At 39.2% G+C, this 144,179-nt stretch overlaps 3 protein-coding genes across 6 annotated transcripts; 1 reads left to right on the top strand and 2 right to left on the bottom strand.

The window, feature by feature from the left end:
• The first annotated feature begins 44,374 nt into the window (after positions 1-44,374).
• LOC113032928 (heat shock protein beta-1) lies at positions 44,375-46,681 on the top strand. The gene is made up of 4 exons (XM_026186075.2): positions 44,375-44,888; positions 45,274-45,337; positions 45,564-45,684; positions 46,126-46,681. The coding sequence occupies exons 1-4, from the start codon at positions 44,534-44,536 to the stop codon at positions 46,537-46,539; spliced, it is 954 nt and encodes a 317-aa protein (XP_026041860.1). The 5' UTR covers positions 44,375-44,533; the 3' UTR covers positions 46,540-46,681.
• A 779-nt stretch (positions 46,682-47,460) lies between these two features.
• On the bottom strand, positions 47,461-59,681 carry hspb8 (heat shock protein b8). Its single transcript, XM_026186076.2, has 3 exons — positions 58,863-59,681; positions 55,098-55,161; positions 47,461-48,445 (listed from the first exon to the last, which is right to left on the bottom strand). Exons 1-3 carry the CDS (start codon positions 59,305-59,307, stop codon positions 48,271-48,273), a joined length of 684 nt encoding a protein of 227 aa, XP_026041861.1. The 5' UTR covers positions 59,308-59,681; the 3' UTR covers positions 47,461-48,270.
• A 297-nt stretch (positions 59,682-59,978) lies between these two features.
• On the bottom strand, positions 59,979-124,106 carry srrm4 (serine/arginine repetitive matrix 4). Of its 4 annotated transcripts, none has more exons than XM_026186072.2 (14): positions 123,207-124,106; positions 120,880-120,927; positions 88,681-88,803; positions 77,031-77,114; positions 76,827-76,907; positions 76,712-76,738; positions 76,406-76,456; positions 70,748-70,831; positions 69,732-69,897; positions 65,919-66,244; positions 65,520-65,714; positions 65,353-65,427; positions 65,081-65,236; positions 59,979-63,464 (listed from the first exon to the last, which is right to left on the bottom strand). In XM_026186072.2, the coding sequence occupies exons 1-14, from the start codon at positions 123,404-123,406 to the stop codon at positions 63,194-63,196; spliced, it is 1,887 nt and encodes a 628-aa protein (XP_026041857.1). In that variant the 5' UTR covers positions 123,407-124,106; the 3' UTR covers positions 59,979-63,193. The 4 variants fall into 4 exon arrangements, with proteins under 4 accessions (XP_026041857.1, XP_080165545.1, XP_026041859.1 ...); XM_080309419.1 differs by having other exon boundaries at positions 76,827-76,892; XM_026186074.2 differs by lacking the exon at positions 120,880-120,927.
• Between the last annotated feature and the right edge of the window lie 20,073 nt (positions 124,107-144,179).

Genomic DNA, 144,179 nt, shown 5'->3' with positions numbered 1-144,179 from the left:
TGTTGGTCCAGTTAAAATGATGAATGCACTTGTGTTAGTCTGTTCTGTTAGTCTTGCAATGAGTTGAATTGACAGGAGTTAGAATTTTATTAGTCAGCTAAAGATTGGAGCAAGGTCAGGGAGGACTTTTGAAATGATGAGACTTTTTCAGAATTCATGATGAGAAGAAATAACTTCTTCTTTGCACTGTTTTAATACTGTACATATATTGATGTCTTGAGCATTGGTAGCCATGCCATTTGCTGTGTTAATGTATTACCTTCACCTGTTCTGAAAATACAAGTCATTCGCAGCTAGCTTCTATATGATATTCTAATTAAATTAAATCAAAGTAAATAAAAAAAACTAAATATGTTCAGTCAATGAGTGTCATATTTTTGATAGACAATTTTCACCTTTTTTTCTACCCCAACAACTACAGATGATAGTGTTTATTAGTATTTAAAATTAGTGCATCATGCATTTGGTCAATTTCGGTGCATTCAGAGCTTAAATTTCTTAACTGTGCCCTTACTATTATTTCTATTAGCCAAATAATAATGTTCTTCCATCATCTTTGGGATGATTAAACTTTCATTTGACTAGTGTGAGGTGCAGACCAATATGTCAAACAAAGTCCTTATTATCTTTTGAATAAACCTTTAAAATAAGTTTACATCACAAATGCAAAATATGATGTCTTGTGCAAATCAGGCAGGGTTCTAGCACCTTCACAAAAAGCTGTGGTTGAACTGTTTGGATTCCACCAATCTGTAAAACTTCTTCAGAACTCCTAGCATCCTGGAAACTTTCCCAGGTGGGCTGCACAGTAGAGAATGATACATATGATAAACATGTCATCAGAACTACATGGTGTTTATTATGCACACATATGTATACCACATGTACAGACATGTGGATGTGCATTCATAACTCTGGCATGAGTCCAAGCTAACGAACCACATTCCACACTAGATGCGACAGACTGCATACCACATAGATTGTTGCTGTGGGTTTATTGCTCCTTGTCAAATCCTTTGGAGCTGACTGGTCACATGATGAGGGAGGGGGTAGTAGTCCGTCATGTGGCAAAAGGTTCAATAACCATGTTTAACCTCACTCTGCGGGGGGAGAAGAAAAAAAGGTCCTGTGAGAACTGATAAGCGCTAACATTCATTAACATTCAGCACACAGCTTTTACCGTAATGGCACACTTCCTGCAAGTTATTTCCTAATGTGAAATAAGCACACCCACACAGTTAACTCGGAAAACAACTTTTACATAAGTTCCACTCTCCGGTTTACTTTAATAGTTAAAGTTATACATGATAAAATAGGAGATTAGGAACTAGAGAAAGTTAGGCACCATGAGCCATAATAAGGCTCAAGAAGCGATGATAGTATGAGAAGAACTACTTGTGTGAGCACAAAAATGCTGGTTTCCTGAAGCAATCATGAACTGACAAAAGCAAACATAAGCACTATACAAATCTCTTTCAGCTAGTTATGCTATTCGAGTAAATAATTTGTAACAAAATGATGCTATTTTAGGTACGTCAGCAAAAATACTGGGATTAGATGATTACCAAAAACGGCTTTAAGCTTTAGAAAGTCTCCATAGTTCGGAGTAATCTTCTGAGCTCACACAGATAGGTAGACTTTTATCTTATGCAGCATGGAGGCCTCTGTGTTGATTACAGGGCAATGATAATGGCGACTTTTTGTTTGCTATTTCACTACACAATGTGGTTTTAACTTCCAAACACATAATAAGGCACTCCCACAAAAAGGCAAATTATATATATAAATATATATACATAGATTGTGTTTTGTTCTGCAGTGACAATAACATTAAGGCATTGACATCCACACCAAACAGTGAACTATATTTAGTTTAAACCCCTCTGCAGTCAACTGCAGTCTGCAGTATATAAGCACTTATTTTCTACAATCCCTGCAAGAATGGACCTGCACCATGACCATCTTTACGTTTTTGTAATTTTGTGGAATTGTACTTTTAGCCTGATCTTAAGCAAACATACTGTATGATTTTTTGAATAGAGGTAACGTTACACACTTGGTCACTTGTTTATTGCTTTATCTGTATGTTCAGAGTATTTAATGTAAATAATATTTAAAACTTAATAGTTATTACTATTAACGCATTACTTGCTCCTTAAATCCTGACCTTATATCTGACATTTCTTTAATTTCTATCCTCAACAAAGAAAAGAACGGATACTAAAGTAGTTCAGTTTAATATTAATGCCATAGTCTGCTCATCAGACCAGCTATTATCTCTGCATATTTGATGGCATATGTATAAACTGCATGCATATATGCTATTTATTTGCCTTGTTTACTGTACACGTTCCATCACTGATAAACACGGTTTAATACATGCATGTTACATTAACAGAAACATAAAAAAAACAACAGCAACAATATCTCCACTATGGCTGATACATATCCAATATCTCTCAGCGGTAAAGAATGATTCCAAATATTGCCTGATCCAGATTGATTTCTGAATTTAATGACATATATATTTGTAACATGGGATTACATTTTGATGCAAATCCATGTAAGCATTCTGACTAATCCTGCTAACATGCAGACAAACCTAATCAGATAATTTCCTTGACAAAGGTAATAATAGATTGCATAATTTTTGCTACTGGTAATTATTCTTGCTATTGTTTTCACAAAAGCAGTTATTATGGGCGAGCCGGTTTGACCTCCCACATCTAAAGTGAAGAATGACGTTTGGACTAAGGTGTTGAAAAACTGGAAAAAGTGACGGTTACAACAAGTAAGACCTGCTAAAATAGGGATTGGTCAAATGGGGTAAAGGTTTAATGGTGTGTAAAACTGAAACTAATAACTACATGATATCACATTCATTTCTTAGAAAATACTAAAATTCGGTAAGTTGGCTAAGTAGGGCTTAGTTCCATTGAAAGATTGGTCCTAATAGCATTTTTTTATAGCATTTGTATTTTTAAATATAAATATGAACAAACAAACCATCAGATAAGTACGTGTTCTGATTATTATGTTTTCTTAATTTATTTTTTATGTGAATTTGAAGCTATATTTGCTGTGTAATTCCGTGTCCATTTATGCGCATGTTTTCTATGCTTTTTAATTTATATAGACTTAAAATCACATGTCGGGGAGGCAGGTGAGAACACAGCTGGTGGTTTGGACTGATGATGGTCTTTTTCCCCTTTTAGTGAGGCGGGAGAGGAGAGAGGAGGAAAAGCAGAGACCAGCGCTGACCAGACTGTGGGTCGTTGTATAAACACCAAAATAAACCTGACATTGTGTGTGGAGTGCATTCTACAAATACGTAATTTCCCCCCTTTTCCCAGCCTCGTCTTTAGGATTTCATTTACTCTTCAGCTGTTAATCAATGAGTCATAAAGATTAATGCATCATCTGCAAATAATGATAATTTATGCTACCCTGTCAATAATCTTATACCCTTAATCTCACCATTCTCTATTATGAATTGGCGAAAGAGACCTGTAAACAGAATAAACAGATATGGGAGACAAGGGAAGCCTTGCTTGCACTAAACAAGATTTTGAGAGGCTACCATCAATTTTAATTCTTGCTGCTGGTTTTTAATGAACATCTTATGAAATCCATTTTAAGTGGTACTCTGTAACAGAAGGATCACTTAACTGAGTCAAAGACCCTCTCTTCTGTCCCATTAGTATAGGTTTTGTCTTATTTTGCTGTATGTGCCAGATAATGTGCAGTGCTCTTCCTGTGCATACTTAGGTCTGTCCTTGGTAAATCCTGTAGGTTACTGGTTGATGTTGTTTACACTTCAGTTTATCTTTATGTTCTTTTGGTGTAATAGAGATTACGGCCTCTCTCTATGGGGGGAAGAGGGTTATGCAATCGGGCACTCAAAGGACACTCAAAGTTTTATTTTGGGCTTATTGATACTAGGTAGGTTCAGATAGCTTAGGTACCACTCAATTTGGCTTTATCTAATCGCAGCTGTGAGTAAAGATCTTTGTAGTGCATGTCAGAACTTTATTGGATCTCGTCTACTTTAAATATTGGCGTATCCTGGTTCAAGACAATCACATTGTAACATTGTATGCTTGTTGTCGACTCAATTTATATGCTAGTAATTCCACAGCTTTATTTATCACTTTGCATTTTTCCTGTTTCAGAAATTATTTCTTCTGTGTATATCTTGTTGATCTTATTTTATAGTTTTTTAACTGCTGTTGTTTTGTGTTAATCAGTCCTTTTTTGTTTTTTCTTCTTCTTTTTTTCTTTTTTTCTTCCCTATCATTAATTCAGCTGATTGGACAATAATTTTACACCATGGGAGGTGGTACTTCTCCAATTTTGTTCTTTGAAATAGGTTCCTATTTCAGTTGCCATTCACCTTTTCACCAGGGGTTATTCAGGATATTCAAGTTCAGTTTCCATGAAGTAACATCTGGAATTCTGGTAATGCAAATTGTCAACTATATCCCACATAGCAAAATCGGTATGGCCCAGATCTGGCCCACACAATGTGCTTATGTGTGGGCCAACGGTGGCCCACACATGGGCCAGCACAAGGCCAGTTGCAGAGACACTGGTGGTCATTTCTGGCCCAGAACAGTTTCAGCTCTGGCCCCAGATGACAGCCTAATGTGTACCTTAATTAAGCCATGTAATAACAACATGTGCATAATAGTGCAAAAGTAACATGACAAAACTCTGTTGAGGCAGTGAATGGACTTCTTATATAGCGTTTTTCTTTTTTTTCTTTTTTCTTTTTTGCTCTACTGCCTGAGCTACAGCCACCCACTGGCAAAGATGAGTAGATCCTCACTAAGTTTTGGATAAAGTGTACACTCACAAACCTGTCAAACCTGCATTTGAAAAGTTTACTATACTGCTAAAAAGTTTTAGCAGTATAGTATTGCAACATGGCATTTGGGTCTTCATTGCCAGACCTGGCCCACATCTGGTTGACATATACTCTACCATGACACCAGTCAGTCAGAAGTGCCAGCTTGATGCCAGATCTGGGCCAGACCTGTTTTCTATAAGCCTGGGCCACATGAACCAAACCACAATCGAGCCAGATGTGGCATGCCATCACATAGACAGTGCCATCTATGCCAGGCCTGGCCCATATCTGGATGACATACATCTTATCATGCCAGAAGTCAGCCAGCAGTGCCGGCTTGATACCAGATCTGGGCTAGACCTGCTTGCTATGTGGGATAGATAACGGATCTGAATGATCAACTGATCCCATATCACATATCTGGATTTTAAGCCTCTCTCTCTTAAAGGCAAGAAAGTAATCAGCTCTAGAGTAGATGGACGGTGGTGCAGGGAACACAATCTCAACCCAACACTGCCATGATATTCAACATTATGGTGTTTTTTTTTTTTCTTTTTGAAATTATAGGCTTATTATAGGCAGTGCTTTGTGTCTATATTGGAGTCCATCTTTGATAGCCTTATTTTCAGGTCCCCTCCACATCTCTGGGAACCATTTATCATCATATCAAACAGTCTTTTATAAAAGAGCATTCACTCCTCTGAGGAGTCAGAGCATAGCCTTTAAAGGGAATTACAAAGAAAATCACAAGCTGAAGGGATATCTCCTAGGACATAGGTGTCAAACTCTGGCCCGCGGGCCAAATTTGGCCCGCAGCCTAATTACATTTGGCCCGCGAAGCCATACCAAATTACTATTAGAGCTGGCCTACTGGTATTATACAGCTAATATATATATTGTTTAGTATTAAGCTTTGCTTGTTCCATATTCAGTTTTTCAGCAAAACTTGTTTGAGTCCATAAGAAAAGATTCACTCTTATATCTAGAGGAAGATTTTTTTTCAATAAATATTAACGTTAGCCTGCGACTTTGTTCCAGTTTTGAATTTTGGCCCACTGTGTATTTGAGTTTGACACCCCTGTCCTAGGAGCACATGAGAAGAGTACATACTGAGCTGCCACTGTAGCTTTGTTTTCTCAGCACTTCTTTACTTCACACATTCATTACAAAGTCATGGGTGTCTTGCCCAGGCCACTGTGCCTTGGACTTTTGTCCTCTTTACAACTCGCTGGTGTTGATGTACAAAATAAAGCCTTTGCTACTGTTAGTAACAGAGCAGTCAAGGGCGTAATTTAAGGATTTATGGCAATAGGCTGATAATAGAGGGTCATTATTTTTATGCCACGTTTATCAGTTTTGACAGTGTTGCTACTCAAGCTACTAAAACACAGTGGAATAGATAGACAGAGACAGAGGGCTCTGTGCAAGGGAAATGTTTCTGTTTTTATTTCTCATTTTCATGGGACACTGTACAAAGATATAAATAAAAGTTATTTCACCAGGTGCCTATTTGTGTCAATCTCTTGTCAGCTATTACATCAGTGTGTTTTGTTTTAGATCTGTAACTCTCCCTGGCTCTAACGTTGAACTTGTTTGTGTTTACAAGGGTTTGCACAAAAACAAGTAGGGTTGCATCAAGTCATTTCAGACCTGATTTATACGCCTATTCTGAAAAACAAGATCTGAAATATAATTGTTTGCAGACATTTAAGTAACATAAATGTACTTATGTCTGATTATGCTAAATCAGACTGTGCAATTCATGTCATCGCAATGGCGTTACTGTGGCTGTAGGTGGCTTTCATTCACAAGCGCATAGCGCCCCCTGGTGTTCATATTTGGTTACTACATCGTCAAAAAAAAACTTTTTCTCTAATATGTAATCCCTTTGAATCAGCATCCAGCACTAGTTTATTCATAGATGCCATATGCAGTGATGCTACAATAAATCTCCCAGAGTATAAAGCGCTCATTAAAATGTTAAATACCGGCCTGGATGATTCAACTTCTGTATGAGCTGTGACAAAATTAATCACAGCGTGGAAAATGTGGGATATTTGGCTCTTATTAAAATGTACAGCACAATTCCTCATGAGAAATAGCTATAAAAACCTGCAGCTAAAATTGTAATAGCCAGTAATTTTTGCAAACTGGTTGGCTTTAGATTGAACAAATAGTTCTTATTTTAATTACCCCACATGAATGTGATGGATTAAGTCTGCACAGCTAAAAAAAATTAAACAAATAAATGAAAAAAAGTTACTGGGGGAGGCATTGAAATGCAAAGATAAACCTCCTAATTATTCCAAGTTTTACAAATCCTCCTTTTTCATCAAAGAGCTTGAAAAACTACTTATTTTGTCACAAAGTATATGTAAAAAAAAAGAAAAGAAAAAGGAAACAACTTGTCTTTCAACTTCATTCACCAGGCAAAACAATGTAGTGTGGGCAGAGCTGCACATCTCCAGTGGCCAATTTCTGGATTTGAGACATAACTCTGGGGATTAGCTGGAACAGCAGTTAATTGCTTTAAACCAATGACGCTGAATTAATCCTTTTGATTTTTGGACTCCTTTTATGATTAGAGTGAGAGCAGAGAGAGAGGGAAAGGGAGGAAAGAGGAAAAATGTGTGAGAGTAATGGAGAGGAAAACAGAAGAAACAACAACCTGAGGATGACTCAGGGAGCGAAGGCTAGCTGAACAGTCTTTCATCAGGGGGTAATGATATGAAACCTGTAATCTGCAGTGGGTGGGGATGGTGGTGATGAGGAGATCAGATGACTAATTATATTCTTCTCTGGAGCCTGAAAAGTGCACTTTGGAAAGCAGTGCAGGGCAAAGCAGAGCTGAATCCTGACAGAAAGCCTGTGATCACCCAGCTAAAGAGTTTAGCAAACAGACCCAACTCTTATTTAAACTTCCATTTCTGACTCAGCAGTGCACAAGTGTGCGTGTACATGTGTTGGATGGGGAGTATAAATGTGATTTTTTTTTACTTTTTATTTAATTTACTGTCTTTATCCTTCTTTGAATTTTGTTCCTTTTATCCGGTTGAGCAAAGGATTAAGGGTTGGATCCTATCCCAGCTGACATAGGGCAAGAGGCAGGATACACCCAGGGCAGGTCTTTATTTTCCGATTTTGCTCATGTGAGTTATCGTGACTGTTGCATAATTGCGACATTTTTAAAAATTAATTGGTTAAACATTGGTTACAAAAATTAATGATGCATTTTTGCATTCATCGCCTTACAGTGATAGCACACCTCTGGTCCTAGTTATAGTGAACTAAAACGAAATTAAACCATAAAATTAAGCAAAAAACACTAATGATGAGGGATTTGGTGTATTTCCCTATCTAGAGTTTTTGGTGTGAGGTGTCCAAATTCAGGAGATATTAACTATAACAAACACTTTTCTTGTATGGAACCAGATTTCCATGCTTTGTATTTCCCAAGGCACCAAAAAGAAATTGCGACCTGGTTGCTGACAAAAGCCACAAACCTTGCTTCATGTAGGAAATGCTATGACCTCATCAAAGGTAGATTCATGAAACTGTGTTGGTGCAGTTCAACAGAAAGAAATTACATAAAGGTTAGGTTCCAAATTAAGGCTAGTGTACCCTGAGGAAAGTTACAGATGGCCTGTAGAGGTGGGGTTTACAAGTCTGTGTCTACTTTTAGTTGCTTACTTGTCACAAGGGTTGCCACGGTATCTCTGAATGTTTGATTTGGCAGTTTTACTCCTGATGTCCTTCCTGACACAATCGCAAAGGCAAATTTCTGTCTCCAGTTGGAAACAAACCAGTGACTTTTTACTTGTCAAGCAAGTGTATAACCTGCCACACTCTGGGGTTAATAGTGAAAGTTGGGAGAAAGACCAGGGGGAAGACATGGATTTGAACCACAACCGCTGCCTTAGCGTTTCAGCATTTGAGCAAGGTCCCCTTCTCACATGTAGCACATGTAGTTTTAACGTACAAAACTCTTGATTTAGTGAAACAAGCAAACATGATGACAATAAAGGACTATTTTATTCAATTCTATTCTAATTTATTCTTCTCCATTCTAGTCTATGTTGATGTCTTGAGCTCTGGAGGCCAATCCATGACTGGTGGTGTTGTGTTGTGTGTTTTGGGCGATCGTGGCTCAAGAGTTGGGAGTTCACCTTGTAATCGGAAGGTTGCCGGTTTGAGCCCCGGCTTGGACAGTCTTGGTCATTGTGTCCTTGGGCAAGACACTTCACCCGGTTCCTACTGGTGGTGGTCAGAGGGCCCGGTGGCGCCAGTGTCCGGCAGCCTCGCCTCTGTCAGTGCGCCCCAGGGTGGCTGTGGCTACAATGTAGCTTGCCATCACCAGTGTGTGAATGTGTGTGTGAATGGGTGGATGACTGGATGTGTAAAGCGCTTTGGGGTCCTTAGGGACTAGTAAAGCGCTATATAAAATACAGGCCATTTACCATTTTTCATTCCATTACTGGATTGGAAGTATATTTTGGTCATGCAAATAAAGCTGGTGCAAACCAGCTGCATCCCAGATGGTGGATCACACAGTAATTTTCTGCATTCCTAATTCCATCAGTTTTGACAAGATGCCAAACACCACTAGCTAAAATTTCAAATGTGACTTTAACTGCATAAGACCTGTTGCTAATGAGTTTCAGTCCAGTTCTTCTATAAATTGACACACCTCAGCATTTGCTCCGTGTTTCCCTTCCTTAATTAAGAATAGCTTTTTGAAAGCCACCCTTCCACTGAGACCATTTCTGGTGAGGTTTTGGTAAACAGTAGAAGCTAAAGAAATTGTGACAAATTGTGACAGGCTGCTAGCAACTAAATGCCCAAAGATAAAATTTCAAATGGGTTCTTTATGAATTTGTCTATTATGTGCAGACAATGCTGGTTCAACACTTGAGTTAGGTGCCTTCTTTTCTACTTGAATGATTAAAAATTCAGTGCTAAGCAGCTTAATAAACACATAAAAACAACAAATTCCTCTTAAAAGGGTCAGGCTCAAAGGATGGTATATAAAAGAGGGAAAAGCAGCCAATGTTCAAAGAAGAACTTCAAACCTTCAAAAAGCCTCAAGCACTAGTGTGCAATACCACTTTGAAAAATTACAAAACAGTCTGACTCCTTGTAAGCACAATATAAAGAAATGAGGGGTGGCTCAAGATTTTTGCACAGTGCTGTATACTCATTATATTTATTTAAGTGAGGCTATAGAGGCCCACATAAACACATACACTCAGAAATGTAATGCACACACAGTCTAGCCTTTAAATGCCACCTTCCTGAGCACACAGGGCAGACCCTACAATGTGATCATGTAATCTAGTCTATATCTTCTCATGTCTTATCATTCATAATCCAACCTTACTCAGAAATTCACACACACAAACGTGCAGCAACCAACAGAAGACAACAAAGCTTCTCCTCAATGAAAGATTTAACACTTCATTTATGTTACTTAATCCTAACCTGAACATGATTTCAATATCAAAGTGGGGTTAAAACCTTTTTATTCAACACCTTTACATTCAAATGTATTATTCACATTATTCGTCTGTTTTATGATCAATTTGTGATGTGAAATTGTGAAGTGCCTGACTATGCCTCAAAATTCAGAATCCTTTTTTTAAATTTTAGATTAGTCTTTTATCCCATTTTTCCATATGAGAGTGGTCATGAAAAAGGTTTCAATCAATGGCAGTTAACTGTGTCAAAAAAGTGTAGCTAGACTCAATGGCAACTACAGCCATTACTCAAAACAACCCATCTCAGTGCCTGCATTAAATTTCTATAAATTGAAGCAACTCTCAGAATAGAAATTAGGCCATTACTGTCTGTTTTCTTCCCTTGTTATTGTTGAATGTCAGCACACAATGGAGGCTCTTGGTTTTCGTTCTGAGGGACTGACCAAAACCTGGCATTAAGCAGCGATGACTAACTGCTTCAGAGTTCTGTTTTTGAATCAGACTTCACTATTGTCATGCTAGAAAGATCCCAGTGTGATATCCAGCCATCTGTGTTTGGACAGTTATAAGAAAAAGTAAAGCAGACAAAACAAACAAAAAAAGTCTAGAGATGGTGAGACATAAAATAAAAGCTGTCTCTTTAAACAATAATCTGTTTACCTTAAAGTCTGAAGCTTAAATCTTAAATGTGTAGCTCCTGGAGAGACCTAATTTTCATGTGTGTAGAAATATGCAGACACACAATATGAATACAAAGAAAAGCTTCAGCTCAACCAATCTCACAATTAAAGATGACATATGAGCAACAGAAAGGAGCCAGACATATTTCTCCCTCCCCTCCAACACCATGCCCTCCCTCCCTCCTGCCTGCCTGTCAAAGAAGACCCGGGCCTTAAGTGTGTGTGACACTCCCATCAGCCTAATTATCAGAGTGGAAGGAGGAACAACACTTCAGCAACAGCAGCAACAGCTCTTCAAATGTCCTTTACTGCCATACACTGCCATCCCCTAAGGAGTAAATGGGAATATGTGTGTGTGTGTGTGTGTGAGAGAGAGAGATAGAGAGGTGTTGTTTTGCTTTTATTCAGTAAATGGAAGAATTAATTTTAGTTTTATAAGTACACCATGATTCAGTGTTTATGTATTTACTATTTACTGTGGGTTAAAGTGAATGCACGAGTTAATGCATGAAAGTTTTCTTTTTCTGTGTGTGTGTGCATGCACATGCATGTGTGTGCATGTGCTTGTGTGTGTTTGTGTGCGCACACTTATCACAGCAGAGGATTTCGCTCTCTTTGCAGAGCTTGGCAGGTAGAGGACTTTCACAGATAAGTTGTGGGCCAACTCTGACCTCCTGCTGAGATCCGAGTTTCTCCAGATCTCAGAAGACTTTGGGGTGGCAGACAGAGGAAATTAAAACCTCTGTGGACGAGAGTATGTGGACACCTGAAGATTACACCCATATGGGATTGCAGGATGTCTTAGGTCAGTATGAATATGTACCTGTGACAGCTTACACTTTAAAGAGAAAGGTTTAGGGTAGCAGGGATTTGTTTTATTCAGCATTAGTATCCATCCATGGATCAGCAAACAATCACATTATCAGACAATCACACTTTAAAAGGTCAGCCTGAAAGTTTCTCACAGTTTTTTCTGTTTAATTATGCATAATGTCAATCACAACAGTTATCCCTATATGGTCATCCCAGGCACCTGGGTCTGGCTGAGCTAACAAAAGCTCCGCCCACCTGTCTCTCCAGCCTTCGGTTTATGCTTGACAACCAATTAGAAAAAAGCTGGCTTAAAGGAAGGAGGAAGAGAGCTAAAATGGGTTATTTTAGAGAAAGAACTGAGAGGGAGAGAGGGAGAATAACAATGAAATAGGATTCCTTTTAAACATTGAGGACTTGTTTGGTTTTGTCTGACAATGACAATAAAATGCTATTTAAACAAGAGTCAAAGTGTATTTGTTCTGGAATATTTTTAGTTGTGGGTTAATGCTCATGTGGTAAGTAAGTATTTAGAGCCAAAGGATGGTCTGACTAAAAATAGACTGCAGCACCTGTGTTTGTGGTAACATAGAAACATGTTACCAAGTTCAACAGACTGCAGTTAAATAAGGTACATCAGACTTTTCATTGTGTGTTTGGTATTGACATAGAAGTTGCTAAAAAATTGAGTTTTGCTATAATTCTGTAATCACCAAACACGAAGTATAGAAAAATACATAGAAAAAGGATGTATTGATGAAATAAATGCAGTGCTAAGAGTTAGGGATACCTTCATTGAAAAACTTGTCTTGTTTGTCTTCAGTGTCGCTGCTTTTTTTTCTGCATCTTTATCGTAGTCTTGCCTCGGCCAGGGTCTCTGTGAATAGAAAATAATAGCGCTGCTGTGATACATTCATAACTCTGCCAACCTTCTGTGGTTCAACACTAGTCGAAACCGGCCTTCGAGGCAAAGACAGCTCGAGAGTCGCTCCGGCCATTATCAAAATCATAATTCACTTTATCGTAAAAACTGCACAGTATTTTAGATTGATGCCCAACATCACGGCTGCTCGCCTGTTAGAGGGCCCAGCAGAGTTGTAACCTTGTGATAATGTTTCATTTCATCCTCTCCTTGTCTTGCTGTACAGTAATACCTCAGCTGGATCATTTGCCCCATAAAGCTTAAGACTTTCTGGGAAATTGGATTTGAAGCTGAATGAAGGCCCTCAGGGATGTAACATGATGATGTTTGGGTGCCAAAAAATCCTTTTGTAGCATTTTTGCTCCCCTTTGATGCATTTCCCCCCTCTATTTTTCCCCCCACGTTACTATCAATTATTCAAGGCTCACCGTGATGTGCAATATTATTCCTATACTATGTTCTACAGGGAGCCATTGTCGCAGAGTGAGGTGCAGTCGCCTTTAAACTTTATGAATTCATCTATTCTCCCCGTTCAGGTCTCCTCTGGCATTTACAGAATCTGCAGCATTAAAGTCATTAGATTGCCTGTCTCTCCTATTGCTATCAGAGGCAATAGAAAAAGGAACACAGCGGAATATGTGTAACACTGAGATCATAAAGCTCATCATAGATCAACATCAAAGCAGAGAAAAACATGATGGAGATTTAAAGAGGAGTCCTTGAATGGAAGTGCCTTTGAGGAATTACACTGGAATACAGATGCAAACCAATAGCAATCGTGAATCTTCGCTTTAAGAAGAACAAAGCCGCTGCTTTTGTGCTTCCCCTCCATTTCCTTACTTCCACTGCCTGTGGCGGGTCAATATCACAGATGCTGGAACCTGAGGGGAAGACAAAGATGGAAGAATGCAATCTCCTCACTAAGCCTCGACCCCCTCTGGAGCTTTGGACTTTATATTTCATCCAGTACTGTCAGCTTGCGCCTGTAGCTCCTGATCACCACCACCCTTCATTGCAGGCTCACTGTAGTACAGAAGCAATGTCTCTTCAGGTGGGTCGCTTAAGACCAGCATTGATTTGACAGGTGTTACTCATTGGTCAGCAAGTGGAGGTCAGCACTGTAACAAGCCAGGAGCTGATGGCCATGTCACTGAGTTCTATGATTTAGGCTTTGGACTGAAGCTCACTCTTCAGTAACAAAATGAGAGTTCATGTTTAATCCACATTTTTTTTAAGAGTGAAGACAGCGGCTGTCATAATTCTAATGTTCTCTGTGCTTTTGTTGCCCATTGCTCACTGTGAATGAGCCATTATGCTGTCAAATGTAAACACCATCTAAAATAAATTATGAATGATTAATTCATGAATATGGTAGTTCCATAACTTGTGATATAAATATCCAATGCATATGAAACATATTAAGGAAACAAGATTTTTTGGTGTGCTGTTTTGGCTTTTTAGCTTCAGCATGAAAACACTTGACAACTAATAACTGTTATACATAGCAAACGAGAACATGTATGGAAAAACTAAGTCAGGTAAGAAATAATTCATTCGGCAATAAAAAGAAAGAAATAAACCAAAGGGAAATATATCAAAATGTAAAAGTAAATCATAACCAGAGCAGCAGATGATGATGCAAGGTGCTGGGGAGGAGATGATGCAACTGACATGGATGATGTGACGAAGAAAGAATTTACACACAGCAGGGGGAGCAGGGTAATGAGGACCAGGTGAACATCATCAGGGCAGAGCATATGAGAACAAAGACACAAAGTTAAAGGATTGGAAATGCACAGGCAAAAGCAATTACTAACATAAAACAGGAGGTGGTTATAATGAAGACAAAGACAAGAAAACACACTGGTGAAAGTTTCATTTTATTTGGGCAATTTGTGGTTTTCAGACAGGGGAGTGAGAGAGTCAGTGTGTTTTTAGATAGACATCTTGTTTCAGGGAAACTTTCAAATCCAGCTTTCTTTCCATGTATTCTCAAAGTTTATCTGTGGGTGGTAATAACCTTTGACCCCTGCATAACTTACTTATGCTAGGGAACCGAATCTGCCACAGTGATTCAGAGTCAGTGCTCCCAGTAGCCAATTCAGAAAGCACAGCTGGGGGCAGCGCACACAGACATAATCAGTATATCTGAGGTGTGTTTGTTCAGCCGAGAACACCAGTATCATATTTCTGATAAGAATGAGGTTTAGTGTGGAAGTCCCAGTTTAATTTTGAAATGCTCATATTTGCAAAAACAAAAATGTCCTATGATAAAGTACATTCTTAACATAATATAGATATTATTACATATTGTATATAATAACTACAGTAATTAAAATTCAACCTTATTTTTTCAGAATCGGTACAAAGCAGGAAATAAAGACAAACACTGTGATGCATTAAGTCAAGCAGGAAAACAAGCAGAATTTCAGATTAGCTGAAATGGAATATAAATTATTTACATGAACAACATGACTAATATTACAGGAGAACTATTATACTTTTCCTTTTTTATGACATAAAAAGTTATGCCCGAAATAATCCCTCTCAGCCAAAAGCTCAGGCTTCAGACTGCAGTAAAGGCTCAGTTTCAGGCAATCTTTTCTTAAAGGCAGAGGAACCACTGTTGGTTCAGACTGTGGATACACTGTGTTGATGTACCACGGTTTACTAATCTGGATTATTTTGTGCTTTGAGTCATGCAATGCAGCTCTAGTAGAGTCCAAGAATAAAAATGTAGAGTTGGAAAATGAGGTCCTCTTTAAAATAAGAATTTTTTTTTTAATTTAAATTTTCCCTTAATTCCCCATTTAAAGGGACTAAAGTTCATAAAAGCACAGCCTACGTCATGCTACAGAAATGATTTGTAAATGTAAAAGTTATCAGAATGAATGACTCAGATTGACTCAGACTGACAAATTACATTTTTTCAACTCAATTTTATCTATACAGCACCAAAACAAAACAGCAGTTACCTCAAAGTGCTTTATATTGTAAGGTAGACCCTACAATAATACATACAGAGAAAATATTCCATGTGAAAGACCAAGACAAAGTGGTGTACACGTGAGAAGTGGAACGAAAATCATACATGATTCCAGACATTTTTTACAAATAAATAACTGAATAGTGGGGCATGTGTAATTATTCAGCCCCCTTAGTCAATACTTTGTAGAACCACCTTTTGCTGCAATTACAGCTGCCAGTCTTTTAGGGTATGTCTCTACCAGCTTTGCACATCTAGAGACTGAAATCTTTGCCCATTCTTCTTTCAGTCAGATTAGATGGACAGCGTTTGTGAACAGCAGTTTTCAGATCTTGCCACAGATTCTCGATTGGATTTAGATCTGGACGTTGACTGGGCCATTCTAACACATGGATGTGTTTTGTTTTAAACCATTCCATTGTTGCCCTGGCTTTATGTTTAGGGTCGTTGTCCTGCTGGAAGATGAACCTCCGCCCCAGTCTCAAGTCTTTTGCAGACTCCAAGAGGTTTTCTTCCAAGATTGCTCTGTATTTGGCTCCATCCATCTTCCCATCAACTCTGACCAGCTTCCCTGTCCCTGAGAGCACCCCCAGAGCATGATGCTGCCACCACCATGTTTGACAGTGGGGATGGTGTGTTCAGAGTGATGTGCAGTGTTAGTTTTCCGCCACACATAGCGTTTTGCATTTTGGCCAAAAAGTTCCATTTTGGTCTCATCTGACCAGAGCACCTTCTTCCACATGTTTGCTGTGTCCCCCACATGGCTTGTGGCAAACTGCAAACGGGACTTCTTATGGTTTTCTGTTAACAATGGCTTTCTTCTTGCCACTCTTCCATAAAGGCCAACTTTGTGCAGTGCACGACTAATAGTTGTCCTATGGACAGATTCCCCCACCTGAGCTGTAGATCTCTGCAGCTCGTCCAGAGTCACCATGGGCCTCTTGGCTGCATTTCTGATCAGCGCTCTCCTTGTTCGGCCTGTGAGTTTAGGTGGACGGCCTTGTCTTGGTAGGTTTACAGTTGTGCCATACTCCTTCCATTTCTGAATGATGGCTTGAACAGTCTGTGGGATGTTCAAGGCTTGGGAAATCTTTTTGTAGCCTAAGCCTGCTTTAAATTTCTCAATAACTTTATCCCTGACCTGTCTGGTGTGTTCTTTGAACTTCATGGTGTTGTTGCTCCCAGTATTCTCTTAGACAACCTCTGAGGCCGTCACAGAGCAGCTGTATTTGTACTGACATTAGATTACACACAGGTGCACTCTATTTAGTCATTAGCACTCATCAGGCAATGTCTATGGGCAACTGACTGCACTCAGACCAAAGGGGGCTGAATAATTACGCACACCCCACTTTGCAGTTATATATTTGTAAAAAATGTTTGGAATCATGTATGATTTTCGTTCCACTTCTCACGTGTGCACCACTTTGTATTGGTCTTTCACGTGGAATTCCAATACAATTGATTCATGTTTGTGGCTGTAATGTGACAACATGTGGAAAAGTTCAAGGGGGCGAATACTTTTGCAAGCCACTGTAAATACCTCGTCGATCAATCATGTATAGTGCCTCCTCCAATGGTCAAAAATAGCCAGTGCAAAACCAATTGCACCCTTGCAGCATGCTCCAGTCAAGTCTTCTACTGAGGGCAAAATAAGTGTCTGAAAACATCAGCACAAGAGGCACAGCTCTTTAGCACAAGAGCAGCTGTAGTGGGAACAAATTCAAAACATGCCATTTCTCAAACGCTTACATTGTCGTCTGCATTCAAGTGGCGCCGTCCGTCACCCTGGCATTTTCACGCTCCGAGCCTTTATGACCACATCCATTCCCATGATCTCTCCTAACACATCAAACACAATATGAATTCTGTCTCCTTTTCTGCCTCTTTCCCTCCATGCGCCAAATGTTGCTGCCCCCGGTCACTCCAAGCTCATCTCATTATCGACAAGGCCATTTGTCTGCCAGGCAGATAGTCTGCTAGATTTGGATCTGTCAGATGTCAGGTAACAGCCTTCGAACAGGATTGCTGTTTTTTTTTTCCACAGGTCTCTCACCAGAAAGCAAAGCTGTGTTTTGGCAGTAGCAATAAGGCAGTGTCAGAAGAAATGCTTGTTGAAGCTGTAGAGTAAGGCTCTTTCTCGGTGGGTGAGTGAACACACACAAACACAAAAAACAGAGCTAGAAAAGAAATGATTTAAAATTTATAATCAGGAAATAAATTATGAATATTGGCTTATTTACTGCAGTTTCTGAAAAGGAATTCAGCAGATTCATTAAGTGCAGTCCTTGTTTACATGTCTTTATAAGCAGATGTGTGGACTTGAATTTTGACTCACCTAAGGCTACGTCCAAACTACAGTGGGGCAAAAAAGTATTTAGTCAGCCACCGATTGTGCAAGTTCCCCCACTTAAAATGATGACAGAGGTCAGTAATTTGCACCAGAGGTACACTTCAACTGTGAGAGACAGAATGTGAAAAAAAAAAATCCATGAATTCACATGGTAGGATTTGTAAAGAATTTATTCGTAAATTAGGGTGGAAAATAAGTATTTGGTCACCTCAAACAAGGAAAATCTCTGGCTCTCACAGACCTGTAACGTCTTCTGTAAGAAGCTTTTCTGTCCCCCACTCGTTACCTGTATGAATGGCACCTGTTTGAACTCATCATCTGTATAAAAGACACCTGTCCACAGCCTCAAACAGTCAGACTCCAAACTCCGCCATGGCCAAGACCAAAGAGCTTTGGAAGGACACCAGGAAAAGTATTGTAGACCTGCACCAGACTGGGAAGAGTGAATCTACAATAGGCAAGCAGCTTGGTGTGAAAAAATCAACTGTGGGAGCAATCATCAGAAAATGGAAGACATACAAGACCACTGATAATCTCCCTCCATCTGGGGCTCCACGCAAGATCTCATCCCGTGGGGTCAAAATGATCATGAGAACGGTGAGCAAAGATCCCAGAACCACACGGGGGGACCTGGTGAATGACCTGCAGAGAGCTGGGACCAAAGTAACAAAGGTCACCATCAGTAACACACTACAACGGCAGGGAATCAAATCCCGCAGTGCCAGACGTGTTCCGCTGCTGAAGCCAGTGCATGTCCAGGCCCGTCTGAAGTTTGCCAGAGAGCACATGGATGATACAGCAGAGGATTGGGAGAATGTCATGTGGTCAGATGAAACCAAAGTAGAACTTTTTGGTATAAACTCAACTCGTCGTGTTTGGAGGAAGAAGAATACTGAGTTGCATCCCAAGAACACCATACCTACTGTGAAGCATGGGGGTGGAAACATCATGCTATGGGGCTGTTTTTCTGCCAAGGGGACAGGACGACTGATCCGTGTTAAGGACAGAATGAATGGAGCCATGTATCGTGAGATTTTGAGCCAAAACCTCCTTCCATCAGTGAGAACTTTGAAGATGAAACGAGGCTGGGTCTTCCAACATGACAATGATCCAAAACACACCGCCCGGGCAACAAAGGAGTGGCTCCGTAAGAAGCATTTGAAAGTCCTGGAGTGGCCTAGCCAGTCTCCAGACCTCAACCCCATAGAAAATCTGTGGCGGGAGTTGAAAGTCCGTGTTGCTCGGCGACAGCCCCAAAACATCACTGCTCTCGAGAAGATCTGCATGGAGGAATGGGCCAAAATACCAGCTACTGTGTGTGCAAACCTGGTAAAGACCTATAGTAAACGTTTGACCTCTGTTATTGCCAACAAAGGTTATGTTACAAAGTATTGAGTTGTATTTTTGTTATTGACCAAATACTTATTTTCCACCCTGATTTACGAATGAATTCTTTACAAATCCTACCATGTGGATTCATGGATTTTTTTTTTCACATTCTGTCTCTCACAGTTGAAGTGTACCTCTGGTGCAAATTACTGACCTCTGTCATCATTTTAGGTGGGGGAACTTGCACAATCGGTGGCTGACTAAATACTTTTTTGCCCCACTGTACGTCTGAAAACGATCCGTGTCCACACAATCGTTTTCAGTCGTTTTCACAGAGTTGTGCATCCACATTGAAACGACCGAAAACACTTACGTTTCAGTACTGCGCATGCGTTAAACGCAAGAAGATTCGACCTGCCTCATTTCTGTCTGCCGCTTATTTACTTTCCGGCTCTTTGAAACGTTGCGTCAGAATGTCGAGGAAAAGCACAGAGTTTTTTAAATGGACTAACATTGAGGTGGAGTTATTGCTGCGAGTAACACAAAAGTACAAAGTTGCAAAATTCAATTCAATTTTATTTATATAGCGCCAAATCACAACAGCAGTCGCCTCAAGGCGCTTTATATTGTACAGTAGATCGTACAATAATCGATACAGAGAAAAACCCAACAATCATATGAGCAAGCACTTTGGTGACAGTGGGAAGGAAAAACTCCCTTTTAACAGAATCAGAATCAGAATACTTTATTGATCCCTGGGGGAAATTATTTTTTGTTACAGTGCTCCATTTTAAACCAACATTAAGACAAGACAGACAATACGCTAACTAAGAATAGTACAATATATACATATATATATACATACATACATACATAAGTCACTTATAAATAAATATTTGGAAAAGAAACATTCAGCATCCTGATGTGGCACACCTGTGAGGTGGGATGGATTATCTCAATATAGCAGATGTGCCCACTACCACACATTTGGACTGATTTGCGACCACTGTTTGGGAGGGATGGTTATATTGTGTATCTGGAATGAATTTTAGGTCTCTACGTCCATCCCATGGGGAATGGGAGCAAAAACAAAAGTGTTGCGTTTATATTTTTGTTCAGTGTATTTAAGATTGAAGCATTAATTAATGGCAGGACTTCTTTGAGCAGTTTTGTAGGAATGGGGTCTAAAAGACACGTTGATGGTTTGGAGGAAGTAATTATTCAAGTTAACTCAGAAAGATCAATTGGAGAAAAAGAGTCTAACTTAACATCAATGGTACTAAAAGTAGCTGTAGATAATATTACATCTGTGGGATGATTATTGGTAATTTTTTCTTTAATGATTAAAATTTTATTTGTGAAGAAGTTCATGAAGTCATTACTAGTTAACGTTAAAGGGATGGTTGGCTCAAAAGAGCTCTGACTTTTTGTCAGCCTGGCTACAGTGCTGAAGAGAAACCTGAGGTTGTTCTTATTTTCTTCAATCAGTGATGAGTATTAAGATGTTCTGGCTTTGCGGAGGGCTTTCTTATAAAGCAACAAACTATTTCTCCAGACTAAATGATGATCTAAATTTGTGACATGCCAAAAGCGAGTGAGAATTAAAGAATTTGAAGAAAATTCTTTCAAACGAAAACGCATTAGTGTGGATATTAGCCTTAATGTGAAGTGGGATTGATTACTGGTGTAAATACTTGTGACTTAGAGTTTGTGTCAAACAGAGAACTACATGAAATTTTAAAATAATAAATATAAAAAGAAATGCCTTTGAAAGAGATTGTTTATATGGCTTTCCAACCTCTTTGTGAACAGTCAGTTGTCTATTAATTATTCTTCTTATATGTAGACTTCTGACTTTGATATGCCACAAACAGCTCTGCTGTATTGTGCTTTGGAAATTATCTTAAGTGTTATTCTTTTTCCATACTGTCCTCCTGCAAGAATTACAAGAATACGTTCTTCTAATTCACTTGTAAACCACACTCAGTCCTCCAAGGTCTGTAGTTCTATAGGTCTGTAGGTCTCCACTACTGTTTCCACATTGTGAGTGAACCACCAACACATGTACAAGTCATTAACAGGGAGGTATAATGTGAGTTCTGCAAGACCATCCACTCAATTCATCCTAATTCCAACCTCACCTTCAGTGTCTTTGCCCTCAGAAATATCTGAGTGCTACTCAGCAGCTCTTGAAAAGTTGCCAGGGCACTGGCTGGACAAAATGTCCTCAGTAAGCAGAAATTTGGACTCATTTCCATGAACCTAGTAATGTTTTTATACATGGATTTGCTGGTGGGGTTAAGTAGAAACAGGAAGCTTACATTTATGCGAGAAGCCCGATCAGTCATTATAAATATCTTTAAAAAGCTTTTAAAGAAATATCTCTCAATTTGTGTAATTTAAACAGACGTCTGTGGAGCTTTATGCCAGAGGATGCTTCATGAGGCTGGTGATCTAAAAAACACATTTTCTAAGTGGATTATATTTAAAGGGGACCTCTGCTTTTTCTTATAGTACATATTCCAGCAGTGGATGCTCACTATAAACGCGGCCAATATTTATAGTTTTACTCTTGCATCTTTATTATGTCAATGAGAAGCGGTATCCTTAATGATGTCATCTTAGGCACACAGCTCAGGTTGAGAACACAAGAGTCCAGCCAACTGCTGATCCGATCTTTGAAATGCAAGCAGCTACCAGTAAAGGAAGGGAGAAGGAAGCTTGAAAGGGCTCATTTCAAACAGAAAATGAACTCACCAGCTGCAAGAAGGCCGAGTACAAGTTCAAAAGCATTATTTTGAACTGTAAATTATGGCACAAAAGGTGACCTTTAAAACTGTCTATAAAACTCTTTGAAACTATTTTATATTAATATTTCCAATATTCTGTGCCGTGACTGCCGTCCAACATTCATGAACTGTTTATATGTCAGTATGATGGTATATTAAAAGTGCACATCCCATAATTCTTTCAGTGATTCTATACAGTATGATGAAAATTGATCCACAAGTATGAAAACTTCCAGCCTGTTATCCCATTATTGGGCCCAAAACTTGAGTGCACTTTTTTGTGTTTTGCCATTTAGTGATTGTCGGCCGCATTGCATTTGTCTTGACATAAATGCGATGCATACTGTACTTTTTTGTTCAAAATTTAGAACTTGTGAATTGCAGGTGGCACTGCCATGAAATCCTCTCTAAGAACAAAAGCAGTGCAGAACGCTCACAGAGCAGAAGCCGCTAAGTGTTACTTTTGTGCACCCAACTTTTGTATGTGTCTCCTGTCAACCGACACCAGAATTTTTAACAAGGCACATTTGTCAGAGAAAACTTTTTCTGACACGTTTTTCACAAAGGTTAGCTTTGGTTCATGCGGCATCAAAAGAGTCCGCCTTATGAAAGAAATACAAAATGAAAGCATCAGGACTACCTGTCATTGTCAGATGTTTTGCATTAAATATTCAACAATCTGCCTGTTTGTTTTTCTCCGTTTGATGTTTGCTGAAGTGTAGTAACACATCTGTTCAACAGGAATTGAATGAATGAACACTGACTGACAGAGGGTAGAATAAATGCAGTGATTCCTTAAAGCCCAATGCTTTTCAAACAGCCTCAACCTTTCCTTTACTGACAGACAGTATGTGGTGATTCTTATAAAAGAAACAGACAGCAGACAATATTGAAGTTACACCTAAGTACAGAAAGCCATTAAGAGTCTTAAACTGATCTTCTTAGCTCCAGCGAAATATGTATTTTTAGATAATTGTAACAAATTATTCATTTGTAAAAGTCAGAATTTAGTAAAAAGTTCCCATTGCTGCTTTCTTCACAACATTTTTTTTTTAAATTTCAACCTCCATTCAGTTGGGTTAAAGAGGGATGATCTGATATCCTCGTGTTGGTGTTGTTCCCAGACCATCATGAAAATGTTGTTCCAGGTTCAACATTGCAAGTGACCAATCACATTGTTGTGACGTTATTCTTTTGCGCACCAAGCCAATTTGTGCATTTATGAAATTCCAATGTTGCAAGGACAATATCAATTCTGCTTACTGTTTATTAAAGGGTTACGGTTAGGGTTAGGGTCAGGGTCCGTTGATCGGCGGACAGAAGCAGTTTCACGCAGCTTTAGTACAGTTTTTTGTTTTACGCCGGTTTTTCCCAAGTGGCAAAAGTATGACGTCACAACATTCTGATTGGTCACTTGCAATGTTGATCCTGGAACAACATTTAGTATGATGATCTGGGAACAACACCAACATGAGGATATCAGATCAACCGTTAAAGAGACAGCCTTTGTTGTTTGCCTTCATTCTTACTACATGCTCAGGTAAGAAACACAGTGGCACAAACTGTAAACAAACAACAGCAGGTAGTAGCATACTAAATCTTAAATACTGACATATTTAGCTTTTATAGTTCACCCTAGACACTGCATGTCGGTGACAGAGAACCCTTCCCATATGGTTTCAACTATCACGCCTGTATTTTAAACCTTCACAAAGAACATAATCATGTGACCCTGTCTTCAGTATCTTTGATAAGCGGCTAATTTCCTGGCAGCTCAGGTATGAGCAGAAAGGAACAACATGCAAAATAACCACCAAAATATTAAACCCTAAAAACTGGACAACTGCAAAATATGACAAAGTTTTAATTATTCAAACACGTCACTGACAATCAGAGATGCGCAGTAACGTGTTCAGAGAAATCCCCGGATCCTCCCACTGACATGACTGCTGCAGCACCGGGCAAACCTCCGCTGGCCCCACTCCTGCTAAACAGGTGAAAACAGACTTAAGAGCAATGGGACTTATAGGATAAAATGTTAAACAAATTTTTTCAAGTCAAAGACTGTTACATATAATTGATTGTTTTTCTTGATGCATAAAGTTAAAAGTTTAAAACTAATAAAACAAGTTTTAAAAAGAGACTTTTTCATTAGATTTCATTTTATATGATGGATTATGCAGCAAAAATAGAATTTGGCTGAAAGGTCTATTGCTGTATTACATATTCAGGGTGTGTATCATGTTTTTAAAAAGTAACTAAGTAATAGATTAACTAATTACTTTCACAATGGCTATTTAATAACTGGGCTGGCCTTATGAAAGTCCCATTATTTAATAGCCACACCTCATATACTGAAAGTGACAAGCTGAAGGGCAAAGCAATCTGAGCTGCTGCTTTCCAGCTGCTAGTGCTGAGACTATAGAGTGGATTTTTTATTGCTTCAGTCCAAAGCCAAAGATCATTCAGCTTGGAGATAACTATGTTATGTTGTGGTATGTAAATGTACCATACACTGTTGAATAGCAACCCTGAGTACCTTGACCACACAGGCTTCTTCAAAGGTAACAAGTTTAATAATCTTAAATGAAATGCATAGACTATATGCTGAACTGTAACCACCTCGGTGCTTGGCTGTCATTCCTGAACAACTGCCGGCAGAGATAAACTCCATCTTAGCTTTTAATAACATTTAAGGATGATGGCACTGGAATTTTTATTGCTATTTTTTTTACATTATTGTTATTAATCATGTTATAACACATTATTTCTGTTTTCCAAAAACAAACCAATAAACAGACATATTTTTGAATGTACCAGTCTTCACTGAAATGTATATTTGTACTAAAATATACATCAATTAGACTCGGAATATGAGTGCATCATTAGGTATCCAATTATTCCAGAGGGACAACCTGCTAAATGCTATTTGGTAGCTAACAAGTCACTAACATTTTCTGTCTTATAGTTGATGCTGAGCAGATAGTGTAATCTCTCTAAGTTTAGCTTTTCACTGAAAACGATACTCAGTGATGCTGGAAAGATGGAAAATGTCCTCTCTCTCACTTTGCTATCAAAACCGGTTAATGTTGGCCAGAAACTTAGCACCACCTCTTTGGCCAAATGTGGTCACTGCTGCAAAAAACAAGGTGATGATGTAGTAAATATGTGAAGTCACAATGGCTATGTGCATCTTTTATACACAGTCTATAAATGAGACCTGCAAGAGTGTGCTAAAATCAGTTAAACTGTGGGCTTATAAAATATGGAAGATCTGGTGGTTGTAACTTAATGTGGGTGGTCTATATCATTACACAGAGGCACACAGGCATTTGCATCAGTGTTAATGGACAACATGAATTAGAGCAGCTTTACACCGGTGTAGGTGTGGGAAGGTGTAAAAGCTAGTTTTCCTTTAGAGTAAAATAACAATTTACAGTTTTATGCTTAACCAAGAAAAGACACTACAAGACAAAACAAAGGTTGTTACCTCACCTTCCTGAATTATTGTCTCTCTACTAAGAAGCATAGAGGTCACATCTCTGTGTTCTTTTTGTCGGCTGCTTCAGCTCTTCTTGATGTCTCTACCTTTTCTCTTTCTGCAGGATGTGGAATCTCTGGTCCTACTTAATTACAGATGCCAGCGCCTGCAAAGTAGAGGAACTCAGCCAAGAGTCATAAATACAGCGGGGCTCAGTCAGGGTGCTTTAATAATGATATATGTGGACAAACCACAAACATCAAGAATACACATTAATCTCCCGTCTTTTTCAGAGACGTAAAAATACCATCAAACCAAATGAGTTATGGTCAAAAGTCCTTGTATGCCATTAGAATAATTCTTCACAACATGCACACCTACACAAACACACTCAAAATCACACTGTAAATCATCCAAATCAGAGCGCTCCAAAACAGCAGGCAGGCACAAATGACAGCTAACTAGAGCATTATGAGGGAAACGTGTTATGTCTGGCCAGATTAATGACTTAATTATGGTTGTTTAGCTTCCAACCATAACCTTTCCTCAAATATTGTTTGCTTGTTTTTCCTCATACTGCACGCCTAATTACCTTTGTATTAATTCTACGGTGGAAAATTAAAAGACGTAGCATTGAAGCAACTGTTGAGGTGACTTTGCCAGAAGACCAACCGAGGTAGCATAGCGCCATGTTTCTTAATAATTTCACAAGAGTAGCTGGCTGTCTTGTGAGTGAAAGAGCCTTAGAAAAACAGGTCAGAGTGCAGGATGTGATGAAGCTTGTTATACTGAGCAAGAGTGGAGTCAAAGTAATATGTACTGTGTTGGCTGTGTTCGCCTTTGTTGCTGGAATCAACTGGATTTCAAAAGGACTATTACAGGGCTGCATGTGCTTTAAAATGAAATGAAAGCTCTGGTTTACTTCATATGGATGTTGTTGAACCACAGCAGTCAACAGAAGTTGAAATAAGACTGACTCTCAGATAGGCAGACATCAAAACAAAATGATAATATCCAGGAACATATAAGCAAGTCTAAAAAATACAATACCATTGATGCTTTCAGTGCAGCTGTGTCACGATGTATTGCATTTTGCACTAATTAGCAAACTGTATTACATTTAGCAAAGCAAATGAATAAATAAATTAAAACTATCTAACATTAGAAAAACTTCTGAATGTTATTCTCTCATTGCATCATATAAAGTGAGGCTCTTCAACATATGAAGATTCACTTCAACTTAGTTCAGTTCAGTTTGATTCATATGGCACTAAATCACAGCAACAGTTGCCTCATGGCACTTGTTGTTAGGTAAAGATCCCACAATAATACAGAGAGAAGGCCAACAGTCAGATTACCCTCTATCAACAAGCACTTGGCAACAGCGAGAAGAAAAACCCCCTCTTAACAGGAAGAATACTTGTGCAGAACCAGCCTCAAGCAATCTGCCGGGACCAGTTGGACGTGGTGTTGTTGGGGAATTTGGCTAATAAGCAAAATTGCTCAATTAAAGCATTGGGTCTCAAACTTTTTGAAGCATAACTTCACAAGCTGCAAAACATTCATGTGTTAACCCAGCACTATTTGTATTGTTCATTAATGTGCATACATATATAATAACTAGACTTTGGACCACGAAGGCACCAAACTAGGGAATATCTTTATATAGAATGCCGTTCCATCCCTTCGGCAGAGTTCCAGACACTTGGAGAAACAATTTCCCATGTGCACTTAAGCTGTTTATAAATAAAGTGATGCATTACAAAGACACTTTATGTTAGTTTTTCCATTCATTTTTCTGTTGTCTGTTGCTATCGAGTCTATGAGTCTACTGCTCACACTGGTCTAAAAAATGCCAGAGCACGGTCAGTATATCCCCAGTGAACGGGAAAAAAATCTTATGTTGTTTATAAAAGCAAAGCATAACAATCTTTATAACATTCAAAGTAGTCCCCATCCTACTTCTGCAAAATGTTCAGGAATATAGATTTTTTTTTAATATTTAGAAACCAAACTTGTCCATAGAACCAGTTGCCAATAACTCAAATTAACAAGGCGTGAAAACCAGAGCTTCAGAGCTATGACCTTTTGACTTTTCATTATTCTGGTGAACTTTTCTTTCCAGGTGAACTATCGTTTTTTTCTTGTGAAACAGGTGAGAAGTGGCATAAACACCTACATACAGTGGGGCAAAAAAGTATTTAGTCAGCCACCGATTGTGCAAGTTCCCCCACTTAAAATGATGACAGAGGTCAGTAATTTGCACCAGAGGTACACTTCAACTATGAGAGACAGAATGTGAAAAAAAAAATCCATGAATTCACATGGTAGGATTTGTAAAGAATTTATTCGTAAATCAGGGTGGAAAATAAGTATTTGGTCAATAACAAAAATACAACTCAATACTTTGTAACATAACCTTTGTTGGCAATAACAGAGGTCAAACGTTTACTATAGGTCTTTACCAGGTTTGCACACACAGTAGCTGGTATTTTGGCCCATTCCTCCATGCAGATCTTCTTGAGAGCAGTGATGTTTTGGGGCTGTCGCCGAGCAACACGGACTTTCAACTCCCGCCACAGATTTTCTATGGGGTTGAGGTCTGGAGACTGGCTAGGCCACTCCAGGACTTTCAAATGCTTCTTACGGAGCCACTCCTTTGTTGCCCGGGCGGTGTGTTGTGGATCATTGTCATGTTGGAAGACCCAGCCTCGTTTCATCTTCAAAGTTCTCACTGATGGAAGGAGGTTTTGGCTCAAAATCTCACGATACATGGCCCCATTCATTCTGTCCTTAACACGGATCAGTCGTCCTGTCCCCTTGGCAGAAAAACAGCCCCATAGCATGATGTTTCCACCCCCATGCTTCACAGTAGGTATGGTGTTCTTGGGATGCAACTCAGTATTCTTCTTCCTCCAAACATGACGAGTTGAGTTTATACCAAAAAGTTCTACTTTGGTTTCATCTGACCACATGACATTCTCCCAATCCTCTGCTGTATCATCCATGTGCTCTCTGGCAAACTTCAGACGGGCCTGGACATGCACTGGCTTCAGCAGCGGAACACGTCTGGCACTGCGGGATTTGATTCCCTGCCGTTGTAGTGTGTTACTGATGGTGACCTTTGTTACTTTGGTCCCAGCTCTCTGCAGGTCATTCACCAGGTCCCCCCGTGTGGTTCTGGGATCTTTGCTCACCGTTCTCATGATCATTTTGACCCCACGGGATGAGATCTTGCGTGGAGCTCCAGATGGAGGGAGATTATCAGTGGTCTTGTATGTCTTCCATTTTCTGATGATTGCTCCCACAGTTGATTTTTTCACACCAAGCTGCTTGCCTATTGTAGATTCACTCTTCCCAGTCTGGTGCAGGTCTACAATACTTTTCCTGGTGTCCTTCGAAAGCTCTTTGGTCTTGGCCATGGCGGAGTTTGGAGTCTGACTGTTTGAGGCTATGGACAGGTGTCTTTTATACAGATGATGAGTTCAAACAGGTGCCATTCATACAGGTAACGAGTGGGGGACAGAAAAGCTTCTTACAGAAGACGTTACAGGTCTGTGAGAGCCAGAGATTTTCCTTGTTTGAGGTGACCAAATACTTATTTTCCACCCTGATTTACGAATAAATTCTTTACAAATCCTACCATGTGAATTCATGGATTTTTTTTTCACATTCTGTCTCTCACAGTTGAAGTGTACCTCTGGTGCAAATTACTGACCTCTGTCATCATTTTAAGTGGGGGAACTTGCACATTCGGTGGCTGACTAAATACTTTTTTGCCCCACTGTATGTTCCAGCCCTCTGCTGTTCCACTTCTTATTTGTTATCTACTGAGCAGCTGGCTGGTAATATTTCACCCACAAGTGGAGCCAAGCACTTCAGCCTGGGAGGGGGCCACGGAGCACTTATGTTCCAGCATGCTAATTTGGCTCCATTTGGTACACCAAGTGCACCAGTTTAGCTTCGAGGCATGTCTGCTCTATTTGCATACCACCACACCCCTGATATTACTTATTAATCTTCAGATGTGACATCTAAGTCCAAAATGCACCAGTCTTAATTAAAGTGTGTTTCTATCAGCATCGCTAATGACTCGTATCTTCAAATGTGCAAAAAGTTTTTCCCTAGAGTAGCTGCAGGCTGCTAAGAGTGTGGGAGGCGACTCAATGACCTTGCCTCAGACATGACTAATTTTGTTAGCTCTTTGTGCTTAAGTGACTCTTACTTTTGTTGAACTAATGTTTATTATTATTTATATTACTATTGGTTAATACTTTATAACTTTGAGGCAATTGGATGCCTTTATGCCTCTGTTTGATGCAAAACATACACAAATGCAACGATGCTGGATGTGCTTGAATCTACCACAAAAGCTGAACAACAATGTGCTGAAAGGAATGGGTGGTTAGCGAGGGGGGTGGCTGTGGGACAGAATAAAGCTGCAGAGTCAATGATGGCCTGCAGCATTTGGAGTGACAAGAAAATAAAAGGCATTGAAGCCAAGCAATGTATCATCAATACGCAAACACACAATGGAACTTGCGTTTGAAAGCTAAGAGGCTCTGAAGTGAAACCCCATTATGCCTTTTCTCATCAGCACCGTCTGTCTATCCTACCAGTCAATAACAAGCCAGTCTTCTTTGTGAAAGTGAATCATGACCACTAATCGGAAGCTGGCTTGAAAAGCTTACTAAAGATGAGAATTTTTGCAAGAAGTACTTGATAGGTGGATAAAAACTGACTGCAATGTAAAAACATAGACATTTGTGTTTAATGGTAGGGTAGTGGTGGTGGTAGTGGTTTTGGTAATGGTGGAGGGTGACAGTTTTTAGCCAATCAGATCATGAGTTGCATGGGTTGCAGCTTGTTGCCAGGCAACAAAAAAGAGATTTTCCAGTAGGTGAGGAATCTTTATAGTGATTAAACCAACTAAGATGTTATGGCTGTATTTTGAATTTACACATCACTTCTACTCTCAAACCACAAAGAATTCCCTAAGTGAATCCTTAATAAAATTAAAGGCGTCAACATGGTTAATTTTTGCAGGGTGTGATAGTAATTCCACTTTAACTGTATGACATAAACAAGCGCAAACACATTTCCTAAATCTTAAATCCCAATAATAAATGCAGCAGAAGAGTGCAACTTTGGCAGTGTTCTCCATCAACGACAGCGTGATGAGAAACAGAACTCGCAGTTGTGTTGACAAGACAGCGTGGGATGTTTCGCGTCAACATCACCAGAGAAAAATGGCAGACCGCGACAACACAAGCTGGTGCAGTCATAAATGACAGAGTAGCACTGCCAAGGGTAAGAGCCAAAACAATCTCATTAGGCTTTGTAGTGACTATTGAGACAAAACAGGAGGGAAAGATGAAACAAAACTGGACATTCACTGAGGCTTCGCAACAGATAATTTCATGGCACATTACTGTGAATCTGACAGAAGTGAGTAACTGCACATTCAGGGCATGGATGGGTTTGTGAAATGTCAGTAAATCGGTCTTAACATGCAACAAAAGTTAAAGGAAAACCATTTTAAGTGCACACAAAGTAAATCTGTGGTCAAGGAGCCAATCAATTGTCACATTTATGTCATAATTTACACCTTGTCTTTTGAAATACGAACAAGCGATATTATTACAGCTGTGCCTGTTCTTTTGAGATTATATAAATAATGTGACAAATTCACGTCCTACAAATGAGGATTACTGCTACTTAAAATACACTGACATTATGTAATATTATTATTGCCTTTTCCTCACATTTGCTTCCTTTTTTCTGTCTTGTGCATTTTTTTTTATGTCTGACTGACAAAGCAAGCACACTGCATGCTTATAAAGTAGTGACTTGTCAATCCCGACGAAGGCCTGCCCTAAGGCGTGAAATGCTTTATCATCCTTTTTGACACTAATGGATTCCGTGGATTTAAAACTAGCAAGCGGTGCCATAAACTCATAAGAAAAATGTTTATTGAGTTTATATCTCAAGTGAATGGTAGAGTAATTTTTTCAATAGATTTCAATACAGTTTCACTTATTTAATGCAACCAGAGAAATGGCACCCCTCTGGCCTTTAGAAAGAATGAAGGTTTAAGGCACTTCAGTATAGGTTTCATTGTTCATCTTCCAGCCAAATCCATCTTTTATGTGGTTAAATGTAGAGCTGGACCCATAAGGTGGTTAGTATAGCTTTAGCATGAAGGAAACCTACAATAACTACATTTTAGCTATATATTCTTTTAGTACTGTCAGCGTTAATCTTGTTAAAATGACGTTAACGCCATGACCGCTTTAACGCGGCAAATCTTCGTTAGCGAGTTAGCGCGGATCGCTCCGTGTATGGGACTGGACAGCGCTAACGCGTTAACGAGCTAAATGCGCTAACGCGTTGACGCCTTGCAGCCCCACGCACAGGGCGATCTGCGCTAACTTGCTAACGGAGATTTGCAGTGTTAATGCAGTTATGGCATTAACGTCATTTTAATGAGATTAAGGCTGACAGCACTAATATTTTTACATTTTATAGTTGCACAACTCACAGTATACAGCTTGAATAGCTTGGTCACTAGATCAAAAATAGGATGGCAACCTCCTTATGATTATGAAAAATTGGTGGTTCATGATTGCACTGACTTTTTCGCAGGGGTTGAGCATGCGACACCCTCAGTGCGATGCATCTTATTGTAATAAGGGGAACAACATCTGGGATCTCTGTCCAGAAGAGTGCAGTCCTAGGAACAGCTAGGATACTGCACAGCTCCTTTAAGCTCCCAGGCCTCTGATAGAGGATACAACCTTAAAGGATATATAATCCATTCTTTTGCATTGGACTGCGAGCAGAAATGTTATTGTCAGAAACATCAGCATGGTTAGACACCACTGGATGCAAGTAAGAAAATGTTTTGTGAGATGAGTGAACTAAATCTTTTAGTGTGTGTGCGATCTAGTGAAAGGTGATGATGTATATAGATGGTTATATTTTCCCATTATGATATGCAAAATACTTGAAAGACAGGCAGCAAGGTGTCGAAGGTTTCCATGCAGCTGTCCGAGCAGAAAATCAAATCCAGGCTGATTGAGTTTAGGAACTTCATGCAGGCTTGAAAAGCAGTGAGATGTATGAGTTTTCAGCCTGTGAACTGACAGAGAATGAGCTGCCATTTGGCCTAAAAGCCATCACAGTCCCAAATCATTACTACTGTATTCACTTACAGGGATAAACAGCCACAATTCATCAGGGGGGTTAGTTTCTCCTGTGAAAATGGCAACCTTTCCCCATAACACCTGTATGAATAATTCAGCACTCTGAGCTCTATCAGAGGCTGTCAGAAATGTCAGCCGGTTGGAAGTACCCTTAGCTGCCCCGAGAGGATGTTGTCTCTACACCCTGTGGTGGGGTTAGGGGGTTGCACACTCACTAACCACACATACAGATGACCAAATGCCATAGCTTTTTCAGTGCCAGGATTCCACTGCCTGCAGGACACAGAAGTGCTGAAAGCTCAAGATACCTGCAGTGAGCAAACTGTTGTAGTTTTAAGGTTTTTTTGAGATATGATGCTGGTAGATGTGACCGTTTTTCCATAGGTGATACTGCATTCCTCAATTCCTTTGCTGAAAATAGGAGCTAGCAATTGTTATCTGCTGTCTTTGAGAAATAAACAAACTGGATTTTTTTCTGTCTTTGCTAAATACTTAAAGATGCTAATCTCACCTGACTTGGCCCAGATGCCTCCTCAGGGTAGCGATATCGACTTTGTTCCAGGCTGAGTACAACCAAATGACAAACTCTGAAAAAGAGGCTGTATAAAAAAGACACAAAAACAAAAGAAGTAACTATTATCAGTTTGCCTTCTGAGTCGAGAGCACTTCCTCAGTCATGAAAAACTCTGCAGCATCCTCATGTGACCTCTGTGGAGGCAAACTGGGCAGCAAGCTAGGAGCAAAAATTGAGATGACATTGCCTATTAAAATGACAATGGCAATTTGTCTTTACATAATTAACTTCAGTGAATAAAACTATAATGATTCTGCAAGATAAACCAATGTTTTCTACAGTATAAATTAAATAACAGGCTGTGAGAGGAGTATAAATGTGGCATATTCATTCAGCAGTCATACCTTACTTCCTCTTGTGGAATCTGGAGGGTTTCTGTTAATGGAATGACCGCCGGTCCTTGGTGGGTCATCTGTAGTCTCTTGTGAATACATCATACGTCATGGGCATATATGTACATATGCCCCTATTAATATGTGGTTAAAGATCCTTTGGCAAGTTACACCTTGACCCTGATATTTGACCACTCTTCTCAGCAGAATTGGTAAAGTGAATTTAAATTACTTGGTTTCCTGGCACGGACCCAATATTTAGCTCCTGAACACAATAACCAGTTTCCCTTCATCTGAGGGTGACGGATTCAGTCAACGTCCAGACAAAGAGGTGATACATCCAAATAACATACATGTATGTATAATTCTTTGAACTGATGATCCTGGAGTCACAAGCACTTGGAAATCAAATCTATAATTCTCATCCTTAGATCTTTCTCATCGTTCTGAGTATTAGTCAGTCCACTGAGTGCTGTCAAAAATCCTTTTTTAAAATCCAAAAGTAGTCAGTCATGATCACAAATAAGAAGTTAATGGTTCTTGGCATTATTGAATTGGCATTATTACTCAAATATTTAAACGAGTGTATATATGTATACTTTTGACCCATTGCAGATCACATAAAATCTAAAATAAATTCAAAATTTGTTGTTAAAGATGTATGTTGATTAATCATACCACCCTGGAAAAAGAACAGCTCAAAGAAATTAATAATCACCCAAAACTACCATGACATGCATTCCCATGAGTGTATGTAAATTTCTGACCACTACTGTATCTTGGAATATGCTTGTAATATGTCTATATTTAACTTATAACTTGTATGTAATAAAATTTGGTTCAGATCATGTGACTGTGGAGCAATGCTGGTTCAGTATGTTTTGAGTTTTTAAATAAATCCACAACAGTGTCACCAGCAAAGGACCCCCACCATCACATCACCTCCTCCATGCTTCATTGATGATAACCATACATGTAGAGATCATCCATTCACCTTTTCTGCATCATACAAAGACACAGTGAGTGGAACCAAAGACATCAAATAGACCAAAGTACAGATTTCCACTGGTCTAATGCCCATTCCTTGTGTTGCTTACCCAAACAGATCTCTTCTGCTTGTTGCTTTTCCTTAGTAGTGGTTTCTTAGCAGCTATCCATCCATCCTCTTCCACTGTCTTAGAGTGAGAGGCATGGTACACTCTAGACAGGTCACCAGTCTGTCACAGAGCTAACACATAGACACAGACAACCATTCACACTCACATTCACACCTATGGGCAATTTATTGTTACCAATTCACCTATCCCCACAAACTGCATGTCCGTGCCACCGTGGTGCCGTTCTTAGCAGCTATTTGACTGTAAAGGCCTGATTCGCGCGGTCTCCTCTGACCAGTTGATGTAAAGATGTGTCTGCTACTAGAAGTCTGTGTGGCTCTAATCTGAGGTGATGTTAACTTGTGATTTTTGCACCTAGTGACTGGGATGAATTTATCTTCAGCAGCAGAGGTGACTCTTGGTCTTCCTTTCCTGGGGCGGTCCGCATGTGAGGCAGTTTTGTCGTACCACTTGATGGTTTTTGGGACTGCACTTGGGGACATGTTTAAAGTTTTAGCAATTTTCCGGACTGACTGACCTTCAGTTCTTAAAATAATGATAAACTGTCATTTCTCTTTACTTACCTGATTAGTTCTTGCCATATTATGAATTTTAACAGTTGTCAAATAGGACTGTCACTTGTGTACCAACCTGACTTCTGCACAACACAACTGATGGTCCCAACCCCATTAAGAAGGCAAGAAATTCCACAAATGAACCCTGACAAGACACACCTGTGAAAACCATTTCAGGTGACTATGACGGAAGGGCAAGGGTTTGCAGCTCTGTCAATAAAGCAAAGGGTGGCTAAAAACCCCTAAAATCTAAGCCATATTTAGAGTTATTTATCATTTTTTTCTTTGCTACATAATTCCATATATCTTGGTTCATATAACTGATGTCTTCAATATGTATCTACATTGTAGAAAACAAAGAAAAAAATTATATGGTAACCACACACACACACACACACACACACACACACACACACACACACACACACACACACACACACACACACACACACACACAAATATATAAATAATAGCTGGGCCGCACTGCAGTGCATGGACAATGCTGGACATTGGACATTTAGCCTCACTTGTGTGGCAGTCTTTTAGTGCAGTATCATTATATGGGCATCAAGGTTATGTTCAGCACCCTTTTAGCAGAATTCTTCCTGGAAACATTAATGTCAGCTGGAGTCCACTTTTTTCCAACAACTCAATGAGCAAATGTTTACTTAATTATAGGGTTAGCTATCAAGAGCTGGGCACCAATTGTTAATTGTGAACCCTTCTATTGTCGGGGACACGTTGTTTCAAAAATAACCAAGAATTTGAAGAGTTAAATCTGATTTTCGAAGCTCTTTTGTGGCAAGAATGACACACAATAGAAATAATTACTAGGGAACTGGGGATAGATGTCTAGAAATTAACTTTAAATAACCACAAACACAAAGCGCCCCTTAATTTCAATAAAAAGTTCTGCATGTCTGTGAGAGTTTCTAAAATATTGTTAGGTTAAATGGAAGCCTTCAGTCAGTTTAATGTATAACACAATGCTAATTCAACTTTAAAATTGCATTATTTACCCATGGGATGGTTTTCCTCCCCTCACAATGAGAGATGGCACAATGTTTTAATGGACGCATGATTCAAGCTTTCACCAAAAAGCAAGCCAAAGAACAAATCAGTCATCAGTCTACTTCATTTGCTCCTTCAAGGAGTCACTTTTACAGCTAAGATTGCTGCTTCAAATTATTTGTTGCTATATGGAGTGCATCCCTTGCACAAACCTTCTGTTTAACCACTTATGTTGCAGAGCAAAGCAAACCGACATCTTTTAAAAATGTTTTTAAAATGTTTCAGAAGTAAAGAATGAAAGAAACTTTTAAAACAACCTCTCAGATATTTTAGGTTTCAGTATTTAAGTCAGTGCAAATAAACATGAAATGCTGATTAAAGAAGACTATAGTACCCAGAGAGTGAATATTGATTTTTTTGTGATTAATAAAGAAAGAAATGCCAGTCCTTTACAATGCATTCCTGCTTAAATGTATGTGAAATATTGAGATGAACTGGACAAGAACCATGCTGAGCTCAAGACTTCAAACAGGACAAGAGAAGGTGCTAGAGGGTGTGGAAATGGCAAGTCCATCATATTTCACTTTGAGCCTTCACTACGAGCGGTCCTGTCTCTGTTCGGCCCCTGCCCAGCACCACCGTCTCTCTTCATCTTCCTCCTCACCCTCCTTCTCCTCATCATCCCCCTGTCCCCACGCGCTTCTGCTGATGGATGAGCTCATTTGCTGCAAATCTCTATCGAGTCAAACCGGGACACTGTTGTTGCCTCTCTGCTACATCAGTGGGCACCGAGGATTGAGATCTCAGCATATAAATACTGTATGTGCGCATAGGAACGCACACAGAAAACGCATGTTCCAGACAGTAAATATGTGTCTGAAGATCTGTGAAGCGGTTCTTAGTCTGTGTATTTCTGGCAAGAGCCAAGACACACACACACACACACACACACACACACACACACACACACACACACACACACACACACACACACACACACACACACACACACACACACACACACACACACACACACCAATGCTGTTAGTATTGCATTTGTCTTAACAGCACCACTGAGAGCTGAATCAAAAGCATTGTAAATGCAATACTTTAGAGCCGGAAAGTGCAGAAGATGAGATTGCCTGTTTTTCTTCCTTGGTGATTTACACTGTATATGGCCGCCTTCTTGTTTGCTGTAGTAATAGAGACAATGGATTGGCAGCAGGCATGGTTGAACCAATTCAAAGAACAAATTTCTTTGAGCAGTAACATTTTTTCCATGTTCAAGCATTGCTCGATATTATTTCTGACTCCCTACTAGCTGCAATAACTTGTAAAACAGCTTTCCCAAAATATATTTCGATAGATAAGTTACCCCATTGTAATGTGTCAGTTCTGATACAGACACGTCTCTCTATTTGCCGGCCAGACGGCCGACTGAGCCAACCTCGCAATAACTATGATGAATGCAGTGTCCACAGGAACAAACCAGCCATTTGACACTTCATCCCCCTTGATGCATTATCTCCTAATATCCTGCGGATCCATGGCAGGCTGTTTGAAGCCTTTTGATTTGGTGTGACTGGCCTCTGCTGAGCCCTCTCCTGTGCATAGGTGGCTCTAATCATCTTAAAATGGGCAATGTCTTACTTCAAATGTGTTTTGTTAGTGGGGGCAGTCTTTGGGGGATAAGACAGCATCTGTGTTCCTGATTAGGAAAACTGCCTTCAAAACTCTCTCTCACAGATCCTCTCTCACTGGAGTCACACGGAGGTCGCCTTAAAGTAAACTGGGTCACGGATGCGTTCCCCATTGTTTGACTGCAAGTCCAAGATGTGTTGTCGTCTGGGTCTAGAATTGTTTATTTTGCGACACAGTTGCGTAAAGAGAAAACTCAGCGTCCATTAAAAGTAGACGAAGTGACAGGTCTGGATGAGTCTACTCTGCGTGGCCTGTGGGGAGGGGCTGATGAATGAGTGATAGAAGCCCTGCCGTGAAATGAAAGGGATCACATACACAGAGAGATATAAAGATACCACTTGTGAAGGGTATTAGCAGTTCAAGGCAGGAAAACAGGAGGGACCATGAAGATGTTCTGATTTTTAGCAGCTGCCAGATGGGATGGCATGAATCAGAAATCAGGAAAAAAAAAAGAGAAAAGATGGAGAAAGGGAGTCTAGTTCCTTCAAAAGACATTTATTATTTTGGGCGAGATGAATAAAGTTCCAGTGATCTTTGAAGTTAATCCTGATTCAAAGCATCAAAACGATTTGGCAATGATGTGTTTACAGTGGGGTGGGGAAACTCATCATCTGAGAGAATATATTCTGAAGTCTCTCATTCCCCCTTATTCTCACATTAGCACACACACAAACAAAACTGTACTGAACTGGGCTGGAGTCATGCTGTCTATGGAGGCTAACAACAACACATCTTTCCATGTGTTGCTCCTATATTCATGTTCACTCGATTTCCCGGATGTGACGGCCATTTAGGATTTTCACTTCATACCCGGGGAGCTTCTTTATCAGCGCTGCTATCTCAGCAGCAGTTCTCAGCAGTGTGATTTTATTTTTTGAAAATTAGTTTTTTTACTCTGTTTCTCACATCAAATGTAGAATTTCTGTTTACATGCATAAGTATCTAACTCCATCCACCAATCTTCTTATGAAGAGTAATGTGAAAAAGAAGGATTTCAGGGACTCCAAGCAGTGCGATGAATAACCCGCCCCACGATTTAGTTGCTTGTTAGAACCACTTTTAGCAGCAGTAACTTGAAGCAATCATTTTCTACATCGCTTTATCAGATCATTGTGGAACAATTGTGGTTTACTATTCTTTACACTGTTGCTTCATTTCATTGAGGTTTACAGGCATTTATTCGTGCACAGATCCTGGGACAGCAGTTTATTGGGTTGAGGTTTGGACTTTGACTGCTCCACTGAAGCACCTTTGGTCTCCACTTTGCTCTTGTCTGGACATTGTTCCACAAGTCCTGTGGTTTGTTCCAATGCAACTTTGCAAACCTAAGCTATCCCCACTATGTTCTTGTTGGAGAGAAGAGACTTACTCCTACTAAGACTCATCCAAGATCCTGTCACAGTTTCACTTGTCACTTGTGTCACAGAGGAAGGAAGAGGAACCAAATTCAGACACTTGGAACTAAACTATAATTTAACAAAAAGCAAGCCGTTTATTTGTGGCTGGGAAAAGGTACAAAACAAAAGGCAGATGCACACTGAGGCGAAACTGACTAGAACTAAACTGAAAAAACTAAATGCTAAACACAACAGACAAAGAACAAAACCTTGACGATGATTACAAACCTGGAAACATGACGAGAACTCGACAGGCAGCCTGAGAAGCAATGAATGAAAACACGCAGACTAAATGCACACAGAAGGTGATCAGAGGGAGTGGAAACACACGAGGAAACAGCTGATTAGAATGAACATAATGATGCCACAGGGGAAGTGAAACCAAACACAATGAACATGGGACACCAGACCTCTGCAAAATAAAACAGGAAACATTAGGAGACCTGGACATGACAACACGAGCTTGACAAGATAAGACATGCAGACATGAAACACATGAAGGGCGAGGGAGACTTAAACACAGAATAGAATAGAATAGAATAGAATAGAATAGCCTTTATTGTCATTGTACAGAGTACAACGAAATTGGAGTGCCACTCCCTTGGTGCAAGTTTCAATAATAAATATAAATGTAAAATATAAAAAGTACAAAAAAACCCAATCGTAAGTACTCAAACAATAGTATGTACAATATATACAGGATAGCAGCATTAATATGATGACAGTGACGGTATGGAATAGGTTCAATTGTTTTTGTGCTTATTTACTACGGTGATAGCTCTGGGAAAGAAGCTATCCCTGAATCTGTTTGTCCTGGTTTTATGTGACCTGTACCGTCGGCCTGACGGTAATAGTTCAAACAGTTGGTTGCTGGGGTGAGAGTGGTCCTTGATGATATTGCCAGCTCTGCTGAGGTACCGAGAGTTTGCAGTGACCTCCAGGCTGGGCAGAGAGCAGCCAGTGATCTTCTGGGCTGTGTTGATGACCCTCTGCAGTACTTTCCTGTCTGCAGCTGAGCACCCTGCATACCATGTTGTTATGCCGTACGTTAGGATGCTCTCTATGGTGGCTCTGTAAAATGTCACCAGCAGCCTCTCCTCCAGGTTGTTCCTCCTGAGCACTCTCAGAAAGTGGAGACGCTGCTGGGCCTTTTTAACCACCGCTGTAGTATTTGCAGTCCAGGAGAGGTCATCAGATATCTGCACGCCCAGAAACCTCATGGAGTGTACCCTCTCCACACAGCTCCCGTGAATGTAAAGTGGGGCCGGGTCTGCTCTGCCCTTCCTGAAGTCCAAGATAAGTTCTTTAGTTTTCGTGGTGTTCAGTTGGAGGTTGTTAACTGAACACCACTCAGTCAGTCTGTTGACCTCATCTCTGTAGTCCGACTCATCCCCCCTTGAGATGAGTCCAACCACTGTGGTGTCATCCGCAAACTTTATGATGGTGTTTGAGAGATGGGTAGGGGAGCAGTCGGATGTGTAGAGCGTAAACAGGAGGGGACTCAAAACACATCCTTGTGGAGACCCGGTGCTGAGTGTGATGGTGCTGGACCGGTGGGGGCCGAGTCTGACAGACTGTGGTCTATTTGTCAGGAAGTCCTTGATCCAGAGGCAGATGGGGGTGGAGAGTCCCAGTTGAGACAGTTTCTGGACCAGGATCTCCGGGATGATATGATTGAATGCTGAGCTGAAGTCCAGAAAGAGCATTCTCACATAGCTTCCTCGGTGCTCCAGGTGACTCAGCGCAGTGTGGAGCGCTATGGTGATAGCGTCCTCGGTGGAACGATTTGTCCTGTAGGCAAATTGGTGGGGGTCCAGAGTGGGAGGCAGACCGGCCCTGATGTGCTGACAGACCAGTCTCTCAAAGCACTTCATCACTACAGGCGTAAGTGCAACAGGCCTGTAGTCATTTGGGCTGGCCACAGCTGTCTTCTTGGCGATGGGGATGATGGTGGAGGTTTTGAGGCAGGGCGGGACGGTGTTTGATGACAAGGAAAGGTTGAAGGTTTTAGTGAAGACTCCGGTCAGTTCGTCAGCACATGCTCTGAGAACCTTTCCATGTATTCCATCAGGACCTGCCGCCTTCCTGGGATTCACTGACCTTAGAACACACCTCACTTGGTGCTCCCTAAGTGTTAGTGTGCCAGTGCTGGGGGCGGGTGGAAGTGGTGTGGCAGCTGAGGGCTTGGTCGTCTCAAAGCGGGCGAAGAAACGGTTTAGATCCTCAGCCAGTGAGGCATCAGTCCTAGATGTTGCCTGGTTATTGCTTCTGTAGTTGGTAATGTGATTGATCCCCTGCCACATTTTTCTGGGGTCGTTGTCAGCAAAGTGATCTGAACACAGGGATGAAGACACAAGGGGAATCTAAGAAACAATGAACTATAACAGGGCAACACAGGCAAAATAGAAATGAACTTAGATAAGCTAATGCCATGGACATTTTTGTGCCATGGACTAGTTTAATGTCAGACAATATTTTTACGGACCAGCCTTTAAGGTGTCGGGGACAAAAACAACAAAATCAAATGATACGACCAAGACAAAAACGGTGGTATTTTGTAAATATAATAATTAACTCAAATTCAGTGTGTTGTTGTGTAACTTTATTAGCAGCGTCCTCCTGAAATGCAGCAACAACATTGAGCGTAACATCCTCCTCTCTGCCCCTTAATGTTCTCTGGTCGCTATGGTGAAGCATAAATATTTCTTTCAAAATAAGACACACAACTACAACATGGGAAAAGACCCAGGGAAACCGAGTTCACGATAAAAACCCTGAAAACCATAAATTTCACTCCTTAGCCTCCACTCTCACGGCCTGGTACCAAACGACTCATGGACTAGTACCAGTCCGTGGCCCGGAGGTTGGGAACCGCTGAGCTAATGAACTTAAATATAAACCATAAACATCAAAATGTATTAAACTCAAAACGCTGGGTCAAATGACCCATGATTGTGACAAATCTTTCTTCCATTCCTCTGATTTTTGCTTCTTACCTTTTTTATTTTGTGGAAAAGTGTAAACTAATATAATTTTTACCTTTTAAAATAAATTACCTTCCAGTTTCTGAATGTGCCTTTTCACCACCAGTATACAGTACCTGCCATGAAAAAGACATATTATTCACAGATTGCTGTTCACAGATTACTTCAGCTTTCTTTGTTTTTATCAGAGTTCATTATTTGGTTAAAGACCGCTTTAGGGAATCGCCACTCAGTTTTGTGATTATACTGGCTGTTTTGATCAAGACGTTTGAGAATATTTTATTAAATCAGCCCTCTGAATGAAATCACTCAACATTAATTAACCAGAATGTGGTTGGGAAATCAAAAGTAATTTTTCATCTAAGAACAATCAGGTGACTAACCTACCTTTTTATACCTTATAGCTTCCATATTGACAGTTCTTGAGTTTAACCTTGAATCTTAACATGCTGAATATAAAAGATTACGCTCTTCCCCTGAGTCCAATTATTTATTTCAGACATATACAAACAAAAAAAAGGTTGGAAAACAGAGAAGACATGAACAGGAGCCACTTGAACCTCTGCCACTAATTAACAACCAGAGGAAGTGCAGAGGAGGAAGTAATCAGGAAAATTAGCTGCTGGTGTTTTGCTGAAACCTGCTTGGCTAGCAAGTGTTTCTGTACAGCTGCAAGCCCACATATTGGCTGATAATATATTTGTCCAAGAAAGAAAAAAAAAAACCCTACACATGCACAAAAAAGGCAGATATACTATCACAAACAAAAAACCTCACAACTGAGAATATAATTTGATATTTTGCTGTTAAATGTTTTCTTTAAACTAACACAACGGAACCTCCATTAAATAACACCTACAAAAAAAAAAAAATATATATATATATATAAATAATTCTAACAAGTCTTAAAAATTGTAGTCACCCTGCTTTGTTCTTTCCACATAACTGTTAAATTTCTTATCACTCCCACCCCAGCTAGTTTAACGAAGAGTACGAACACCCTATTGCACCATCAGTCTGTGTGTCCTTCTTTCAGCAGAGATGGAAATCTTTAATGATGTTTGAAACAAAGGAACCAATTTTTCAGGCAACTCCAGCAGCAGCAGGCAAGAATCCCAATTTAACCGCTCACAGCGTATCCTGCAGACAGAATCTGTGGGTGAGGCATCACACGAAGTGTCAGAAACATCTGTTCAATTTGCTTTGTGGTCCAGTGGACATTATGCCAAGATCTCAGGGCACACAGCTCTAAAAATGAAGCAGTGATGTGTCTGTCACACTTGATAAAAGCGGGAACAATGATAATCATTCTGAAAGTGGTGGGGAAAAGAAAAATGGAATGAAAAGGAGCTTTGTAAACTGGATACACACACATATGCCACTGAAACATTTAAAATAACAGCAAAAAGGAGCAATTTTGTCTTCTTCTGTCTTCTCACCGAGACAAACTGTTACCACTGCATGTCCTTCGAGGGTAAAAATTCAGGGGAGTTATGACTGGCTCATGACAAGACTGAGGAGTCCAGTCACTGCTGACAAAATAGAGTTCACAGGGATGTGAGAGGAACAGTCTTCAGGCGACACATGTAACATTTCAAACACAAGCCAGCCATAGCCTGCTTCTGCCTATTTGCCATCCTGCCTATAAAAGTTATAAATATAACTAATTAGTCTGCAGCCTTGTTCAGGCCAGCAAAAGGTAGCAGCCTCGTCTTCACACGCATCACCCCATGCCGATGCAGCCTTCTCATGGGATCACATGAGTGCTTAATAAGTGCTAAAATGGACAGGAGCACTATATAAACCCCCTCTGAGTTTTCTGTGTCTCATCACACTTTGCTTTTATCCTTCCCTTGTCCTTTAAGTAGATTTTAATTGCTGGAATTTCACTGATTTAGCCTCAGGAGTTCATAATTTACTGGCTAACTATCATCAGAAGAAATCTGCTGTGTCCTTTTTAAAATCTTCTTTCATTTCTCAAAATATGAGCGAACAGGTCAAAGCAGACACATCGTGTGGGGAGTACAGCAGGGGTGCCCCTTGGTACCCCTTGAGAAAGTGGTGGCATTTGAGCCAGCTTTTCAGTCAGGATGCTGGCCTGCCATCTTTCCTGGAGTCAGGGGATGCTCGCTGGATGGATGTGGACTGGTTGCAGAGGAGTTTGGCAGCCTGCTCCTGGCCAGGGTACATACCCGCTCCGCTGTTTGTGCCCTACATCTCTGGGTCGATGCATCATCCAAGCCAGACGATTAGTAAGTGGAGGGTCATCATGGATGTGGCTCACTTCACCCCCTCAGAGATTTCTCTCAGCATCAGAGATGGATTCCTGGAAGTCAGAGGTATAGAACATTGGCTTACATCTCTGTTAATTAAACAGCTTGAAGAGTTCACTTTATTAACATTGCTAATTACTTTTACACACAGGATAGTCTCGGGTCTTAATGAAGTATTAAAGATCTTATCTAGCTATCAAATATTATCTCAAAGAGTTATTTAAAAATACTTTTCTTATAGTTCACAGGGAAAAAAATCCTTAAAATGAAACACTGATGGAAAAAAGCTGAATGTAACAAAATTAGAAAGCTGCTTAAATAATGTGCTTGGGGAAATTAAAATCACTGCTCTGTGGCAGAAATTAATTTCCGTGTTGAGTGGTTTCTCTATGTTGCTTGATTCCTCTGTGTGTCCTCGCATTCTTCCCCATAAATGGTAATCCGTCCCCAGGGAAGCACGAGGAGAGGCCAGACGAGCATGGATTCATTGCCAGATGTTTTACAAGGAAGTACAGGTATGCAAAGTAAACACTGACAATAACCTGCAGATGATGAAATATGCAGTTTAAGCCATTTAAAACATTAGTCAGCAGCCAAGCATGCACCACTGATGGTATTTTTTCAACAGTACTCAATCTCTCAAATGTTTGCTGAACTGAACATTTAGATATTAGGTACATCTGTTTCAGTATTTACGCTTTGTATGTCATGCCACTGTAAACCTGTTTGTGTCATTATCAGGCTCCCAGTGGAGATGGATGCTACCAAAATCTCATCCACATTTTCTGTGGATGGTTTTCTGAACGTGGAAGCTCCAGTTCCCGAAACTTCTGTCCCTGCTACAATCCCCATTCCCATAAAGGTGCTGATAACTTTAAAGTTGGTTAAAGAAATACTCTATATTTTGATAACTTGCCAAGGGGTGGAAGAAAAGATCAGTACCACTGACATATTTGTCTGGCACATGTAATTCACAATGCTAGAGCGAGTGGGTGGCTTACTCAGATTAGGATGCAGACAGATGTGGAGAAATTCAACATTTCAGGAATTATCTGATGTACTATTTTTTTGTAGATGAGCCACAAAACATGACAACAGTACAATATTTACCACGCAGACATCAGAGAGGTATTGATCTTTTTGATTTGCTCCTAAGAAACGGTTCCTTTAAAATACAGATTTTTATAGACAGTTTCCTAACAATCTTTTCATATAATGTCCAGTTTAATAACTGTCTTGATTTTGCTGGTATTTAGTTTTAGTTTTAGTTTGTTTTTTTTAACATATTTATGCATAAATGCAGGTGATAGTAGAGGATAATGGAGAACTGGAGGTAAAAGATGAGAAAGAAGAAGAGAGCGGGAGAGCACCAGACCACCCAGAGTTTGCTTCCTCAGAGGATCACGGGGAAGGCTGTTCATTAGAAGTCCATAGAGATCAGGCCCAACCTGAAGGTGCCACAGTCGGGCTTCAGCAGCATGATGAGAGGATGAAAACAGAAGAGGAGACCCATGAAAAGCCAGCTGGAGATTCCCCCTCCTCAGTGCCTGAAGGTGACGAAAGCACAGACGGCCTTCAAGATTCTTCTACAAAGCCAGAAACAGTGGAAAGCCAAGAAGGCCCAGACACAGACACATCTAGCATAACTCAGCCTGGGGAACAGGTCCAGAGCCAGCAATTGGAAGCAGCAAATATACAGCAAGAGATCACTGAATAAAAACAATATAATGGTGATAAAGTAATGAAACAGCCAGCACTGCTTGCCTTGCTTAGTCTCACAGATGCATTGTAGTCATTAGATATAACAGCCTCGCTATGGGTGGAGCTCCAATAAAGCACTAGCATGTGAAAACAATAAATAATATGCTGTGTGTCATGTTATTAATGTCTTAATGGTTTTATGTTCTCACAATTATAAAATGCGTCGTTATGTGTGATTTTGAAACTGTTTATCAGCAACAAGGAATCACATTTGTAAGAATCATATTCACAATTACCTCTGAAACTATGTTATCAAGCTGTTTCAGCAAAGTGGTTTTGACACTAATCAGGTGCTATATGTTTGCACAGCTGTGCATTAGTCAATTCAACGTGAATTACTTGCTTAAGGGAAAAAAAAGAAAAACTGGTGTGACTCCAGTATTGCTGCTGCCATGGCAACAGCATAATTGAAGTCCATGATTATAATACCAATAAATGCAACACTTCATGTGAGCTTACACATCGCACACAGCGGTGACTTTGGAAAGCCGAAACAGTCCAAGCCTTTTGTTGTTTCCACCGCGTGACTCCAGATTGGAAACTTTTTCAATTCAAACCGATCATCCCTCTTGATTCCAATGCACAGGGAAGATTACATTATTTTGCATCACACAACGGGCAATGGAACGGCCCCAGTCTTTTTTTTTTTTTTTTACACTCGCATTCAAAGGCTCTGGCAGGGCTGCCTCAATGAGTTCAGCCCATTCTGCAGCACACAGCGATGCCAGTCTCACCCAGCACTAAGCCCTCCGCTAATCTGCTGCCCAATTCCTTCTTTTATCCAACAATAACACCACAGGCTCTCTGGAGCCCTGGAACGGGTCCCTCGAGTGGCACAGTTCTCAATGTAAGACACAGATGTTAAGACACACTGGGCGATTGGCTGGACATGTTTATTGCATCAGTCAATACAAAGACATCAACAGAAAAGAAGGCAGTCTGTCCTCTCCAACAATCATGCAGCCATCATCCTTAATGCTCAAATAGAAAAGAAAATTTCAAACCATATTGCAAAATGCAGAACATTTCAGATTAAGATTTATAATGAATTGGCACTATTATATTTACAATACACTGTGAAATAATATTATATATTGTGTGCATTAATGCAGAAAATTAACCTTCTGGATACACAGAAATATAATATTACCTTTATTTCTTGTCAATTTCAATGACATCATGTTAAATAAAAAAACCTATAGAAACTGAAGGAAGGACAGGCGAACGAAAGAACAAAAATATATGCTGGAAAGGCTGCTACACTTAAAACTTCACTTTTATATGATTTTCTTTGATTCTAAAGTTTTAAAAATTGAATTGAGCCCGACTGAAAGGAAATCAAAAAGCAGTCACATTTGGCCTTCTACAATTTTTATTAAAAACTGCCATGGGCAAATTGTTTACCTGAAAAGAAACAGCCAAATTATTTCATAATTACACCTGTTAATTACTTAAAAAAAGGGACTATTGGACTATTCTGGAAAATTCATAAGCATCTATTTGTTAATGGGAAAATGACACTTTTCATCATTGTCTGAGCTTGTAAAAATAGATTTTCCAACAGAAAAAACAAATGCCTGGTTTAACTTTAATCTGGACATCAAATACCTCCAGGTGTCAAACAACATGAGGCTAGAGGCAACACATTTCACATCAAACTGGTAACTGATTGTCCAGAATGATGTGTTTAGACCATAGGAGCCATCTGGGGCTTGGAGGCTTCCACCTCCTGCTTTTCACCACCTTGGGATCCCTCGTCGCTGAAAAGGTAATATGGAGGTGTCTGCCGAGCTTCGATGATGAGGACGCCCTCAGGAGACAAAGAGGCGAAGACTGTCAGGGGGTCCACGTCTGTGGGGATCCTGATGAGACAGAAGAGAAGAAAAAGTATAGTTTGATTGTTTTAATGTAATTGATTAGAAGAAGTTTACTTGGTCAGGATCATTTTTACGCTGTTGTGTGTTCAGTGTGTTTTTAAGTGTGCGTCGGAGAAAACTGAGAAGAGCAATGATGAGAAACAGCCTAGAGAAAGAGTTCACTTCCTACCTGGAGGTCATGCAAAACTCTAATGTGAGATTTCCTTGTGTAAGAACGAGTAGTGTTGAATGCTGGAGGTTTTTATTGATAACTAATCAAAACTCCTAAACAACCCTCAGTCGAATTATTTTGGCACTTTATATCTAGGTGAGACAAAAAAGGACTTGAAATGAGTCACCCTGTGCACCTTGGATAGCTTTTATTCTAACTCACAAAAAGAAACAGGAGAAATCTCCCTTCAAAAATAAGATATTCTTCAAAAATCCCCCATCTCTGTCACAGAGAGGAAAACAAACACACACACACTCGATCCAGGTGTAGCGTTCCCAGGAAACGAAGCTTCGATATCAGTTAATGAGACTGCCTTACTCGAGTCTGTCTGCAGAATTTTAACACCTGTAAATTTCTGACTGTGTATACTTTCCTAATCTGCAGCTCACATCCAGGTAACAGCTGATTTTGTGTCAAGCATTTTTTTTCTCCTGGCTGTTTGCTTTATTTTTTGACACCTCTCATACAGAAAATGTTAGATTTTCCAAAGTATAGTGGGATAATTGGTTTCCAAAACCTGCAGGAGGATAGAAAGTGTTGAGGGGAAAATAAGCCCGAGTTACTATGTGCAAGGATGTCATTGTTTAAAACTTCATATTCATATACAATGATAGTATTCTCATCAGCTTAAAACAACATTCACACTTGGTAAGTAAGTTATTTAAATCCTATTGTAAAGAAAAAAGAAAATAGGCAGCTCATTTTTGACTGAAGGTACTCTGAAAACTGGGGGTTGGGGGAGATCTCTGTTCTTTGTCAGTGTGGCCAAATATGGTTATTGGAGGGTTTCTGTGCGGGCAGCCAAGTGTTTCAGGGAGTTAATATAAACACAAGACTGGTATGTTCAGAGGATGAGACTTGTGGCCCTCCCCTCCATTTAATTAGAGAGGACCCTCTACTGACTTACCACTCCACTGTGAAATACAAGTCAGAATACACTCAGGAACCTCACAGACGCACACAGGCTGAGAGGTCAAGTCACATCTATTAATATACGCAGCTCAGTGTGTCACTGAGCTTTAAAGTTACCTTTTAATAACAACTCTGAAGCTTGAGCTCACTAACCCATAAGTAGCAACACCAGAAAACCAAAAATGAGACCAGGCACAAAAACACAAAAATCCAGGGTTGCCAATAGAAAAACGGAACAGATGAATATAAGCAGACAATAACATGAATATCATAATACAGTATCCTGTGGTGGAATTATACTAAATTCAATTTAGATTTAGAAGACAAACAATTGGTATAAAGAGATAAAAGTGCAAGGGGAAAGGGAACGTGGAGTCAGCTGGGACAGCAAACAGAGACTCAGAGTTTTAAAGACAAACAGAACTTATGTTGCATGCTGTGTGTGTACTGGATGATATCAACACTCATGTCAAACATTTTCATTCAGCATATTCTTAAAAAAAGTGGATCTTGGGCCTGTCAACTCCCTCTAATTCAGGTAATAATTCAAAAAGGATTTCAGAAAGGTTTGTGTAAGCCAGTATTAAGTGTGCAACCTTGAATAATTTTAATAATTTTAAATGTATCTTTGCCCCTTCTGACAAAGTCAAATAACTCAGTTGGTCCATTACGTGGGACTCCAGCAGAAACCTTATCTTTCCAGCTCGGGGAGTTTATTTAACTTTGGCAAGAGTACAGTTTATCTCAAGCATTGATTCTGTAAAGCTGCCAAAAAAACTAGGCAATATGCTTCCCCCCTGCAGAGATTCGGAGACACAGAGAGACGAGTGAGACCTGGCACAGTGAGCGTGGGTGTTCATGAGGTGTGTGTGTGTAGCACATATAACCCTTTCCTCCATCCCACACACTACACATTTCAGCTAAGTCAGCCTAGCAGTATTACCGGTATTTGTCTTTTGAGAATAGAAGCAAACAGAAAAAAAGAGATTACTGAATAACAAAACATTCACACTTTCACAGACAAACAGAGCAAGGTTGTTGTTTTGCAGCTGAGCTACATGACCTCAAAGTTATCTTTGTCCCCAGGGCTGATTTAACAACATTTTTAGTTAATAACTTACAAATTTCTCAGTTTGGAGAGCAGAAGAAGTCACCCTTGAGTTCTCAGTAAGCTTAAGCTAAGCCGTCTAGTCACTTATTTATCGAGAACATGTGCTATGCCCTATACTGTATTAACTTCTTGCATTTATTCACCGCAGTTGTCTCATGTAACATTTACTAGTTTTTTGTTTTGTTTCCAGTGTTTTGTGTCACAATTGAGGACCAAGAAGCAAAACTCCTGTAATCTTTGTATCTTTTCTTACTGTTACATCTGAATGCCGTTCTGTGCTCCTTCCTTCTTGTTTTTGTTTCACAAGCCCAAGCAACAAGCAACTGTTCCTCAGTGTCACCTGATAAGCATTAAAAAAAGCAAACCCTCCGACTATCTCAATTTCCCTCAGCCAGCAGACTCTGTGGGGGTTTTGTCTCCCCACACTGAAGTATCTGTTCCTACTAAATCCTTGTCTTAATAATTGTAAAACCTGGCTTAATTCATTTGTGTACATGTCGCTACATCCTGAGGGTTGAAACAATACGCATACCCTTCTTTTTCTCTTGCCATTGGACTCTAGCCCCTTGAATCAAAACTTGTGTAATGTGATTGAGACCAATCCTCTGTTTTTTGTCTGCATCTCAAACACTCCAACGCCATCAAAGTTAAAAGTGCATTTTTACAATTTCAAAAGAAGATGGAATTTTTTTTAACAAAAGAGTTCAAAGCACACTATGATGTAAATTTCTACCATACTTGACTTTCTGCCATTTTAATTTAATGGAAAATTCTTTTTTACAGGTCAAATTCTTTTCTCAAGCTTTGTCAAAACGGGCACATGTGGTCTTCAGAATAAGTCTCAGATGGAGTTAGATTTTTGGGGGGTATAGAAATTTGGGACAATAGAAATCAATGCCAAGTTTCTGCCAAACAGAAAGTGAGCCCATTGACATCTGGAATGTCTAGCCTTCCATGTATCCCGTCCATGTAGTCCAAACTGCATAAATTCATGGCAAAGTTTTAAGGTAGCCCCAAAATCTTTCTGTCAGCTGTATTATTATTATTTTGGGAGGAGCTAAACTGCTTCTTGGTGCAACTTCTTTGAAGTTATTATTATTATTATTATTATTACAAAAGACTTTAGGTATGAGATACCTTTTTCTCGTAACAAAGCAAGATTAAAACAAACAAACAAACGTTTTTTGCTCTGAATTTTTCATATTGGAGTGCAAACAGAAGCAGCAGGCAGATAAATATCTGCATTTTGTACCTTTATCTTACATTATACAGAAAGAAAGGTTTATTTACTACCTACTTTGCAGACAAGGATGTTAAATATAAAGAATAGTTACAATTGGCTTACCCGCTGTAAAATGCAGCATACAGGCTGCTGCAAATCATAATAATCCACACAAAACTTTAGTGCCACTAAACACAGCATATGTACGAGAAGAGCCAAAATAAGAAGGTTGTAGCACTTCAAGTGACATCAACAACCAATCAAATCTCGAGACAGAAGAATGTGTCTACCATGCTAACTCTCTCTCTTCCTCCTTTTCATTCTCATATAGCCCGTGTATTTGTGTATCGAGGACAGTTATTTATATTTGACCCATTGACACCACCAGTCACTCCTGTTCTCTGTATAGTCAGCCTGTCCCGTATATTCAGCTGAGGAGCCCAGGTGTGATCTGAAGGCATTCCAATTAAAAATATTGTGATATGAACAGTGAGGGGCTTGAGCACCTGCTTATTAATTAGCCAGTATGAAATTAGTAGAACTGGACTGACGTGCCAGTGAGATGGTGATTCGCACTGACGATTATCGCTTCCGTTTGAAGTCTTTCCACTGCCCAATTAAATGGGCAAAGGCTTAGAGGCAGGCAGCATGTGGAAACTATTGTGTTGCTCATTTGGGTTGGATTAGTTACCATATGAATAGTCTCTGTAAGAGACTCCTGCTTTGCACTGATGCTGCTTTGTCTATGTAAAACCTACTTTAGGATTCTAGTCATGTTTGGTGTTTTGACTGGAGAGTTCAACATAACATTTAAAACGAGGAATGCAGAATTCACCTTGACAGGTAAAACATTCAATTATACATGCAGGACGTTTTCATGTTGTTCAACAAGCGAATACTTCTGCATGTATCTACATACTCCTCCACTTATGAACTTCGTATAACATTGGTCGAGCATTTCTTCGGCTTATCTCCCTCCAATTAGTTCTCATTGATTAAAGGCATTTTTCTCCATGATTCTCAAACTACATGAAGATCTGTGCTGTAATGGACTATTTAATATGAAAACCATGCAAGCAAGCAAGCTAACTGTCATGTTCTCAACCATTTGTCCAATTTAGCTGTTATAGGCAGAGGCGGGGTACACTTAAGACATGTCGCCCATAACTTTACATACATACAGTGGTTCATTTTCAAATCTGTAATTAGAGAAAAGGTAGAAATAAAAGTGCAGAAGAGGGACAAAAGTACCAAAGAAGACAGAAAGTCGGGATAAAACTTTAGTACAAGCTAATATTTAATACTAAATTACCTTCTATCTTTTTTTTTCTCTATGAGCCAACTATGCGTTATCTTTCTGGCTGTAGTTTTGTGGTGTTTATAGAACAATGTTTCAATCCCAGTTAAACCTGGCACAGTCAAGTAATACTGAGGCGCTTTCCACAGATTTCTGAAGGAAAGGAGGCTTTATCTTTTTTCAGAAATCAGCATTAGGGAGCTTCAGGGTCAGAAATCTGATGGATAAGTAGCTTGTGGCTTTAAAGAGCACCAGTTCTGCTTTTCTTTATTTTTATGTTCTTCACACTGTTACAATCTGTTCTTATTAAATATATCCAAAGATGAAATCACAGGTAATCCCTAAGAAGAAAAAGCTCCAGCTCCTGCTGTAAAGTCCTGGCTCTATTTTATGCAACACAAAAGATATCTGTAATAAATATTTATCTGAGGAATGCAGCTCTGACTGTGAGCACAGAAGCCCCACTCACCTCCTGTTCAATCCTGCGGTAAATGAGGCGCAGCCAATCAGAAGAAAAATGGCTTAAAGGCAGGTTACTTTAAAGGGAAATGAACTTGTTTTAAACAGTAAACTGGGGGAGCGACACTTACACCCACTAAATGGTAAATATAAAATGTGGAGTTTCTGTTTAATTATTTCCTGTTTTATTTTGGAATCATTGATACTTGTCTCTTGCTGTCACTTTTGTTTTCTCTACGTAGTATCCCTCCTTGTGTTAGTGTCACCTGTGCTGTATTTGTTATTTCCTTTATATTTTGAAATTTCTGGTTGCCAGGTAGTTCCACTCCCATGCTTTCTTCTGTTTCACACCCTTTTTGTGCCACGCATGTGTTCAGCCAGTAAATAGTCTCATCAGTGTGCATAAATGCAGATGAAGTTGTCACATTGTTCCAGACAATAGGTCTTAATTTTTAGTGTCTTAGTCTTCCTGAGATTTTTCTTGTTTCTTTGTGCCCCGCCTTCTGTTTTTGGACTTTGACTTTTGACTGATCTACAATACTGTTTGTCTTGCTGCCTGCTCCATTTTGCATGATGCCTGTTTTTGGATTGAAGATTTGATTTTGACTTTGCATTATATCCTGGGCTTGGTTCTCCCTCGTGTGGAATTGGAAGTGAGCGTAACATTTCGTTTAAAACTATAAGATTTTTGTGCTTCCTTCTTGTGTTTGAGCTGTCAGTGGTTCATTCAAGGAGTGACTGTAATATGTAAATAAGTAAAAGCCAGAAAAAAATATTTTGTGTACGAGAGTTTTGTTCTATTATTTTGTCCACTGGTTACTGACCACCCTATCTTTGCAATTGATTTGTTGTGTAAGTTTCATTTCAAGCTTATTTACACAATGCCAATCCACAACAACAGCTATTTCTTACATTATAAAACAGAGAGCTTAATTTACACAGTAAATTGCAGAAAGGTACGAGTAAGTTTTTGCCAGTGCAAAAACATCACTATGCTAATAATTCTATTTGTCCAAAGTCATTAAAGAAAATTGTCCCATAATCATAACAGCTAACAACAAACAGCTTTGCTGGGCTGTATTAGTAAGTATAATGTCTAAAATGCAATGCATTTCACTTTCACATATTCTATAGTCATTATTTGTTGTGAAATATTTCAAAATGCTTTTTATTTTCATTTAGATGATTCCAGTTTATAGCTCCTGAAAAGCAGAAATCCATATCTCAAATTATTAGAATTATTTCTAAGATAAAAATCTGGGGTTCAGGTCAGGAGAGTTCTCTGTATCATAACAATATTTACATTTTATGACATGCACTAGTATGTGGCCATATATAATGAAAACTGGAGCCTTTTTCCATCCATTATGAGCACCAGCACAGGAAAACAAAATGATAATGGTGCAGCTCAAGAATTATACTTACTGTATCTTCTTTGTGAAATTCTTTGTCACTATTCCACCTTCTTCCTGTTTCTCTTCGTGCTTTCCTGTTTGGGAAAAGGAGTGAACACAACTTCAGAAATGATGTAGTCTGACGTTGCGCAATGATTAGGCAAGGTCATGCATTATAAATGTCTCTGTCACCAGTTCAAATGGACACAGCTCATAAAGAGTCCACCCATCACCTTTGACTTCTTAGATCTTTAGTATGGTGTAAATAAAAAAAGGTGTTGATATAACTGAGCTCAAAGCTTGGCACACATCGTGCAGTTTTCCATTGCTCATTCCTTCCAGAATGTTTGCTTTGTGATTGCAATGAACTTGTTGACATGATTTCTCTTTCTTCCTCTTTAGCTGTTTCCTAAAATGATTCCCCAGCAGAGAGACTAATGTTAGAGAGAACATATAACCCTAAAAAGCACCTCTTCCATCTTCTTCTTCACTGTTTATGGCCAGTCTGTTTGTCAGCCTTAGCAAGCAGCTGCTCCTGGACTGCTAAATGTCAATGCCGCTGCCAGCAGCATGGCCTGCCCCACCCCTCGACCCCTTTGTATACCCGACAGGCTCGACTATGTCCTATCCTATACCCCCGCAGTGACGTTTCTAGCTGCTCAAAGTGCTGGACTCCAGAGATCGAGGCTAGAACATGTGATGCTCTGGAGAGAAGTGAGCTACGATCAGCAGTGATGTCATGGGATAATTATGAAAACTTCATCCTGACTTAAGAAGTACAATCGGTCCCCTGATTAAAGATTTAGTCAGGGGAGTAGTCCAACAAGGCCCTCATTTATGTGTTTCTTACGACAGAGATTATAGATTCCAGATGTGTAATACATCATGTTCTTGGAGGAGAGTGGTGTTTTTATGTAACAGATACAATTTTCTGTCAATACAAATATCAAGAGCTTGGGTGTAGTTTTCTTATTTGCAGATAGAGGATACAGCTTTTTGTGCTACTTATGAAGAAATTTTATGAAACATCTGATAGGATAAGATAATGACGTTATACTTTTCGAGCCATTACTCAGTGCCATAATTTAGTAACACTAGGAGAAATTAGGTAAACTTGACAGACACACAAAACGCAGTAATTTAGACTTTTCTATGAGCTGGTTGCAGGAATCGACTGTGCTGAGGTAATTTTATTGTGTCAAGGTCAATGCATATTGTATGTAGTTTAAGGTTGGCCAATCTAATCAAATGCAGATCAGACCACAGGTCACAGTACTAATTTAGAGCTCTATTTAACAATGTTTCTCACATTATTCATTTTAGTCTCGGTTCTTCAGTATGTTTAGTGTATTTCTTGTTTACTTACTATTAAGTATTATTGAGTATATACTCATATATTAATATTCCATTAGAGCAGATTTGATCAAAAAGACTTTTTCCGTGCCTTCCAAATCATGAAATATAAGCAAATGTCCTTTGCATGGGTGATTTAATTTACTGCTGTATAATCTGTAAAAGTTAGAGCTATGATTTCATAGCTCTTTGCAACATTAATTTTATTATACAGTAACTCACTCATTTAAATTGTAATGAGTCTTTTAGTTTGCAATATAAGAAGCACGGCCACTTTGACTGATAGGTGGATCCTAACAAAGGGAACTGTAGTTAGACGCTGCCTACAAGGCTCCAGCCAAGCCAATTCAAGCCTTTTGTAGCATTTTTTACATAAGTATCTGAAAAATGACAAGCCTTACTATGTGGCTACAGATGCTCTAAAAAGTCTGTTTTCCCATTTTAGTGTGTGACATTTTTTGTGTGTCACTACTTGCACTAATACAGCAAAGCATCCTGCTAACAAAAACAGGCAAATTAGCAGATAAAATAAAAAAAAATTCTTATCTCAAATTGGGCAAAGCCTTTTAATAAGTTCTACATATTATGGATTAATTAATAATTATTAATATTAAGAATCTATTACCAACTTAGTCGTCCAATCTATCATATAAGTACGGTCACTTACTTATACGGCCACCAATAATAATCGTAAAATGCTAAAAATCTGGATTAAATTATGGGACTTCACAAGCCAATGTTCATCTCTTTTCTCTTGAACTTCTCTTGAGCAACCAACAACAAGGAGATATAAATAGAAACTAATTTTAGGCATTTGAACAAAACACATGTGCTGACATTTTCTTGCTGGGGACACGCGATCTCTCCCTTATGCGTTGCATTTCAGGTTTCAGTGAATCTGATGGACTGCAAAGTTGCTTGGAGTTACTTTACAGACCACCAGTGTGGGTCTCTAAGACCAGATATTCTAATTTAACTCAAATATAAAAAACCCCCCAAAGATCTGCGTTAAAATGCAGCTACACTGTACTTTTCCAGACAATATTTGTGTTCAGCTTGGCTTTCTTTTAATCTTTGCCTCCTCTTTCAGTAAACTTTGAACATGCTTACATGTTAAAAAGACTAGTTCATTCATGTACTGAACACCTCTAACTTGCTTGTATTACATTCACAGTCACACTTCTTGATCACGATGAGTCACCATGACAGACAGCCCCAACATGGCGCTGAGTGAATGACCCAACTGGCATACCAACAATGTGTTTTAAAAAAAGCCTCGGAGCTGCGGGGCCGCTGTCCTCTGTGGCCTCCTCAGTCCTGGGTATCCCTGGAATTCAGCTGTCTCTTGAAACACTGAGTTAAGAAAGCAATTTGTAGAACTCACTCCAGTAATCAGTGACTGAGGAGGAACGTGACAACATCAGAGACACAACCTACCCGAGAACTGTGGGTAAAAGTGAGGCCCTATTTCCAGAACATTCTCTCTCTGGTGTTTAGTGACAGTGAGCAACTCTTCTTATTGTAAACAGAGACTGTTGTCATGGCCTTGCCTTAAATCTAAATTGAGCTCATGGGTGGCTGTGGGAGTGATTCTCCAAGAATCCAAAACAGGTGTCTGAGCTTGAGGATCTGCCTGCCTTGAAGTCCCAGTCACCCAAATCTGTCCCACTCGTCCATATCGAGACTCATTAATTCTGAGGCCATATCATACCACTGAGGCTTTTTCACTGTACTGTGTCAGTCATGGTGCTGAAGGGAAAGATCAGATATTTCATGACCAGATTACAAAAAGGAATTTCAGATATACTGTCTTTAAGTTTTCTTTAAACTGAATACTGATTTTCTCTTTGATTTGGTTGCATTGCTATGGCTTTACATGATGCTTGGTCTTTACAAATAAAAACACTTTGCATAGTCTCATGAAACCCTGGAATGTTAAATTAGTAGATGAACAGGCATGCTTTTACTTCATTTTAAACATGCAAGAATGATTTGCTGTACTTCAACTGTAAGCATCTATACAACACAAGAAATGAAAGTTATAATGGAAAAAAAATAAAATAATTTCTCTTAAAGAAGACAGTATTACTTCAGGCTGCTAGTGGCAGGTGTACTTATGAAGATATGTGCTTTCACAAGTACATGGCACTCTATTTGTGATATTTATATTTAATAATAGGCTTTAAACATAACGTTTTGACCTGCTAATTCAGGTCTAAAGGAATTTAGAAGCATGTTATTAAATGTGTCATATAAATAGAACTGACTACCACAGTGATATACTGCATTTTGATATCAGCGTGTCATTGATGAGACATCAAATTTCCCCAGAAGGTTTTTTTTTTTTTTTTTAAATGATTCATTTAAAGCTGTTATCCTCATTGAACTTCTTCTTCCAGGAAAAGCGTCTAATTTTCATTTCTCCAATCATACTTCAACTCACCTGACACTTCTACAAATCCGTCTCTCGTTTTTACGTGCAACTCTTCTGGTTTGAAGCTGTGGACGTTCACGCAGACTTTCCAGGGTTCCCCACAAGTAGTGGTGGGTGAACTCCGGGAGGAGGGCTCGCCGTATCTGCTGGTATACAGCTGGGGGCCTCCCGTGGTCTGACGCGGGGGAAAACCTGTGCGTAAACTGCTGCTAAAGGGCGAGGAGCTGAGACGCGTGCTTAGCCGGCCCGGACGAGCCCACCCCGGCCAGTCCATCGACAGATCATCGGGGAAAGGTGGCATCCCAAATTCATCTTCCATAAACCGAGACGCTAACTGATCCCTGAAAGGAGACTGGTCTCTGAATGGAGACTGATCAATGAATGGCGATTCTCCAAATGGATCTCTGGGAAACCTCTGTCGGTTTCCCGTCGTGTAAAAGTCTCCCTCTGCCATATCCACTTGAGTTCAAATCCAGTAATGAAGTTCTGGTATTGGTGCAAAATGAAAAAAAAAATAAAAATAAAAAGTGACTCTCTCTCTATGAGGAAAACTTTATATTGTTTGGGTTAGGCACATCACCATTACTCAATAAGACATTTGTTGATCCAAAAACAAACTTCGAAGTGGTCTCCGAGTTTCTTGAACTGATCTCATTTCTTCTGGCGCTTGATTTTATACCTCGTAGCAGATGAGTCTGCACTGAACAAGTGTCCGGAAAGTGCTGGGAGGATCTGGAGAAAGCGCGCTGTAAAAAATATCCATTAAAGTAGTAATACCAAATCTTAAAATCACAAGACAAAAACACTGTAACAAAACACAATGATTTTCTATTCGCAATATTTATGCTTTTTAGAATTTGTTTTAGCATTCACATACGCGTTCAGGCGTAAGTTAAGAAAAAATATGGCTTGTTGATGTGACGATTTTCTTTTACAGTGGGCGCGCAACAGCTGATCAAGGCCAAGCCTACTCTTTACCAAACTAAGTTGCAGAGGCCACATGTCACTCATGCAGTTTGAGCTCCCTGGTGACTCACAGACTTTTTAATAGAAAGTAACGCAGAGCTTCGCGTCAAACGCACTGATGTCACGGTACAGATAAAACAAAACAGCTAAGAGCTCGACTTGTGATTATGAAATCTGTTTACTGATCCGAGCGTATTGATTTTTTTTTCTTTTTGAACGTAAAACAAGACTGCAATCATCATCATTCAGAACACGATTTTATATAGCTTTTTCTGAACACAGTCAAAAGGAAATTTCATGGGGTCATAGAGGGGGCGATTCAATTTCAAGGTGACATTACAATGTAGAGTTCACACTGACGCAAGATAAAACGTGACAGTATGAAAAATATGCTTTTTCGGTATGCTCGTTCATGTGAAAAACGGGGAGAATATGCATAATTTTACAATAACATAGAATCACTATTGCTATATGAGCTTGTTATTGAAATTCTTAAAATAGCAAAATACATGATCAAAGGGACCTTAAGCACAAAGACAGCTAGAGTCTGTTGACTGATGCATATCGTCTTCTTTTTCCTCTTAAACTGGTTGATACATTTTATCTATAACATCCAAGGAGGCTCCAATCACATTCTCTAAACAAAATAGTCACACCCTTCGTATAATTTATACAATGCAGATGCATATTTACACCACATATACAAAATAATTTTGCACAAGAACTGATGTAAACTTTACATTGAGAAATGGGGGGGGGGGGGGGGGGCATTGCCCTGGGTGCCCATCTAGAAAAATCTGTCAACTTGACTGCACAAATCTTCCCATGGCTCCTAGTCAACACTGCTTGTCACGAGTCATCATCAGTTTATAGTTTATGAATGAGTTCTGTGCCAAGTTCCTTCCTCTTCCTGCCTCATATTTCCCTCATTCCTCCAATTTAGATGACATTCAGGGAAATAAGCTGAGAGTATTGAGTGCATAGAGAGCAGTCTGTCAGGCCTGGAGCAGTTACGCAGACAGGATGATGGATTTGAAATGATTGAGAAATATAACTCTTAATCATAAGCCAAGGCAGCTTCAAACTTTTTTTTTGCAGATTGAAACTATGGAGTTGGATCACCCTCAAAATTAACTTTGAAGAAATCTTTTGATACCTTAGGAGATGCAAACGCGAAATGAGAACATTGCCACGCTCATGTCTGTGACATAGTGATCAGCTGCTGGTTAGCAGGAAATAGGTATGTGATTCTATCCAAAGGCAACACATTCAACCTACTACAAGCTTTAATACCCACTAATTAACAGTTTTCTTTGTTTTGCAGTAACCTTGGAGTGCATAGCTTTACTTCAGTCAGGCCACAGACTCAAGCTCAGACACAATCCCAGCAAATGCACTGATCTCTTTGCCAGCCCACATCAGCCTTATCTGACACCTTTCAACACATCCAATTAGCTTACAGAATGTTTAACTTGTTTTAGTCTGTGCACATTTGCTGCATACCTGCAAGCTACTTTGCAACCCACCCTAGCTCCTCCTCTCATGCTGTTTCTGACTAATCAGTGTCACCCCTAATGTGAACCCTGTTGTGTGCTTCTGGTCTCATCTTTTTCTGTTTTGACACAAAAAGACAGCGAGTTCCCAGAACAGAGTCGTGCCTAGAAATATAAATTACTGCAGATGGAAAGTTTTCTTTTGATCATTTGCTAGTTTTTAAAAATGTGAATTACTGTATAAAATGTAAGTTGGTAATTAGCAGGCTTCAACTATGGTGAAAAATTTGTTACCTTTGGTTAGTTTGGCTTTCCAGTGTTTTTAATAAGTTAGGCTCTATCTTCTAGCTGTGGTGTTATATTTAGGAAACAGACTTGAGCGTGGTATTGATCTTTAAACTCTTGACAAGAAAGCAGATGAGCATATTTTACAAGAATGTCATATTTGTGCTTTAAAAATACACAAAAGATAAAAAGCTTAGACAGTGAGGATAATATTCCACCATTTCATCCAGTCTGTGTTGAACAATATGTATGAGCCGGATTATAATTTACAACAAAATCAGTTACAGCAGTGTCATAAAAACTACAAAGTGACAGTGTTGCATAGAAAGACTGACTACTACTGGGAGTTACAATGAAACAATAAATATTAGACAAGTAATAAATATGTATAGTGCTGCACAACTCAAAACTAGACCTTCTGTTGAGTAACAACTCAAAAATATAATGGTTTATGGGTTTATTCCAGTGGTGCAGCAAGAACACAATTTTCCAAATAAATTGGGAATGTGTGCTGTTTGCAAATTTAGACTAATTTTCAGCAAAGTACAGCTTTTCTCTGTGCCTAATTAAAAAAAATGACCTAGCAAATAAAGTCAGAGACTATTCCCTACATGAACATAGCTACAAATGTGATCTGCTTTGGAGCACAAAAAAAGTTCATCATCTTATATTTAAAACATCCTTTTCTCAAAACAAATTCATCAGATGTTTTGTCAAAAGAATCTCCCCTTGTTTCGATCGCTCTCTGTTATACTACATGGACTGACATTTCAATTGTTTTCCACTTGATCAGAGGATGAATTAATTTGACATTTGAGCTGACAGCTAGTTTGCGTGCTGTCAGGAGGCGGAAACATGTTTGTCCTCCACCTTGTGAAGTGTTGAGATCAGAGCGACAAACCCTCTCTTTATTCCTGATAACAATCCCTGTGAAATCATTTGTAAGTGGATCAAACGGCTCAAATGTTACCTCTATGCTTCATCTATTAGTGCAAAAACTAGGACACAGGTATGCTAAATGCTTGATGTCATGTTAAACATTAGTTACATGTTAACCATATGCACTGTGCACTTGCATATGGCTAAAACATATATTGCAATTCAAAATCAAAATGGGAATGAGGTAATTTCAGTGCTTGTTGAACCCATTACTAAGCTGCATTATGTGCCATAAATTATGAAATAAATAACAGCCTGTTAAAGCATTTGCAAAAATAAATTAAAGTGAAATGTACAGACATCTGGAAAGAAATATATAGAACAGGGATGTTAGGTGACTAAATTCATTAATAATGTTTCTTATATGCAGCTTGCATTGTAAATATCTAGGAGATGAACAGTCTCAGGCCATTGTGAGTGCAGATGCAAAGGATGCAATACAAAAACAAAAGAGACAAAAAGACATTCAGTCTCCTAGCTGTCTGTGGGCAGAGTGAACAAGACTGCTTCAATGGTGGTTGGCCCACTGCTAGGACATTTCCACTCAAGCATCAAAGCTGAGCACTGAGACACACACAGTTGATTGCACTGACAGCCTCTGTCCTCGTTCTCAACGGGAACCACAACTGCAGATTTGGTCTCCTAATGTTGAGAAACCTAGTGCCTGGTTTTGTTCCGTTTGTTCAACGAACCACGGCTCCGGCTGCGACTGCGGCTCCCAAAGACTGAGTTCCACGATGAACTGCGGCTGTAGCTCCGGTAGGAGGAGTAGCTGTGGCTCTGGCTCCTGCTCCTGCTGCGGCTGATGCTGTACAGAGGGCTGCGGCTGCGGCTGCGAGTGAAGAGGCTGCTCCAGGATGACACGCTGGTGCACCGACTGCTAGAGGATGGGCTTGGTCGGAAGTAAGGAATGGGTCGCTTCCTGGCACTAATGAGAGCCAAAAATATAAGTGATGTAACAAGGTAAACAAAACATTGTGTCTCTTTAATCTCCCAACTTCACTAACCCCCATCTGAGACATTCAGACTTCAGCGGAAAGCCAGTATCATCATCAAGGACCCATTGCACCCTGGACACTCGCTTCCCCCCCATTCCCTTTGGTAAATGCTACAGCTCCATCAGGTCAAAGACAAACAGACTCAATAGGAGCGTCTACCCATGCTTCTACCCAACATGCCCTACCTCCACCCTGATTGAAAGTTAACTGTGCTGTCAACACTCATGGACACTTGCACTCTACTTATCTATATACAGTATTCATTACAGCATTTATTTATTAACAGTACTCATTACAGTATAATACAATCAACATTCCTACCTCTATTTATATAACTGTACAGTAGCAGCCAGCATTCCTACCCCTGTGCAATACCACCAATCACATCGCACCTTATACTGCACTGATCCTACTCCTTACACTGTAGATATATTCATATGTTTTGTTTCTGTATATAATGTGTGCATTACCTCTTAAGCTTATTTTTATCTTTATTTATCTCATTCTCCTATCCAAATAATGTGGAATGTAAAAACCTACAGCTGCAAATGAAGAGATGCCAAACTGTGTTTCATTGTTCTGGTAACAGTGACAATGAAGATCTAAATGATCTTATGTCATCTTAATAACCCAGAAGATAATTTGTAATTGTTGTGTATACAGTTTGATGTGTTGCCCCTAGTGGCCAAAAGCTAACATGCTTAAGGTCAGCAGAATGACTGAAACCCAAGATAACTGGGTCTTCATTATTTATTGTCCCACTATGTTCACATGGTACTCAAGCATGGACTAACCTAGACTTGATAAAGTGATGTAGAGACAAGACATAACCGAACCATAACTTTATTCATAATTTAAAAAACAAACAAACATTTATTTGTATTGGCAGCCCACCATGTGCCTCCACCTAGACTCAGTCACCCTGTAGGCACTGTATCCACATCATTTTCCAGTGCTGACCAAACCCTTATAATCCTTTGGTTATAGCATTTGTTATGTGTTCAGACCATAATAACAGTCTCTCGTTGATTTCTACATGGGCACACTTTTAAAAATTTTAATTAAAATCTTCAAAAATATGGAAATCTTATATGATCGTCACCAACTCATTCACTGCAGGGATAGGAGCGTCCAAAACATTCATAGCCTTTAAAACAATGAAACGATAACTAAACACTATTAACATTTAGTTATAATAATTACATTGTGCTATTTCTGTGGCTGTTTCTGAGTGTCTTTTTTCTCCAAGTAAAAGAAGTGTCATGTTAAAGTCATGGTCAACTTTCTCCTTTCTTTTAAATTTCAGATTTCCTTCTGTCACCATCTGTTTCTTTAGCCCCTGTGGTGGCTTCTGAGCCAACACTTGTCTCATCCTCAGGCTAAATGCCATTTCAAGGTACATAGCTCATCAACACGGGTGAAAGATTTCAGGTTGGGAACTTGTCCAACCGAGGGGGTGGAGGGTGGGACCAGCAGTACATTTTTGCTGCCTTTAGGCATATAACTGTACATTGTACTATAAATAACCAGGCCAGTAGAGCTGTACCTTGTGATTCGCCGTGCTTCCAGATGGCTTGGTGAGTCTCTCCTCCTTTTCTTCATAGGAGAGTAGGATTTGCGTCTTCGCCTTTTCCCACTAACTTTATGTGTATGCTTCGCATCTGTCTCTCTGGAGCTAGCTGTTCTTTTTCTGTCTCGCAGTCTGGGAAGCAGACATAACATAGTGAAAATTTAATTAACAACAATGTCAATATATGTTTATTCCCATGCATTGCAAATGAGGACTCATTAGTATTTGAAACATGTAGTGAAGTTCACCTGTCGGGACTGTATCTCGAGTAGCTTCCTCTTCGCCTCAGATCAGCTGAATTACTCATTGAGCGTGAATATGAGCTACAGTGACAAAATGAGGAAACATTCTATTGAAGATTACTGACATTTCTGCAAAATAAAATAACAAGTGACGTACTATGGAAACATAAAACCTGCAAGATGAAAGCGAGGGGCTTCGAGAGTAGCGTCCAGAGTATCTGGAACTCCCTGAGGATCTGCTCCTGCTCCTGCTGCTAGATGACCGGGTTTTTGGTCGCCCTTGAGACAAGTCGCTCCTCCTCTCTGAGCAGCTTGATGTCTTTGGGGATCTCACAACCTCTAGCCGACACCCCAAGGTTATCTGCTCTCTTTAAAAGAAATACATTAAGATGTTTCACAACTTTGAGTGAAGAAACCAACTGTGTATCCAAGCTTGGGTTTAAATAAATGCTTCCCTTTATTCTCCACTCATCAGATTAAAGATTCAAAGGAGGAAACAGAGCATATAAACAGCAGCTAAACAAGCTTGAATTCATTCAGATGGATGATTTATTGAGAACAAAAAAAATTACCTCTTGCCATTTCCACTGAAAAGGGTTGCAGACAAACCGTCTTCCCCGTAAGGTTTGCACAAGGAAGCATAGCTGGTCACAGAGTTTCCTGAATCAGAGACATTGTCTCTCTCAGTGAACTTTAGCTTCCCTGGCGAGGCCACACGTTGACAGCTGTTGCTCTTGTTGTCAAGAGTGACACTCCCCTGAGAAACACCAGTTTTGCTCGATGGCGGCGAAGATGTGTCATTCCCAGAATCGTAATCATGTGGACCTACAGTCTGGCTCGTTAAATGCTGAGACCCATTTCCATGTAAAATCTCACTTGCAGGTTTTGACGACAAAGTCTGCAAAGAGACAAACAGGCTGCAGCTTAAAGCCAGGTGTGAACTGATACATGAAACCTGCTACCTGCTTTGATGCACTGTGAATACTCTAGTACAAAGGCACATATTCCCTTGAAAACACAGTGAAGAGATTTCTTTCTTTTTTCTTGGGACAGAAAGCTTTGAAAGATAAAGACATGCAAATTTGAAGCATGCGATTAACCTCGAAAGAAAGTCTGAACCCAACTAAAGTCAAAGAAATCAACAAGAAAACAGTTTTTAAGGAAAGTCTAAACTAAAACAATTATATGAAAGGAACAACAAAAAGCAGAAAAGAAAGAGAAAAACTATGTGTGAAAAGATCTACTGGCTCTACCTCGAGTAAAGAGAAGAAGAGTAAATAATAGACCCCATTGAAAAGCCTCATTTAAAGAACACTGAACAAACATCACAAAAATGGGTATTATGTAGAAATGAAAAGGATTGCAGACAAAGAGGGATCCCATCAGTCTAACTAAGAAAGCCCTCAGAAAAGGACAGATGACTGTGCTCTTTCTCCTGTAAGAAGTAAATAATTAGCCTGCACCGACCTACAAGTAAATCCCTAAATCTGCTGATAACATCCACTTACCAATCAAGATTTCCTCCTTAAGTAGGTAAGGTGTAAAAAAAAAGGGAAGAGCGGGCAACATAAGTGCATCATTAGAGTCGTAAATTGCAAGAAAAAGACAATAACCCTCTCTTCAAAACCCAGAGCTAGTTAGCCTTATATCGGCACTTTTTTTTTGTTTCTTCAGTGTTGTTTTAAAGTTTTGGAGAGCGAAACTAGTTACCTTTTTGATTAACTGACCTCTCAATTTCAAATTTTAGTTTTTCCTTAATTGCAAAAAGTCCACAGATGGATAAAAGTAGTGACCTCTTAACAGTGACAGTTAACTAAGCTTTGATTCTGACTCCAAAACACGTGTAAGAGGTTAAGCCAGCCTCTTCTCCCAAAGGTTTCCCATTATCAAGTCTACAGTCAACACAGCAGACCGACCCTGAGGGAAATTTAAGCAAATCTTTGTCCATCTACAATCCTCTTTAACATTTGCAGTGGCACATAATCTGTGTATACTCAGGGGTAAAAGATTTCACTTACAGAAGTACATATTTAAACAAACACATTCTTCATGGCACTTCAAGATATTCTGACAAGGCTGATGTCAAGTAAACATTTAATCTCACATTCTGGCATAAAGTTCTTTTGTGCTTTTCTTTCAGGTTGGTGCCTCAAACACACTACACACTTTCAAAATATAAAACCAATTCACCACATGAACATATGGTGACATATTTTAAAATCAACCACACTCTTTTTTTTTATCCACTCATACCTACCTGTCCCTTTATGGATTGCTTTTTTGGGGGGGAAGAAATAATAAGCAAAGATCATTCTGCATTACCTTTTGGATTATGTGCCTTTATTCACAAGATCAAATTCCATAAATAAACCTTATGCAAACACTTTAAAGCAAGGCTACCCCCTCAGCGACCAACTGTAAAGTCCTTCTGAGAGACTGTGGGAAATTGAATGCCAGGCATAATTCGATATATGGATTAATTTATTGAATTTCAATTAAAACCCTGTGGTGTTTAATTAAAAACATCCGTCTGTGCAATTAGCATAATTTAATGATTGCTGGAGAGAAATTAAATATATTTTATGCTCCAATAAACCAGAGACAATGGGGTTTTAGGACATAGCTGCATGTATGAGGCTGCTGGAAGAAACAAAAGAACAACAAAAAAACAAAAGAGGAAACTCAAATTTTAAAATTGAAAATCTGCCTTCTAAAAAATGCTTTAAGGATGTGTTTTTTGTTGGTTTGACACTAGAACCACTGAAATGATTTGCTCGAAATAAAAAAAATGTAGTTTTCTGCAGAGGGTTGATGGGAACAAAAGCTGTCATCTTAATTTAAACTCCCGAATAAATGTAACTAGTGAGAGGTCATAGACCAAATTGTAAACACACACCTGCAACTGAATCTTATTCAACCCTTAAAACATTTATGGTCTGCACACAATCCCTTTGTTGGATGTCAATGCAGGAAGCAGGTTGCCCCTAGCTAATGAGTAATATCCCCTCTTACACTGTCCCTAACCCTTAAGTGCTATGTGCTAACTCGAAAAAGCTGCACTCTCATGCATTTTTGATGCCATTAGACCAGAAACAACTGCACGCTGCTTTCAGATAATGGTTTAAGGCAATGTCAGTAACTTCTGTTCATTTGGAACAAAAAACACATCATTATTATCCTGTGCAGCACGTCAGTGTTACTCCTCTTGTTTGTCAGCGAAAAAGTAAAAACACACAGCTTTAAGGTAGGAGACTGGTTATTATTTTTTTACATCACTGAATTTAGCCTGTTATCAAAGTTCAGCCCATTCTCAATCCCAAAAAAACAACACTTTTATCAAAGCCCCTCAGAGATACACAAAAGGTGTCCTCTGGCACTATGCTAATAGTGAGAGATCTCTCACTCCCACCTTATATATGAATGCTTACAGACCTCTTAACAATACATTTAAATGCAGTAATTGGTATTTTTAAATGTGCCAGTAAGATTTAAAGCCAAACCATAGTGTTTTTCCCAGTCAGCTTCAAATCAGTGTTTACAACTAACCAGTGAGAGAAATAAACCTAATGAGCAAGTGAAAACGAGGAAAACAGACTCTATACCTAAACTTCCTGAACAGGACACAAACTGCAGTCCCCTGGCTAACCATCCTGTGACTTACTACTCGACTTTACTTTTAAAGAAGACTCATCTCTGGGCATCTAATTACCACAATTCACGCATCGAAAGACACCAATAGCATTTAACACAACGGCAGTATTTGACACACAGGGATGAGAAAGCTTTTCAAGTGTCTGCTTACTGATGCTGCAGGCCAGAGGGGAATAAGAATTTGCAGTTACAGTGTCAGTTTATTCCGATATTTACGGTAGTATATTGACTGTAGCATGATTTCTCAACAGAAGGAGAAATAAGCCTTAAAATACCCAAATCACACTGTTTATCCAACGTGTTTTGCCAACTGTAATGTAGCGGGGACTCTACCGCCCAGTAATCATATCAGTTTTTAAAGCAGAGAAACAAGAGCTGACAAAATCGCTGAAAAAGAAGAAACCACTAACCACTAACTAAGATTTAGGCCATGTAATGTTTTGTTCAATTTGGTAAATGTTGACGCCTTTGAGGATTGTGAAGAGGGTTTAGCTGAATAAAATATGCTGTGTTTCAACTGGATATAGATGTAAGATTTTGTTCTAAAAATACAGACGTGCTGTTTTTTAATGGCCTATGTAAAAATACTTTCAGAATTGAAAGTAAATTGCCAAACGCAGCCGTCTCACTGTAGGCATTTCAGGTTGCCTGAAAATAAGCCATTTGACATGGCAATAACTGAGAAATGAAACTGAACCAGTGGCAGCACTATGAGAGTCCTAAAGAGTACTTACGGTGCCAGCAGAGAGGATGGAGCGATATTTTGGAGCCATTTTACACACTGATTTGGTTGTAGGTCTCCACTTCATGTCTGTGTAGTTGAGCACTGCATTGGTTTCCTGTCCTACAGCTGCCAGGTCTCCAAATCCTTGATGAACCACAGATTTTTGCAGATGGTGTCTGTGAGAAAATGCTGCATTTAGTTTTCATCATGACAGAGATGATTGTGTTATATTAGAGCCAATTTTGCACTTCAGAGAATGGGATAAAAGGTAACGTCGGAAAAATATCAGACTTTATTTCAGCTACGTTTTGTGCCATTTAGTAATCATAGAGCATCTGTTACAAAATGAATTCTTGAATGTTTTTCCACGTGAAAGATTAAATGATTCATTGGATGAAAATGTTGGAAGAATGTATAATAAAGCCACATAATTCTCATTGTTTGAGTAACCTAAACGGTTTGGACAGATCAGTCAGTTTGAATTCTGGGCTTTGATTGGAGTTAAAACTTCTCAGGGATAAAGGTTCAGTCATCGAACTGTACACGCCTACATATATATATATATATATATATATATATATATATATATATATATATATATATATATATATATATATATATATATTTATATATTTATATATGATTAATTTATATATGTATATTCTCAGTGATAAATGACTGAAATGATTAATTTATATCAGAAAGTATCCAGATATGCTTCTAGCTTTTAGAAATCTTTATGCAGTCAGCCCAGTATGACCCATAAAAGACATCTTTCATAGTATCACACAACCAGAAATTTGCTATATGTCATTATAATTGAGTGTATTGATCTCTAGAGTGCATTTGCAGCCATTTTCTGTGCAGCTGTGATAAGGCCCGGTTGTGCCTGAGTCTGAGGAAGTCACCTCCACCTTATCAGTCATCTCTGCGATGTGACCAAGAATTCGGCAGACACCTCAGACTGATAAGATTAACCAAGGGAGCGGGCTGGGGGTGGGGTGGAAGTGGGGGCGCTGGGCCTACCTGTCCTCTGTTGAAGATTGGCAGGAAGAAGTCTCTGACTCTGACCTCCGATACCGCCGTCTCCGACGTGAGTGAGTCCGAGAACTGAAACAAAACAAAGAAAAAAAAACAAAACACGTAGAGAGGAAGCTAAGATTATGATTAGTTTTTTTCACAAAAAACTCCACTAAAGTAGCTTTACATAATCCCTGTCTTCTTGGGCTTGACTTTGGTTTAGCTGTTCAAAACATATCTTTTTGCGCTCTCTTCCCCCTCCCTTTAAGACAACCATTTTATCTGATCGGTGGGCCATTGCAAACACAAGGTCTCTACAGCCTGGTGTTAGGACTTCTGTGTTGATTGGCAGGAAGAACAGTCAGAGCTGTGTGATATATTAAGAATATTTTCTTTTTGTAACACCATTCAAAGAGCAGGAAAAGAGGAGTAAAGCGTTTTAATCATAGCGATTACCAAGACTGACTTAATTATTTGAAACTTTGGCAGTTTTTGCAATTGTATTATTATTAGTATTGTAACTAAATAAATAAATGCATTATTTATTCCATCAATTAAACATACATTGTACAGGATTTACAACAAATTTTACTAATGTCCCAGCTACACATGAGACCTATCAAGCCAAACATGCAAGCAAATAGCATAGCTGCACTTCTCCAAAGATCAGCAGTACAAGAAAACCATTATGCAAACCATTTAGTTTTGAGAGAAACTTGAATTTCTGTTATATGTGTGCCTCTACAGTAAGACCAAAAAAAAGGATTACGAATTTATTAAAACTTTTTTGGGCACCTTTCTTTTGTCTTCCTGGAGGGCCAGAGAGTTATCCAGAAATCACACTTTCCAAAGTTTATGTTCATAGTACAGGACAGTTTGCCATGACCTGCGTATGTCATTCTCAAACAGAAGCCTCCTCTGCTATTACATGAAGCAACGCAGAATTGCTAACTGGCAAACAAATCCACACTGACTCCCAACAACTTTACAAATTTACAGCCAAAATAAATATATTTAGAGCCTGGTCTACCCCCTCTTTATGATAAATATGAACGAATACATGTGATGAAGAATAAAAATCGAACTTTTAAATTGTTGTTCTTTGTTCTTTTGCCTTCCTTCAGCTGCTCCCATAAGGGTCGCTACAGTGGATCACCTACCTCACCCTGGCACCTTCCTCTGTCACACCAACCCTCTGCATGTCCTCCTTTACTACACCAATGAATGTTCTCTGTGTTCTTCCTCTTTTTCTCCTGCCTGGAAACTCCATCTTTAATGTCCTCTGTCCAATATATCCATGATCCCTTTGTGCAGTTCCAAACCATCTCAACCCTTCTTATCTAACTTTGTCTGCAGTCCGCTCAACCCGAGCTGTCCATCTGATATACTGATTTCTACTTCTGGTCATCCTGGTCACTCAAGAAAATATGAACATCTTCAGTTCTGCCACCTCCAACTACACATCCTGTCTTTTTGTAAGTGGCACTCAGTAGTAATGATCTCACTACCATCCTGTAAACCTTCCCTTTCATCCTTTTGTGCCTTCTTTCACGAATCACTCCTGACTCTTGTCTCTGCTTTAAATGTGCATATAATGTACATCGCCACTTGGAGTGACAGGTTGATGTTATGTTCTGTTCTCTATTCATTTGCACTAAAATACATTAAAACATTATCTCTTTAGTTTTTCTAGTAAGTTCATTGTGGTGGCTATTTAGCTTCTTTTACAAAGCAGAGGACTGCCATATACACATTTAATTGATATGTGCTATTTGTCCAATTATCTGCAATTCAGCAGAGGCAAAAATGGCCTCACTAGTAGTCCTTTAGTTTGGATAAATGCAAGAAAACAAACTCAAACCACAATACTCCACATCTGCATGCTTTCACATTGTTTATGTTGGACAGCCAAACATTTCTAATTGGTAGCAGCTATAGTTTTTCTCCTTTCCCCACATTTTTAAACAAGAGTAGTGCTAATGCAAAAAAGTGTCTTGTAGCCTACTGGTGGCCAGAAGTTTAAAGATGAACAGACCAAAAATGGCCCCTGCATACGTTTTGTCTTGAGAAAGATGTTCACAAAACAGAATTAGATTCTCATTTAATATCACACTGAATTATGGATGCTCCTCTTTAATTGAAAGCTGGTGACTAGACAGTTCTGATTTTGCCATCCAAAAAAAACTGTCTTGGAAAAAGGTGAGGCTTTAAAATGGTAGTCAAGCCAGTCTGTTATGGTGCCTACATCTATATTTTATGTGCAGTCTGTGGCCTTTCTCCACCTTGAATTTTCAGCTATCAATGTAAGTGTTTACAGTGGAGTGACTACTTTTCAATTTAATATTCTGTTTACTGTTAAAACAACACTGAAGACATTAAGGCTGTCAAATTTTAGTCATATACTGTATCGCCAAATCACAACAACAGTTGCCTCAAGGTAGTTCATATTGTAAGCTAAAGACTGTACAATAATACAGAGAACACCTCAACAATCAGATGATACCAGCAACCTCTGTGTGACAGTGGGAAGTTAAAACTCTGTTTTAACAGGAAGAAACCAAGAACCAAGGCTAGATGGATCCATGCTTTCATGTGGTTTATGCCAAATCCTGTCCCTATCATCTGAACATCAGCGCAGAAATCAAGACTCATCAGACCAGGCAACATATTTTCAGTCTTCTGTGTTCCACTTTTGGTGGGCTTATTCAAAATGTAGCCTCAGCTTTGTGTTATTAGCAGACAGGAGTCATTTGACACCAAGTGTGGTATCCTGTTGCTGCAGCTCGTCTGCTTGGAGGTTCGATGTCTTGTGTGTTCAGAGATGCTCTTCTGCATTCCTTGGTTGTAATACGTGGTTATTTGAGTTACTGTAGTGCTCATATCAGCTCATAGCAGTCTGGCCCTACTCCTGTGAACCCTGACAACAACAACAAGGTCGACAAGCTGGATCTGTAAACCCTAGAGATTGTGGTGTTGAAAATTTCAGCAGCCTGACCGGCACCAACTACCAAAGTCTAGGGATGGGTACCGGTATCCGGTGCCATGATGACATAACGGTAGTAACCAGACCGAAAAACAGCGCACATTTCGGTGTTTTATTTCGGTGCTTTTTTTTCCTGAGCTGTGATACACTTTGATTTCTAGCCAATCATTTTACGTTTCCGAGGATAGTAGGCGGGTCCAGGTACGTACGTTCTTTTAGAGCAGAGCTACAGATTAAAAATGCCCAAGGCGAAGCGGTCAAAAGTCTGGCTGTACTTCACAGCAAAATATGTAAACTCAGCAGCCTGCAACAAGTGCTTTAAGGTGATACTGTGATACTGCGCAAAGGAGGTAACACCTCGAATCCAATGAAACACCTGGCGGCGCATAGCGTGTTTTTTTTTAAAGCCGAAAAATGCGCCGTATTTGATAGTTTGCTGCCAGACCTCACACCGAGCACATCTACTGCGGGTGGGTTGCCTGTTATCGGACCCGGAGTTAGCAACATCCCCCAAAAACACGAAGAGGAGAGTCCTAGCCCCTAGCCCTGCCAGTGTAGCAGAAATGATGAGGATGATGATGCAGCAGCAGCCGTTCTTCTCTGTGTGAGTAGCTTAATGTTGTTCGTGTGTAATTTACGTTTAGTAGGCTAACCACGTTATTAAATTAATGTATGTAAGGTGAACTAGCAAACATCATCATAGCTACATGCGGCTGTCTTCTTGTTTGATGGCAGATACTCCCTTCACCCTGGCCAAAAAGGCTAAAATGACCAAAGAAAAAGTGGAGAACAGCTAAACATGAGAGGTTTTTGGAAAAAGTTTGTGTTTTTTCCATTGTTTAAGCACTGCTTCCAGCCAAGAGTGATACCATATATGCCACATAGCTGCAGAAAAAGCTAACATTGTTATCTTTTTACAAAAAAAAACAGCTGAACATGAGAGGTTTAAGGATCAATTTTGTGTTCTCCATTCTTTAGGCACTGATTTGAGCACCGTTTAAGCACCGGCACCGTTTCAAAAGTACCGGTTTGGCACCGGTATCGGCTAAAACCTAAACGATACCCATCCCTACCAAAGTCTCTTAAGTCAGTGGCCCCCAACCCCCGGGCCGTTTATAGCTCCATGAGCCATTTGGTACCGGACTGTGAGAGTTGAGGCTCGAGTGTGAAATTTATGGTTTTCAGAGTTTTTATCAGTTTTTATCGTTACTTTCTTTAATTGTTTTTATCGTTAACTTGTTTTCTCTGGGTCTTTTCCTGTGTGTTATGAATAAATCTTCTTTTTTTTGGTACTGGTACTGGTTTTATTTTGTAGTATTTATCCACGGCAACTTTTTTTTTTTTTTTTTCACAGCATATGTGATTTATTCTTAATAAATTACATTTTCCATTGAACCACATCATATAACAGTTTACATCCTGAGCTGATATCAACATATCAGTTAGAACGAAATTTGATGATTGAACATCAACTTTAAAAAAGCACCAGTCAGGAAGGGCACAGTGTGAGAATAACACAAGCATTATTGAATTTCATCCTTACTTTGATTTATTCTTTTTTTGTGCTTATTGCTCCAGCTGCACATGGAGTCCACACCTTTCTCACTGACGTGAGTGGTTTCGATAAAGGTACAGGGACACTTGCCTCTCTCAGTAAAACCTCAGAATTTTCACTCAAATTAAGGATTTGTTTTTCAAGTCACATTAAGAAAAGCATCCTTAAAGATTGTAACTACTTTTTCCAAGTGCTCTCAACAAGTAAAGGCTCAGTAGTAAGACAGCGTGCAGTAATAAGTAATATCTAAAGTTAAAACAGTTATATCTTTTGTTGACTTTGTTGATATATCCACGGCAACTTAAAGGCTGGTCCGTGAAAATATTGTCAGACATAAACCGGTCCGTGGCGCAAAAAAAGGTTGGGGACCGCTGCCTTAAGTCACCTTTCTCCCAAATTCTGAGGTCAGGATCAGAATCAGGAAGAAAGGTCAAATACAGGCATTAGTGAGGTGCTGCCATGTGATTGGCTTATTAAATATTTGTGTTAACGAGCAGTTGAATGGGAGTGCCTGATAAACAGGCCAGCTTTTATTTATTTAACGTCAAAATTGCATATGTCACATCATCACCTTATGTTTCTTTATTGGCTACTCTGAGTGACAGGTCACATTAGCGAAGGGAAGAGTATAACAGAATGACAAAGTCATGAACGAGTGAAGTGATCTGAATAAAAGAAAAGAGAATAAAGAGTTGTAGTCAGCTGGAAAGCAATGGTTTCCGTTCAAGTCAGCAGCTACCGAACATGGCTCTGTGCTTACAAACAACAATGCGCTCATCCAAAGTCAAATTATAAAATGTTGCAAGATCACAGCATGAAATTGGTTTCTCTTACCCTCTTTCACCCATTTTTCTCTCTTTGTGGCTCAAGTGTTCAATCAGTTTTTCTGTTTGCAAAGGTTCTTTCACGCTTAGCTCAAGAAATATAAAAGCGGTACGTTTCTGTATTCACCTATCTTGCCCTTACAGGATAGTATTTTGCAGTATCCTCTCTTTTTCCTCCTCGACAGTGGGTATTCTGAAAATACTGGATGGACTACCATTGCTGGAAGAAGAGGAGGTTGTGAGGGGGAAAAAATAGTGTAGGACCTGGAGAGTACATTCTGATGCAACAGTCACACACTGACCTTTTCTTGTGCTTGCGTTCATCCTTCCTCTTATGTTTTAAACTTGAAGAGCTGTTAGGATGAAAGAGAATAATATCATGAGAGAGCGGTATTGATACTGACGAAGCCTGCACAGACAGCTTGCATACTTGCTGATACTAAAAGAGAATTGCGTTTCAGGTGGAAATCCAGTAATCTTGCTGAAAGCAGGCACCAACTGTTACACAGGAACTCATCCTGTTATGAACCGTCTTTCTTTTAGAAATGAGATGTGCACAGTGCAAGCAGACATGCAGAGGTTATAGAAGAAAAAAATCATATATGTACCTGTGTTTTGACTTCTTGGAGGTATACCTGAAAAGGGAAACAAGATGATTTAAGTCATAAATATAAAACTCGTGCAACTGTTTTTGTATATTGATTTAACATTTACTGTACTTACCTGTGCCGCTTGCTTTTCTTGGAGCTCTTCTTCTTCTTCTTTTTCTTCTTCCTCGGTGGTGACAGGCTGTAAGAAGGAGACCTAAATAAGGAAAAATTTTAAAATAAATATGAATTTAAAGCATTCCTCTGCACAAACCTTGGTTTATTTATTTCCACACCAACACACATCACACTGCAGTGTCATCTAATTTTGGAAACTGACCTTTTCCTCTTCCTCTTCCGCTCAGACTTCCTCTTCTTCTTCTTCCTCTTTGGCCGAGGGGAAGGTTCCTCATCAAAGGACGGACTGTGAGCAAATTCAGAGCAGAGGGGACACGTTTGTTATCTTTTTGGGATCCAATGAATGATACACAGTCTTACATTCAAGAATTTCACAGCGATTTTTGATCTACTGAATCGAAAATATTCTGACTTATATTCTTTCAAGATTACTCAATGCAGAAGCCTTTACACCTATAAAGAAATGTAAATGAATTTCTAATAGCTCAATATCCCTAAGAATTATGCTGTACAGTTTTAAAGCTTGGACCAGCTGTTTGTTTAACCCTCCGGGGTCCAGAGTATAATTGGCTGTTGTTGACTACTTTTGATTATACCTCTATATTTTACCTTGCCTTGTTTGGTATCATTCTTTTCAGCAATGGTACCACATGTCTGAATTTAAAGGTTTTTTTCTTCTCATTTTCACATACTCTATTAACACATTAAATCTAAAATCAGATGCGAATGCAAATATAAATATAAATTGTAAATTTAAATTTAATATACATATATATACATATATATATATATGCTGTTCTGCATAGGCCTGAACCCCCTCAGTGAGATCATTAACAAGACTGGCTACGGATACCGACTATGGAACGGAGCAGTTGTCAGCCACCTCCTGTACATGGATGACATCAAGCTGTATGCCAAGAGTGAACGAGACATCGATTCACTGATCCACACTACCAGGCTATACAGCAATGACATTGGAATGTCGTTCGGACTGGAGAAGTGTAGTCGGATGGTAACAAAGAGAGGGAAGGTAGTCAGAACTGAGGGGATTGAACTACCAGAAGGCAACATTGCAGACATAGAGGACAGTTACAAGTACCTGGGGATCCCGCAGGCAAATGGGAACCATGAAGAGGCCGCTAGAAAGGCTGCAACCACCAAGTACCTGCAGAGGGTCAGGCAAGTCCTGAGGAGTCAGCTGAATGGTAAGAACAAGATCCGGGCCATCAACACGTACGCCCTGCCCGTGATCAGGTACCCTGCTGGGGTAATAAGCTGGCCAAAGGAGGAGATAGAAGCCACTGACATAAAGACAAGAAAGCTCCTGACCATGCATGGAGGGTTTCACCCCAAGTCCAGCACCCTGAGGCTGTACGCTAAGCGGAAGGAAGGGGGCCGGGGACTGGTGAGTGTCAGCACCACAGTCCAGGATGAGACAAGGAACATCCAAGAATACATTGGGAAGATGGCCCCAACTGACCGAGTGCTCAGTGAATACCTCAGGCAGCAGAAACCCAAGAAAGAGGAGGGAGACGAGGAACCATCATGGAAGGACAGGCCCCTGCACGGTATGTACCACCGGCAGATAGAGGAGGTGGCTGATATCCAGAAATCCTACCAGTGGCTGGACAAAGCTGGACTGAAAGACAGCACAGAGGCACTAATCATGGCAGCACAAGAACAAGCTCTGAGTACAAGATCCATAGAGGCTGGGGTCTATCACACCAGGCAAGACCCCAGGTGCAGGCTGTGTAAAGATGCCCCAGAGACTATCCACCACATAACAGCAGGGTGCAAGATGCTAGCAGGCAAGGCATACATGGAACGCCATAACCAAGTGGCCGGCATAGTGTACAGGAACATCTGTGCCGAGTATAACCTAGAAGTCCCGAGGTCAAAATGGGAGATGCTCCCAAGGGTGGTGGAGAATGACCGAGCTAAGATCCTGTGGGACTTCCAGATACAGACGGACAAAATGGTGGTGGCTAGACAAACAGAAGAAGACGGCCGTAGTGATCGATGTAGCGGTTCCCAATGACAGCAATATCAGGAAGAAGGAACACGAGAAGCTGGAGAAATACCAAGGGCTCAGAGAAGAGCTCGAGAGGATGTGGAGGGTGAAGGTAACAGTGGTCCCCGTGGTAATCGGAGCACTAGGTGCGGTGACTCCCAAGCTAGGCGAGTGGCTCCAGCAGATCCCGGGAATAACATCGGAGATCTCTGTCCAGAAGAGCGCAGTCCTGGGAACAGCTAAGATACTGCGCAGGACCCTCAAGCTCCCAGGCCTCTGGTAGAGGACCCGAGCTTGAAGGATAAACCGCCCGCAGGGGCGTGCTGGGTGTTTATATATATATATATATATATATATATATATATATATATATATATATATATATATATATATATATATATGTTTTTGTTTTTGTTTTTTTAAATAAACATTTAAAACTATTTACATAATAATCAGGTGTCCATCAAATAGGATGCCACACAAATTATTTTTGCCACTCCAAAAAATAGTTTCTGTCCACTATAAGACAGAGGAGCACATCACAAGCCTGGTACCTCCAGGCCTGACAGCAGGAGGTGTATCACTCCTCCTGTTTGCCACCTGGAGTCAAACTCTACATTGCAATCTGCCTTTGGTGGCTTTTTAGCAACTGTGACATTCAGCCATTGCCCCGTTGTTTTGACAAACAAAACAAAACAGACGACTTAACTACACACTAAATAAACAAGACAAAACACTAAACGTCACAAATCTCTCAAAACTCACTTTCTTTTTCTCTCACTCTCACTGCTATCACTCCTAAAACTTCCCCCTCTTCCTAAATAACCAAATGTCACATGTTGCCATCTAATATTTGGATTGCTCAACATGGTACATTTGTCCACCAATAGGAAAGGAATGTTTTTTCATGTATTTTTAAGTGCTTGCAGGACTTGAAAAAATGCAGTTTTTACCCATTTTTTTCTTCCAGCAGACAGGAAAAAATATCATGGCCTATCAATACAATTTAAAAATTGGTATATATATATAAAATTGGTTGGAAGCACTTTTAACACAAGCTGAAATGGATTCTCAGGGAGACTACATCTTGCTGCTATGCCATCTTAAATTGATCATGTGATTTGGGTCCGTCGACCCCAGAGGTTTAATTATTGACTGGTTTACGCTTTACTCCTAAGCTTATGTGGTTAACTTAGTAGTTTCCTATTTTCACACCCAGTATTTACACCACAGTTGTTATTTGCAGCTGTATTTGTATCAAACTGATGAATCAAATTCCTGCAGCCACTGTTTTTTTGTTCTGCTTTTTTTTAACCACACCCTGAAGGAAAAACATAGCTTTACTGCCCAAAATGCTTCACTATGTTCAAAAGCTCTGTAGCCAAATATATAAAGTGTAACTGGTGCCAAGTATTGTTTACTGGAATATCAAAGCTTTTTTTTTTTTGCTGAAAAGCAGCCTTCTACAGGCCAGAGGCAGAAGTTTGCCTTTTGCCAAAAAGCATTTTCAGGTTGGCAGAAACCTTTAGGAAGTTAGGAAAAGTCAAACAATAGAAGTGGTATAGGGTTGAGGTGGATGAATAAATGTTGCGGATGAAAGCACTGGACTGTCATCCAGAAGAGTGTGGTTTGTAAATGGTAAAAATAAATGGCCTGTATTTATATAGCTCTTTACTAGTCCCTAAGGACCCCAAAGCGCTTTACATATCCAGTCATCCACACATTCACACACACATTCACACACTGGTGATAGCAGCTTCATTGTAGCCACAGCCACCCTGGGGCGCACTGACAGAGGCGAGGCTGCCGGACACTGGCGCCACCGGGCCCTCTGACCACCACCAGTAGGCAACGGGTGAAGTGTCTTGCCCAAGGACACAACGACCGAGACTGTCCAAGCCGGGGCTCGAACTGGCAACCTTCCGATTACAAGGTGAACTTCCAACTCTTGAGCCACGATCGCCACGATTTGTCTTCCATTTGCTATCAATTCTACTAAGTTACTAAGTTATTCATTGTATTATTTGTATGGCTAAAATACACCTAGTGTAACATCTCCCAACTAATTAGGCATTTACTTTCATCAATTCATGGAAGATAGTTTGGCGGTGTAATACTATTTTTCAGGATACACACACACACACATAAACACACACACACACACGAGTATGTGCAAAATCTGCACAATCTACAGTTCACAAATCCGTGGTGGAAAATTTGTCTAAGGTGTCAGGAACATGAAAAACACTGCTAATTAAAAAAGTTTGTTTTTGTGCCATAAATGCAAATTAAAATGTTACTGAGGATATAAATATATAGTATATAAAGATCCAGAAAACAGTCCAAGTTAAACTGCTCTGTGGTCTAGTGAATCAAAATCTTTTTTAAAAAAAAAAATCATTGCACTAACATTGTGTGGGGTAAAGGGAAGCAGGACCAGCCTGGTTGTACTTCTTTGGTCCTTCACACAGACAGCTTTGCAAACCGCTGTCTAAAATTTGTAGCATTTACTGTGACAAGGGGGCAGTTTAGGCGAACCGCCACAGCCACTGTACTAGTACACACTGCCTGATAACTTGTACATCTGTGAAGGCACCATAAATGCTGCATAATATACAGATTTTGGAGCAACATGGGCTGCCTTCCTTTTTCCGAGAAGTCCTTGTCTTTCTGAACAGCAAAATACCAAAACAACATTCTGCATGTATTGCAACAGCATGACTCAACAGCGAAACAGTCCGGGTGCTGTAACTAATCTGCCTGCAGGAAGCAGAGAACATTTGGCACACTATGAAATGGAAAATATGTCAAAGGAGGCACTGGATGGTTGAGCAGCTGAAATCCTATATCAAGCATGGGAAAACATTTGGCTTTCAAATCTACAGTAATTGCTCTCCACAGTCCCCAAACATTTTTGCTGTTAAAAGACGACTTGGAGCAAAAAACAAAACAAAACATATATATATATCCAATGATCTACAAATGATTTGTAGATCATTGGATTGTGATTTTATTCACAGCGTCAAAGTCTTTTTTTTCTTCTTTTTTTTGGAAACTGATTGATATATTCTTTGGGAATTTGCTGTATTGCTTTCCTCCCTAAAAGTATTTACAGATAAATAACCATGACAGAATGGGTGGGGTAAAATAATCCACATGACTCATCACTGGCAGCACATAACTGCACATAAATGCATCCTGATTCTCTCTCACAACAATCATAAGCAAGATTATCTGTGATCCAAATGTCCCATACGAGATAATCTCGTGACAAAAGGATGAAAAATCCTTTCCAAACTGGTATAGACATAAAACAAATAACATGCCAGCGAACGTCACTATACTTTACTCAGAGGGAGGATCACAGATTTGATCTTGAACTTAAAATACAGACCTTCACTTTTTGAGCTGCAGGGCCTGCTGAGCAATTTTATGATTTCGATTGGGAGATGATAATTTATTTCTGAATTTAACAGGGATAAAGCATAATACTTTAATGTACCATAGCCGAAAGGTAAATTTCATCTCCAGTCCCTGCACAGAGGCATCTAGCGATATACATCTTGAAGAAGCAATGAGGTACACTCAGTTTTGGTTTCCAAATAATTTAAAGACAGATATTTTACCCTGGCCACCGCTCTGTAATGGTGCCAAAAATGCAGGTGACTGTGAGAATGTGTTGGAATCTCTCCATGTAGCTCATGGATCCTTTATTTCTGCACACATTGTTCTGCGTATAGCCACATTCTCATTATAGTGTGAGATATTCTTGTTATCCATCCTTTCTTCTCTTGAAGTGTGAATTCATCACTATACTGGAAAGAAAATGGTCGTATTCCATCTGCTGACCAGCTTGGTTGCTGTCCAGTGGTCCACTTCATTACTCTTTTAAAATGACTGATGTGGAAAAGAAGATGAAGGTCTTTTGAAGCACCACAGCCCCCCTGAATGGGCCTTTCAAGTGCAGAAGAGACTGAAATTCATAGCAAGGAAATACATGAGAGAATGACTGACCATATCTGGGTGATACAGAACAACAAAAAAAAGTAGTTATCATAATGGGTATAAACTTGTGGATATTTTCTGGAAATTTACAGACTAAGTGGTGTAGTGGTTAACACATTTGCTTGGCAAGCAAATGTGACCTTTTGTTTGCCAAGTCAGAGACACAAATTCCCTTTGGGGATGCATTAGGAAAGGAACAGGAGCCAAATCAAACATGTGGAAATACTTGCTGTGGCAAGGGAGCAAGTAGCTTACGGACTAAAAGATTAATTGTAAAAGTTACTGAATATTTGTGAAAACCGAAGCTGCATTTGAAGCATATATATGTGTGTTTTTCTGCCTAACATTAGCCCTGCATGTTCAAATGCTCCAGTTGTTTCAATCTTTTGCCAAATAAAACAGCCATTAACAAAGGCTTTAATAGACACGCACAGTGCTATTTTTGAGTTAAGGCATTTAATGCATTGTTCACTTGTCCACAAACAACGGTGATGTAAAAAGACACTGATAATTGAGAATTAAACCTTGGAAAACATCTGGCATGTCTTAAGAGTGACATAAAGACATGGGGGATTTGAAATAAAGCTTAAGGATTATGCAAATTACCTTTACTGTACAAGAGCAACAATAAGTTGCACTTGATTCTCTAATGTAATAGAAGTACATAGCAGCTATGGAACAATATAAAAGAAGGAAAAAAACCCTAATTGTCGTGATCAAGGTTTCCAATTCTCTACAGTATAAATTTAATTGCATAAGTGTCAGTGCAAAGTGTGAGCCTCCCACTTTGAATGTGAATGTGCATATGTGTGTGTGTGTGTGTGAGTGTGTGTGCATATATATATATATATATATATATATTCACACACATATTTCAAAGTGAATGAAACTTGTCATTAAAAAGAGAAACCTTTAAAAAAAAAATAATTGAATAATGTTACTAATATTCAGGTGTTATTTTCATTGCTCAGCATTTGACTTAAGCTATCAAAATGCCTGCAGATGCAACTATGTACGATATATTTGGAATCATTTTTATGCTTACAGGAGGGTAATTGTTGCCATTTATGTGTCCAATTTAATGTACCTCCCTGTTACACAAACAGAGGTCATGCACATAGTTGAGTGTGATCAGGACTGATCCAGACAGTGACAAACTGCACTCCCCCTTGATATATACGACCACAGAGCTCTGGAGAGTATGTGCCTGTTTCATCGGATGCAGAAGAGTGTCCTGCTATAATAAATGGCCCTGCTTGGAGTAGTCGGCAGTTTGGGAGCATTAGGAACTGAAATGCATTAGGGCTGATTAGACAGTCCAAGCCCAAGTACCCTCTCCTGGTAATGAGAACGCTTTGTCACTCATTAACACCTCTACCATTCTGGCCTTGTAGAAAGAGAGCACAAGACAAGCATTTGCATTTCTTCTTGCCAGCAGAAACACTTTCTTTTGATGAAGTTGAGAGAATGAAAAGGAGAATGAGAAAGCAGTCAATTGCCAGCTGCACTAGGAGTGGTGATTTTGTGAAACAATGGTGTATGAAAGGGAGCTTTTGGGGAACTTTTGATGAAAATATATTCAATTCAACTTTTTTTTTTTTAAAGAATTGATGTTTTAATCTGAGCCATGATTATGCATGAAGACCATACATGTATGTGACTACATCTAAGATGTCATTACCTATATTATTATAAAGAACAAAACATGTCTCTCTCCCATGAAGCACTGAAGTACGTTTATTTCAGCTGTAACCAGACACACTTCTATGTTTCAAGTGAAGTTCAGACTGTTTTCATTCGATACCCAATTCACTGGAAATAAATCTAAATAGTTTACTTCTGCATTTTGCTCTTTTTGTTATTTGACAACAACTACTCTCAAAAACCTACTCATTACATCAACTTACTATTTCTAGATGGAATCCAGTGTCAGCGGCTTATGGCCTCATGTTATAATTAACTTTTTTTTCTCTGCCAAATTGCTGCAGGCCAATTAGCAAGATAACAATCCACAGAACAAATGTCCTTCTCAACAAAAGAGATTTTTCTCAGGCAATGCTTTGTGAGACAAAGTATTTGGAAATGGATCTAGCTCGTTAGCCATTTTAATAAAAGGCAATGAAAAAACACATGCATCTAACCTTGATGGCTTGTGGAGGATATATCATGTAATCACATAGCTTTTTTGTGTGTTTTTAAGGCTTTATGGTATGTTATGTTTCCTCTTTTTAGTTGACCTTGCGGTCAAAACAGCGTGCATGGGTTTCTCTTCCTTGTTTTTTGTCTTTTAATATAAATATAATTTGATAGAATTTACCAGCTTGACCTTTATGAAGTACAATCTCTACATACACAGCAATGCTGCAGGTTTTTGATTTATTAATTGTAATGGCTCTACAGTGAATTTCAAATTGAAGAAAGTATCAAGTATCAAGGCCTTTACTGCAGCCGCCCTCAGTTGCTGCTCATTTCAGGGTCTCCCTTCCTTCTGTTTTGTCTTCAGTAACTGAAAAGCAGCTCTGCTGGGTTGAGATCAGATGACTGTCTAGGTCACTGAAGAATATCCAATTCTTTGCCTTGGAAAACTCTTGGGTTGATTTTGCAGTATACTTTGGGTCATTTTCCATTTGCTATGTGAAGTGTCATCTGATCAGTTTTGTTACATTTGGCTGAATCTGAGCAGTAAGCAGAACTCTGTACTCTTCAGAGATCACCCTGCTACTTCAGTAGCCACATCTTCGAAAAACACCAGTGACCCAGCTCCACTGGCAGCCATACATGCCCTATGCCACAGTGTTGCCTCCACCATGTTTAACTGCTTGTTTGCTTCTGATCATGAACTATTACCTCTCTATACTTTTTTTCTTCTGATCATTGTTCTAAGAATTTCATCTATTCAAAGATATTTTTTCATAGCTGTCATGGTCTAGACTTTGATCATGATACAACTACCTCCTTGAGACTGTTCTCGACTCGGATAAACATTCTGAAGGGATTTTTCTTAACTTATAGAGGAATGAATTCTTTGACCAGTCACTTTAGTTGAAGTCTGTCATCTTTCATGTCTTTCTTTGGTGTTGCTGAGCTGGCCAGTGAATTTTCCTTTGCATCAGATTGTTGATTTTGCCACTCTTAAAGTTTTCCTTATCTCTCTTCTAGCATTATTTGGAATTTTCCAATAATGACATCCTTCATGTGCATCAACATCTCTCTGGACCTCATACTGAGAATTACAAAGACCAGATACCAAATGTAAACTCAAGACTTGGAATCAACTCTAGATGTTTTATATACTTGTCACATGATAAGAGGAGGAGGAATGAAGGAAGAGCCGTACACCCATATGAGGAAATATCCTGTGGAAGAACAGTGTCCCAGAGCTCACACAATGCCAAGGTGCACTGAACTTGCTTTGGTATCTTAGTATATTTCTGTTAATGATTCTGTGAATGAATCTTTAATTCCAATATTCCTAGTATTTGCAAAGGTGTCGTTCACAGTCCACGTCTATATACGTCTAATACAAATCATTGCAAAATAGATCTTGAGGAGAAATCAGAAAACAAACATAATTATTTTTACTGTTTTGAATGAGAGAAACAGTTCATGAATTTACTGAATAGGATTTCAAATATTGGTGGCAGAAGTTGGTTTTGGAAATACAAAACAATAGTCTTTGACCCCAGAGATCAGGGTTAGCCTCCAAGCATGATTTGTGCTTCGATTTAGAAAGTAAAATTGTTTGATTAAGGTTAGGTAAAAGATTTCGGTGTTGCCAAACATTGTGTGTTATGATAGAACCAAATCGGCAGTGATATATGCACTATGGATCTATGTATGTCTATGTATCTATGGCTCCACAAGATTTGCCAGGAGACATCAAATGTAAGCAAAAGAGTGGATATTATAGATAAACAAACCTAAGAATTTGTTGCTAAGTAACATTAAGCAAAATAAATTCCTGCAGTTATGCATTTTAGAAAGCAGCAGCAATGCCATGTCATCTTGCATGCCACTGTATTATCAATCACATACATAGTCCAAATTAACAATGTGTGGACACATTGTTGCAGTCTTTACAAGGTAGATTTACTTCAAACCTTAAACAAGTACAGAGTCCTCACACTGGACACAAAATTCATTTATGTGAAATATAAGGGCGACATAACAAACAGCAAAAACACAGATAAGTAAGTATGAAAGAATAAAATCAAATCTAACACTGGGCAGCTTAAAGGACAGTAGAGTAGATATGCTATAAATACATCGTCTCCTTGATTACAAACAGAGCTCTGGTTTTCTTGGAGTTCGTTCCACATATGTGCTGCATAAAAACTGAGTGATGATTAATCCTGTTTATTTTTCAATACGGGAACAGGAACCAGGCTTGTGCCAAAACAGCTGAGAGGTCTGGCTTGTTCATTATGGCCTCTAGCAAACGTGTTTTTAATCACCTTTAGCTGTAATCTTACAGTACTTTACTGGTGATACAATTTTTAAAATTCATTTCTTTATTTTTTTGATATAGCATGAGGTTTTGAGAGTTTGACTTAGTTTAGTATCTCATTAAAATTAATGGATGCTTTACTCAAAGTGGACTTCCTTTCATCGTCTCAGCTAGAACTTGTAGCAGTATTCTCTCTAACCTCCTGCAGCTTCTAGCATTGCTGTGCTTTTTGGTCTGAATGCAGCCGTGTTGTGCAAGATTTGACACTGAAAATGCATTCATTTTATTGCTCTAAACCTCATATAGTAAGACCTACAGTTTCACAATAAGATCCCTGCATGAAGTCAAGATCATCTCTGCTACTGTCTGATGAAATGGATACGCTGCAGAGCTGCTGTATAAGAAAGGGTAAAGTCATCATTTAAGAGGTTTACCAAACCAAATGATGAAAAGACTGTGGTTCAGCAATGGTAGAGCTTTAGTGTACGTTCTATGTGCACTATGTACACTCAGCACACTGAGAACTACTCTGATTTCTTAGTATTTAAATTTTAAAACGCTGTAACTTGGAGCTGCTGGTGAGAAGGGTGTCTCACAGAAAAGCCCCAGTTCCAAAGATAATAATGCTATAAATCTCTCTCACCGTGCTTTCTTCTATCAGATGTCTTTTCTTGCACGCATAAACCAGAAAAATGATTATCAGAAGCCTGCATGCCAGCGTGTTCTCTGCGCTTGCTGTTAAATTCAAAAACAAAGAGAAGCAGCCGCCGGGTAAAGTTCATCCAAAGAGAAGAGATTCATGTTTATGATCCGCTCTTACACTTCAGATGCTGCTTGAGTCATGTTTTACATATCACTGCCTGCTTCCCTGCTGTGTAACTGCAACGGCTTTGAAGGTGTCAGATTAATTAAAAAGGTTTCTTTCCAAAAAAAGAAAAAAAGAAAGAAAGAACCAACTCTGCCTGGATTGATTTCTCCAACTCTGAATAAAAAGCCTAAAAACTGTTCTTCTCTGCATGTGAAGAAGACTCTTGCATCTGAATGACACAGCGTGGAATTCCTTACACCATTTGTATTTCCTACCCCGATAAGAGTGTTTGCTTTTCCTGCACCGGAATATAGAGATTAGCTTGGGTTTCTTGTTGAGAATCAGGCCCTGAAGGTGTGTTGGTTTTGCTGTTAAAAAGGCTTTATCATCTACAGACGCAACCAAAACAAACTTTAATCACAAAACTCAACTGATCAACAATCGTACATGTTTAAAGCCCATTCTTTTCTCAACCTTCTCATCTCTTCACAAGCACTTGTTTTCTTTTAGTTCAGAAAACCCTCCTGATGATTTTGAAGGATTGCTACTTGGCATGTGTGAAAACACAAAGGCTAACTCACCTCCTGGCCCTGCGATGGCTGCGGTGTTTGCGTCTGTTTCCTTTGATGCAGCCATATCTGTCCCTTGTGTCCACAGCTTTCCTCTCATCAGGCTTGAGCTGCTGGCAGGTTGTAGTTTCTGAGCTGTGGGGGAAGAGAAAAAAGGACAAATAAGATTCAGTTTTTGCTCTCGAGCCTTCAGTGAGAACTTCAAGTGATTTTTGCAGTTGTCCACACAGCTAATGCTTCCATCGCACAATAGTGAGGGGGCATTTAACATGCTTGGTTAGCCTTATTCCCTTTGGTCGACTGGGTATGTGTTTTATTCCCCTCCATTTCTTTCCTCCAGCCACTCTCTAGGAAAATTGGAGGTCAGCCATTTACCATTCAAATCAATGTGTCAATTGAAATACAGTTATTTACATGCCTCAGCTGGCCTGCCATTTTGTGAAATGGTGCTTTCTGCCTTGTGCTGGAACAGTTCTTAAAGTTTTGTCCTTATCTATGACCTAGATATATTTAATAAGACGTAAATGCAAAATCAAACCAGACACTCAGATTTTCTGTTTTGTTTTGGGTTTTTTTTTTTTCAAAAGTGAGGAAAATTATTTCTGGCTCCCAAATAATTTTTCCATAAGTCAGGTGTTCGGGTAATTCAACCACTTTTCATCTACAGTGAAATACGGCATAGAATGAATGATTAAATAAACTGAATGATTTGATGTGAGCACACAGTTCTAGCCCTGCTTATTATTCTCTGTTTTAGTCATGGGAGATTTGAGCGTAATTACACATTCTCCTCTTCGTCGAGTGGCTCCCGTCTGATTGTAATGAGAAGATAATCAGAGCCAGAGATTAGGACGTCAACGCCGCCTCCTCCTCTTCCCCCAGCGACGAGCAGGCAGGGCCCGTCGCTTTCTATCTTCCTCACCTTCATTCTCCTTAGCCTCTCAGCATTAGAGGGAGTGCCCCTGACAGGGAACTAATAATGTAAAATGGCAGACTGGGTGCTGCAACATGACCAAGTGTGTGAAAGGTGATAGGGGAGATAAAGACAACCACCGGAAGGATGATTAGTCTGATAAGGAAGGCTGATGGAAAGGAACCTTTAAATAACCTGGTGATTTGGCTAATTTTCTCCTTGCTGATGTAGAGCTGAATAAATGTCAGACCACACTGTTGCCTGGTATTAAGGATGCCTAATCAAATACACTGAATTTCACTGAAGAAAAAAATAGTAAAGTAAAGAATAACATGCCATCGTAATCTCAGCATTTCTTAATGGGGGCCTGTATTATATTCTGATATGGATGCTAAGACTCAAAACATCTACAATTCTACACAAAACTCAAACTCATACTCAAAGATGTATGATTTGTTGCTATAACACAGCAACTAATAGATTTTGTTGAGACATTGTTTTCTAAACTGATTTTTTTTTTTAGTTTTGGTCTATTGATCAAACAAAAACAAGCACAAAAGATGCAGCGTTTTCTACATACCACAAGCCGACATTATAAACAGCATAAGCTGTTATTCACTCATGTAGCAAAGGGAAATGTCAGCGGTGAAACAACTTCAGTAACAGTTCATTAACTGATTTTCAGTATAAAATACAAACGCAGAGTAGAAATGATTTATGAGTCATGTGTTTTCCATACAATTTGTATCCACTTGCAAAATATCCCAACCAGAATCAAAACACATAATATCAACTGAATGATGGCCGTTCATCTTAATCTGGTGATTATAATGAAGAAAAGGGGAAAAAAAAAACCTATTATGAATCCTTATAAAATACAAAAGAGTCAAGTAGTGGATGCTAACTTTCCCAAAAGATCATTACAAAAATGTACAAAAACACCATTGGTCTCAAAAGGCCAGTCATTACAGACACACACATACACACACACACGCACTGAATCACTGTATCATAACTCCACTGTTTTTGTGAGCAATGTATCCTGATAGTGCTGTATTATATGTAACTATGTTGCTATCTGTAAGTATTTTAACAATATACACAATTCGCTTTAGATACAAGCACGAGCTGAAAACTGCTCTGCCCTGTTGAACTCTCCACTTTATGTCCCTGAACAAAGAGCAATTTTCTTTTACTGGCCCCATTTTGGCTTCTTTGTTATTTGCTGTCACTCTAAAAGCAGCAGTTGATGACTTTTAAATGAAATCAATTTTGCTATCACAAATGCACGTTCCCTTGATCTGGCCCTGCAATTTATGGCTAGAATTTTACAATAAGCACCTGGATTTATTGCAAGCTGCTTGTATCTGTCAAACCAAACCTTGTGCTTATTCTCTTTTCCATGTTCACATGAAGTCCTTTATTCTAATTTATAACCAGACATCAGTTGAAAGTATTTAAAGGGAGACTTCCAAGTACCAAAACTACAAAAAGCAAATCAAAAGAAATACTGTGCATCTTAAGTTAAGGTGCTTGGTGACAAAGTATTACATTAACTGGGGATCTGTTTACCATAAAAATAGGTGAAAGAATCACAGGAGAAGCTCAATTTTCACCCAGAAAACTTAAGTTTCAGACTTTTTTGGGGGGGCTGTTTCTTGTCGTTTAGGTCATTTTATGTACTAAAACAACCTGATAATGGCTTAGTCACCATAACTACTCAGCTAAGCATAAAGAATACCCTTTAACAATGTAAAACACAGAGTTGGTCCCTACAATTTGGGTAACTTTCTGTTTATTACACATTATAGCCTGGTACAGTGCCAACGAGCCATATCTGCAGGAGGGATCACAACAGACTTAGCGGGCTGATAAAATTCAAAGTGAGGGTAGCATCCCACTTTTTGACTTTTTGAACTCTTTCTTTTATTATGTGCGTCAAGTTGAACGTGTGTGCTGCAGAACATCTCCTTTGGCTGTGTTTCGGGAGGGAGCGAGAAGTGACCATGCTGTGATCAACTCTTGTTCCAGTCTTTGTCACAGAGGGAGAGTCTATCTCCTCTCAACGTGAGGCTCCCTTGCTCCATCGTTCACCACTGATGCTGACACGGACAGATGGTACACAAAAACATGCTGCAAACAAGATGACAGTGCTTTTTTTTTAAGGCCCAGTGGCTGTGATTTCCCCCTGTGCACAATTCCAAATTTGAATGGGGGACTGTGTGTGGTCAACAGATGCAGAAGTAGCTATATCAACATATCAAGCAAGAGGTAATTGGCTGAAATAAATTATTATCAAATTTCTGTATTAATATTAAAATATCTAATGCCATGATGGTGCAGGGCAGGGAAAGACGGGCTCCTCCCTAAAGCAGGACCTGTATGGTTTTAACAGAGGACATCATTCCATCTGTTTAACTTTCAGTTAGAGATGGGTGGTCTGATATCATATCATATAATTATAATTCAAAATATAAGTATGCTGCTTTATTTTGGGATATCATCTGCTTTTTGATCCTCATCAACTCATAAAAAGGTCCCAGGCGAATGTGACAAAATATGTTCACAGAAGGCAGCATGGTGAATGAAAACACTGTGGTGAGAAGACCAACACTGTAAGATGAGTTCAACTAAATGTGTGAGGAGAATTGTTATTTGCGGCGTAGATTATAAGTTTCCCATAGAGTAAAATCTTTTGGCAAGTTTTCCTACTTCTACTTTCAGCTGTGTGCTGAGATAATCATAAAACATCACAGACAGCTAGAGTCACAGAAGGATCGTCATAGTTTGTGTACAGTTTCATTGTCCACACCCCATTTACGATGTAAAATTGAGATAAACTGCTACAATGTCTGCCAGGAGCTAGACAGTAATCTGCCAGCTGCTTTACACACCGCCAGCGCACAGTTGGGGGTCTCAAACTCATAACATCGGCTGACACTGTACAGGTGTGCGAGAAGCATGCAGCCAACCATTAAACCCATGCACCTGCAAAACACCGCTGCACAGCTCTGATGTTTGCATTTCAAATGTGTCAAACGTCTCTCTGACGATTAATACAGATCGCATTCTCGGCTGACGCAATTAAATTCTGCTAGATGTTTTCGTGTTTTCATCCGAACTCTGCTATTTCAAATCAAGTTTTTACTCAACGCGTGTGATTAAAACTGCTGCTTGACAATTCAGCAAAGCTTCTGTGGCAGCTTCAGAGCGCTCAGAGCCGTGTCAGTTTAGAGCTTCTTTGGGGACACAACAAAACACACATCACTTGAATGCAACCTTTTCCTTCTAAACCTTATGTGTATAGATACCCCACTGTGACAGAATGAGATCTTACAAGATAGCGCTAAGAGACACCCAAGGGGAATTTGTGCATTTTCTATTCTGTGATCTCCTGAAAGCACAAACAGATAAATGCACTCCCTCGCTGCTGTGTTATGGTCTATCAGCATAAATGATTGTACCCTGACAGCCTCTGCTGCTAGCGTAATTAACCTTTAATTACACATATTTGCAAGTATATTGTACAAGTAGTATCCATGTGTACTTTTGAATTTACAAAAAAAGAGCAAACGAAGAAGGTGCGCTTCATTATGAGCTCTTGCTAACTGGGGAGATATTAACAGTTTTACAGGAATAGTTCAACTATTTGCTTTTACTCCTGCAAGCAGATAGTTAGCCTTTTTTAATATCCCCATATGACAAATTTCATAACTATATTTTGTCTTAAGCAGCAACAAGCAGCAACAAACCAGTACCAGTATGGAACCTTAATACAATCTAGGATCCAGCATTCAAAAATCCATATTGGCTGACTTTCCTCTCATTTTGGTTGCCATGCCATCCTCACAGGTGCACCGTCTTGCTGAGTGAGTGAGCCAAGAAGACTCATGTCTAATGGAGCAAGTGAATAACAAACTGCGACAAGCAAGTTAAGGGATACGTGGAAAGATCAATACTGCTAATGCTAAAGCAACAACAGGAAAACAACATCTGGCGCTCGATGGTTGATATGTCACTTTGTGACACAAAGGAAGAGGATTTAAGGCTGAAGAAGATTACTGTTAAGCATTTCCCCCCATCAAGTTAATTGTTAACACCAAGTAAAGTGCTCATAAAAAATCTTTACTTCAGCAGCACATGTATTGGTATAAACAATCCCTCCCTATACAGTGAAGTAGCCCTTAGTCCAACAGCCCAAATACCCTGATTATTCAGAGTGGAGGGTTTCCCCTCTAACTCACTAGCTTATAGACATGTCAAGAAAAGTGTAAAAGATAACAAAGAATGAGGGAGGACTTGTGTGACCTTCACCCTGAGAAAAAGAATCAGAAAAAGACTGACAACAGTGCAGAAGTGATGCTTTTATTTTTTCTGTTTCCGTAAATGATTTAAGAGTTTCCAACTACTCATGTGAGATTCAGGGTAGCTAATAAACTTTTCATTATCCCTGTCACAGTGACTGGGAGCAATTGATTATCATTATTACAGGAGTGATGATAGTTGAGATAATTACTAGAGAAAGAGGTGATCTACTACCACAATTAAAATCCCAACACTGTGGTCCCAAGTCACTTTGCTTTAATTTATACTGAGAGTGTTTATCTATGTTTTAGACTCAAGTGGAGAGCAACTTTATCACCATCCAAAGGACAGAAGCGAGCAATTAAATCCCCACAAAGTGAATGAAACACATCTCTCACGTGGTTAAGTCTTAAGGCACACACGACCTGCTAAAACTGTTCAATGAAAAGTTAAAGTGGATACTTTTAGGTCAAGTGTTATAGATTAAATGTCAAGAGATTTTTGAGGCAATCATTCAGCTGAAGAAACACACAAACAGGCCTGCAATTAACTAGTTACAAACAATTAGCCACATGAGCCCCAACCACTTCATTAACACTGCAGAAAGTTGCTGGTTTGAGCACTAGAAGTTTCACAATCAGGAAATGGCATAAAATTATGAAGTACTGATTTAAATGAGCTTCTAAATATGAGCATATATTTTGCAAAGTGAAATAACCCCCATATGTTGCTGTGACAGTCCAGTTTCCATGGCCTCTATTGTGAAAGCATGCTCTCTAAAACATGTCAGCCCACGTTAAAATGTGGTTTCATTTCTTTCAGCTACCAAAATCACCTAATGTTTTCACTCCACAGGGGAGGCAATTTTTCTCCTAAATGTGCGCAGATGGGTAATAGATTTTTGGTGACATTTCTCCTACCAGCTAAATTGCAGCTTTGGATGCAAATCCTTTTGGGGGATTGAGATCAGCCCTAAATTGGCCGCCTCTTCTTCCATACTACGCATGAAGGGAAGGCAGAATGATAGAAGTGAATATCAAAGATGTAAGCCCCAGCTATGAGGTATCAGTGGCTCCAGGCAATTTTCCGTCTTTGCTAGTTTGCTCCAAGTCTAACATTAAATTTCAGCATAAAGCTTTGACAGCACCTTAGGCTGCTATCATGTAATGATGAGAGTAAGTTTTCTCTTTTCTTTTTAATTTTAAGGACCATGATTTATCTACAAATACACGTTTTTTATTATTGAAAAGCTTCCTACAGAGTGCATTAAAAAGTAATTCATTTAAGCAACTTGTAAACTGTTTTTATGCACTGGTATTTAGAATTATCATATTTTTTTAGTCAAAAGCACCTGATGAGCATAAAAACTGCATCACAGAAGATGAAACCAGTGGCTTTTATAAAAGATAGATTTCCCTGTAAACCTCTAAAGTCAAAAGAGGTTAAATTAGTCAGTGTTTCACAATAAATTTAAGAATTCTCTTTCCCAAAGATACCTGGACTCCAACTGAACTCAGGCCATCACATTTAAATGCACTAAGTGATATTTTTCACTCACCAGGCTGAAGAGGCATGTTTTAAACCAAACCACAGTCTTTCCCCAAACCCAACCAAGTAGTTTTTGGTGCCTAAAACTAACCAGTGAGTGACACCAGCAGTGCTGGGTACAAGACATTACAAAGTAAGTTACAAAGTAATATGTTACTGTAATCAGATTGCATTTTTCAGTAACGCAGTAATGTTACATTTCACTATACTAAATTACTTCCAGGACAGAAACAATTGCTTTGTTCTGCTAACACAACTTTGGCTTTTTGCAACCCTCTGCACAGACAGCATGCTAACGCAATGCTTGCACACAACCATTAGGTGTTGTTGTGTTGATATGTGGGACAGTAGCATATAGGTTTATATTGTTACCTGGTAATTACATGATAATAAGTGTAAGGTCAATTTCATCATAATTCATTGTAATGAATTATTTTATTCCAACAAGTAATTAAGTAACATACTGCAGTACTTTTAAGAAATGTAATGCATAATACATAGAAGTTTCTTGAGCTATGAATGTAACACTGAACACCAGCAGAACAGTAGTCATGGAATGAGAGGAGGACACAGAAAGTAAAAAGTAAAAAGAGGGAATGTTACTTGTGCATCGGTATAACAAATACATTAAATGCCATTAAGTTGTATGCCACTGAAACATGATCTTATTGTTAATGCATATTTACTTAATGTTACCCGCTGATATTTTCGGTACAAGTACTTTTTTTTTTCTACCATGGTCCATGCACTCCCTGATTTTTGCTCAAAACAAATGGGATCATTTAGTTGCATGGACTATGCAAAGTTCGCAACATGGCTTTGTAGTTAAATTAAAAGAACTGATTCTGATTAGTCCAATTAAAATGTCTACATCATTTGTGAATATGAAATACACTCATCATCTTTGCCTCACTATCAGCCAATCAAGAATAGCGAGGCCTTTACCCTTGCAGCGGGTGAGTACCATGCGTGCCAGAGTGACTTTGAAGACAAGTGAGGTTGTTTTATTCAATTATTGTGTCCTGATGATAAAATGGGAGCAACATAATGGCTTGATTAATTTCCTTATCACGGTGAGCACAAAGAGTAATTACAACCAAATCCACCGCTTGGTGAACCACACATCAATCAAATTAAAGCAGTCTCCACTCGGCAGCAATCACTTTCAAACAGAACAAATGAGTCGATTGGCTCAGACCCCCGCCTCCGGCCAGAGAAATGTTTACCTAAGAACTGTAACTCCAAGCAAAGGTTACTTAGGTTGATTAGAAATCTCTGAATATGTCAGAAATTTTAATAGAAATTGTGTATGCACAATTATAATGTCGGTATGAGCGAGGTTGTGTAGAACCTGAGTGGTGTTATGTGCCCAAAGCAATCATTATAGCTCATGACAATCTCGACAACTGGCAGCTACAACCTAGCAGGAAAGAGGTTTAGAAAAGCAATCAAATGTCAGCTTATAATAACGTTGGGGCAACTCCATTACCATTGCCCATACAAAGTAGTCATGGTCCTTATTGACTAGCAATTCCTATAAAATTTAGCCTTTACAACATGTAAAGAGGCATGTTGGCATTTCTTATAATTAATGGGGCCTGGTTTAAAGAGATCAGCTGAATCTCTTGGCATGTGAGGTCAATGCAGAAGGAAAACTGAACTCTGACCTCGGCATTCTGTGATAACATGACTGCTCATTAGGACCATGGCGTGGGGAGCTCAATCCACCAGTGTCATTTTTTCTCTTTTTTTAAAAGCCTTATTGAATTGGAAAAAAAAATCTTCCCAAGTTAAAGTTACAGGATGTTGAGTAAAGTAAGTAAGTTGACAGTAAATACTGCAAGGCACAGAGTTACTCTTCACTATAAATATCAGTCAAGTCAGTCATCAAACCACAACCAAATACTGGTGATAAAGCAAATAAACCAATGTCTTTCCCTCAAACTTTGCTTATTTTGCATCTGACAGTGTATTTCATCTTTAAGAGAAAACTGAAAAACATATTTTCATAGACTTGCTTAATAAAGTAGCCAAACAAATAAAAAAAGACCAAATGAAATTAAATGTAAACAAAAATGAAATAATGCTTAGTTTGAAAAGGTAACAATTTAGAACATAAGACAGAACATTTTACTTTCAAATATCAGGGTATCTGTAAAATCATACCATGCTGTCCCTGAAGCTAAAGCTACCAAAGACCAGCTCATTGAAATTAAAATATCTCTGGATGTTCCTCTCCAGAGATATGTAAATGAAAACTGGAACATCAACTGGAGGAGGAACCCTTTTGGAAAATAAATTCATGTTTTTAGCCAGTAAATTAAAGCCTAAGGGCTTTACTTGACTTGGGTAAACCTACTGCATTTCATTTGCAGCTCTTTCTATTTGCCCTCTCTCAGTAGGGCTAAAAATCAAATCAAAGCACAGTATTAGCGCTCAGATTCACAAGAGCTGCTGGAGCTGTGGTTCATTATCGGAGCCACTACAGACGGAGAAGAGAGGAGAACTTGTAGGAAGGCATACTGGGGTATCTTAACAATTGGATAACATCTTAATATGACATGCTGTGACTGCTCAGAGTGTATGATTTCAGCATAAAATGTCTAATTGGAAAGTGACATGTGAAATATAGCTGCAGCAATTCTAAATTGGAAGCTACACCTCGAGGTTCCAAAATGATGGCACCATTCCCTGCTGCTGCTACTGCTGCTGCTATACATTTAATTCTTGTTGAATGTCAGAGAATGAAAGGCTACATTTATGGCAGTATGGTGCATGGAGACAAAGCCAATGGGGTAATTGGCAGCAGTTGACTTCCAATAGCAAAACATTTTAACACAGGCAATAAAAACTGCTCAACAGCAAATAGATAAATCCAACTGATTAGCCCATAACTGTCCACGAATGCCAACATTTTGCTTCCGACATGGCCAAACGCAACAATACTTTACATACTTTAGAGGCAGTAGAATTTTAGCAGTAGAATAGCTCCAGAATCAGATGGTCGGTCCTCACTGCAAATATTGTTAACATCTAAACTGGTAGTGTTTCTCATCTTTCACGCATCATCACGTGTGCATCAATTACTTGCTTCTAAATTGAGTTAGAAGTGATTAGAGGGTTCGTTGTGCAAAGGCGGAGAGAGGGAAGTAGGCATAGTTTGGTTTAATTAGCAGCTTGTGAGCTCCACTTCCTCATTGCACTTCTTCCTGTGTGAAGGAGATTACTGAAGAGCCTTCTGCAGATGCTAATGTACGTGGAGAGCACTGAGGAAGAATCATTGTGAATCCCATGTTTAATTAGCACAACCATGTCACCAGAGATGGAGGAAGCTGCTGAATACTGAGCCTCTGGATGACTGACAGGCGGCGTTCCTGAGTTCGACCAAAGAACAAGACAAAGAAGTTGAATCTTTTAGAAAAGTTGGATGATGGAAACTGTCCTGTTGTGAAAAGGAACTCATTTTGCCAACAAAGTCTAATTTCACCAGTCAAACAGGCAGCTGACAGATGTTTTGGGGATTGGACATCTCTGTTGCTCCATTTTTCAATGTAGGCCAGAGAGATGGAACTGTGTTTCTGTGAGAGCACATTTGTGAGAGCACATTTTTCCCAGTTAATTAAGAGAGTGGAGTAGAAAATAAAACTACCACCTGGCTCAAACTTTATCAGCCAATTACACAAGTAAAATTTACCAGCAGCAGAAAAGGAAACCATAAATAACTATTTCCATGACACTAAAGCTAATTTAAAACCCGATTTGACAGACCAGCAGCCATAGCTGTCTGCGTTAAGGACCTTCTGAGCCGCCTTTCCCCACTTGAGTCTCCAATTATCCACCATCACATTTCCTTGTAGTTGCTCCATGGGAATAATTCTTAGCATTAACTTAATAGTTTCTCTGCACACCTGTCTGCATGCACAGACCTCAATGAGCAAACAAATTATGACCCTAGAATTTGGTATTTCAGTCCCTCCCCTACTTCTGCCTTAATGAGCTGCTGGCTTTCCAAACTAATTCGAGTCAGAGGCGTATGAGGTATGCAGCCATCATGACAAGATGAAACTCAATGGGACAGTTGACACCTGGGTGTGGAAAGAAGAGTGGGAAAACCCCTGACAAGATCTCGATCTATGCTAGTAATTAGAAAATGGGTTGAGAGTAGACAAACATGTTCCATTGCTTTTGATTACCGTCTCTCTGTATTTCTTCACCTTCAGCTCTGAATGCTTTTACAATGCAAAATAGCCATATAAATAATTCATGAAGCCCAGCTTATGACCACGTTTGAGAAGATCTGTTCCCTCATTAGGTAATCAAGTGGCCCAGAATTTTCTCTGTTTCTTTCTGTAAATAGATTTTACCTCCTATTGTAGAAAGAGTGTGCAATCATTGGGAAGGGTGAAGCTTAAGAATGAAGAAACCTCTGGATTCCTTTTCATTCTCTCATGTCAGTATCCCTACTTTTATACGCTGAAGAAAGACTGCTTGTCATACTTTACGAAGAAGAGGATTTAAATCATCTGCACCTGTCTCTTCCCCCTCACCTGTTCTCATTATAGCTTTCACATTATCCACTCAGTTCTATCATGCCGAGTCTGGCATTGAGACATGGACAGGTGAGCAATCCCCATGATCCCTCCTCATGTTCTCATCACTGCGCCATCCTGTGCCACCTACCAGGTGTGGCGCACAGGCAGATGGAGGCACAGCATCCAACAAATCCAGCAGATCTACCATCGTTTTGATGCTATAAATGTGCCTCATTGAATGGCATCACATGCAACCCGCAGCCAACAAACTCCCCACGCTTTTCATATGCTTGTATAAAACCTCCAGGCTTGTTCGACTTTGTTTCTGTGCTCCTTTAACCTTCTGTCTCTGTCTATTTGAGTCTCATCCAAAAAAGTGGCAAATTCCAGAGTCCCATAGCACCTACTGTCTGTGGTGTATCGGAATCAGGACCTTCTCCCACGATTGCTGCTGTACATCCTTAGTGTAATCTCTCTTTTGCCAACTCTCTTTGCTTTTTTACTCGTTTTTTTCTTTTCTATTCCTCACATTGTCTGTCTCTCTCTCTCTAGTTTACCTTCAGTCATATTTCTCTCCAACTCTGTTAAAGAAGCAATTTTAAACATTGTCTGCAGCATGAACATTGCAGGCGCTATACATCATCTCAGTCTACCATGTTTACTACTCACACACAGGGAGTGAGCCTTACTTCCCCGGATGACAGTGATTTGTGGCGCATGTATAAAAGAAACTCATTGTCTACCTACTCTACATGACTGTGCTTGTATATACAGTTTATGCATGAACAGAAGTGTGTACTGCCGCTGGTTAGAAGTGGTACATATCAAGTTTGGCCCTCAGGGAGACTTATATTAGCTACATGCAACCTACCATTCACATCTAAAATAATCAAAAAAAATTGGAGCCGGGCATTCAAAATGTGGCGACTACAGAGAGCAATCAAGACACCCGCTGAGTTTCCCTTCCTCCACCCACTTCTCCCCCTTGATGCTAATCAGCGAGGGAGCTGCTGGCTGTCTGGTAGAGCTGATCTGATTTGAGACAGAAATGCCGTTAGCTAGTGGGAAGAAAAGGCAGAGTAGCCTACACAATATACCATAATCAGAGGAGGCACGCTGATCCAGTGATGGAGTATGAATACCTATGTGCTTGCCATGTATTCTCCTAGAGATAGTTTGGTCAGTATTACACATTCTTTAAAAGTCAAATACAGGGATACATTTTGTCAGTGTCTGAAGTGTATAAATATGGAAAATGTCAAAATAAAAAGACGAAGATACTAAAAGTACATTAATATGGCTATGAATTAGTTTGTTAATTTGCTCAAATATATGATCAAATAAATTTAGAATTATCTTTTTACATTTTCCACATTTCTTATTACTAAAATTGACATTTTTAACTAATCCAAGTTTTTTAAAAAGTGAATTATTTCATGTATAATATATAGGTTTCATACTTAGATAGATCTGGTACTTTAACACTGTGCAAAGAGATACTTTGCAGTTTAGTCAGTTATGTATTTTTTATGGTGTAAACCCGTATTTCAGAGGTCTCAAACTTGAGGCCCGTGTCACCTCTACTTGCTTGACCATATATTGACGTGAAGAAATATAATGCAATTTGGCCCTTGAAGTTACTTTTATTGTTGGGGAGGATTTGTTTGTTCTTGAGTGCAATGTTAAAGTAAGTTCTTTAAAAAGAAAAAATAATTTAATATGAAGCTAATATCAGTAGAGAGCACAAAGATGTTGAGGAATTGGCTGTATTAGTTCAGTGAGAGAGTCATTTGTAAAGAAAACAATTTTCACTGGAAGTCAAAAACTAATGTCTGCATGTATTTTGTTAAAAATGAACTAAATTACAGCAGAAGTGCTCCACGTGTCTGGCCAGAAAGAGAGTACCAATTTGTTTATTTGGTAGTTCAATCAAAAGTTTGAGTTAGTTAAGAGTGAGAAAAAGAAATTGCGTTCACATTTGCAGTTTTGTCTTATTGTACAGTTTTTGACATTTAAAAAAACCAAAAAAACGCAACATTTTGAGTAATGAAAATGAGATCACGCTGCCAGCAGCGGTCCACAGCTCATTTAAGTTTGAGACTCCTGCCATATATGAAATAATATTTAAGTTTTCTTTTGAAATCAACATTAAAAAAAAATCATTGACAATGACAATCACTATTTTTCAAGAAAAACTGTCAACAATTCGTCGTTTTTGACCTTTTCATTGTAAAGATTTGCTGTTTTGTTTTCTGAGACATGACAAACCAAGTCACCATCTGGGCTCCTGCAGACAGGGACTAGTTTGTACTATTTCATGACAATTTATAGACCTGGCAAATTCTCTGATTAACTGACAATTGAATGAAGTAATCAGCACAATCACAAATTTCTCATCTTTCACACATAAAACAGCAAAATAGATTTTTTTCTCCCCACTTGAAGCTGGACGGGCCAGATGGAAACTTTATTACCTGTCTGGCCTCTCAATTAATTTGTCGATTTATGTTGCAGCTCAGTATCATGATTTAGGGTGGCAAGACTGACACTGAATAACAAACATATTCAGTGCAGGTTTCAGTTTAGTAGTCCACCACAAAAGAGACGAAAACTTGCCTACTGCACACTAAACTGACCAGATCTGCATGAAGCATTTGTATCAAGAACTGGATTCTACTTTAATGATATAAAAAGATCACAATAGTTACACTGCTTGTTAGCTGCTTATTTTAATTAGCAACATTTGTAATTTGGCCAACAAATATTTTATGCAACAAAATTTACAATGATTTTCTCAAATTAAAGCCAACCTAAAAATAAATTTTTAAAAAGTGTAATTGTGACAATTTCAAAAACCTACACATTATTGTAAAATTAAACTAATTCAGTGAAAAATGCCACCTTCAGTTTATACTCCACAAGTCTACATCCCTACTGGAGGGTGTCTAACCTGCTCGTGGTGATGGTTGGAGGTGACCTTAGTCCATGTTGGTACACATAATTATCATTTCCCTAAGGGGGGACCTATGATCAATGAGAGAGTGACCTCACCCTCTGTACGCACCCCCTTGAAAGTCAGATAATAAATTGGTTCATCTCACCTCCCCTACCATCCCTGTTATTTAGAGGGCTATCCAAAGGAGTCCATTACCTTTTTATGGAAAGGAGGTTCATTCAATTTGCTGGCGACCCAATAAGAACTTTTGTATGGATGCATGGCAAGGGGGCTCAAGGGCAAGTGAATTATTCCATTATGCTTAATGTGTAGGAAGGCAAATGCAGTCAAGGCCATGAGGGGATTTATTTAGCCATGTAACCTCTGTTCCTCAGGAAGAAACAATAACTAACTGAACAGGTAAATTCCACACAGCATCTGTCTGCATCCCTCTTGAATATTTATAATTGATAATATTTATTTAGATTAAAAAAGATTAAAACGTGTTAAATATAAAGCGACAGAGAGGTGTACTTGGCTTTGTTAAGCTGTCCAGCTGCAGATGGAAAAAAAAAACCCATGCCATTATGGTTTGGTACTGCTGGACTGTATGAAGATGTAAAACTTCCAAGCGTTCTGTCCAGACATTCAATTCTTATTTGGAGTTTAAAGTGACAAGTGAATTGAAAAGCATCACAGCCACACCGCCTGAAATTACTGGCTTAATGAAAGAGTTGTCTTATATTTGGCTTAAACCCCATTAAAGGATAATCCTACTAAAAGTCAAAGGTTTTGTTTAAAGGATTCACCATGCAGCATTACCAGCATGTACGGTGCTAATGTCGAAATAATAAGCGGCATCAACTGTAAAGCGACATACACATATGGTCTTGGATTGATTAGAGGTAATCTGTATATAAACTCAATAAAGTGAATGTAATTCACAGGGTTCACAGTTGTATGGCCATTAAAGCTGATAAACTAATTTCATGCATCGCGGGAAGATTCTATGAAAAAAATATTGTTCAATATATTCAATAATAGCATACCTGTCCTTTAAAGAAACCCAATATTTAACTTTTGTGTGTGTGTGTGCGGCCCATGTATGTGTTTCTCAAGATATATTTAGACACCTACTAGTTCAATTAGTGGGTTATGCATTGGACAAGCTCTTGCTCATCAGTGCTTTTGTCAAGAACTAGTTTTCTACCTGAACTCTTTCTCAAAATATCTGAGTATTGTGTGAATAGCCAAGAATATGTGCACCAAAAAACAAAACAGACAGACACATACGCATAATTCACACAATTAGTTAGCTCTAGCCAGTTATTTTCTTTGAGTTTTGAGTCAGTGTGAAAACAGGAGCCATCAGTAACCATATTTAATGTGTAGGCATACAGAGCATACAGATTTATGCACTATTTTAAGTGCATTATGAAAAGCATTGTTGCTTCATAACATAGCCACACATAGCCAGTAAATATACAATACAAATTACATCTTTCATATTGTTTTCCACTGTACACGACGTATTGGGAAATAAGATATGTTCCAAAATAACCCCGTAAGGAAAAGCCTGTCACATGCTTCAAACATTATTTTGACAGCATATTTTTTGTCACCTTGCTGGCAAACATAGATGTACCCTGAGTGAACTGAAGTACCACCATCACTGAGAAGTGTGCATAGAAATAAACTTGAACCTCTCTTCCTTTTTTGTCACAGAAATCCTATAAGTACATTTTCCAGAGTGGAAATAACAGCGAGGGAAAGGCGAACTAAAAGTGACTCAGGAGTTGAGAGTCCACTCTGTGTTCTCAGGGGAACTAAAGGTTCTGGGGTTTAAAGGAAGGTGAGTCTGATCCTGCAGTATTTTGAGCGGGAGCAGATTATAAAAAACATCAGCAGGTGGATGAAAAGTGACATAAGCTGTATTCATAAAGGGCCATTTTTGCACAGTATGGTCAGGAACCGCACACAATTAATACATAACCTTGTCAACGTCAATATGCCTGACTACAGCGAAGATAACTTATTACTGGATTATTGAATTGGATTTGAACTGTATGGATGCAGGTAAGTTTAAGGCACCAAAAAAACATTCTGCTTTTAGTTCAGTGTTCATATTTCATGCAACAAGGCTGAAAGAGATAACTTCCCATGTTATAGAGCTGGTTTAGGAGATGCCTAGTTTTATATATATGGATTGCTTTCTCCTAAAATTAATGGAACGAGAGCAAAAATCTCAGCAGCAATGCAGCTTTTCAGAAAACATGCCCAGTTTATTTAAAAACCTTCAAAAGGTTTAGTAGACTTCAAAGTCCAGTTTTGAGTAGATTATTGTTATCAGGAGACCTCTAGCTTCATCTAAATACAATCAGAAAATTGCCCAGATGTGTTTACTTTACAATTAAAAAAAAAAAATTAGATGTCATTGCAAAACCTTCTCACGTTCCCAAGCAATATTGGACCCCAGGGCATGTGGAATGGGGCTTTAGGGCAGGATCAAAATTGATAGCATAGATTATGACCTGGAGGCGAAGATGGTATATTGCTAAACGGGTATTTAAAAACGACTCCTCCAATCTGACATACCCTCACCTTGGTGGCTGTCAGTCAAACAGTAAGACAGTCTATCAGTCAAGCTGGAAGACTGTCCTTTCGCTTCAAAGTTTATGAGAAAAGATAGGGTGTCTGTGAGATTATTTGTCCTTTCCTATACAGTATTAGCCCCTAATCTCCTGCCTCTCTCGGCCCATTCTCAACAGGATGAGGTGCTGTTAAGGGCACTGACAGATGGAGAGAGGGATAGTGGAGGACTTTGGCAGAGAAGGAGTAAATATGTCAATCACCTGAAGCACTGAGGAGTTTTTCTTGGAGAGGAAAAGAGAAAAGTCAACAAGCCCAAGTTCATTTTCAACATCTATCCATTAAAGGCCTTCGGATTAATACACCAGAACACATGACCCCTGGATATTTATTATGCAGTGTGAGTTTAAATAAAATGTTTTCCTTATCAGCACACATAGTGGTTTGAAATCACGCGCACCACCTGTATCTAAAAAGCTCTGCATTTCAAAAGCATTTTTCATCAAACTGAATAGCGAGGCAAACGTGCAGGAAATCAAGGACTCAGATAAGTGGATTAAAAATAGAAACTATTCTGCTTTTTGACTTTGACGTTGATATCTACATGCATTAAGTTTGCCCTTTGGCCATCATGACAAGGATTATGCCACCAGTCAGGTTCTATTTATTTACTCAAATCATCTTTTGATAGGCCAACCCCCCCACCTTGGATGAATATATCAAACAGAATGAGGGCGTCCTGTTGTTAAATTGTAGCTGACAGCCTAAGGTTCATCACAACATCTAATGTACTGTGCTGTATTCCATTGCAGTAAGTTCTGAAACAATATTCAAATATAGACAATGTAGGTTAATGTGGAAGCTGATTGGATTAGGCAGATGTGCTTTAACTCCAGTCCTTTGGGACATCATGATTATTGCAAACATGGTTCAGAGTTTTTTCTATTTTAAACCTTTGGATTCTTTGCCAAATGCTCCCTTGGTGCATTGCAAGAAAAGCAAAATAAAAGAGTCAAACTTCTAGAACAGTCTTAATAATTTAGCAGTCTTCCTCAGAACTAGGAACTCATTTAGCTGAGCACAAAAGGCACTGGTGCATCGCCCTGGTCGGATCAAAGGCAAAGCATTAATTCGTGGCTTCTCGTTGTAGTCAGATCTGGTGTTTTATTGCAACTAGATTTCTTTAAACTGTCTTCAGACTCAAAGAGAGTGCTGAGACAAAGCAATTCTATTTCTCCTGCAAGGGCACCGCTGAGCCCAAGTTTAAATTGAATGCCCCAAAATAAATGTTTAATTATGTGGCTATCTGAGAGGCTTTCATGTTTTCCAAATGAATCAGGGGGAGTGTGATAACCGATTCTTTCATCGATGTAAAACTGGAAAAAAAAATGTCTCTCAGCTTCTATCAAAAGTGATAGGAAGCCACTGAAATGAGCTCTTGTGCCAGAGACATTAATTAGATTTCTTATAATTAGGTAGACTATCCTCACATCACCCCGATCTGTGCCAGATAAATTTAATTATTGGGCAAATTCTACTCTACCTGCTCTGTCCATATTTTTACAAGGCAGTTCTTCTGAGGATAATAGATGTCTTCGTTTATATTGGTTTACTTTCAAGGTGTTTTCAAAGGCAAATTTCCATCACAGCAGGTAATGAATCTGTTTGTGCTGGAGAGATTTCATCTGAATGTTGATAATGACCAGTTCTTTCTGAAGACCTGTTTAAAGTAAGTGAACCGAAAATGGATCAACAAGGGGCATATTTTAGCTTTTGTGACCATGATTACATATAAAAATTTATTTTGTTAAATAATATTCAAATATTGACAGCTCTCCAAGATGCTTCTCGGTTACTTAACCTATACTTGAAATGTGTTTGTCAGCAGGCAACTGAGATTACGGGTGTATGGGAACTGTAGTTTTCCATGTATTTTGCACAAACTACTACAGGAAATGAATTTATATTTTTATTTGCATACACAAAGGAAGGCGATCGTGGCTCAAGAGTTGGGAGTTCGCCTTGTAATCGGAAGGTTGCCGGTTCGAGCCCCGGCTTGGACAGTCTCGGTCGTTGTGTCCTTGGGCAAGACACTTCACCCGTTGCCTACTGGTGGTGGTCAGAGAGCCCGGTGGCGCCAGTGTCTGTCAGCCTCGCCTCTGTCAGTGCGCCCCAGGGTGGCTGTGGCTACAATGTAGCTTGCCGTCACCAGTGTGTGAATGGGTGGATGACTGGATATGTAAAGCGCTTTGGGGTCCTTAGGGACTAGTAAAGCGCTATATAAATACAGACCATTTAGATATTGGATTCTTAGGGGTACAGTTAACTTAAAACCATAATGGTGAGCCCTATGGTGGAACAGATGGGGATCACCAAAGTAATTAGGACTAACTATCTGACAATTACAAATGCACAAGATTTTAGAGTCTTTATTCAGAGCAATGTTTGTATGATTAAAATCTCTGTCATCACACCAGCATTGCCCAAACATATTTAATTAGATGCAATGTGAGTAACAAACATTGAACAGACAGTGAAAACAGCAAAACGATAAAAACTGTGTTTTAGTCAGAAGGTTATTTCCTTCTGCAGAAATTGTTCTGGCCCCTCCCTGGCCTTGTATGTGCATAGATGGTAACCCTGAGGCATGGAGAGCAGCAGCAAACCCCCCTGTACAGAATGAAGCACGAGGCAACGGCAACACAAAGGACATTGATTAAGTTAGTGGAAAAAGAGCGGCTGAAGTGGAGGTGGTTTGCAAATCAGCATGCAGAAATATAGCAAGAGCAGCTGCACCACTACAGCTTAAATAGCATGTCCAATACACAAGATCGGCCAAAAAGATATGCAGACTGGTATCGGCTGAGCTATCAGCTGACGTGGGCTGGCACTGCAATGAGCTGATCTTCCAAGATCTCCCAAACTAATGTTAGGCTCACTTTTAAGATTTCTATTAATATCCTGCAAAGTACCATCTCATCAAGTCTTAAATCTACTCAAACAAACTGAGTCACTGACTGAATGAGTCAGCATTGCATTTGCTAAATGGCATCTGCAAAGTAATTTCTGCACTCATGGTATCCAGAGCCACAGATTCCCTTACACTGACCACATTTAACAAATGTCCAATGACTGAGCATTTAACAAGGCTATTACTAAACTTAATTAAGGAAATAAATGAGCCATTCCCAAGAACCCGAGTGACTCAAATACCAATCTCATGGTGTCTGGGTAGTTTGCTGATGTCATGTAAAAATAATAACTTTCCCGAGTTGTCTTCTATAGTCTGAAAATAGAAAGTTGCACGACTGACTCACCATTTGCTGAAATCATTTCAGATTGAAAGATCATTCAGTTGACGTGTGAACGAGAAAGCCAGATAAGATCTCTCTTTGTTTATGCTTGTTTTTTTGTTTGTTTTTAACTTTGCGTTGTCATTTGAAGAAATGATTAGAAGATGATGTTTTTATTCCAGAAAACAAAACTGAACTATTAAATAGTCTAAAAAAAGACGAAGGGATCCATCTATCTTTTCATCTTCCCATTTCTTTGTGAAAGACGAAGATTTTGACTCCACTCTCTTGCATGTCTCTCTTACTTCGGGAACAGCGACAAACCTGTCAGCTCCATTTGTCCTAATCAGTTCTCAGTAAGATGAGCTGGTTACTGCAATGTCAGTCAGAATAACACTCACAATAGGAAGTAGCACACTGGCAAGATAGGTTTTTGAACAAGCCCCCTCTGCACGACTTTCTACTCAGCTTCACTGTCACTCTTTGACCTTGTTACTGACCTTGACATAGTTTCTACTGCTCTGAATCAGCCTCTTGCTTTAGTATTCCTGATCTATACTTGTTCAATATGTCATTAGAGACTGTGTGCCTCTGAAATCTGCCTTGAATCTCTATAGAGCAGCTTCACACAGTGCAATGTAAAACATGCCATGAGAGCTAAAAGCCAAATGTACACTGTAACTAGCCTAGTTTTAATTTAAAACAACCAAACAAACAAACAAAAACAGCAGCAGTTTTGAATATTTGGTATATTTGATGGCTCCAGTTATCAGTTATTTCATTTGACGGCCTCGCTCCTTTTGAAGAGATAAACACATTTAAAAAAATATAATAATTACTAGTAGAAAGCTAAAGGGTGACACTTATGTCAATTTGAAGCATAGTAGTATTTTTTATTAACTGTAGATGTCTTGATGCATGCTCAATCATCCAGGTAAGTACATATCCAAAAGTTGATTCTGTTCATCTCAACGTAGCGCTTTCAGTGGGAGAAACGTTTCATCACTCATCCAAGTGACTTCTTCAGTCTCAACTGACTGCAGGTTTCCTCAAGCTTATAAACAGTACGTTTGCATAATGACTGAAACTAGCACCACTGAAGGAACAATGGGCTGGGAGGTCAGTTAGCTGAGACTGAAGAAGTCACTTGGATGAGTGATGAAACGTTTCTCCCACTAAAAACGTTACATCCAGATGAACAGAATCAACTTTTGGATATTAACTGTAGATGTTCCTGTAGCTATTCTATAGCTAATTTAACTTTGTAAAAACTTATTGTAGATGGGTGAATGGCACCCCTACCATGACCAGTTAACTTTATGATTGCTTGCTTTCTGTTAAAAAGCTCTTAAGTTTGACCCATACAGTCCTATGTAGAGGCAACTCTCCTTTGTTGGGTACTCTGACAGTGGAGGAAGGTTAAGTTAAGAAAAGGTTAAGATAACGGATAATGCGGATAATTCTCATACCTTCTATCTGTGACAGTGCTAACCTCTGAAGGGTGCTTCATTGTCTGTGACACTGTGTCCTTACACTACATTAAAATCTTCCCTAGAGGAGCTATAACTGCACTAATGACTAGCTGTTATACACTAGGAGTGTCTTAAAATCGGGAAACACTGCTATTGATCAACAATCTGGTCAATCCTGACATAAAATACAGTAATTTTACTGCTTAAAGGTGTTAAAAAATAAATTACTACTTAAAAAGAAAGCAAGCAGCAAAAATGAATCCTAGCTAATCGGCACAAAAGACTACCTTGTTTTAAAAAAAATATTATTAGTATTTTGTTATTATGGTTATATATTGAACCGTTCAATAGCATAATGAGGCTAAAGGGCTGAGAATAATAACCTGGAATCATGAGAAGTTTAGTTGTATCTTATCTTAAGGCAGACGTATTTGCTGTTTGAAAAGGTCATGTGCAAAAGCAGCTAAAAACAAACATTTCAGATGTGATGCAACTTCACAGGAATGTTTCTGAAAATGATCTACGTATAAAGCAACCCTGTCTTTCACCTTGCTGAGAAGTTTCATAGTTTTTAAACCTCTTGTCATTTTTCAAGTCACGGGGTGACACCAAAGGTGAGAGCAAGGCCGTGTGAAGGAAATAATGTGGCGAGCCAATTAATTCCTGCGCTACCATCTCTGATTGCATTTGTGACATCAACACTGCCGCAGTTTGCACCCTTAACCCTGCATCAGTTATGCAAATGGTGGCAATTTCACATGACTGGCAGACCATCTTACTGAAATGAGGATGGGCAAGCAGCAAAAATGAAAAATGGAGGAGGAGGCTGAGACATGGGAGCCACTCAGCCTTGAAATGATTTAAGTGATGAGAAGTTGACTTTGATAAGTTCGCATTTTAATAATGAATACAATGACTGCTTCGGGGCTCCAGTTACAAAGAAGTAGCGCACTCGGCACAAAAAGAAAAAGACCAATGACGCTGATGGTCAGTCCATGTGAGACGAACCTTGAGTTTGTTTCTGAATGCCTTTTGTGTGAATCTGTGTAGATCTACAGTAAATAAGAGACTCCTGGGATGTTTTTAACACCAGAGTTAAAATTGCTTCTAGAATAAAAGGGAGCTTTGGCCTGTTATCCAGGATTTTTCAGATTTTCCAAAATGGCAACTCTGGCATATGCATACATATTTAATGAGGCTTTTGCTTCAGTGCGATTTTAGAGAGAGAGCGATTTCTGCCTACCGTCATTATGAGTGATTGCACTACCTAATGGCATGTTCCAGTTGGATGTGGTAATAATCTGTCTACCCCTGAAGCACCACTGATGTTATTATGATCAGCTGTTGTATATTCAGAACCTGTCACATTATATCCTTTAGACTGAGGGTCTTGGAGTTGTGCTAAAACTGACAATTTTTTCATTATTGATCACCCTGGCCTGTGTCTGCAAATAATGTTTAAAAAAAGGGATAGAGTTGCAGTAATATTCACAGACAAATGTATTTTATTCTATTTTGTCTTTTTTCTTTGACGTGATATATTTGAGAAGCTGCAAAAAACTAATTATTCATTTTAAAATAGTTACCAGTTGATCAACTAATCAGTTGATTGACTAAATGCCTGAGCTGTGGTTTAGGGTTTGCTAATATCAGAGTATATTTAGAAAAAACACTCCATTTCCTTTCAGGTAAATTTTGGCAGTAGTGAGACTTCAACAAGAATTCTCTGGTATACTGGTGTGCATCCATGCACATCACTTGTGAATTATTTGATTAATACTAAGACGGTTTCTGGTCACACGTTTTTTGCCAGTGGTGCAACTTTTTAAAAGAAAGATGTAAATAAAATACCAAAATCAGATTTAACCTCCTAGGACCTGGTGTCCACACATATGGACATCACATTTTGGGTTGTATAGACAAAAATATTACATTTTGCTCTACAAGGGCCTGATATCCACTTACGAGGACGTTATACTGCCACTGTTCTATCCAAATTTAAAGTGAATGTCCTCATATTTGGATCTCCTTTTTCTCAGAAACAAAAATTAGGTAAAAAAAAAATAAAAAATCTGGAAATTCTTTGTTTTTACATTCATCAGGTCGCAATCAGCCCAAATAGCAAAGAGAAATTAAAAATGCATGCCATGAAAGAGTTTGGGTCTTACGAGGTTTATGCACTTCCATCATAAAATATCATACATTAAATGACTAACCACTTCAAAAATAATACACCATGTGCATGGATCTATAATATGCAGACCATGTGAGCAAGCAGTTTGTGACAAACAATAGAGAGAACACTAAATACCAAATTATCACAGGATATTACAGTCACTGGGAATTCATTGTTTTCCATTTCAACTCCACTGAGTAATTACGTATTTTTAAAAAAACTGCACATGACAATAGCACTTTCACATATATTGCATTAGTAAGCCTTTGCTCACTTACACTTTACATCTGTTTTTGTTTCTCTTTATTCTGTTTGCTGCGGGCAAAGTGATTAGCAGTTAAAGTTGAAAGTTGACTCATACCTTTTACATGTCCAGGGAAATCTCTGGTTTGTGAAGATCTAATAGGCTGTAATGAGCAAGCCGTCCCTCTCTCAGTACCACGCTCATTGGTAATGAATTGCTCAAAGGAATAGGTCATCTCTTACTGTCTGTAAGATTTACTACTGTCCATTTCAACTTGAGCCAGTAGAGGACAAAGGAGCGTTTCACCCCCCTCTCTCATCGTCTATTATGAGTTTATTCAATGCTGTACATTATGTGCCTACATATAATTCAATTCCCTTTGGCCACAACTCAAGAAAGGATTTCTATTCATGGGCTGGAATATGATATTCAGTAAAATGTAATAACCTTTGCTGCTCCAGTGTCCTGAAATGGACAATCTCAAAATGTCACTCACAGAGTCTGCACTTTTATTTTCTTCCTTCTCGCAGTCTTTCTTTTGTCCTTCCCTTTCCTGCTTTTTTTCTGTTCCACCAGAAAGTCATTATATCCTTGCTTCACGCTACTGTTATATTGATTTCTATCACCTTTATTATTACAAATAATAACCATTTCTCCTTTTCATTTCTCATTTTACCCCCTTGCCTCGCTCCATCTTTCTTTCTTTTACAAACAAGTCAATTACACAAAGTGGCTGCATTCAGTGACTCTACACGGCATGTGCTTTTCACATAATGCCGTATACGTTTTGGTAATGTAAGAAACTAGAAGTTAATTTTTGCCCTATACAGCTTGATTTGCTTTGACGCTGTTGTGTACTTGCTCCTCAATGTCAACAAAGGATACAGCATCTTCTCTGAAAGCCTTTGAAACAAAGCTCAAAGTAAGTTGAGTCAAAACTTTTCTGTTTTTGTTACCACCTCAAATAGATTCAAGAGGCCAGAACATTACTGAGCCATAGATAAAGATAAGGAACATCTAATTAACTTATTAACTTTTTGTTCTTAAAAAAAAAGAGCAAATAAGCAAAAATACAAACAAAATAAAAACACATGTGATCAGACTCAAAGTAGACGTATCAACCAAAGCACTGAAAAATAATTTGCTTTTTTTAAAGGAGAATTTACAGATTTTACATTTCAGACATTTTTGTGCATTGCTTATAATTTCCCGCCTTTATGTTTCCATCTGCTACATTTATTCTTGCAGAGCCTGCACTCGGCAAACTGACAAAATCACAAGCACATACTCCAACACACATCTTGTGAACAAGCCACACAATTTACTATGTTAATGGACTTAAATGCCATGAGTCTTTCTAAATGTCAGTGCACTCGATTTTAACATAAAGTAAGTGAGGCAGGTGCAGAATGGATCCATATTACTCCAGCTCAGTGTATTTTGTGCTCGTAAGCAGTCAAATTTCTAATCAGCAAGACAGAAACTTTCAGATTTGTTTTTTTGTCTGTTATCATTATGGAATTAAATCAATTCAAGCATAAAAACTTGGGCTCAAACAAAATCAGTTCCCCCTTCTGTGCTGTTGGAGCAGCAAATTTCCCTTTACAGCATGACAGATTACAGTCTTGCCTTATGTTTTACCCATGCTTATTGAACTTCTACATCTTTGCATAGCCTTAATGAAATATCTATTGTTGTCGTTTTGTCAGCCCTGAGAGTGGGAAAGTAGGCTCTTACAATTACTTTAGAACAATTTAGAAGATGAGTGCAAACATTTTGTGTGGCTTCTGTTGCATCTTATCATTCATTCATTCATTTGGATCCACTAAATTTTAACTTAACTCTACCTTTTTTAGTATTTAGCACCATTTACAAGTAAAAATGCACTCTTGAATGTTTTATTATTGGAACAAAGATACAAATTTTTTCCTCAACAAGTATAAACACACAGGGATAACTACCCCAAAAAAAATAAATTCTAAGTATTCGTAATTAAAGAGTATTTCTGTGTCTTGTGTTGTTAAGTTTCTATTCACAGGAGTTTGCCACAATGGACAAATCTGCATATTTGATTTGACAGATTGTGATTTGTGTCTCCTGTGACTCTTAAACCAGGGATCTTGTATGTTGGTGATGAACAGATTTAAATTAAATATGTAATTTTAAAAAAACATGCTCTATGTCATCTTTTCTATGCTGTGGTGTGCTGGGGGAGCAGCACAGCAAAGAAGGACTCATCCAGGCTGGAGAAACTGATCAGGAGGGCTGGCTCTGTGGTCGGCATGAAGCTGGACACTCTGGTGACAGTGGCAGAGAAAAGGACATTAAAGAAACTGATGGACATTATGGACAATGCCAGGCATCCTCTGCACACGGCCATTAACAACCAGAAGAGTCTGTTCAGTGACAGGTTGCTTCTCCCAAAGACAAGAACTAACAGACTTAAAAACTCCTTTGTCCCACACGCCATCAGACTGTTTAACTCCTCTCTGGAGGGGAGAGGGAGGGGAAACAGGAGGACAAAGGAGGGAACAACTAAGCTGTAGTGCCTCTTCACCTCACTGTGCAATACCTTTTGTGCAATACTTTTGTAAATAGTCAACGGTGCAATAGACCTCAATACTTGAAATGTGCAATTCACTTGTATTTTTATTTTTATTCCTATTTATTCTATTTATCCCCTTCGTATATTTTATTTATATTGTCTCTGTATTTATATATATGTGTGTGTGTATAACTCTGTAACTTCTGTCGGTGCTGTGCTTTTTTGGAAATCGAATTTCCCAGAGGAACCCACCCGAGGGATTAATAAAGTTCTATCTTATCTTATTTACTGGTGAACCAGTCATTTTAGCACAAAAAAAACACTTGAATTTTGCCTTTCTAACTAAACATTTATTCCCTGAAAAACTAGAAAAACAATTCTCGACTGCATCAAATCACAATCATAAAAATGCACAATTCAGGATATGACACAGTAGCCAGCAGCTACAGGAGGGAGGGGTGTGGGTGGCATTTTCCAAGCAGAGGAGTTGCCACAGTGGGCGAACTGTGATCCCTAAAGGGAAAATTTCACAGCATCTCTGAGATGATGTAAAGGGTTAACACTCGGCTCTTTGCTTTCATCTTAAAAATGATGCTGTTGCTGTTCAGCTTTGAAGGACTTATCATGTCACTCCCCCTCCTCCCCGTGTTATATGTCAACCTCAATATGTTCCCTCATTATATACCTACATGTGTTTTCATGTGTGTGGGCACCTGGACATGCGAGTTTATTTTTTTTGAATGTTTTGTACTAATGAGGAAAGAATATATAAACACAAGTGGAAGGCCGATCAGAAATACATTTGTACTTTCTCAAGGTTTAAAGCAACTGTTAAGGTGCCGCCAAATCCTTGGCACGCCTGAACAGACCAAAGGGCCAAATCTAAACTAAATTGTCCTTCCTTGTGTTCACGGTCTTTATAACCGCTAGTTCAAGATTTCATAATCAATTCTTTAAAATTGAACTTCCTTGCTGAACAAACTTCCCGCATTCACACATTTATCTAAACTGTCTGCATCACTCTGTCACCGCTGCTGTTGCTCTTTTCAGTTTTATGTTATTTCTGTTCATGTTACAGCCACCTCTTTTATTATCTTCATGTCGCCTGTCAGGCATGGGGAGCAAGACAAAGAACAAGATGAAACAGCAATAATAACACCATATACTGATTCTGTTTAGGTATGTTCCTTTTCACTGCTAGGCTCTTGATGCCTTTGGGGGTTTGATGAACTCACTCACTACATACAATAATAATAAAAAGGCATGCGTGCATACAGTACATGTGTGTGTGTGTGTGCATGGACACAGTGCCTTGAAGGGTTCTCAGTAGCTTGATCCCCTGATTCATAAACTCGAATAAACACACAGTCTTACATCATTTCATGGAGTGTGTCTATGGGGACAAAAAATGACACATTTCCTGGACTCAAATATCAAAGGGTCTTTTGAGCTCTCTGTTCAAAGTGCTGCTTTCAACCTTTATCTCTATCATGCTTACACGATATTAAACATCTATCACAAGTTAGCACACGAGTCCAGCTGTAGTCAGGCACAATCGATAGGTGTGTCATTATAGCTAAACTCATTTCTCACCGCTGCGCTGTGCCTTTAAGTTGCCGAGATGAGGATGAAATTTGGAAATGTCAAAGTGAGCTTTAAAAGCCAGAAATATCACCTTTGAAGTAATTGTTGGGTCATTGGCATTCATCAATAACACCTTCAGACTCCCCAGTGATATATTACAGCCATTTTTTGCTGTAGGCCAGTGAATATATGTCTCATTCGACTTTTAAGGTGGCACTGTTCTGAATGCCAGTTTTTTGGGGGCCTGTTGATAAAGTGAGCAAATTCTTTCATTCCTTCAGCTTACACTCAATCCTTCACATTTATTATTAAAACAAAATATGATCTTGAAGCTTTACATTTTTTAACTCCAGACTGTACCCCGGGAGACACTCTGAAGCTTTCAGCCCAGGCTCCCTTCCTCCAATCAGGGGAGGGGATTGCGGTGAGGAACTATTCCTCGACACCAACTGAGGTGTTTTGGTGAGGTGAGGGGTGCATGACCGAAAACCTGACCTCAACCAGAATGTATCCAGCCTCAGGCCACGTCATGCCTGGAGAAGACCCTGGACAAACTAGCATGGATGGATGAATGGATGGATAGTGCAGCAGTATGTTTAAGGGATTAGACCTCTGTGGGTTATTTCCACTATGGATTTCTTATGGCCACTTAATGTAAAAATTATATCAGTAAATATTCTGTATAACTCACTACCTCCAGAAAATGCATGTGGAGGTGTATCCCTTTAAGAACTGGTGCAATTTTTTTAGATCCTTCTTACTTCAGAGCTACATATCTCATGATGCATCCAGGTCCAGAAGGACAATTGCACAAAGTGGCAAGGAACTACAAACAGAAGTTGGCACTAATGCAGCTAGAAACTGTTTGCCAACCAACACTACACAAAAAAACAAGAACGCAGTGCTAACTACTCAGTGTTGATGTGGTACCTGTGTGGTGCAATAGCATTAGATGCTGCAGTACAAACAGGAGAAACATGCAGAGCTCAGTCGTCAAAAATTCGGCTTGGAACTCGTTGATAAATAAATAAACAAATAAATAAATAAAAATGAGATGAAGTCCAAACTCCAAGCCAGGAAACTCTAGAGTAAGACATCTCAACTATACAGAATTTTGAGGACCTGTTGAATATTTCCTAGTGAATAACATTGTGGTTAAATAGCAAACAGGCTTATCTATATATCTTAGGAAGGGCAGTGAGTGACTTTTTTTAACTTCTCTCCACCTTTAACAGTGTTTATCTTTTTTCTTTTGTTTTATTATCATCTAGTTATTGTCACTCATGGCCATAGTGGCTGCTGTTAAGCTTCAATTTTAATGGGCCTCAAAATGTCCTCCTTCCTGCAACTATTCTGTACTTCTCCCTCCCTAGCCCAACTCCTGCAGGCTGTTATTTTCTCACAAAAGGTAACTGCATTGACACAAATCCTTTCTGAAACATTCTGTATTCCTTGAGTGAAAATAGGATGCAATAAGGCTTTCGATATGCTTTTTTCTTTTTGGTGACCTCAACTAAACAGTGCATCAGTTTATGTGGTTCAAATGGTTATTTAATTTGCTTATTCACATGAGAAAATTTTAATTCCTCTGGAATTCTTTTGATGCTTTCTAAATAGTTCAGCACTACTTGGGAAAAAGGGGAAGTTCTGTACATTTTAGTATTTATGAAACCCTTTTTAAATTCCATTGGGCAAACTCAAAAAGGCTTCTTCCTGAAGACCTCATGTTTTCATGAGATTTCTTCACCCTATTTCATAGCGAACGCAAAGCAATTCATCTGCCAGTAACACGGCCAGCACCTCCTGTCTTAAACATGAAGGTGTTATTTCTTTCCAGTCTACGGTTTTGATTTTAGAGACAGATATTTAAAAAATAGTTAATTACGGAACCGGAGAGACAATAAATCTATCATACATGCCTCTATTTATTTAAAGTTAAAACTTGCAGAATTGTAACAAATGTTCCAGCCATCTATTAAAAAGCTAAGAAGGTAGACTTTTTAGATTTGGTAACTTTTTACAGTTTTCTCACACATTTATATTTGTCATATTTTTTTTTATTTTCCCCTTGTATTTGAATCGATTAAAAATCCAATTTACCAATGAACCTTTCTGCTTTTTTTTCTCAGCCCATGACGTAAAAAGAGGCGAGAAACGCGCTGGAATAGTGCATCAAGTGTGAAGCTGCAGAAGGTAGATTGGTTCAAATGGATTTTGGAATCAGTATCAAATGGGAATCCATTTTGGTGATAAGTCCGATTCCTGCCTGGGGAGCTGGCATCATCTCCCGCTCTCTTGTCAGCATGCTTCAGCAGCTGCATCCTGTGCTCTGAGTAATATGACACAGACACGGAGAGACCGAGTTAACACACACTGAAAAGATACTAGGAGAGGCAAGGACAGAGATACTGATGCGAGGAGAGGAAGACAAGTCGGGTAAAGATACTCTGCAATGAGGAGAGCGGAAGAACAGACACAGATGTACAACGGCAGACAAACCCCTCGTCCGTCACTAAATCATGTTTGTCATTCTCACAGAGAGAAGAAGAAAGAGAGTGATGCCTCGTCCCAAGGGGAGCTGTGACTGTTACTCCTTGATGTTTTCCAGACTCTACAGTATATCCTGTATTTATTCATGCTCCCTCTCTGAGCATTATTATTCCTGTATTTGCTTAAATGGGCGTGGATGCTGTAAGCATTCTTGCCATAGCAATTTAAATCTAAGACATTTTCTTTAGCAAATTGTGCAATTCCAACAGCCAGGAGGTGGACACGCAAACATGAAAAACTCTGAGAGGCTACAAGCCGTCAGACAATCACATGCTATGAACAAACCGCCACTTAATCAAAACAATTTTGAAGAGAAAACAATGACAAACAATATAATTATAACCCGAACTGCCACTTTATTACAGACAACAGAACGAGCCCACATACTTTAACTCTGCATGTGAACTAGACCGGTGAATCTGTTGAACGAATATCAATTGTTATCTTGTAAATATGGCTGTATCAATCAGGTGTGCAAGAAATTACAGTGCTGGAATTACAAGCATATAAGTTTGTAAACTGCAGTCAGTTTGGTCTAATGATCACATCCAGCCACAGACCAACTTTTCATTTTGCAGTTAAATTGCAGTCCACACAATGGCAGAGGTAGACTTATCATATTTCACCAAATCTGGAAATGCAACCTATTGACAATGAGAAAATGTGCATTTTGTTTAAGGATTTGTATTACATTTAAGTGTTAAGTGTAATAAAACTGACCAGCAATGACACATTTTCTATTTTATGTGTTTTCCAGCTTCTTAAATTCATGGTATGGTTGTGTCATGACCAATCTGAGAGGTCAAAACCCAAGGATATGTAAATGCTACTGTTTTTCTGTCACTCAGAAACTACTGTTTCAGCCTTAGATGTAGATTTCAGACCACACCCGACCCCAGTATTAATGGCATAATAAAAACAAAACAAAACAAAAACACATTAAAGAAGCAGAAGAATTATTGAAGTATTTTAAAATCCAATATTTTGAGTTGTATTCAAACTTAAACTAAAGTTTTGAGGCTGCAGTTAGCTTGCATTGCATTCTGTTTAAAGGTGTTCCTGTTATTTTGTCCATCCTGCTGTACGTTCCCACCGGTGCTGTCAGAGTACAAGCCCCTCCAAACACCCTTTCTCTCTCTTTCTCGTTAAACCAGCATCTGCTGAGGTAAGAGGCCTGAAACCCCCAACCACACACGCATACACACAGACCCACACATACTCACACTTCACCCCCTCCCTTTCTTTGCAGTCTCTCAAGCTTGCCATCTGCCACAGAGTTGGACAAGACCCCACTAATATGGCAGCCACACGCACACACATACACACACATTACGAGCTTCCACCCTTATTTCAAATCCTCACAACCGCTGAAAGAAACTGCAGGGACACACATGATCGCACACGTATACACACACTCGTGGTTACACGCTATACAACATTAAGTTAGGCATGCTGCATTTTTAATCAGAAGCCCCCACGAGCAACACAGCTTGCAGGGTCATAATGGTTTTGAGACAAACCCTACCCCACTGCATAGAGCTGGTGAACTCCTCCCCTCTTCTGTGTGACTGGCCTGGAGAAGAGGATAGAGGGAGGACAGAGGGACAACAGTGGACTCTAATTACTCCTCTGTGGCTATCTGGCTCCTCCAGCATTTTATTTCAGGAGTTACGGGAGACAGTGAGAGAGAAAGAGATGAACAAAGAGGAAAGACTAGGATGCCACGAACAGACAGAGACTCGTGCCGATTGAACATGAGGCATCACCCTGTGGCTCTCCCTCAGTCTCTTCTCTTCTTTCCATCTCTGCTTGTTGTACATAATGCCCTCTCGTACTCACTGCAATTGTTCATCACCCCTCAGTTATCCACAGTGAATAATAATGTCTCCTCTTGGAGAGAAAGAGGCAGAGGAGCAAGCCTAAGGCAATGCATTCTGATGGTCTAAGCGTTCCCCAGTCACCCTGGGCAAAATCAACAGTGCGGTAGGAAGGGAGCTAGGATGTCCTGCATCCATATTCTCTGGGTGTTGCATTTGTTTGTTTTGTTTTTCTCATTATTTACAATCTGTATCACCCAAGCCAAACTGTAAATATACACAGAGACAGGGCGAGAGACAAACTCTGGACAACGGGGACGCTGCCGTTGTCTTTCACAAATAGACCCAGGCGAATTAGCAACATTATGTCTTCTCTGTGGGGACATTTGCTCTCGCCTGCCCCTGCCATGCCGCCATCATCATCACTGTCACCCGGACGGAGCCCGTGGAGGGGCAGAGCCACTTGAGGAAAGCTTCTTTCCTGGTGAAGCTAAAGTTGAATAGACAGCTGGGCCCCGCTCCAGAGTCTCCAGCTATTTCAAAAAGGCTGCTCAGTTCACAGCAGCCAGCCACAATACATTTCTTTCTTTCTTTCTTTTTATGAGAGCCCATTCAGTTTGCTTCTAATTTATTTTGCCAGGTTCCCCAAATAGACTTGAATCTGTCATCTGCACCAGGCTATGGTTGACTGACAGAAAAATTGTGACTACAATTATTTGGTTAGATTGCGGAGCTGGGGCACAGCGGAACAAATGCATATTTGATCACTTTCTTATAATAAAAAGTCTTTTTTTATCCATATCCTACAAGCCAATAAAATCTTTTATAACCAAGCCATATGCAGTATTACGGTCCTGCTCTAATAGAAGCCATTAAGGACACATTATTTGATTCACTGTGTCTTTCGCTTGCCTGTGCCAATGTAGGATGAAATGGGCCATTCTAATCCTCATTAACATAGCTAATTTCACATAAGAGAAAGTTGATAGTGGGTGTCAAAACCATTCAAAGGTCACCCAAGCAAGCTACACCATTTGACAGATAAGTATATCCATGTGCCCGTGGCTCTCTGTATGTATGTTTGAACATTTATTCCATTTGTACGTGCCGTTTCAGTTGAAGCAGGGTAACCTCCTCTGATACATTTGAGAAATAGGCAAAGCAGACAGAACAGTGCCTGATAACATGGATAAAACTGTCAAAGCTAGCAGATGATGGTTGATCATGCAGACAGGAGCAAGGATGGGACAAAAACAAGAGAGCAGAGATATGCAGGAAAAGGGCATCAGACATTCATCCTCCCCTGAAGGCCTTAAGTGCTACAGCTAACCTTTGGTCGAAGGGATGAAAAGGGGGAAGAAAATGTCTAACATGCTGCTCCTTTAACGGAGGCTCTGGCACAGCGCCATGTCACAGGGGGACGAAAGGACAAGTCTGACATTAAAAGCACAAAAAGTGCATTCACGTGACCTTTAAAGGGGTCAGATAATTGAACATCAAACTCTTCAGGCCAGCTGTGTTTGGCTGCGTGACACATGTGTCTGCATACATTAGTGGAGAAAGATCATCCAGATGGCTGGGTGATAAATCAATAACAAAGGCATGTTTGAGCTAGGCTCTTACACGACCTCTTTATTTGCTGATTTGCTGATGTACGGATCAAAAAAATGTCTTGGCAGGTGTAATTTCGCACACATGTTGATTACACAGCTTTTTCAGCTTTCTGTATTACACATTTATCTGTATCCTTACAACAAAAATAAATCCAGGTGCCAGGCGATTAATTAAATGTCTTTGACTTTTATATTTTTAAGGCATGCTCTTCTAGAGGAAACTGTATGAACTGGCACTTCTTGTATTTAGAAAAATATGTATATAAAATTAAAGGAAAGTGTGCATCAACTATATCAGCAATAGCTCCACAACCATGTGCTTACAAAGTTTAGGGTTAAAGAAAAATGAGAAGTTTGAGCAAGCGTCCACTTAAGCTGCTGAAGTAATATAGAAGTAAATACTGCAAACCGTAGATACTTACTCAGTCACTCTCCTACTGGCGGTGATGCTAGCCACAATGACACTCTCTGGTCTTGGGGTGGCCACAGCCTTGAAAGTCCCTTTCCAAAACTTCTCAAAGAGCTGCTTCTCTTCCAGCTGGAAGGTGGTAGTGCTTCCCTGAGATCCCAGGGACAGCGAGGCGCCACAGGGACCAAGCTGGAGTGAACGTGGGGGCTGCATTTCTGCTTCTTCGCTCCAAACTGAATCACCTTCAGTCACTCACCCGACAGTCTCCCTTCACTCTCATACAAACGTGCGCACACACGATACTGGTTGTTGCTCAGGAACTGTCCAAGTACTGAATCAAACCGAGCAGAGTGCAGCAGATGCTTTGCTCCGTCTTCTCTTCTCACAGCAGCAGGTCAATGTGTCAGCGCGTCTGTCTGCTCTTCACTCTTGAGCGGGAGCGTGCGGAGAAGGACAAAAGCTGACCCTCTCCAACTAGAGACCGGGTATTGTTCTCCCAGATGAGGAGGGGTAATGGAGATTGTGTTTCTCTCTCCGCCTCTCCTCTTCTGTCACATCTGCTGCTCTTTGGGATGGGGTCTGGGTTGGGTTTGGAAGCCAGAGCGCTCCTTTTTTTCCCTTTCGGCAGCTTCACACAAAATTAGGCATTCCTTGACAATAGATGGAGCATGCTTCAGTCGTGAGAAGTGAGAGACCTTGTGCTTTTCTTGCTGCTAGAGTGCAGCGTTTTAGTGTAGAGATAATTGTGCGCCCACGCGCACAGGCTGAGGGTTGAGCGGGTGTCGAGGCAAGTGTTGCGGCGTGTCTGAGGGCAGGCGTATCTGTAAGTTGGAGAGTGGGTATGCCAGAGTGTGTGAGTGAAAATCGAGTGAGAAGCTCAGCTGAGAGTGGGTTGTTTTGTGTCTCTCAGCATGTGACGTCAAAATTGGGGGCTGGACACTGAGTAAAGGGGACATCCTCCGTCATCCTCTCTCACTCCCTCGCTGTGGTACTCTCACTCTTCTAAACCCTTGATTAGATTCACTTTTCATTTTTTTTCTCTCTCGCTCCGTTTCTTTTAATCTTTCTGTCTCTCTGCTTGTATTTCTCCTTTCCTCTCTGTCTTCCCTCCATCTTCCTTTTCCCTGTGATTTCTATTAAATACATTTTGGGGGGTTTTAAACCTACAAGAACTAATCAGTTAGACCATAAACAGAAAATAAATCCAAAATTGTTCGTAAATAATTAAAAATGAATTATTAAGCTCATTTAGTATAGTTTTAGTCTTGGACTCCACCAGAGTAACTTTACAAATAATCCTAACGTATTTTATACTGAGCCTTGCTGTAGCCCCTGAGTTTACCCACTGTCAGCATTTGGTAAATGGCAAATAGACTGATATAAATATATAGAACAATTTTCTGTTCTAACTGAGCACTTAAAGCACTTTTTACCAAAAGCATGAATGTGTTTCTATAATCTTTTGTATTTTGAACATGTAATTACTGATATATCTACTAGTTTTTATTATGTTGCAAACAGTGTAAGTCTGTCTTTCTTATCCTCTTCCTTTGTGGGACACACACACACACACACACACACACACACACACACACACACACACACACACACACACACACACACACACACACACACACACACACACACACACACACAGACAATTGTCTCGTCAGTATCTTGGACAAAAGGCCGAGGTAATCAACATAATAAAAGGCCTGGCTCAGTGAGGACCAGCCGGAGCATGTGGCTGACACAAACTTCCCCTCGGGGGTTTAAGCTTTTTCCCTACCGTCACTTACCTCCTCCTCTCCTCTTTAGTCTACTTCTACACGACACAGAGCACAGAGGCACAACTCAACAACCCCCTCCCCAGCTCTCCCTTCTTTCTTCGCTCTTCTCTTCTCCACTCTGTCTCTAATGCTGCATATCATCTGCTGGTTGCCATTGCTGAGGACTCTGGAAATCTTCGAGGGGATTACAGACTACTACAGGGATGCCACCCTGTTTATGCTACAACAGAAAACTCAGTGTAATACTTTAAAGGATATATCCTATTTATAGACTTTTGGAATTGCTTGCAGACTTTAATGTGATAGAGCAAAGCTCACTCATGCACCAACAGCTTTTATGTACACAAATTTAACTTTTATTACTATGCTTTTTCCTCAATATTTTGAAATATTTTGTAGCAGTATATATATATCCAAGGAATTTAAGATGGTGTTTACAACATTACTAAGATGTTTCATTTGAGCACATTAGACAAGGACTGATGGGGTTGTATAGTGGTAAGCAAGAGGGTCCTGGTTTGCACCTGCTGGCAATCTCGGGCTTTTTTGTGTGTTCCTTCTGTGTCTATGTGGGGTCACTTTGGGTTCTCTAGTTTCCTCTTCTAGTCCGAAGACATGCATGTTAGGTTAAGTGGTGATTATAAATTTCGTTTGGGTGTGAATGTGAGTGTGGATGGTTGTCCATCTCTCTGCATCAGCCATGTGAGCCTGGTTCTGCCGGAAGTTTCTTCCTGTTAAAAGGAAGTTTTTCCTTCTCACCATTGCCAAAGTGCTTGCTCACAGGGGGTCATATGACTGTTGGGTTTTTCTCTGTATCTATTATTGTAGGGTCTACCTTACAATATAAAACACCTTCAGGCGGCTGTTGTTGTGATTTGGTGTTATATAAATAAAACTGAATTGAATTGAATTGAGAGACTGCCATCCTACTGATCTATACCTGTTATGACTGGTGGGATAGGCCCCAAACATCCTAAAATGAATAAGTGGTTATATATACGCAAATTGTAAATAAATTGTACAGTTCTTATTCCATGACGCATGACAAAACTGAAATAAATACAGAAAAATAGCCCTTTTGTGTTCCCTTTTGAACTTTACTGTGGAAGATTTTATATTTATAATATAAAGAATTTGGTAAGGTTTCTTTGCAGACAGGCTTAATTGTCCAAAGTTAACTTTGCATTTTAGAGTTTCAATAGTTCACTAGATATCTATTTACTCTTCTCTTTGGATACCACTTCATTTGAAAATCTAGGTGTCAAATCCATTCACACAGCTGATTTCAGATTCCAAATTAATCTGCTCTGCTTGCCTCTAACAAGGTGTTTCGCTCTAAGCTGTGAACAAGATGTCATAAACACAAGTTTTGTCTCGCTGTGCTGACTACATTGTCGTGTGAGCCTTCCATCTTTTCTCTGATCAAGAGTTGTAGGCATAGGTGGGAAATAATATCCCTGCCTCCTAATAGGTATGCACAAAGACACGGTGCTGTACCTCGTCTGGATTAATAATGCATATATTAGCTGATAACACAAAACCTTGATGTATAACAACGTCAGAGACTTAATGATAAGTGGCTGCTTCATCAGTGTGCTTTGCATAACGATGGAGCAGAGGCACTCTCAAATCAAACCAGAGGGCACAGACAAGCAGGTACAGCAAAACATAGAATATGTTTCATTTATGGTCGGGAATATCAAACAGCTGTTTCTGCCGTAAGATGATGTTAAGGTAATATTGGAGGGCTGTGCCGAGGGCAGAAGGTTGGGTTTCCTCCTGCAGAGTGTTTTTATGAAGTGCTTTTGCTAGCAGTGGTTTTATATGAAAAGCTCAGCTGAAGGACACTAAGCTGTTGCAGAAAAAGTCATTAATTTGTGTGAAGACAATAATTTCATGCTTTAGCCTTGATGTTATAAAGGAATGAAGTGATAATAATTGATTTTAAAATGTTACATGACATCGCATACATCTAAGAGACTTTGTACAATGCTGTGCTTAGTGCATTTATGCTCAACCATCAACATAACATCAAAAATGAAATAATTACAGTTATTTAGCTTTTCTTTGCATCTAGCTTTTCAACAACATCTAGCTTCTTGTCATCTCTTTAAGCCTTTTAAAAAAGGCAGCTGAACAATCATCTGTAATTTTCTGGGTTAGTTGATACACAACCGGAGCTAAACAAAAAGTGAATCCACTCAAAGTGAAGCACATACTATTTGAGTTTTTCAAAAGAAGCCGAGGGAATACTTGAAAACTTATTGGTGAGGCTGAATGGTTTTCAGATTTCAAGCTGACAGTAATCGCAGTTGTTAGAATAGATGAATTCATCTTTTTTAAGTCAAAAAGAAACAGGCACGACAAATTGCTCGCAAATGCAACATTACTTTTTCTTTATCAATAACAATCAAGCTTTCTTTTTGTGGCACTTCTGCATAAAGTGAAAAAAAAAACAGAAGCAAAGATTCACCTTTTATTTCAAAGCCTCGGCCATATTTTCTTTTCACAGCATTGTTCTGTTTCTCCATCTTCAATTTCAGCATGCACACCTCCACATTACTTCAAGAGAAATCAAGTACTGGTATTATCTGGGGATGGGCTGTCACCACAGCACTCAGAACAGAGCCTACTTTTAAAAAAAAAGGTTTTCAGGAGACATCACTGTATTGCATTTTTCATTTACTGTCACTGCTTTAATTTGCTTTGGTTTTAGTCACACAGACCTAGAGGCATGTCAGAAACCTACTGGCAACTACCAGTCACTAGGGAAAAATGTGCATTCCCTCACTGGTTGACAAGTGTTGGCAGTTGCTTGGTTAAAATGGTCGCAGGGAAGTATGAGGGATGTCAGAACAGGGTTTGTTATTAAAAGTAAATTGAACACTCATTGGTCTAAAATAAAACTAAATGACTAAACAATCCGTGAAAATACAACTGAGAAACCTACCAATTGCTAATGGGACAGTAACAGAAATTTTCATTAAATTTATCAAATAGAAATCAAAATTGTATTATATGTATTCATCTTTGGTTATAATTTAAAAAAAAAAAATCTTTACCATAGACATCATATAAACTAAATGCCCTAAGACTAAGTGTAAGTGCACACCGAATAACTCGTTTGTAACATCTTTCTGAACTTATATTTAAAAAAGCATTATAGTTGTAGATGGAAGTTTGAACACAGGCAGCCTGACAACTTACAAGGGCTGTTGCACAGCGATAGCATTTTTACATTGGTGCAGTGGTTTCAACATGGGGATCAGGTTCACAGTGCAGCCACTTCAGGTGGGAAAGGGACAACCAGGTGAAGAACAGTCTGATCGAAAAAGTCCAACAAAGACTGTTCTTCCTAAGGAAGTTGAAGCAAGCACAGTTCTGCCAGAAACTGCTGCTGAACTTTTACAGGACCACCTGAAGGAGCTGAAGGATCTACATCTAGTTTAAGAATACACGATGTGTGCATTAGGCTTGGAGCTCCCACACCTAGAGGATTTCTACAACAACCATCTAATGAAGATGAAATCATTTCACACACCTCACACCCTTTCACCTTCTATTTGAACTGTTTTCATCAGGCAAGAGATACAGACCCATGACATCCCACACAAACAATCTGAGGAAAAGCTTTTTCTACCAAGCTGTTGCCTCCATAACCCCTCACCCAAACTCCCCCATACACTATAATCATGGGCAGTGATGAAGGTCTCAGGACTCTCATTCCACACCAGTAGTTTGCCGATACTGTTGTGTGATAATTGGCACCTTTATTCTAATAAAATTCATCACAGATCATTTTTTATTGTTACTGAAAGATTAAAAATTGTGCATGGACCTTTTTATTCTGCTTCTAAAATGGGGCCAGAAAAATTTTGAGAGCCACTGTGTTACTGTGAAGGTTAAGTGCACCATGGCCTTCCTTGCTTGAAGATTACTGGCTTTAGATATTATATATTTTAATTAACTTTATGTCTTAGATTTTGATGTTCTAGATAAGCTACACATATTAATAAATGTTAAAGTTTACTGAGCAAGTTCATTTTACTTTGTTAGATATAACCCCAAAAAGATATGTAAAACACGGTTACCTCATTATGTCAGATATATGTTTTTTCAACCTGCAGAACTTGTCACGTGCTCTTTATTGCTTGCTGTTTCAAATGTTTCTAAATTTTGGAAAGTACCAATTCATTATTATTTATTAAATTCACATATATATTAGTTTTTTTTAGTTTGTTCATTTTAAAAAGTATTTTGATAACAGTATTAATAGTTTTAGCTTTGAGTTCCATATTTTTTTAAACGTGTAGATGTAGTGTGGCCTAAATTTTTGTTACAGGTTTCTTATCTTGATGTTTTCCTTAAATTCATAGAATTCATTTTTTTTCTTAATAGACTTTAACTTTATTTAGTTAGTCTGTGGACACCACGCAAAGCTGCCAGTTTAATAAATGATTGAGTACCTCATAGCTTCAAATTTAATGGTGGCTCAGCTTGTAGACTATCCATTGGCAAAATTATATTTAATTTTTAATTTTGTCAGCAAGCTAAATTAAGCATATAGCTAAATTTGTGACGCTATGCTAACTATGGCCCTGTGAAAATGAATGGAGTAATATGTGTAATGGGGCAGCTGTATCTTTCTGTATGTCTCTGTATTTCTCACTGCTCTATACAGCCAGTCCACTGGCCACTGCGCTAATGATAAGAGGTGTCTAATGCGGCTAATGGGTAATAGTTACATAACTAATGTTAATGTGTGCACCGGACGAGTTAACATTTATGATAACAATTGGATATGTCAATGTTGACATGAGGGAGCTTTACTCACCTGTGAGATTCCTCCTAAAGTGTTGTTCAGTGTCATGATTGTTAACTATTTCAGAAAACAAATTGGTAGAAAAGGAGGAAACCCCAGCCTGCTCCAAATACCATAGTAGTTCACACCTAATCATGTACCTACAAGGCTTCCTCACCTACAGCTCCCTCAATGAACGCTGAGGCGTGTGAGAGGAAAACAATTAAGTAGCAAAATGTATAAAATCATGAACCTCATTGTGCTCTACACAAGCTCTTTTCAAAGGCATGCGAGCGCTTGAAAGGACAGGGGAGTTGAGATGCAGAGAGAAACTGAAGTGTACTTTGGCCCAAACTGTTAACCACAGTGAATGTTGAAGCTCTTTGGATGTGAGTACACTCAAAATGTTTGTCCTTGGAAACTATTTTGAAAAGTGAACAGAGTTTCAAAAATACACTTGCCAAGTGATTGGATGAACAATCAGCCTATCACTGTTTCATGGACAAACTTTAAAGTGTTACAGTGGCAGCAGCAGAAAGCAACAGGACTTCCAAAATAAAAAATAAAAAATGATGCAATTTCAGAGCAAAAGGCAAATATTCAAATGCATATAGAGAGAAAAACAGTAGGAGACTGTGGGAGATGTGCTAGAAAGACACTGCAGAAGAGAAACGAGCGCAGGTAGGTTTACAATTAAGTAAAGTGTAAAAACAGAAAGATCAAAAAGGGCCATCAATACACAATAATTTAATAATAACAAACTGGTTAAACTAATTAGTGTTTGGAAAGCAGTCATAAAGTGGTGAAGGAGAAATGGAAGTAGAATAGCAAATGTAGCACAAGCAAAGGATTTTACCAAAATAAAACAGGAAATAACTATGACTGAAATCTAAAAAGCACACATAATACTAATACTAATAATTCTATTTTCATTTTTGTTGACGTCACCTTAGAACACAAAACAAAAAGATGAGAATAATAAGAATGCAAAAATATTGAGTATCTTAAACAGGATGGTTATAGCTCATATGCAAATGGTTTAAGCTTTTTGATTTGAACTGTGTTGATCTGACCAAGGTGTAGTGGTAATGAGTTCCAAAGACAAGGTGAAGCACAGGAGTAGTCAGGAGAGAAGCTGAAGGCGAGCAGAGGGCACATGAAGCGGTGTGAGGCTGAAGGGTGACATAGACCAACAGACGGAGACCAAATTACACGAAACGGTGAAAGAGGTAAACATTCAGTGACAAAACAAAAACATGATCAGAAACCTTTTGAAATTGCTCTTTTAAAATCCATGCTATGTCAGGTTACACAATGAGGAATATGCAGTATATATACAGTAGTTACTTATTTGAAAATATATTTTTTAAAGCCATGCAGTATGCCACTGTTTTTCCTGTGCTAGGCAACTCAATAACTTTGTGTCTGTTCATTGAAGTGTGTTTATATGAAAACATGCAATTTTTATGATATAACTCAGATGTGACTTTTCATCCCATAGTAATAAAACAGAGGAATAAAAACAAGGATAATAACCAACTGCTTTTACTGCCCAGGCTCATTACACAACTAACATGCAGACTCTAGAATATTTCATATTTCCTATTTCATTTTCAGTTCACAGTGTAATCAAGCAAGGCAGGTGAATAGGCGGTCAGGGATGGCTGCGCGAAGATCCAGCTGCATGGGGCAAGGGTAAGAGGACACCATCTTGGCAAATTAAATCAGCAGTCTCCATCAGGGTAAACAAACTGCAGGCTTCGAGGACGACATAGCAGATCTGCTTTGCCTGGGCCCAGAGGATACAGAATAGCGCTCATCTGTGGTAAGTGTCACGCTGGGCCGTGAAATATTACGCAGAGCCCCTAAAGATGAGCTAAGGGTCACCTCATAAGCTGTCATTGGAGAGGACAGCAGTCATGTTTGAGGCTCGCCCAGAATATAAGGACTTTTGGCACAAAAGGAGAAAATAAGCTGTGTCTTTATAAGGTAAAAACTGCACTTTTTTGGAAATGTAGCAGTTGCTTTAACAGAAGTTTGCTGGATTTTTCTCCTCATGTTCTTTTTGAGCTACTAATAACAAACTATAAAAACTAAATTACTGAGGTGTCAGTGAATAACGCTTTTGGTGTTTTGTTTTTTCCCCTCTGTTTACACAAGCTATTCATAAAAAAGCCAGATGGCAAAGATCCAGTTGATGCAATTGTTGCTTTATTCAACTTGCAGTGCTCCAGCCCCTGAAGGCTGAATCCTTTATCTATAAATACACTTGGCAATTAAGAGAAGGTGGAAGGCATTGCCATATGTCGGATGTTCATTTGCTGAGCGAGACTTTCTGCTAATCCAAGAGGCCCTGCTGAGACACTGGCCAAAGCTCTTTCACTCTTGGTGTAGACATTTCTATTATGCACTGCAGAAAAGGGGAACGCTTCAAAACCTAAAGTTTTTTTGCAAACAAAAAATAAAATTTAATGAGCAGTTCTTCTGTTTGAACTAGTGTAGAGTCTATTCAGTATCATTTTACCTCTGATCAATATCATTGGCCATTTACTAATAACCAAACATTGTCTGGATTAGTCGGTTAACCTTCAGATATTAGTATTTCTTAATTGATATGACCATTAACACAAATATAATGATCAAAATTGACCTTATTAATATTTTAATTAATGTGTTAAATCACCTAATCATCAAATGTCAAACTACATCACCGCAGTGTTAAACATCAAATCAACTAGTCTTAATCTCTTACTCTCTCTTATCATGATATGACTGTTTTTTGCACAGCACAATAGAATTCATGATTCTATTTACCCTTTACCTGTGTGTTTTAGTAAGTGAAACACAGCCATTTCACATGCCTGATAGACTTATCAAATATTTATTGCAGCAGTTGTGCAGCACAGAGGCAGCTGGGCTGCAGGAAGTGCTTCATTTCTGTGCTTGGGCACACCAGACCTGAAATGTGACAGAGTCCAATTGAACCGTGCCCGTGACTGTTTCTTCATTTGAGCCAGAGAGCTGTATGCTGAACCGGGCCAGAGCCATCTTTGTGCTGATGCAGTCTTGACAAAGTGCTCTGGGATGCTTTCATTTCAAGTGCTCAAAAATCACTAGTAGTGGTGTGATAAGCCAGTTCCAATCTGCAGTCCTTACAGAGCACTGCGTTGCTGGGTTTCTGTGTAAAGTACTCCCACAATTTAGATGATTGTGGGCAAGTTGGGGTTTTTTTCTTTTCTTTTCTTAGGAGCAGCTGGGACATCTGTGGCTTGGGAGGTATGAGCATGTAAATGTTTGATATATAATACAAACTGCTATGTGCATAGAAAACTGTATGAATAGGTGTATGAATGTGGCTTGTTTTGTAAAAGTGCATTGAGTGGTCAATAAAACTAGAATGGTGCTAAATAAATGCCAGTCTATCCACCATTTAGCTTGTTGTCAGGGAAAATCAATGCCTCGACTGGACGGGGCCAGTTCTGCGATGCACCGTTGGCATAATCAATAACATAAATTACATTGATAAGGCATCCCAATAGTAATGTAGTCAATGATGGGGTTTTTTAGTTTCTGCTCATACTGTCTACTTGAAACTTAGCAACACACTTCTTTGATTTGCCAGCAATACAGTTGTCACTCTGTAGTGACAGTTCCCTCAGTCCCCAAGTTGTGGACTGGGGGAACTGTAAGGTTAGAAGTGTGCACAGATATTCATACACATTATAGACAATATACAGATTTACAATACCAGTCAAAAGATTTAGAACACCCCAGTGTTTCCAGTTATTTATCGCAATTCAAGTCGTTCAAATCAGGTAAATAGCTTGAAATGGTACAAAGGTAAGTGTTGAACTGCCAGAGGTTTAAAAAAAAAAAAAAGGTAAGGTTACCCAAAACTGAAAAATAATGTACAATTTAGAATTATTAAAAAAGACCTTTTTCAGAAATAAAAAAAAAATGGGATAACAACTTAAATCTGTTCTGCAGCAATGCAGGTTGATCAAGCTTTGAAAGCCGGTTCTACTAATTTCTACAGGTGTTCCAACTTCTCTGGATTACTTACAATGCCCTGTCAGCCTAAAATCAGTGTTGGAAAACACTGTGGTACCATACCCCCATGAGTACTGTGCTGCAGAAAGTAGTGTGTTGCTACAAAAATGGCGAGAAAAGGGCAGTTAACAATGTAAGAGAGACTTGCCATCATAACACTTAAAAATTAAGGTCTTTCCTACAGAGAGGTTGCAAAGAAAGTCAAGGTGTTAGTGAGTACAGTTTCGTTCACCATCAAAATGCACTGAAAAACTGGAGAAAACTCTTACATGAAGAGGTCTGGCAGACCCAAAGCCAAACTGAATCAGAGGACAAGTTACTGAGAGTTAAGAACTTGCGCAATAGGCAGCTCACAGAACAACAGCTTCAAGCCCGGCTTAATAATGGTCGTAGTAAGCAAGTCTCAGTTTCAACTGTGAAGAGAAGAGTTTGAGCTGCAGGTTTGACAGGATGAAAGCAAGAAAGCCATTGTTAAGACGTCAGAATAGGACAAAGAGGCTTGGCTGGGTCATGAAACACCACCATTGGCCTACTGAAGACTGGAAGAAGATATTATGGACTCATGAATCAAAATTTGGAATCTTCATTTCATCATGCAGGACATTGAGTGCTGCTGAGTAAGCAAAAGGATGGTTTCACAGTGTGTGGCATCAACTGTGAAACATGGAGGAAGAAGTGTGATGGTCTGGATCCTTGGTTGGTGATTTGTACAGAGTGAGCAGCACCCTGAACCAAAACGGCTACCACAGCATTCTGCAGCACCATGAAATACCCTCTGGTATGCATGTAGTTGGTCATGGGTTCATTCTACAGCAAGATAAAGACCCAAAACATAAGTCCAAGCTATGCCAGAACTACCTCAGGAAAAAAGAACAAGATTTTTGTACAGGTAAGCCAGAAAACATGGAGTCAGGCCAGCACAGTCTCCAGACTTAAACCCCATCGAGCTGGTTTGGAATGAAAAGGACAGAAGAGTGAAAGCAAAGCACACATTTATGGGAACTTCTGCAGCAGATATGGGAAGAACTTTCTGAAGAGTACTTGATTTCTATTGTAGGAAGAATGCCACGGGTGTACCCAGCTGTTATATCTGCCAAAGCTGGCTATTTGAAGAGTCAAAAAGTTTCTTTTTTTAACTCCAACTCCTTGTTTGTACTATGCTATCAAAGTGCAATCAGACGTTAAACTGCATAATTTTCAATAAAAAAACTGGAAAAATTGGGGTGTTCTTAAACTTGACTCGTAGTGTATATCAGATTATCAGTCAAATGGAAGAAAGAAATACTAGAGATGTCACTGATACCTATTGGAAACTAATACAGAAGTCAGGGAGATGGCTACTTTCAGTGTGTTTTTGCATGTGACACAGTCTTCTCCTGCTAGCTTACTGCCTTTCATAGTTAGACTTAAAGGAAATGTTGGGACCACAGGTTCACTGGTGTTCTACAGCTACAGTGCATGAGCTTTCTTAGTAAAATTCACATTAACATAATTAATTAACATACCTCGTATGTGGTATAAAGTGTGTCATTTACTGCATATAACTCTCAGAAATTCACATAAATGAAACAAGCACGTGTGCCATAAAAACACTCAGAGTTCTTTTACGAAAAAAAAATGTAATGGGTTTTAGCCATAAATAAATAATCCCTATTCTGCAGCGTGCAATCCATTTAATTGCATTACTTATCAACTTGTCAGAGAAATCTTTAGCTAGATGTCAGGGAATATCCCACAAAAAACATTGTCTCTAATGGAGCGGTTCTGTAGTAGCTGTTTTATATACTTTTTATTATTCTTGTTTATCTTATCTGAACTTATTTATCCATGTAGTACAAAATATGTGGGAGATGAATAGACAAACAAGTGTTGGTGAAAATACTGTGAGAGGCAGAGAGAGTGAAATGCATTTAAGGTAAACAGAGTGGCAGACAAAGACAGGGGAAAAGAGAAATACCTCCAGGCCATGCCTGTTTCGAGTCACTCGTTTTGGCATTCAGTCTGCCCTGTTTGCCACTGTCTTTATAAACAGAAAAATCAATATGGCTGCTGCTCTGACCCCGGAGCTAGAGGAGCCCATCAGTGGATTCACTTACAAAACAGGTTGTTGAGGAAGGGCACTGCTCAGTGCAGGACACAGACAGTTTTCAAAGGGGATACAGTTTGGTTTAGAGCTCCAAGAAAAGTAATGCACTCTATGTTCAGACCCAGTATATTGGTCTTACTGTCAACCATCACTATTGCATAATAGGTTAACTAAAGTGTTCAATAAAGCCATGCAGTCAAACACAAGTGGTTCTCGTAGCTGTTCTCCATTCCTTTCTTTTCTTTTCAGACTCTAGAGTATCACTTCCATATGTGAGGAGATATTGCGATCATAAACTCCCCCCAAAGACACAGTTTTTAAATTTTACCTTTGTGATGCCCTAACTGTTGGACAGAAAGAGATCACCTGTTGCTCCCTTCTTTTGTGTCAGGACAAGCACTTCTTCATTTGGTATTTTTCCTTAAGAGAGCAGAGAATCAAGTTTTACTACTAACTAGATTTGCTTTTTAGTGCCAAAAATAAGAAGATCAAGCTGAAGGAATTTACTGTGGCATGGAAAAGTTGGAAATGAGTGTTTTTGTCTTTTTTTGAGTATTAAGTGTTACACAGAGTTTTTATTTGTTGTTGTATACCAACCAAAAATAACAGGTCAGGGGTCCATTAAGACCAGGAGATCATTAAGCTCATTAGGCTTCATACTCTGTCATAAAGGAAAAAAATAAAGAAAGGAAAAAGAAAATGCACCTCAATTCTAAGGTTTTACATATTGGCAAAGAATGTTTTTTGTTTGTTTTGTTTTTTGTAAAACACTGGAATTCATACAGGATGTATTTTTTCTTTTCGTATCCTTCATAAAAAGCTTTGATGCCGAGCGCTGATGTAGAGGAACTCTACCTGTAGGTAATTTGGTAAAGTTAAACTTTGAGTGTCTCAGCTCTTCAAATGTTAACAGCCAGTGGCTATAATTTTTTTAAACTGATGCCAAAACAGTACTTGACACTAGTGTTTGATTTTATTGGTTTGAGGTTGTTGAGGTAGGTGAAGCAATATAACATCTTGAGATTTCCCCCAGAAAATTGAGTACTATGATGTGAAATTTTACTTCTCAGTGATAAGTTTGATAAATCAAAAACAAATAATTGAACATCTAGAAGTAATGATTCACATTCCTTGTTGTAATAACGTCTGTCAGATAGCATGCTGATATTTTGCAGAATAAACCATTTTTACATGAAAAAGGATCTTTAGTTGTTACCTTAATGTTTTAGATAAAGTGGGCCTTCATTTCAGTGGAAATAAGCCACCTTCTGAGTTTGATCAGATTCTAATGGTTCCTTTTATTTGAAATAATTTAATATTAATATTTTTTAGATTTCAAGCATTTCATAACTTTTTTCACATTTTCCTTTAAACTTTCTCGGGCAAGTTCAAAGTTAAAGGTGTAGCATCAAAAGCAGGTTCTAGATTCTAGTTTGAGGAACCCTGCAACACTGTGCAGCTCCAGGAATGAGTGAGGAGGTGAGTTGGAGTTAAACACTGCAGGTAAGTGAATTATGAGACACAAATGTACCTGTAGAAGCCACACCTAATTTGGGAGGAGGCAAGCACAGTTAATGTGACCCAAACACATGATAAATGGAGTCAAGTAGACCAGCACCTGCAAGAGAAGATGGACTGTGACACACACTCACTGAACAGGGAGAGAGTGAAAGAGGCTGATGTACAGTAATGTTAAACTATTCTTTGCAGAACAGCGAGGAGAGAGGACAGAAAGCAACAGAAAGGATGTCTGTGAGAGAAGGGCCAAAAATAAAAAAGTAAAAATACAATCAGTCATCAGAGGAGAAGATGAGAGGAGGTTTAGCTCAGTGTAGGGAGACAGTCAAGAAAGGACAGAAAGCAAATGTAAAAGTGTGAAATATCATTATATGTTGCATTAGATCATCCACTTTTACACTGTTTTATTAATAAAGTAAAATAATTCTGAAATTAATTAAAATGATTTGATCAGAAATGTCTCCTTTTCACTTAAGACATGTAAAATAGGTTGCTCTAACAGCATGATGTTGGTTCTGAAATTCATAATACAAAATAAAGTATCTTCCTTAACTGTCTCAGTATTTTTTGTCGTTATTGTTGAAGTATAGTATATGCCCCTGAAACATCAATACAACAGGCTAATCTTGAATAACTAAAAACCACATCACCTTCCAATAACCTTTGGATGCACATCAAAGTAGTTCAAAAGCTTGTGAACAGTAAACACACCTGACTCAAAGACAGCTGTGTGATGGTGGAAGTGTGTGTGTGTGTGTGTGTGTGTGTGTGTGTGTGTGTGTGTGTGTGTGTGTGTGTGTGTGTGTGTGTGTGTGTGTGTGTGTGTGTGTGTGTGTGTGTGTGGTACACATGCACTGAGTCAAACATCTTCCTGAGATGACATCTGACAGTACAAGGTAAATGTAACTCCCTGATGAGCACAGCAGTCTTTGTCATCAGGACAGTGAACAGCAGAGGTACAAAGCAAAACTGAAACCAGCAGACAAACAGATTCTGATGGCTTGAGCATCATTCTGCCAATCATTGCTCCCCAAAATACACTTTTGATTTTCACACCTTCTCCGCTTGACATAAGCAAGATTCACTCCCAAAACCCCGATGGAATCTGGGATTTATTTTTGCTTACATGCTTATAAAATAGACTCTTATGCAAGTGTTCCAGATTTGAAGTGCTCAAAGGGGTAGCGAGTCCATATTGTGCTAGTTCTGTGCACTGAGGGAGAAAAAAAGAAAAGGGGAGTATGATGATAACTTGACTGAACCCACTATAATTGATGGGTCCCGAGGCCCGAGGCATAAGTGCATTTGAATGTGTGTGTGCGTGTGTGTGTGTGTGTGTGTGTGCGTGCGCGCGCACATGTATACTTGTTCAAGAGTACCCTTGCTCTGTTCAGACTAAATCATTGTAATGGAGCTTTTATGCCAGAAGAACACAATAGGAGAGGACACTCACAGGAGATGGCCTCGTAAGAAAAATCATTTGAAGGCAAATTGTTTTTATGTGTAGTTTCTCATTGAAATGCATCATGAGCAATGGTGTGTTTTGTTCCCTTACGCTCAAATGGCCTTTACCCGCTAGACATCACTAATCGCTGGACAGCTTGACAGGAAGTAACGGTTTGTTCATCACTGTTGAAAAAAATATGATTTGGGAGCCTGCTGGTCTTCTCCAGCCGTTTAGTGTGTTTCCAGCTTAATAATTTTTGATGGAAGATGTCTTTTATTTTGCTCCAAGCAGTACTTAAAAAGCAGGATTTATTACCTCGTGTATTGATGTGGATTTTACCTCACTCAGCTATACACATAGGGATGTGAACATTTAAGAATGTTTTTTTTTATTTTCAACTGCTCAAGTTTAACTGTTGAGTAATGGAAGAAACTCATCTGTCACATGGCAGCAACTCAGTACATTTAGGCGTTTAGAAATAGTCAAGACCTGCTACTAAAGTCCAAAAGTGGAAGAAAGGTGATTTTAGTGACTTTGAGCATGGCGAGCTTTTAGGTTGTTCTGAGGATTTTCAGAAACTGCTGATCCACTGGGATTTTCCCCACGCAACCATCTCTGGTATGGGTCACTGAACCTAAAAAACAACCTTGAATGACCTTTCTCACCTGTACAAGATAAGGACCTTGAAGAAGTCTCAGTCTATCCTGGCTGATCCTAGCCACCTCTAATTGAAGAAGGTTAAGGTGCTTCTGTCTGGCTGCAGATACTTATATGCCAATGTGGAGGACAAATGCACTCAGAAATGAATTTGTTCCATCTTCCACTGATCTTTTGAACAATTCACAATGTTTTCAGTCCTGTTTTTCGTGTATTTACTGCTTATTTATTGTATTTTATTTGATGGTTTTGTGAATTTAGCCCACTGTACGACAAATTGCCCCTTGGGGATAATAAAGATATATTTGATCCTTGAACTATCTCCAGGGTTTATAGAGCATGACCTGAAAAAGAGAAAATATCCAGTGATTGCCAGTTCTATGGGTGAAAATGCCTTGTTGATGCCCAAGGTCAGAGAAGAACTGCTAGAGTGTTTCAAGCTGATATAATAAGAATACAATGGCAACTTGGACAACCATTCGGTGCAACCAAGGTACACACAAGAGCATCCCTAAATGCACAATATATTAAAACCTTTAAGCAGATGGGCTGTAGCAGCAGAAGACAAAACCATGTGCCACTGCTGCAGAAAATCGAGGCGCACTGCAACTGGACAATAGAAGATTAGGAAAAACATCACCTGGTCTGATGAGTCCCAATTTCTGCTGCAACATTCAGCAAGTGGAGTCAGATTTTGCCCATACACAACGTCTTGATGCATGCTCAATCATCCAGGTAAGCAAATCCTAAAATGGTTACTTCTGTTCATCTGGATGTAGCTTCATAAAGCTAAGTCAAAGTGAACAGAATCAACCTTTTGGGGGCTCATAGTCAACATTAAAGCAATGTTCCCTTTGGGGTCTCTTAGTACCAACTGAGCATTGTTTACTAGAGTATTGTTGCTGTCACAAAACTCAAATAATCTCAAACTGGTTTCAGCCAGCAAATCTTTTTTATCCATGATGGAAGTGCAGCTGACAAATTGGCAGCAACTGCACGATGCTATTATATCAATATGGACCAAAATCTCTGAGGAACATTTCCAGCACCATGTTGAATTTGTATTACAAATAATTCAGACAGCCCTGAAAGGAAAAGGTCGTCCAACCTAGTGCAACAGTGTGTACCTAAAGGTTATGCAGTGAGTGTACATCAATATTAAATAAGTTCCTAAAATATAGAAGAAGTTGTACAACCTCCAATGTCACAAAACACTACTAGTACTGCTATTTTTGTATAGTTAGGGTAAGACTGCTATCTTTCCACGTTGTACAACTTGAAAGTCTATTGACCATTCAGCTCTTTATGTATCTTAAGTTTATTATTCATGAATCTTATAGTTTTATTCAAGACTAGAACTTTGTGTAGAAGACACCCTCACAGGGTAACTTTAAAATACAAATGTGCTACATAATTTATAGCAGTGCTACATGCTTTGAGTTATGCCTTCCAGTGAGACACTTTCCCTCAAATTTGACATAAAAAAAGGAGCCAATTATAATACTTTTGTTTTATTTGCCTTTAAATATATTTCTTACATTTGGAGCACTTTTGTTAACTTTTAAATGAATGACTTTTGGCAGTTTAAAAAAATGGAGGGGCTGTAGTGGGAGAATAGCACACACCTTGACACAGATGCAAATTGTTTTTTGAATATATACCTGGACAAATGTTTAAAAACAGTAACCATGCCTGACAATTTTCACGACTGCCCTATTACAGATGCTGGTGTTTATATAGCTCTGTGCAGTTTTTGCATACATTTGTTCAGGAATTAGAAAAGTCATTCCAATCACTGGATATATTGTGAGATGAGGAGAAGAACATGTGTTCATTCATAGAGTACAATTAATTCACAGAGCTCAGTTGCTGTAGTTGTAAACAGACCTAGAGGCAGTTATTATGCTAGGCTTTGTCCTCTGAGGTTTGAGTCATCGCTGCTTTAGCCATTTTTTCATGAGCTTTAAAAACATCTTTCATGCAAAGGTTTTGTGCCTTTGTAGACCAGCTGTGATCTGTAAATCTTTCAGACTGTAAAATAAAGATAACGATAGTCGATGTAGTGAATTTATAAAAGTTGAGATGTATTGTCATATCTCATTATTCTGTAAATAGAAATGTGGGGAGCACTTTTTAAATGATTTTACGGCAATAAGCATTATTAAGCGATTAGTAAGGTACTATCAGTGTTTAATTCATCATTTATTTACCATAACTCTTCCTTAGTATGCTATATATGAATACAGTTAGATTATTATAACATTGATTATGATTATTACTAACAATTACAAATTACTAATTACACACTAATACACACACACACACACACACACACACACACACACACACACACACACACACACACACACACACATATATATATATATATATATATATATATATATATGGGAATACTAAGGAGGAGTAATAATATATAAATGATAAATCAAGCATTTGCTATTACCTTACTTACACCTAATAGAGTGATTTTATTATAAAGTGCTACCGAAATGTGATTTTTTTAAATTTTATTTAGTATTCAGACTGAAAACAAAATGTGTTAGAAAAAAACAAAGGTCGGCTCCACCTAAGATCAAATTGGACTGTAGGTGGACCCACAAAAAAAACCAGGAATTCTTAATGGTATGATAGTCCAACACAAAGCTGGAACTTTAATAAAAAAAAATTTAATGAACATGTTCATTATGGCTTTTTTGGTCTGGATGCATAATTTTTTTGTGTATTCATTTCTTGTTGTTTTTTCAAAGAACAATATGTAAACCTGCATGATTTTCAACAGTCACCCTCGTATCCAAGCAACATTGTTTTATTTTTAAGGTTTATTAGCCTCAAGAAGGAAGTAGTGAGATTGAAAAGCAGATTAAGAACCCTGAAAATGTTTCTGTTATTAAAGTAAAAATATGTAAGAAACTTAATGTAACACATTAAGTCTTAAAAATATTGATTGTGGAATGCAACATATTGCAGAGTTTTTCAAACTGCACAGTTCTCCACACTGAACATTTGGTTACTGTCATCATTCAGTAATATTTGTGTGTGTGTGTGTGTGTGTGTGTGTGTGTAACTACATGCATGCGAATGTTTCCATGTGTTTTGTTGTACAAAACTTGTGATGTGAATAATCTTCAAGGTGTCTTTCTGTGGCCATCAGTACTTACCTTGTCCACATGTAACATTATCATAAGACTATAGCTTCAGAAATTACCAACAAGCAAAACCTCGTTTGCTCTCACACATGAGGTTCCTGCCAGCTGGAGGAGATCATCATATACAATGTGATCAGGAATTTGGACTGGTGGTCAGTGATGGGTTTATATTTTATTATTGTCATTTGTATTAAGAAACATGTAATCATTTGTGTTTAGAAGTATATAGTTGATGGCAAGGTTCAAGGTTCAAGGTTCTTTATTATTTGTCACATGCATAGTTATACAAGTATAACACACAGTGAAATGTAGCATATTGAAAGAATGTCTCATCCTAGGAGGTCTGTAACAACTCTGTGTAGCATGAAGAGGGGAGTGTGTTCACTCCGCTTCAGAGTGTTCTGGCATAGATCACACACCTCCTAGGAGAGGTGTATCTTCTCTTGCTGGTATATGGTATAGCAAACACACGTATATCTGGTTAAGTACAAGAGCCTTTTGTTTAGATGGACCGCTAGACTCCTGGCACCAGCTTTGGGGAGTCTTCACGGGGTCACATCTTGACCCCCCCCCCCCCCCCCCCCCCCCCCCCCCACACACACACACACACACACACACACTTACACAGTATTCTTTGTCCACATGTGTGCCTATATGAAACGTCATATGTTAATGAACCTATGCATATTCATGTCACCACAATAAAAAGAGTGCTATGGGGAACCTGGCTGAGAGTCTGACGGAGGTCAAGTGGGTGGAATGACACTTGGCTCCAGGCAGGCCTCCCTCATGCATGAGGAACACCAAGAAGTTTGCCTACTTGCGTCTTGATTTTGCTGTGTAGTAAATTGTCCTGAACGTTCCAGCGAATAGGTTTAATCTACAAACCTATCAGTCAGTATCAGCAGAGAACAGCTATAGTATCAGAACAGGCAAAAGGTGTATGGGGTCATCTTCTCCACATCAGATACAGTGGGCAAAGCAATTATTAAATCCTCTGCTGAATTTGTAAGTTTGCTCACTTAAAAAGAAACGTCTTTACTTTTATGGTAGTTTCATTTTAATAGAGAGAAAAAAAATATCAGCAAAGAAATCCGGAAAAATGCATTACTTAAAAGAGACTCAAAAATTTGACTCCAGGATAAATTAAAACAACAAATAACACGTCAGAATATCACAGCACTGACAATATTACTGCTGTTAGCAGTTCTTTATCATTTTGTGTATGTAAAATTCATCAATACCGAGAATCTTATGTTGACGACTTTGCTAATTAGCTTCTACTGAGTGGGGTTTTTATAGGTGCGTGAATTTTGGTGAAATCTTTACACAGTGCACATGAAGATTATGCTGTGAAAATGGAAAAATGCCCATTAAAAAAAACCCAAATGTGACTTTGACTTTTTTGCACAGTTGTGAATGGACAGATGGCCACCTCGTATACGTGGTTCATCTGTTTGACAGAAGAAT

The sequence above is a fragment of the Astatotilapia calliptera genome, chromosome 12 (genome assembly GCF_964374335.1).
Source record: "Astatotilapia calliptera chromosome 12, fAstCal68.1, whole genome shotgun sequence".
NCBI classification, from domain to species: Eukaryota; Metazoa; Chordata; class Actinopteri; order Cichliformes; family Cichlidae; genus Astatotilapia; species Astatotilapia calliptera.
Note: the sequence above shows the minus strand (reverse complement) of the source record. Positions and strands in the feature narration are given on the sequence as shown.

Excerpts from the sequence above, each read along its gene's own strand:
- LOC113032928 (XM_026186075.2), top strand. The coding sequence starts at position 44,534 with ATGAGCGAACAGGTCAAAGCAGACACATCGTGTGGGGAGTACAGCAGG. Across the intron at positions 44,889-45,273 it reads TGGATTCCTGGAAGTCAGAG|GGAAGCACGAGGAGAGGCCA; the intron begins GTATAGAACATT and ends ATCCGTCCCCAG. Across the intron at positions 45,685-46,125 it reads CAATCCCCATTCCCATAAAG|GTGATAGTAGAGGATAATGG; the intron begins GTGCTGATAACT and ends GCATAAATGCAG.
- hspb8 (XM_026186076.2), bottom strand. The coding sequence starts at position 59,307 with ATGGCAGAGGGAGACTTTTACACGACGGGAAACCGACAGAGGTTTCCC. Across the intron at positions 55,162-58,862 it reads CGGATTTGTAGAAGTGTCAG|GAAAGCACGAAGAGAAACAG; the intron begins GTGAGTTGAAGT and ends TTTCCCAAACAG. Across the intron at positions 48,446-55,097 it reads AATTTCACAAAGAAGATACA|GATCCCCACAGACGTGGACC; the intron begins GTAAGTATAATT and ends CTGTCTCATCAG.
- srrm4 (XM_026186072.2), bottom strand. The coding sequence starts at position 123,406 with ATGCAGCCCCCACGTTCACTCCAGCTTGGTCCCTGTGGCGCCTCGCTG. Across the intron at positions 120,928-123,206 it reads GCCAGTAGGAGAGTGACTGA|GCCAGTCACACAGAAGAGGG; the intron begins GTAAGTATCTAC and ends CCTCTTCTCCAG. Across the intron at positions 69,898-70,747 it reads CAATCTTCAACAGAGGACAG|ACACCATCTGCAAAAATCTG; the intron begins GTAGGCCCAGCG and ends ATTTTCTCACAG.